Source organism: Typopeltis vanoorti, chromosome 12 (assembly GCF_054136105.1).
Source record: "Typopeltis vanoorti isolate ZY-2024b chromosome 12, IOZ_Tvanoo_1.0, whole genome shotgun sequence".
Taxonomy (NCBI): domain Eukaryota; kingdom Metazoa; phylum Arthropoda; class Arachnida; order Uropygi; family Thelyphonidae; genus Typopeltis; species Typopeltis vanoorti.
The window spans coordinates 14,439,584-14,583,762 of NC_143560.1; positions in this window are offsets into that span (position 1 = coordinate 14,439,584).

Sequence of the window (144,179 nt, forward strand, 5' to 3'; positions counted from 1 at the left end):
AAATCCTTTTTAAGGGAAACTTCTGACGTAAAGCACTTGGCCATCATAGTGCGGTTTAAGGAGGTCTCGCCTCGAACATTAATACTGCTGGCTTTCGTCATTGTCTGATAGATGTTGTTATGGCATAACTCCTTGCAGTAGTTTTCTAAATTTTCGAGTCTGTTTCATGTCTACTTGAGTGCATTATTCACTTTACTATATACTAAGAAATGTTTTACTAGAATACATCTCTTGAGATCATGGCTGTTGTTTGCACTGCTATATGTATGAAAATATAATAAAACTTGTTTTATGTATGAAAATATAATAAAACTTAGTAATACATTAAAGGATTTGACTCTTTGGTTTTCAAAGAAAACTAGATGTCCATTAATTTTATTAAGAACTCTTTTATCTTTAATGGTACGATTTTGTATTTTCCTTTGTTATCTTTTAGTGATACGCTATTTCGCATAAACGAACCATTGTATTTTTCCCCCCCTTAACTGCAAAGCTTACTTGTTTTGCAGTAACAGAACTTTGCTCTTTTTCATCCTTTCAGAATTCATTCGATGGACAAATAAGTAAAATATAAAACTACCTATAACCTTTTCTCTAAATGCTTATTCTTATCCTAAACTCAATATGGTCTAGTTTCTCCCAAAAAAATGCTTCTCATGCTTCGAATGCCATTTCTATACCTGAAATGGAATACATCTTAGCATTACATAAATCATACATCGTATATAATAGGCTGGCTGCTCTGAGCCTCAACTATGGCAGTCAGACTACTGTGCGCCCACAGATGCGAGATCCTTCGACACTTCTCCGCATGTCAGAAGAAGGAGAATCCATTCCGATAATAGGGTAATCAATCCATCTTGTGGGATGAGTTTATTATTACACGTCGGAAAATTAACTTTTCTTTTATAAATATTGAAGTTTTTTAAGTGGAACTATTTTGCTTGTATAACAGTTGGAAAATTTTACGATTATGTACGTGATTCGGCGATGTACAAATTTGTTGGTAACAAATTTGTACATCGCCTTAATCCTTTCTTCCCTTCAACACGAATTGACTCTTCTTGGCACATTACCAGCTGAGAGTCTCGGATTTGTGGTCGGACAGTAGATTATATTGCCTCTTTTACCAACTTCCTATGGAATCTATCACGCAAATGCTATTGCCGAGCCATTTCTATACACATATTATCATGCGAACTTTACTAATACTTCCATAAAAAAGAAAGAATAAAGAACAACACCTTAACATATACCGTCAAAACAAATGTCATTTCTATTGGATTCTTGACTCTGCAATCAGTCATTGTTTTGCTTGGTAATCACTTATGCTAAGATAAAATCTGTAAATTTAAATGCTAATTGATGGAAAACATTGTAGTTCTAAAATTCTAAAATTCACCTAGTATGTACGAATATACGACTTTCTTAAAACATGCAGGTATTTTAAATTGTTTATTTAAAACATTAATAGGTATTTAATTTACAATAGTAGCTCACCTACTTCAACGGCTTCACACGCATGCGCATCTCTTCCATTCTAGTCAGTGGGTCTCAAGATGCGATAATTGAACAAAAGTCAAAGGAATTTATTGTAAGTAAAATCTAAATCACTAATTCGTGTGTAACCAGAATTATTATTATTATTATTATTATTATTATTATTATTATTATTATTATTATTATTATTATTATTATTAAAGGCAAAATCGATCATATTACTCGAGGAATATCTAATATTAAACGATACTTTATGAATCGAATATATATTTCAATTAATTATCTCTTTATCTATCTTACTCTCATTATGACAATCATTTTTTTTCCCGAAGATACTGGTCGGGTCCTAACAAGTAGTCCACTTTGGCAAATGATTTCCATTCTTCATCTGAAGGGCATTTAGACATTCAGAGTTAAAAGTTTAACTCTGCAGATATTGTTTTTCGTGTAAACTTTCCTAAAAAGGGGACTGATCGTTTGTAAGTTGTATGACACTTTTTCAGAAACTTTTTAACTCCCTTTATCTTCTATAACAAAGTATAAGAATGAATGAAATCCCTTTTTCCTGTGTCACAAATGTCATTGAAAAGAAAGGTACATTTTAAGTGAATCCATGGTAAACGTAGGATGGAAAGACAGAAAATCAATGGAATAAAATTACAGCGGAAGTGATGTCCAAATTAAATTATACCTTATTTATTTTTTAAATAACCCCTGAAAATCCACTTTCCATATGTTGACGAACGACTCTTAAATGATTAAAGGAATTTTCTCCCAGTTGGAACGTCATCTTCGGATTTCATCCAAACTGTCTCAAGCGAGGAATTATTTTTAAAAGCGTTTAGCATGCTGTCAGAAGAGAAAGAAAGAGAGAAAATGAGAGAGAGAGAGATTAGATAAAAGCTCTTCATCTTATAATGAATAAATTGATTTTGATTTTGAATAAATGGAAGTATAATCCACGGATTACCTTCTTCGGGATCTTGCTGAAGAGAATGTTGATGACAAATTAGAACAAGATTCTTTGTGTTGCATTTAAATTCCAAAAATTATAATATTCATTTTTCTCTTTCGCATCAGTCATTCGTTAGTCTCGTTAATTAATGGAACACACACATCAATGAAAGATCTTTTACACTTTGCTGATCAACACTTCAATTTCTTTTTTTAATCCTACAATTTTTCTAAGCATAAGTAAAGCATTTTTGAATGATCCTTGAAGAGACAAATTTCATTCACTCAAAATCTAGAAAATTCCCGCAGGGTAGCAAACTTTCAAAGTTCCAATCGATGTTGTCATTTTAATATTTAACACTAGAATTTCTGCTTGATAGACACACGCAAAACTTTCTTAATAATTGACCTCTGAACTATGGAAAGAAACATTGCACGATTATAACGTGTATGAGTGTGTGTAGATCGCACACCCTCTTATAGAAGGCACAAAACGGTGTGTAATATAAAATATGATACTGTATTAAATTTAAAATATCAGTTCTGAAAAAAGATTATACTTACATATGGCATCCTGGAGTTGGTGAGTGTCAAAGCATTGGTTTCTAATAATCAGTCGTCGTGCAACCAAATTACCTCAACATACACACTGTGTTGAGAAAAATTGCACACACAGCAACATGCGAATCTTCCTTAGGTCTTGATTATCTAACCTTTTAGGCATCATCTCTTCATCAGTTTGTGACAACAGGAATCAGATGTCGTAGATAATTTATCTTTTAACATGACTATTGTTCCATGTTCCGTTGTCAAACATTATAGTCTAACCCACCCCTGATGTTCCAGTTCATTTTAAAATGAAATGTCCTGTAGTATTTAGATCAGGAACCTATAAAGGCTAGTTAAGTTTTCTTTCCTCATTTACGTTAAAACATATCTCAATAGTATGAAAAGTATAACATGGCGCATTCTTGTCCTGAGAGTATTGTAGGATTGTTCTATAAAGCTACTATAATTTAGAAAGCAACTCGCTATCACGTTGCATATCAGTCATCATTCATCCTTCCAGGCATGCAACCAACATCAGAATCCCCACTAGGAGAAACGTCTCTAGATTACTACATCTCTGCTATTATAGAGTGATATACGAGTGTGTAGATTCTTCACAACATGGCAAATTAAGAGTAATAGAAGCACAGTGAGGCATTTATGTATCTGCACACCTATGCATCTGCTCGAGAAATGGCAAGTGTGGGAGATTGGTGTAGAGATAGTGTGGGAATATCTGAATCCTTGATTTAGAGCGAGATTCTGTTCCCTATATCAAGGATTTTGGATGCAGTAGGGACATTCTTTGCACCAGTGCAGTCAGAACTATTTATTGTCATCGTTCACATTTGACTTCTATCCACCTGATATGTATTTATGTAAAATCATGATTTATCTGATTTCACAGAAAAATCCGATAAATCAGGCTAGATTTTTCTGTGGGTCAGATTGCTCCGAATAGCCATCTTGCCCATGAAAGGTTCAAAAATTTATAGTGCGCCAGTACGTTGAATGGGCCAAGAGTTAGATAAAGCGGATAATGCAACCGATACTTATTTCCAATTCTTACAAATTGCATTTTTTTTGGAAAATATAATATATTTATTTTAATTAAAAAATCATTTATTTAACTTACTCATAAAATAATCAATACAATCAATAAAAGTTGTATTTACTTTTGTAAAAAAAGAAAGATGAGAAAAATAACGTATTGCGAAAAGGACGTGAGCTAAAATCGATGACAGATACAAGCTTTCGTGAAAAAAAACACACGCAGATTCGAAAGTGAGACTACGTGAGCATTGACAGGAGCCAATAATGCTTTATGTTGATAACAGCTAACGATTTAAGTTTAAGAATACTTACTTTCCAAATATTCGAGGAGCGATCCAGACAGGAAGGCGCCGAGATTTTTATGGGATAGCAGGATCCAGCTTTTAAGGATGTTGAGGAAGATATAAATATTGTAAGTATATATACCTAAAGAGGCTTGACGTTATTCTCAAAGAGAAATTTCTTTTTAAATGGGGAACCTGGGAAATAAGAACAATTGGAATGGTTTTCTTTTTGAAAGAAATATTAAGATTTGTGGGACCATATTCTTCTAATTTATCCTGGAGAATGATACGGGGACAGGACATTTAAGAAAGGGTTTCGGATATCTTTAAGATATTTGTTTACGCATCTCTAGGTTTCTGAAAAGAGAAGGTGATCTTTGCAACATCCGAAAATCTATGAAAGGAGTTTGTGATTGGTGAACGATCGCTCAACAGGAAGAGAAAATGAAAAAAGAATAGCATGTTGGAGCAGCGTGATAAAAACTTATCACACTGCTACGAGATGCTATTCTGTTCTGTGTGAGTACAGATAAACTTTTATCCGTACTACTCACAGAGAACAGGTGACCACAGAAAATTGAACGCCCAACTGCAAAATGCAGTAGCAGGAAGATCGTAGTCATAACTTTCATAAGCAATTCGTGTCTAAGTATGAGATGCTCGTTTTGATGTTTCTAGCTGTTTTCACTCTTTTTAACAACTCTTTTACAAGAATTAATCTACTCCTAACCTATTTTTCTCTTGCTTACGATTAGTATTATTTGGTTCACTAACCATCTTATTTCGCCTCTGTGATTCAGTCGCAAGGATATGGGAACATTGTACTTAGACTGAAAAGATTCGAGCCCCGTCAAGAGTAGTAGAGGGATCTTCATAAGCGATTTCCCAATTGGTAAGTTATTGGGCTCATTCAGTTGTTACAGAATTTTTTCACCCAGAAACGTGGGTTTATCACGGCATTAAAGAGATAAACTGGCCGTAGAACACACACATAATTAACAAAATCATATTGGTCTCATTCCTTAGTTGCTTCGGCTTTAATTTAGAAAGTCTGAACGAACTTAGTTTAGATAAATATGATGTGGAATTAATTATTACGATTCTTAATAGTTGCAATTTAAGTGTGGCATTTTAAGTTGTGTGCGCGTGCGTGTGTGTATGTGTGTGAGAGGTTTCTCTTTTGATTATTGCTCAGATGCAATTGTTTCTCGAAAATTAATATTACTCTATCTTAATAATATCTGATTTCAGTTAGAAAAGCAGATGGGATGCTCAAAAAGACAATTACAGAATAAGCAGCAACCATCGTTGCCTTTATAATATAGAAAAGTGCCTAACACTTTAAGTGCGTCTCTATGAATATTTTAAACTATACAACAAAAATGCAATCCCTATTTCATTACAAATATTATACTGTTTTGCATTCTTTCCAGTAGTTTAAATAATATATGCGATCCAATACAAACAGTAAATCATCAAACTGCAACTTTAGGTACTGCATTATGGTCAAATACTTTTTTTTATGAGAGTAAGCATCGAGGGGGTGGGATTCCAACATTTCATTATTGCGAGGAGCAACTGAATTGCTAATCAACAAAGGAAATCAAATGTTTCTAAGAAACATCGCTGTAGGATCAAATATAAGCCAAGTTGAATGATTTTAAAGCGCATTGCGAACCTTCGAAATACTCTTAGATATTCTCACAGGGAACGGCTAATAGATTTTAAACCTTGTTAGTGAAGAAAGGGAGACGTGCTGATACCGTTGAACAAGAAAAGATAATTGAAAAATAAGCTCATGAGATCCATAATGCATTTTTCTGATTCGATTACAGTGACTTCGTGTTTGCAGCTGTAGCACTTGAGTATGCGTGCTCGCTTTGTGGGTGAATTTTAAGTGTGATGTTGGAGGATTTACGAAGGAGTACTTGGAAGGTAAATGTTTTAAGGGGGATTGATCTGATCAAGTTTATAAGAAAGTTTATTGAAAATTCTTTCCACATTTAATTTTCAGTTTCATATCTTTGAAATTGAAGGGGTTTTAATTTTTCTAATGTTAATCTTTTATTTAAATTAATGATTTTTTTAATGGAAATTTCGAGTGAAAATATTGCGACAGTTTTATTGGAAAGACATAGCCACCAAACTCGCGCTATGAATTCACAAGGATGAGTGCCTCTTTTGAGGGAAGAAAAAAACCTCTACCTCCGTATGAGATTGGTTAACTCACCATTTGATTAACAACGCCTGATAAAGGTTCCTTTCGTTATAGAACGGATTCGACCCCTGAGTCTTTTCAACAAAAGGACTCGTCTATACCAACTGAACAATGTAGGCTTCTTTTCAATAACACGGCACATTAAGTGATGAGATTGATTTTTTACAGGACAGCCCTTTGAATAAAAGTAACAAATATGTTTTTCGTTTTGACCGCTAGAGTGTGTTGTAATCGCAAGTGCAACTTTCGAGATTGGTGACGCAACAGTTGTTTCGACACTGCTAGAATTATCCATCTCAAATTTCTTCCTGAGGACACCACATTGAACGGTCAATATTATTTAGGAGCAGTCAAATGTCTGTACTCCAGCATACGACTTGTCAGGAAAGAACTGTTCCACAACAACAACAATTGTTGCACGAGAACGCGCTAGCGCACTATTCCTCGAGTAAAGCCCAAATAATATAATTTGGGCTTTACTTAACGTATATCGCAATTTCTTTCTTTCCTAAAAATGCTTACTTTCTTGGAAATATTTTAAACTCAATCAGTTTCTAGCTTGGATGAGTTAACAGGATGCTTGCTCTCCAACTAACAAGCTTTGGACGTTTTATTTTTAAGCTACTTTAGATCTCAAATGTTGTTGATCTCCAGAACAGTATTTTCCGGATCATTGGACTCGTATCCGGTACTTATAGTAATATACTTTAGGTTTAAAACTTTTCCATGTGATTAACATTAAAAATCAATCCAATGGAATCCTTCATCTGCAGCCTTATTTCAAGTATCACTGCATTAATTAAAGCGAAATTTTTATATTTTATTTGTTTGGCTGCAGACTATGAATTTTTGTCATATTATCCACAATATATTCTTGACTTCTTCCATGTTTTAGCCAATGCATTTCAGTGATTATTGTAGTAGTTTCGTTATGTAGAAAAACACACACCTTGTTCAATATTTGAGTGCCTTTTTGATGATAAAGAAATAAATAAATGTATATACATATCATACTAATGTGAATATATCTAAATATCTCGTATGTAAAAGAAACAAAAAAAAATACAGAGAAGTTACTGAAAAACATTTTTATATATATAAAAGAACTTTTGCATTTTAAAACATGAGCTCTCTTGTGATTGGAGTTAATAGAGCACGCTCTGTGTGATGCACTTGGACCACGCACAAAATGATTTATGACACAGTAAGCGTGATGCAAAACAAGACACTTTCATTTTATGGGGGACCAGAAGAAGAAGGTCTTTTCTCAAGGCGACTATTCAATCGCTTCTTTTTTCTGTGGTTACTAACAACGCTAACGCAGTCAAGTTATAAATGTTTCACATGTTTCAAACACACGCTTTTCTTTAATATTAATAAAACACTTTCTTACTGAATAAAGAAAACATATCATCTGGAAACTATCCTAGTGAATGTTCCCTTTTGATAGATTAATCTATAGAACAATTTACAAAGGATTACAAAGGATCGTTACACTTTGAAACATTTATTACAATAAATAAATAAATAAAAGACTCACAAAAGTCAATCTTGTGCCATTTAGAACAACAACTGAATAAAGTGTGTGTGTGTGTGTGTGTGTGTGTGTGTGTGTGTGTGTGTGTGTGTGTGTGTGTGTGTGTGTGTGTGTGTGTGTGTGTGTGTGTGTGTGTGTGTGTGTGAGCATGATACTGTCCTTATGTATGTGTCCGAAATTTGATATTTTGATTCATTTATTCATATTTCTGATTAGCAGAAAACATATGGTGTTTTCTTGTTTGTTTGTTTCTTTCATGGCTGCACATGCGCAACAGTTGTTCGCAGATTAGCTGAAAGAGAGCTTTAACATTGAATCAGTTTCTACACTTTCCATTTATTCGTTGAAAATTATTTACATAGACTTATATATCAAAATGGGTGATTGATTGTCTTATTTACCTCCTTGAGCATTCCTCTTTATGTACCACCAAATACTGGCTCATCATAATTAAGTAAAAGAAGTATCAAGCCATCTATTGATTCATTTGATGGCAAAATGGTTCACTTTTTTAAATAAATTTCGGAAGCCGTTCTTGGTGAAAGGTGTAAGAAGGGATGAAGAACATTTCCTTCTTTGAGATCAATGTCTTGTTGAATTACATGAAATGTGTATGACCAACTGTTGTCATGAGATAGGAGCATGTCTGAATGCAACTGGATGCCTGCAAAAACTTTAAGAAGTTTTGGAATATGGCTTGGTAGTGAGGATGATAGGTTGTAGTTCTGCCCAAATGATTTTATATGGTCCCAGAAGTTTCTCAATTGAACTTTTGGTCTAAAATTATTAGCCCAGTGGATTATTGTGCGTGGTTCAGTCGATTCTTGTTGAACTGCTTTCAGGACATTTTTTTAGAGCTGTATAAACAATATTCCCCACCCATAGTCAGGGGACAATCTGCCGATGAAATGTCGCTTGTACCACATTCTAAACATGGCGTTACGCTCCACTGTTTTTCTCTTACGTGAGGAAAGACAACATGTTAATAATGCCAAAAAAAAAAAAAAAGACAGAGAAGCTGTGCCATCTACTGGAAATTATGAAAAACACATTTAAGGATTCAACTTTTACTTGTGTATTCAGAATTGTACAATACGTTATATAAAGACTGAGGAGCGTCCTTAGCTCAGTCGGTATCGATTATTCCCTTTTATAGGAAACACCTGAATTCTAATTCTGTCTAGGACGCGGGAAAAAAAAAAACTTTATCAAGGCTTTTCGAGTGAAGTTGATTTAGTCGGTCTCATATGGAGGTGGTAGGTTGACTTCTTCAGTAAACCCGTTTTTCATCAGGCAAATCGGCTGGAAGAACTTATTAACAGCTGTAATATGTTATGCGAATAGGATTAACTGCTTTATCATAAACAGTAATCAGGTTACTAAGAAGCCAGTTTACTTAGCACTGAGTGGCCATTGAGTCTAATATGAAAGAGAAATCGGGATAATTGATGACGTTTTGATTTACTACCATAATTTGTTGCAAGTAGTTTAAATTCAGCTAATTTAAAGGTACACCTTAGAAGGATTTCCATTTTAATTTCAATATTCTAAAATCTCCTCATTAAATTTTTAACAGCTTTTGTAGCTCAGTGGATGTGGCGTTTGCACACCACGGCGCTTGACCGCACGAAGGAAGACTTCTTGGTTTCGAATCTAGTCGGCGACTGGAAGGCATTTTTCTAAGTCTTTTTTCGACCGGTTCCCGAGTTAGTCGATCTCTGGCGCGGGGAAGCGGGTTTTTTCTCCAGGAAACTCGGGTTTTTTCTCCAGGAAACTCGGGTTTTTTGTCCCGTAAACTCAAGAAAATCGACCGTAGAACCCGTTATTTCAGACATTAAATACAAGTGTTAGGGTTAGGGACCACGAGATGGCGGCACTTGTTGAGCCATCTTTCTTCACTGCATGCCGTTTAATTAGTGATATCCTTCGGCCAGCTATCTGTGATTGGCTACCAGTGGAGATTGAATTGCCCACTCAGTCTCCAAAAGTTAGATAGGACCAAAACGCCCTTGCCTACTCCCTATACGGGAATAAAAAGGTGTTAGCTGATTTTTTTTTATATTTTAAAAATCATTCAACGCCACATTAAAGCGATAAGCTGGCCGATATGACAGGAGTTTTCTTTTTAAACCTAAATAGTTTTGGAAGAAACACCTGATTTTTGTTTTTGATTCTGTTCTGTTCTTTCCGTAACTATGAAACACTCTAAACGATTCCAGTGTATCAAAAAATCGTAATTTGATGAATCAAGTTGCTATGTATTACACTTGAAATTATGTTGCACAAGAAAGTGCTAGCGAGTACCTACTCATAGTAGTCCACATTACGTATGTAGATGTAGAATGGGGGGGTTGATATTTTTAGTCATGTAGCCGCTGCGAACTCCACGCCGCATGCACTCAGTCATAATACCGAAGTCCTCAATGTCCGGCCATAAAATTATGTTTCCATATACAACTTTATTTAGTATTTGATGTTAAGATTCAATTGTCTAATTAACAACCACAAAAAAGAATAAGCAGTCTTGTGTTGTGCGACACATCCTGCAAAGTACTAATCATTTCTCCACAGCGTGATCCAATGGCGTTTTCTTTAGTTGTTTGGTTGACTGCATATAATGACGTAGTCAACCACAGAGAGAAAGAATGAAAGAGCTTAAATTCTTAATTTGCTTTCGGATTTCCTCATCTTATTTTTCCTAGCAGAGAATGAAATCATTATCCAATACTCCACCCGTTGATAAACATAACGAAGCATTGATAATGCATTTAACTTTTTTGCTTAGGAAATTAAAGGTTACCAGCTCCAAGAAAGAAGATGATGATAAATACATTTTAACATAGTATTTGAGCATCCATTTATCACTGATAATGTGTGAATAGAAACCGCACAATATGTCGGAACGTAGATAAGCAAACGCTTATTTTTAGTTGTTGATGATAATGTTAAATATGGTTTGCTAGCCAATCCCAATAAACAGACATCAGTAATAGCAAGAGAACAATTGATTTGCCAGGAAAAGTTTCACACTTTATCCATAATTTAAACGAAGCCTCGTAGCTCTCGCAAAATCAATAATTACACGTACAGTGATGAGCGCCTTCACCAGCCATTTAGCTGTAAATGTGCACAAACAAAATTACCTTCCAAACAGAACTCTTCTCTGGTCAAATTAAAGCATTTGTTTCCTAGCATCTCTTATGGCTCTCCGGCACTTTTAGCATCAACGAAGAAGAAGAACGAACAGAAAACGCACACAAGATGTAAACCTTTGCATTCAGTGCTGTTCTCCTGACCTGCAATTAATTACGTTCTCCGACAAGAATCTATGAAACGACAGGCAATATGTTGTCTATATTGATTTTTATCCACACGAAAGGGGAGATTTGGCCGTCTTTGTGTGACATTGGATGATGCTAAGGTTTACTACCAGGCGGCTTATTCTAGAAATGTTCCATTTTTCTTTTTTTATTTTATTTTCAGATAGCGCATTGTGATTAAGTGCAGTCGTATCAATAATTTCACAATCGGAGTTCACTTAAGTATGAAATGTTCAGCAACGTAGCTTGTAAATAAGCGTTCTGGCTCTGAGATCGGTTAAATACTGAAAAAAACTTTCTAGGATACATGAAGAACTTGAAAATAAACGAAAAGGTTAAAAATAAGGATGGGAAAATAATAAATTATAAAATGTTCATGGATATTAGAAATGAAAGAAAGAGTAAAGAAATCAAAGCCGGCAAAATAAATAAAAGAATAATAATCAAAATAAAAAGTATCTTCGGATTAAATCAATAAGAACTCATAAACGATTAAGTTAAAAATCAAGGGATTTTGCATAAAATATTCTAACAGTGGAGGTAACTGATCGCCTTCGATTAATGTGGAGTTGCTCGTGGTGGAAAGCAAAATTCACTTCAAAGAACATACGGGAAACAAGCTACAATTTTCACCTTTAACGAAATCTGAGATAATTAAAGAGTTAAAGAGGTTAATTGAAGTCGAAGGTTTGCTTTGCCAAAGAACGAAGAACTAATTTCGAATTTCGCACTTCTTTTATGAAGGATGTTTGCAGCTGAGGTTTCTAGAGTAAGTTGAGAAAGGTCTTATTCGTAGTGTGGGAATAGTGAAGAATCAGTGCGAAGAATGCTATCGATGCGATCTTAGAAGACTTAGAAGATAATTAAAATTGAACCAAGGATAATTATGGCGAATGCTTTTCATAACGAACATTGCAATGGTAATTGTTTTAAATGAGCCTTTGATATGTGGAATTATTTTGCTTGAATGATAAGAAAGTTTTATGGATTATGTTGAATAATATTTGTTTCAAAGAATTTTGCTAAAATGATAAGCTCTTCCCGATTTGATAAAAAAAATCTGTAAGGTATTGTCGGTGTTGCATAAATATAACCTTATTACAATTTATTCTGGGAAAATCTCTTCGTGCACAATGTTGAGAAAATTATACAATATCGTTCGATACCATGTAGTAGTACTGATACAAGTATGAACTATAAATTATCCATAAAGCATACTCCAGACAACAACAAGCAATCTATACAGATTGAATGATTAAGTTCCAGCATAGACACAACATATACAAAGCGATTTGCGAAAACATACAGGGCGTCCCAAAATTCACGCAAGATTTAAATTTAGCGCCATTTGTGCGGTAAAGTGTTGCCAACGAGAAAAAAAAGACAGCGTGACAGCTGACAGAGTTATTAAAAATGGCCACACACAGCGAAGAGAGTTCGTTGAATGGATTATGGAACAACAACAAGTGGATGCTTATTTTTCAAACAAAATCATCTTTAGCGATGAGGCTCATTTTCATCTTGATGGCTTCGATAATCGACACAATTGTCGCATTTGGGGTTCAGAAAATCCACGAGTGATTGTTGAGAAACAAATGCATCCACAACGTTTCACTGTTTGGTGTGGAGTTTGGGCTGGAGGCATCATCGGTCCATTCTTCTTCGAAAATGCGGCTGGTAAGGCAATAACAGTTAATGGTGCTCGCTATCGCGACATGATAATCCAGTTTTTTGTGCCTAAATTGCAAGATATGGATGTGGACGACATGTGGTTTCAACAAGACGGTGCCACATGCCATACAGCCCGAGAAACAATTCAATTACTGCATGAGTCATTTCCTGGTCGTGTAATTTCCCGTTTTGGTGATCAGAATTGGGCGCCCAGATCATGTGACTTAACGCCGTTGGACTTTTTTCTTTGGAGGTTTTTGACGTCTGAGGTTTATGCCAACAAGCCAACTACCACCCACGCCTTGAAGGAGGAAATTGAGCGCTCTATCAACGAAATTCAGCCACATTTATCCAAAACGGTCATGAAAAATTTCGACAAAACAGTGCGTATGTGCCAGCAAAGCCGTGGAGGCCATTTACCCGATATGCTATTCCATGCATAACCCTATACTGTATGCTTTATGAATCAATAAGAAATTACAATTTTTAATTAAAAACCTGTTTTCTATCAAACATACTTCTTGCGTGAATTTTGGGACACCCTGTATTTAGATACCTTTCTATGCTTTCTGTACATACTATAAACTAAACATATTAATATTATTGCAGTGATAAATCTGATCTTTTGGGAACAAACATACGATACCAGTTTTATCTGCCAGAAAATACTAAAATCCCAACACCTACGAGGGTGGTCTGAAAAGTTCTCGACCTCGACCATAGATGGCAACACTATTGGTAAGATTTTTTTTTCTAAGTTTGTACATCTGTCATAAGCATCCATATGAAATTGCAAGTAGTTTGTTTTATACAGCTATCTGAAGCAAAAGTGTTGTCTAGATAAAACTGAGTATCGTGCGGTTATAAAATTCTCTGTAAAAGATGGTTTAACCGCCAACCGAAATTCATTCGAAGTTCATAAAAGTTTATGAGCACTCTTCTCCTTCGTTTTCGACAATTAAGAAATGGGCTACCGAGATTAAACGTGGCCGTATCAGCATTGAAGATGATCGACGTGAAGGACGTCGAAACGTGTAACAACACCAGAAATCATCGATCAAGTGCACGGTATGGTATTGGATGACCGGCGAGTCAAAGTGTGTGTGTGAAATTACTGAGACTATAGGCATTTCAAAAGAACGTATAGGATATATTTTGCATGAAGAATTGCAAATGAAAAAGCTTTGCGCAAGATGCGTGCCGCGCATGCTCACAGAATTTGAAAAACGTACTCGCATGAAAATCTCTGAACAGTGCTTGGAGCGTTTTAACAAAAATAAAATTTAACAAGAGTTTTGTGCGTCGATTCTTTACTATGGATGAGACTTGGATTCACCATTACACACCAGCATCCAAACAGCAGTCCAAACAGTGGACAGAAGCAGGTTGTTTAGCGTCAAAGACGACAAAGTCCGGTTTCATCAGCAGGAAAGATCATGGCATTGGTGTTTGAGAATGCTAAAGGCATTTTGTTTATTAATTATCTTGAAAGGGTAAAACAATAACTGGGGAATATTAATCCGATGTTTTAACCAGATTAGACAAAAAAAATCGTGAGAAAAGACCCAGTTTGCAGAAGGAAAAAATCATCTTTCATCAGGACAGTGCACCTGCCCCCTTAAGGGATCTCACTATGAATTGTTGGAACATCCATCCTATTTATCAGATTTGGCTCCCTCTGACTTCTGTCTCTTCCCAAAACTAAAACTCTTCCTCGCTAGTCAGCGTTTTTCTTTGAATCAAAATCAAGAGGTGATTGCAGCTGTAAATGGTATATTGCAGATCTTACTGAGAACCACTACAGAGACGGGATAATGGTGCTGGAGCATCGCTGGAATAAATGTATCAGTCTAAAGGGAGATTATGTTGAAAACTAAAAACAATTTTGAAATGATAAATTCGTTTTTTCATTGTTAGATCGAGAACTTTTCAGACCACCCTCGTATCTTGCTACATATCTATGCTAAAATATTACTCTCATGCTTGCAACGTAATAGCCAGAATATCATATCATATCGTATAATAAGATTAATTATTAACTAACAACTTATTAACAACAGCTTAATTAACAACTAATTATTACGATCGCTATTGCAGAGAGTCACTCAGAGGTTCTTTCTATCTTCCAGATTTGTTAAACAAATTACCATATCTTGTTCGTTTGTTTGCTTAAAATATCTGAAATGATCTGTTAAACAACTACCATTCGAAAACAGAATGGTAGTTGTTTAACAGATAGTTTGCAAACAACCGTATTCTAAAAACCGCCTTAAGGGCATTACTGTGAAAGAGAAATACACACTCCAACATATTTTAGAGATCTACTAACTCAGGCTTTCCAGTTCCATAAACGCATTATGGCATTCTTAAGTGTGTGTGTGTGTGTGTGTGTGTGTGTGTGTGTGTGTGTGTGTGTGTGTGTGTGTGTGTGTGTGTGTGTGTGGCGAACTGGATGGTGAATCAGCAAGGATTAATTCAACAAGGATGCACGAAAATTATTACACCATAAACTAAAAATACATCATAACCTATTTTAATTTACATTTAATTAAAATAGGTTATGGTGTATTTTTCGCTAAATTGTCAAAGATGGTTCGATGATTTTCACATTAGATGAACGAAAGCACACTATCATTCATCTAAAGCCTTCATTAATTCAGCATGTATTAATTCTTCAAATTCGAGCAGCGTAAACTGCAGGGAATATTACAATGAGTTGCGATTTTGCAAGCATAATCAATGTGACATCTTTATAAAGTAGCAAATAACGACGGAGAATAATAAGTTGCGAAAATTATGCGAACAACAGTCTTTTACAATTGTTTTCTTTTCAGAAACGCCAATATAATGTTGATCCGCCTTTGGCCGTCATTTACATATATATAGCGTCATCTTCTGAATCTTTTACTATTTGTTTACTAGTTTTCGTTTTACACCTGAAGAAGACTGAGCTGTCTAATTGAGATCAAACGTTGTGTTTTGTTTAATTAAAGTCATTATTAATATCTTTTTACAGCTTAATGCCTTACGAACTTTTATTCATTTAACCATGATATTTCACCTCCTCAAACTGTGCATTCCTTTTCATGTTTACAATTATAGACGGCAGCCATGCAAGCATTTGAATTGGATTTCATAGCAACAATAACATACAACAGTCAGACTAAAACAGCTCCCTCTATGAACGACAAAATAAACAAATCTATCAACAGACATATCTTGAAAAAGCAATAATCCAACTTTATATTAAAATTAAGATTACTTCATGCCCAATAAAAATAACGTTTATGAATATTGGAAAGAAAATAGGAAAAAAAAAACGAAACGGAAATTGAGTTAGGGACTACAATTTTTCGAGTATAATGGAATCGAAATAAACAAGGAAATTCAATTACAAGTCGTTTTATTAAGGCATACATTTTTTTCAATTGTTCATAACCTATTTGAAGAACAAAGATAATATGTGAATATCATTCCATTAAAGAAATGCTTTCTATTTAGATGATATATATACACACACTATATTGATCAAAATATTTGGACACCTAGTTGTGGTAAAAATGCTTTTTAATAAAATTTCTACTAGCAAGTGGGACCACCTTTGAACTGAATCACAGCAACTACCCTTCGGTTCATTTTTTCAAGCAATTTTGATACGTCGCAACAGGAATATTCTTCCATTCCTCCAGCAAAACTATCCTATTGCTGATGTTGATGACAGCTGTTGTGGTCTGTAGCGAATTGTCGTTCTAATTCTTCCCAAAGATGTTCCATGAGGTTGAGGTCTGGATTTTGAGCCAGATAGCCCAACATTTTAACCTTGTTTTGTGGAAACCGGTCTCGGACACGAAGTGCAGTACGGCATGGAGCATTGTAGTGCTAAAACATGCAAGGTCACTGCCGAAATACTTCCAGAGCGTCGGAAGCATGAAGTCCAGGATGTCCAATTAGCCACCAGACGTCATGGTTTTGAGCACGTTGACCATTGGACCAAGCTTCATCCAACTGAAACCATTTTCACATCATTATCAAGCCTCCACTAAACTCGACAGTTGGGATGATGCAATCCTGCTGAAACCAGATCTGGAAACATCGTTTGGCGTTGAGGGGCGGCGGGGGGGGGTGTGCTTGTTCGCAAAACCTCTTCTGTGGTAATCTAAGCATCAGAAGCATGCAACTCTCTGCAAACAGTTCTAGTGCAGACTGCATTTTCCAGGTTGACTGTGAGGTCAGTAGTATACCAGGCAGTAGTGACCAGATCAAGATCAAGATAAGATAAGATATCGTGACGTGTTGGTTGATGACATCATTGTGTGTGACGTCATGGGTATGGAATGTTTGGAATTTCCTTGTGGGCATATGTGTCAATGTATTCAGTTCTTGTGTTTTGGTTCGCGTATGACATTATGGGTGATGATAGAAAGAAGAATTCGTGTTGTGATTGGTGCACTAGTGACCAGATCAAGATCAAGATAAGATAAGGGATTGTGTGTTGGGTGTGTGTTGTTATCAGATGTAGATAAGTGATGTCATTTGTTATTTGTAAATAAGTGACGTTGTTGTTTTGAATGGAAAGGGACATATATATTAGTGTATAAGGAATCGTGTCGTAATTGGTGGGACACTTCTCACCTGATCAAGATCAAGATAAGATAAGGAATCGTGACATGAATGTTTGTTGTTATCAGATGAAGATAAGTGACATAATTTGTTAGTTGTAAGTGATGTTATTGTTTTGAATGGAAAATGGAGATATATAATGGATAAGGAATCGTGTCGTGATTGGTGAGACACTTCTGACCAGATCAAGATCAAGATAAGATAAGGAATAGTGACGTGAATGTTTTTTGTTATAGAGTTTGGAACGTTTGAAATTTCGCTGGGGCCCTTGTCTGTCGGGGACATCACGTGGTGTGTTTGGTGATATTTAGAGATAAGAATCGTGACATTATATGTTTTGATATTTCTGGGGAACATATGTCTCTCTGTGATATCACATCATATTTTGGTTTGGCTATGGAATTGTGGGCAATGTTTTTGAGATGATATCTTGGAATTTTCCCAGCGTGACACACATCTGTCATGTTTCGTTCGGTTGTCTATAGATGACTGTACTAATTTCCAATACATTATGGGGTATTTCTTTCCTGATAAAGGCTGGGAATTCTTAGATTAGAGTAGAGTCGGGATGGCGGCATTTCGAGGTTTTCTGAATAATTTAATTATAGCCTAATGTCACTCAAACATACATTTTTTATCTTCTATAGACGGATGTACTAATTTTCCAATATATTTTGCGGTATTTCTTTCCTGTTAAAGAGTGAGAATTCTTAGAGTAGAGTAGAGTCTAGTAGCGGCTATGTTTCGAGCTGTCCTGAATAATTTAATTATAAGCTGGTGTCCCTCAAACACATACACATTAGACATGAAAACACGCTAATGTATCCATGTTGATACTCTAATATGTACCTTATGATTATTCTTATGGAAAAAAAAACTATTCAGTATTAGAATTACGTTTATCGAAACATACGAGAATTCATTATTGAAATTACAATTATCAATTGTTATGTTTAAGTTTAAAAAAAATTAACTTACATTTCTTTCCAGAATGGGAACATCTTGGTACTATGCTTTACTGAATACTTTTTATTATATGCTGGTATCTCTACGGTATTTAAAATAAATAAATTAAAATAAGCGGACAGTTAAATGGATTACAAAACCTTTTGTATGTATTCTACAAATTCTAATGATAATTTAAAATTACTTACAGCTTTCCAGAATGGCTCTTCTAAATAGGAATATTCCAAAAAAAAAAGTAATAATTCCAAAATAGTTGAATTTTATATCCACACCACAAGACAAACACATAAAGAAAGAAATTTCTGTACATCCTGTAACCTGAAATAGTTCAGTATTTTGTCCTTTAGATTTTAGCCCATAGATGCTATGTTATCGTGATGAGCAATATCCCCCAGCGAGCGGTTTTCATCAAAGGGGTCTTTCATGAAGATGACATGAGTCACATCCATAAATTGCGGTATTGTTCAAAAGGTAGCATTTTTTTAAGTTCAAAAGGTAGCATTTTTTTAAGTTCAAAAGGTAGCATTTTCTTAAGTTCGGATGTTTCTGAAATACATACATACGACTAAGTGATTAGCATTCACAACTTTGGGATGACACATATCCTAAAATTATTCATTCTTCATTCCCGTGGGAAATTATTGGTGTAATAAATTAATGTTTACATTTAATTTTTAAAACCAATATTGACTATTAATTTTACCTGCGATTCCTTGTGCTCTTAACCTATTTCTCTAACTGAAATTTATTTATTTTATTTATTTTTTTCTTTAGCATTAGTAATTTTAAGTAATGGATATTTGCGACCATCAAGGTTTTGAAATCGCCCTTGCGTATTCTTTTAGAAATTTCTTTTGCCAGCACAACAAATAAATAGTTATTTCTTATTATTTCAAATGAATATTAGCTCTGTAATATATATACTTTGTTAATTTCTGTGTAACATTTTATTCGACTGTAATAAAAATGACTCTGTAAAATAGCCAAATTCTTACAGTATTGTAACTTCTCAGATGAAATCTTCTCCACTAAAATTCTGGCTATTAATTTAATATCCAATTATTCCTTTTGCTTCCAAGATTTGACAATTTCTTGAAATATTTGAGGGCGTGCATGAACAAATAAGACTTTTTTATTCAATGACACCCCCCCCCCCCCCCACCCCCCCCCCCCCCCACCCCCCCCCCCCCCCACCCCCCCCCCCCCCCACCCCCCCCCCCCCCCACCCCCCCCCCCCCCCACCCCCCCCCCCCCCCACCCCCCCCCCCCCCCACCCCCCCCCCCCCCCACCCCCCCCCCCCCCCACCCCCCCCCCCCCCCACCCCCCCCCCCCCCCACCCCCCCCCCCCCCCACCCCCCCCCCCCCCCACCCCCCCCCCCCCCCACCCCCCCCCCCCCCCACCCCCCCCCCCCCCCACCCCCCCCCCCCCCCACCCCCCCCCCCCCCCACCCCCCCCCCCCCCCACCCCCCCCCCCCCCCACCCCCCCCCCCCCCCACCCCCCCCCCCCCCCACCCCCCCCCCCCCCCACCCCCCCCCCCCCCCACCCCCCCCCCCCCCCACCCCCCCCCCCCCCCACCCCCCCCCCCCCCCACCCCCCCCCCCCCCCACCCCCCCCCCCCCCCACCCCCCCCCCCCCCCACCAGTGAAAAGTTAGTGTTTTATATTGGTAGGCTGTGTAAGTCGGATTCACTTGTAATTATGTATACTCGAGTGTTTCATTCTTTCTCATAAATATCTGGTAGTTCTTTATCCACAGGAACTTGTAGTTTTTCTTGCTTTTTGTCTTTCTTGATTGGTATAAAAGATTTTTGAAGTATGGAGTTCAGTTTTCCGTTATATAGATTGGTGTTGGAAGTTTCTTATCAGTTAGGATCGTTGTTGTCGGCCTTGTTTTCTTGCTTGCTGTAAGAATGGAGTCTCTTAGATTTCTATTGGTAAAACGAGCTAATAACAATAATAATAATAATAATAATAATAATAATAATAATAATAATAATAATAATAATAATAATAATAATAATAATAATAATAATAATAATAATAAACACGACTGTTGGTAGAATGGAGAGGATTGCCTCATATTCTAGTGGGTAGACGGACTATTAGGGGATTGTTAACTTCATCCCCCTCCTCAGCATCCCTAGCAGTCTGATTAGTGAATGTAGAGAAGAGAACGGGCATACCTCATTATTCAACAAAAATATTGTTAATGTAGTTATGGTAACCGCTGCTATGATTTGTAAATGTTATTATCTAGCGACATGCCACCTGGCATCAGACACGGGAAACTGAGCTTGCTATCTTGAGGAGATATGCGAAGTTCTTAGAGAATGGGACGTCAAGCATAACTTTCTTATGTGGCAGAAAGAAACAATATTGAAGCGTACGTTTATATAATGGAATATGTCTGAAATGTGTATTTTGTTTATCATTTCGTTACTATCTTTATATAATGAAAGAATAATCTCAGACATTTTCCAAACTTTGTTCGCAACGCAAATATGGAGTAGACGCAACCGAAAAATTATGTAGGCTGCCAGTCATGTTGAAATTGAAATTGAAACTAAACTTGATCGAGTTGTATTTGGTTCCATAGAATGAATATTTTAAAAGAGGTACCGTTGATTGTCAATTTGACAATCTTTAATGAAATTAACAAGTTTTTTTGGTATCTTAAAATTTAGCTGTTTTTTTATGGTCTGAAAACAGGCAAATCAAATAAAGAACACACAGACACGTGTAACCAATATACTTGTTTCGTGGCCATAATTGATTAGTCATCATTCACACCAAACGTCATACTCAAAGTTTATTATGTTCAAAAGGCTTCTTTCAATTATATAATTAAATATATACAGAATATTTTACTGTCTCAGTATTAATGAAATAACCTAAAATACGTAAGTGAATAAAACAAATTTTTATATTATAACAAATCAAAATTATTTTCATTTCTTTGCACATTTACAAACATCTATTTTTTTTTTTCTTTCACGTTGCACATAGAAAACTCAAAAACTGCAGCAGCATGGTTAAATTTACGATTTAAAAACAGCTAACAGTTGTCACTAGAAATAAGCAGTGCTTAATCTGGTAGCGAAAATGACGCTCTGGTGATATAACACATCTAAAAAATCCGCAGGATGTTCTACATTAAAGAAACAACTTTGTCTTTCATTTCATACAGATATTTTGTACGTTACAAATGCAGAAAATAAAGAAAACAAAAAAAAATAATTAAAATGCATATATATATATATATATATATATATACAGTATATATATATATATAATGAATTAGTGGAATATAAGTCTGGTTATATTCCACTAATTCGAGCCCTACTCAAGGGCCTATGAGTTGTGGAACTACTTTCTGAAAATGAAAGCTGTGCCGAACAAAGCGGCATTTTGAAGCTGCCCAATTTTTAATCCATCTAACTCGAGTGCTTCTATAGACGTTTTTTCAATGTTTTAGGAATGGCACCTAAAGCACCTATTATTATGGGAACAGCTTTCGTTTTCTTTTGCCAGATTCGTTCAACTTCGATTTGCAAATCGCGATATTTTGTAATTTTTAAATTTTCTTTGTCGTCAATCCAACTATCTCCTGGTACTGATACTTCGATGAACTTAACACCCTTGTTTTCACTTTTTTCAACCACTGTGATATCGGGTGTATTACATTCCAAGCTTTTGTCAGTCTAGATTGAAATCCCAGAATATTTTAGCTTTTTCATTCTCAACCACTTTCTGGTGAACTTTATGCTTCCGATAGTCTTTAGATACTTCAAACCCATACTTTTTACATAAATGCCAGTGGATTATCTTAGCTACGTTATCATGCCTTTTAGGTACTCAATTTGTGCGATTTTGCTGAATCCACCTATAATGTGGCCTACCGTTTCTTCCTTTTCTTTGCACAATCTACATTTACTGTCTTCTTGAATTTTTTGCCTTCATAACGTTAGTTTTAATGGCCTGTTCTTGTGCTGAAAAAATTACCGATTCTGTTTATTTCTTTAGTGCTCCATTTCTCAACCATTGCCAGGTCAAGTTGCTGTCAGCGCTGTCCTCTATGCTGTGAAGGTATTTTCCATGCAATGCCTTATTTTTCCATCTTTCAGTTCTCACTTTTACTTGGTTGGTTTTGTATTTCAATTTTGTTGCCATGGGTTTAAATAAACTCTCTTTCCTTACCTCAGTTAGAAATTTTTCCGTTGTTTGCTGCAGATAATCATTTAAATTTCGTTTTTCTTCTTCAATAACTTGCTTCACTTGTAATAATCCTCTACCTCCTTTTTTGCGTGATAGTATAGCCTATCAATGTCACTGCGAGGATTGAAGGCATGGTGCATTGTCATTAATTTTCGAGTTTTTCGGTCTAAATCTTCCATTTCTAGCTGGGTCCATTCAACAATGCCTGCTGAATATCTCAGAACAGGTATGGCCCAGGTATTAATTGCTTTTATGAAATTTCCAGCATTAAGCATTGACTTAAGGAGTTTTCTTAATCGTCTTATGTATTCTGGTCTAGTTATTTCTTTGATCTTATTGTGCAGAATTTGTGATACTTCTAAAATTCCCAAATATTTGTAGCTGCCTTCGAATTTTATTGCCTTGATTATTTCACCATTGAGCAGCTCGATTTCGTTCAGATCTTCAAACTTTCCTCTTGTTATTCCGGCAATTGCATATATTAAATATATGCAATTGCCATTTCTAAGCCAAAATCCATTGATATATCTTGACTGAATATGTGCACAGTGTCAAGCAACGATCCGAGTTCATTCTCTGATTTTGCATACGACTTCAGATCGTCTATGTATAAAAGGTGAGATATCTTTGCACTCTTTTGAGCAGTTTGATAACCATGAGCAGTTTTAATTACAATTCTAGTTAAGGGGATCAATGACAATATAAACAATAGAGGAGATAACGAGTCTCCTTGAAAGATGCCCCTTTTTTTTATATTTACCTCTCGAATTTCTTCTGATTTCGTCTGATTTCACGCGTGTGCCAATATCGAATAGCAGAGCTGAAAGAGTCCGGTAGATTATACCTGAAGTTGTTATTTATGTGATGAGGGTCCGTAACAATTTCCTTAGACTCGACTATGCGTCGCTGCACCTCGTCACGGCATATATGAAGGTTTGAGGTTTTTGTCCAGTTTATCTCATGTTGACGGCCTTCATCATTTGTGTTTACTGAAAACAGTACATGGCTTGACAGGGCGCTTGCTCTAGTTCTTTTGTAGGCAACGTCCCTCTGGTGTTCTTCCAGACGTAGGAGGATGGATTTTTCAGTTTGGCCATAGTATTGCTTCCCGTAGTCACACGTGATTTTGTACAAACAAGCTAACAACCATCTACAGTTCCCAGGAGTGTACAAAATCACGTGTGACTGCGGGAAGCAATACTATGGCCAAACTGAAAAATCCATCCTCCAAAACCAAGTTTATAAAGCAATTTTATAAACTTGGTTTTAATCCTTTTTCCCAAGTAAGCAAACACGTAGGTAAGTCAAGTTTGCGCCTGAAGTATTTTCAAGTCTGAGGCAACTCGTGGTAAAGGTTGAGTAAACTCTGATCACTTTCCTTTAGTATCTCCCTTAATGCAAAGCACATCCCCTTGCGGAGATGTATTATGCTATGCATTAAAGGAAAGGGCCACTACCCGGACACCGCTTTCGACCTTTATTGAAGTCTCGTCAGTGAGAGCCAGACCCAGAGATGCCAAGGTTGAAATAATGCAGAGCTTATAAATTTTACCTATATATGTTGCCACAAGGTGTTTGACCTTATTAAATAAAAATCTCAGGATGAGAGAATTTTACCACGAGTTACCTCAGACCAGAATATAGTTCAGGCGCAAACTTGACTTACTTGTCTGTTTTCTTACTTGGGAAAAAGGATTAAAATCAAGTTTATGAAATTGCTTGGTATCTTTAACATATAGTATACCCAAGGTAAAAAAGTTTCTACATCTTTCTGTCATCCTGATATTTTTATTTAATAAGGTCAAACAGCTTGTGGCAACTTGTAAAAGTAAAATTTATAAGCTCTGCATTACTTCAACCTTGGCATCACTGGGTCTGGATCCCACTGACGAGACCTCAATAAAGGTCGAAACCGGTCTGGGTAGTGGCCTTTTCCTTTAATGCATAGAATCGTACACCTCGCAAAGGGATGTGTTTTGCATTAGGAGAAATACTAAAGGAAAGTGATCAGAGCTTACACCACCTTTACTACGAGTTGCCTCAGACTTGAACTATGTTCAGACGCAAACTTGACTTACTTGTCTGTTTGCTTACTTGGTAAAAAGGATCAAAACCAAGTTTATAAAATTGCTTGGTATCTTTAACATATATCTTTCTCTCTTTATCATTCTGTCTTGCTCTTCCTATTTCTCATTCTGACATTCTTACATCTTTCTTTTCCTATTTCTCGTTTTCTCTCTGGCTTCTTACCTCTCTAGAGAGAGAGAGAGAGAGAGAGAGAGAGAGAGAGAGAGAGAGAGGAGTATACTTATACATAATTCGGAAGTGTACAGATTGCTGAAACGCCATTCCATAAGAATATACCAGAGAACAAATGAAAAGCAAAAAATATTGAAGAAGCTTAGTTTATGAATCAAAGGCAGAAGTGAAATCCGCTAAAGTGGAGGCTTTATAGAAAAATACCTCTAAAAGGTCTATAGAATTGCTCTGAGACAACTCCATGGCCAAACCAAACTTTCGCGGTTTGCCCACGGTGATTTTAAGAATTGTGACTGGAGTTATGCGAGCGAAGTATATATTTCAATAAAAAAAAATATTCCGATAGTCCTTTAAAGATTCCCGCATATGAAAAAATCAAATCGAAAATCAATTTCGTTTTCACTCGATATCGCTTTAAAGTTTAAATGACTAAACCGGAAGTATAACTTTTAGCTTCACATTCCGGGAACGGTCGAATTCACAGCAAAAGTACAACAGTTTCTTAGAACTACCTAACAAATATTGGAACCAGAACTTTTCCGACTCACTTAACAACTATTAAAGATGCTTCAGGAAAAATAATGTCACTTTAAAGTGCTATTTATTTTTAAGCTTTTTCTTGGACAAAAGTGTTTATCACGAGTTGTCAAAGAATTTATGTGCTAAAAGTGCTACATCAATTGAGTTTAAAGTATGTATCAAATAACTGTTTCTATACTTTGTTTTGCTAATATTGAATCTAAATATTGAAGAGTTATCATGTATAAGCTAAGATACCTTCTAAAATAACATATTATTTCAAATTTGCAAGTATTTGTTTTTATGTTTTATCTTATTAATTCCGATTTACAACGACACAAACACAAGTCAACTTTGTTTGGAATCTTCAAACTCATCTTTATTCAAAGGCCTCATAAACATATCTCATTTTATAGACTGAATTAAAACCTAAGTACTAATTTTTAACCTATAATATTGTATACTATTTAGTTAATTATTATTATGTTATTCTTCCAACGTCTTTTATGCACACATTAGTTAATCAATCAAGAAATATATGCCTAGAGGAAAATACTTTTTTTTTGCAATGTTAAGCTATATTTCAGAATTATAAGAACACCGTTTATTATTTTTCACTATGTGAATGTATATCCTTGCCAAATTATTCAAATTATATTATGTTCCTGTATTAATTATTTTTAAATTAACTCATATTTCCTCAATATATATTTCGTTCCATATGTAGACAAGAGAATTTTATGTTACACGCATGCTACTTCACTTCGTGATATTTTAGAAATGTTCAGCTAGTAGGTTGCTTTTCAGTCTCGATGATCTCGTTCATCTTCATTTAGTTCTAGTATTTTTCGAATTTCCATTTTCTGAACCTGATGAATACATCTGGATGCGATTCTTGATATAGAATCCATTTTCCAAGTGTTTCTCCAAAAACCACGGGTGATTTCGTTTATGTTATATTCTATGTAATCTGTCAAGTATTTTTCTCTTTCAAGAAACTCTATTTCTTTGTTGTTGCATTGAAGACGCAGTCAGTGTATCCATTTGCTTCCATGCGTTTATCTCCATTGATGGAAGACGTCGAATATTAGATCTTTTTCTACACAGTTTTCCATTTCGTATTAGGTCTGAATGTCTCCATTTTATTGAATCTCTAGAAGTGCTATAATAAAATCCTCACTCTACTCATTTTTTATTCATGAACAAACCTCTTTCCTGATACTTCGGTTACTCTACCAAGCACAGTTAGATGGATGACGAATGTCAACATCTGCGTCATCTCTCTCTTTGAAGTTTTCGTAGTGATACAACTTCAGTGCATTTGACATAACTTTGTTTTTGAATCTCAGAGGTTTCTTTATTCTGTTTTATTAGAGGTGAGAAAGCTGATGTCACGCAGTGTAGCACGGAATCGGAGCTGCAGTCATTCGCCTGCAGAAATGTTCAAGGCTGCAAAAAGTAATCAAACAGAATGTGAATTGTATTTTGCATCTGTCGTGAGCAGAGTCAATCTAGGGGAACTGTCTTTTTAGTGACAGATTCCATCTCGGTCTGAAACTAACTGCGCAGATCACGTGAATGACTAACAATAACTATAACTTGAAAAAAGATTTTAATTTTGTGCGAAAGTTAATCTTCACATATTTTTCAATATGTATATATACTGTATATATATATATATATATATATATATATATATATATATATATATATATATATATATATATATATATATATATATATATATATATATATATATATATATATATATATATAGTTTCTGCGCAAATTCTTTCCACGCTAGATGTCACTGGTGATTCCATGTTGTAATTTTTAGCGGAGATCTATCAACCTGTACCGTGATTGTGGTAGGTGTTTGCTAGAAGCGGATTGTACATGAAGTTCGCTCCAGCATCAATGATTATTCTACCGACTAACAGAACCCACTTTACACGAGCTAGCCCATTAGAACAGCCCCCCCAATGCGAATATAAAACTCGCTGCTATAATAACAGGCTTTCTTCCAAAGAAATCAGTAACAGTACCTCCCACTAACGAAAACAGCCATGCTGCAGCAATTGTGACACTGACGATAAGTTCTTGCCATACATAATCCAAATGAAATTTGTCCCGAAAGAGTATCTCATCACACTGGACACAACGCAGTATCGTAACCAAACAGAAAACCACCAACAGCTGACAAAAGCGTAACGACATACATAAAAACCGGAGTTTTAGGCTTTAATTTGTCTAAAACAAGCCGATCTTCCTCCTCTGTTTCTATATTACTGAACATTATTACGTTTTAGTACTGTAGTCTCAGCAAAAAATATTATATTATAACATATATATATATATATATATACACACACACAGGGTGGCCGTAAATTAACTTTCCCTCTTTGGAGGTATCTGTAGCTAAAACTAATATACGGAATGAGACCACATTTCATATTGAGACTTTCGAAGGCATGGGGAGATGAATTCCGCAAAAAAAAAAAACGATTTAATACCAAAAATCGCTGATAGGGGAAATTTTGGCGCTGGAGGAGCCGAAGACAACCACATATTTGCAATAAACGCAGGTAAAAAAGGATTATGTAAATTTTACTGTGCGTACGTGACAGCAGCGCCACCAATTCCACTTAAAAAGAGATTGGGAATGTTCAGGCAGTTATTCGAATGACTGACGAATTGTGCTCAATATGCGTCCTACCTTGCCTAAGCGTGCTTTACTTGTTAAGTTGTTTTACCTTAAACAGTGCAATGCCGTAGTAGCCCTTCGGGAATTTAGAAGGCTTCATAACCTGCGTACAAGTCCTATGTCAGCTGTAGGAGAGCCATAATTAAGAAGTTTGAAGAAACTGGATCACTAGGAGTTAGACCTGGCATTTGATGCAATTTGTTGTACACAAGAAATGTCAGCACATTGAAAATCGTGTATGTGGCCCAGGGGGACCTTATGCTGATGAATAAAACATTATTTCCCGTAAGTTCAATCACTACATTAATTTCTGCGTCGCTCGATAGTTTTAGTTTTATAATTATTATTATTATTATTATTATTATTATCATTGTAACGCGCCACATATCCAGCTGGAATGAGTGGCGCGGCTGTCGCTTACACCGTCGAAATGTTATAATTCCATCTTATCTGCCTTAATGTAATTATCCGCTTGTTTTGGGCTCCGCCGGCGCCAAAATTTCCCCTATTGGCGAATTTTAGTACTAAATCTTTTTTTTTGCGGAAATCATCTCCCCATGCCTTCAAAAGTCTTAATATAAAATTTGGTCTCATTCCATTTGTTGGTTTTAGCTACAGATGTCTCCAAAGAGGGAAAGTTATTTTATGAACACCCTGTATTTTCTTTTAGGAGGGCAGATGAATGTCAATTCGTAGTGGGAAACTACCACTCTAATCACTCAAGACCTGAAATGGCTTGACAAAGTTGCACTTTTTGTGTTTAGATCAGAGGTTTCTGGATTATCAAATCTTTAGCCCAACCATATTACTAAATGTCCTGTAGATTTAGGTTCACAAGAATATAATAAATGTATTTTATCTGTATATGTGGCAACAGTCTCATACTTTCTGTGTTAGAGTAAAATTATTGGAAATTCGTGCAATGATTTTCCAATAATTCATTTATGAATTTAATGGAATGAATAATTGCAACATGCTGGTTTCCATAAATTAAGGAACAAATATTTCCATAAAAAAGTTTTTTCAAAAATTTCCATAAAATAAGGAATGCATTACCATTCACAATAATAATGCTTTGCACCGTTTATAATGGAGTAATGGAGCTCAGTTGGTAAAAACAAACCATTGCTCAAACAATCTCTCCTAAGTCCATCCAGGTTTTGTGAAGAGGGGTTGAAAGTACCAACACGTCCATCCAGAGCATTCCATACATGTTCAATAAGGTCAGGAAATATAGCTGGCCAGTCCATACACACAATAGTCTCTTCTTGAAGATATTGGTCCACGAGCTACGCTCGATGAGGACGAGCATTGTTGTTTTTTGTAATGTCTGGCCTATCGTATCCGCATACTGACGAACGTAGGGATCCAGAACCTCGTCGGTAGAAGTTACAGAGTGGTTCAGCTAGGAAGCACATACAGGTCGGAGCGTCTACCAAACCAGATGGTTTTTCAAACTATCATACTATCTTCATCATTAGGGTCCCTGTCACGGATATTACAGGGAATGATAAAGTGTCCCTGTTTCTTTCTAGATCAGAGCCAGCCTGGTATCGCTTTGTTGATGGACTGGTCTATAAACAATACCGATCCCCATTGATCTTGGAACCAGTTGACGTGGAGCCTGATCCATTTCAAACGCCCTCTCCTGTGACATGGGGACAAGGACATGCAAACTATCGGCCGCATAGCATACAGACCACCTTCATAAAGCATACTTACAGCGAAAGTAGATAACAATGTTGTAGTCGACGCGAGGTCAGATCGTAGCTGATTCGAAGTAGCTTCCCTGTTTCGGTGAGCAGATAATTGGTGATATCGATCACCTACTACGGTTGTAGCCCGTGGTCCTCTTTCACCATATCTGCTAGTTTGTGATTGTTGAAATTGCTTCCATAGTCTGTGAAATATGGAACGACTCACATGAAACTGTTTGGCTACCTTTGTCTGATTTTGGCCAACATTTAGTTGACTCACCACCTGAATTCATTGGCTAAATGATGTCTTGCAGCCATCCAAGACATTGCTATCACGAAATGTCTTGTTTTCACTCCAAACGAGAAATGGAAAGCCCTCCAAAACGGATGATTTTATAACTTGACTCATTTGCATGTACCACTGAAAACACTACTCAATTGTATACGATTACCAGACTCAGCCTTACTTCTTACACAATGTATCCAACTTTCACATATTTTTCTTTTCTTTTTCTCCGGAGTCATCGATGTGCTATCTTAATTTCAACTAAAATGTAAAGATAAAAGTGGCAGACGGAACGCTAGATTTGCACTTTCATTCCTACAGTTAATTAATAAAAGGTAATTAAATATGATTTCGTTTAGTTTGACGTCTTTATGATGCGCATGAATAAAGCTTACAGAAATAAATGAGTGTTAAGAGAGCCTCCGGAGCTTAGTTTATATAGGTCAAGCACTTTGAATGGAAAGACACTGGATTCTAATCCCCCTCTAGGATGCGAAGATCCGTTATCAGGATTTTTCAGTTGAAAGTGGCTAAATACGCTATTAATAAGGTTTTTATTTCCCGAAATTCGGGATTTTTCATACCGTGAAATGAAACAGACTAACTGGTCAGAAGAACACAGAATTGACAGCTGCAGTAGACAATGCAGATAGGATTAGCCGTCCTATCTGATTTTCAAGTACCCAAGTTATTCAGTGGTGTCAAGCCATTGAGCCTGCTTACGACAGTGAAGATAATTAATATAAAGGTTATAATTATGCACTGTTTTAGTGGTGAAGAAGCAGCCTGTTTGTCTTGTCATGTTTTTAGAACAATACTTGTTGTTCGTAGATTACAGTGTAAAAGATATATATGTACACCTATTTTTTGTTTGTTTCTCATTGCAAGAATATAGTTAAATTTTTCTATTTGTTCGCATCTCTTACTGAAGATTTAACAAACAAGTCAAGAGTAAATAATTCGAGTAATTGATCTCATAAGAAGGAGATAAACTGTCTGAATTATAATAACATTGAACACTATGGAATAATAGTACAATGGAATAATAGACATTCGTACTTTTAAAGTCACGAAATGAAGAAAAGGCAACAGGCTATTCAACAAATACAAGGGTGCTCTCTCTATTTCGAATAGCGAGATCATTAAGTATTCTCTTTTACACTGTCCACTAGATGAAAGTGCAATTTTTTTTTTTTTACTCTGAGCACTCTCCCTCCCTCTCTCTCTCTCTCTCTCTCTCTCTCTCTCTCTCTCTCTCTCTCTCTCTAGGAAAGACCAATGCATTCAAAATAGTTCTTTTGAGATGTGCTATCAAAGATAGACGAAGTGATAGCATTATAATCTAATCACTATCAGCAAAGGATTTCAAAGGATGTTCGCCAGTCAGATGCATTAGAAAGAGCTATTCAACACAATTCACTTTCTAAGCCTTCATGTTCATTTCTTCGTCTTCCTTTTGTATACGATTGTGATCATTGAATGCTAATTCTCTTTCAAAGGCACAGAACTGATAGGAATCGACATCCTCATCTGTCCATTATTCATTTGTTTTTTTAGCTGTTCGGGTAAAATTGGAAACAAAATATCGAAAAAACCATTACCCTTTGACAAAAATAAAAATAAAATAAAGCAGTTTCCTACTTAACTTAATTATAACTTTTTCTCCCATTAGCATGAAAAAACATGTTGGTAATCCGTTCTATAGAGTTCAGGCAATCTTTAATTCCTGATCACAGGCATCTGCGTATATTCCGAGCTAAATTTCTGTAAACATTAGCGACAAATTTAAATCTAAACGCATTTACTTATCAGAGCATCGTTTGTCATCACCTCTGAATTTTTCTCTGCCTGTCTTAAACATTCTTTTGGTAAGTACCGCTTTAAATCTGAAGTCTTCGTACCTAGTGGGATTAAGATTTCTTTTTTTGCAAGTCCTTTTTACTCCATTTATTATTCATGAACCATCCACATTAGTCGTCTAGCAACCAGCTGAGCTTACGACTGGGAACAGTCCCAGCTGAAAGAAACGCTACTGCCAGGTTTTTTTTTCTTTTTTCTTTTTTTCCGTTAAACCGTATTGAAAGTTTTAGTGCCATTTATTTTTCCTGCACGAGACGGTGGGTTATGGGACTTCAGCAAATGAAATACACAATTCTCCGAAGAACATAGCTCGCTAAGCTAAACGTACTTATCTCCTCTGCAGGAAAAAAAATTATGGAAAGAGTACGGTTAGGTTCTCTGCTTTAAGCCAATTCACATTTTGGCGAAATGAAAGAAGAAACGAGTGGCTTTTTTTCCCTATTTTAAATGAAAATGTGTTTGGCAAAACACAATACTCAAAAGAAAATAGAAAGCATTCTCAAATGGGAGAATATCGTAGTGTAAACATCGTTCTTGAGTGTTCATTTTATTGAAGAGCAACAGATAAGTAGGTCATGCCTTAATCAAATGAACAGCAAACACAGCTCATAGAACTATATTTCTTTCTATTTACAAGTATATTACAACTATTGAATCACTTCATTTTTTGACCGATTTAATCGAGTTCATATTTCTGATCTTCCTCCACAGGAGGCATGTCATATTAATGATGTAGTGATCACGAATTTATCACGACATTGATTTGAATACTCAACGTTAAAGTGCTTAGCCCTTTCATCTAGTTAATGGACCCAATATAAGAATGACCAATCATCGTAATAGTTGTACTGCGGAGAACAGTCTATTTGATTAGGCCGCAGTGATTACCTTCACTCTTGTGCTGATGACTGATTCCAACTAAAGGAACAGTTATAGCAGCTTCTATTCTATTTTTCCCATGGAAGAGAGAGAGAGAGAGACAGAGAGAGACAGAGAGAATGTTTTTGTTGTTTTATTTATTAAGGAAGATTTCGATAAACCACTTCAAAGATTTAAGTCTATGCAAAAGTTACCAGCCTTATTAGGACAAGCTTTCTAACGCTATATATTATTATTTGAAATACACCCTCTGTCCAAAAAGAAACCGAACTTCGGAAAATAGAAGAAGAAACTAATGGCGTCACGTATCGTATCTTTTTGTTGTCAAAAGCCGCAACCTTCATTAGTGTTGTTTCAACTGTTTATGACATTTGTTTTATTAGAAGCCGAGTTATAGTGCCAAGGGTGACAGTGTGTTTTGACGAGCGGTCAGTCGTCACGATATTCATGCCGCAAGCGACGAATTCTCGCTATCAATCGCTTCAAAACTTCGAGATAAAACTCACCATTGACCATTTGGGCAGGCGGAACGAATTCTTTGTGGATAATGCCCTTGGAATTGTAAAAACAAATCAGCATTTTCTTTACTTTTGACTTCTCCAAGCGACTTTTTTTTCTAATGCCCCTCTTCTGGTGGTCTCCACTCAGCACTCCGGCGCTTTGTTTTGGGTTCATACTCAAAATATCACGTTTCGTCACCAGTAACGATCGTTTCGAGGACGTTTGATCCTTACGAGCGGTTTTAATGAGGTCCTTGCAGTGTTCAATTTGATACATTTTTTGGTCGTCGGTCACCTTGTGGGGAACAAATCGCGAATTCAATTTACGAAGGCCCAAACTCTCTGTCACAATGTTGTGCACAGTTGAATTTGGAATCCCCAATTCATCTTCAATCAATCTTAGTTTAGGTTTTCTTTGATGAAATCACGCACTTTTTGGATGTTAATTTCCCTCAGTCCAGTTTATGGACGGCCTGGCATTTCGTGGTCCACAATTGTCTGACGACCACTTTGAAATCGCTTAAACCACTCGTACGGGATAAGCATCCATCACCGTATGGTTTTTGAAGCATTTCATGCGTTTCGGTAAAACGGTTACCAAGTTTAATCAATCGCAGCTCTCTGTTTGAAACTCATTCTTCGACCGTTCGTCAAAACACACTGTCACTATTGGCACTATAACTCGCCGTCTAATGAAACAAATGTCACGAACAGTTGACACAACACTAATGAAGGTTGCCGCTTTCGACAACAAAAGGACACAACAGGTGGCGCCACTAGTTTCTTCTATTTTCGAAAAGTTCCGTTTCTTTTTGGACACAGGATGTAGTATGAGTTTCATGGTTAATTTTCTTAAGTTACGGGATTAAAACCTGATTTTGCAGATGAAAACGCCTTATTTGTGGCAATAATTAACTACTGATTCGACAGAAAAAGGCCTACATAAAGTCAGCAATTAAAACAGAACTTAGGTCTTTCTTCTAGCTGTCTACGAACGCTATGATAGCAACATTTTAATTATGACAATATTCTTTTCAGATTTTTGTTACTGAAATAGAACTACAGATATCATAAACTATGTATAAATTTTCTTTAATGCTTTTTTTGTAGACACTACTGTAATAGCAAAATTAATCTCCATCTAAAATATCATAATTTGGTTTCATATCATGGATCATTTTGCTTCACAAGATGCACTCAGTAACAAGAATGAGTTTTGAGTAAATGAGTTCGTATTTACTTAGAGACAGTTCACTCCTTGATCTGGTCTAAAAAAGGAAGTCGACTTTCTACTTTCTTTTCAGCAGACAGACAGTTGTCTCGCTGCTAAAAAGGATTTTTCCTGAATTGAAAATCCAATTGAAAATGCCTTGAGAGAGAGATTTTGAATATTATTAATTCCTAGTTTATTCAATTAAAGGAAGAGAATTGAATTGATGACGTACATCAGGGACAAAAAGAGAAACACATGAATGATGCATTTCTTTGTCGTTTACGGACTGAATAGGTGTCGTTTCTCATACGAAACTGTAATTGTTCAACCAAGTAGAAATACCAAAGAACAGCACAACGGATTTTTAAGAAATAGAAACGATGATGGCAGTTTTATTGCTTCTTGCCAAGCAAACTTATCGCCACGTGGACTTCAACAATCGAAGGATTACTGAGCGTACATGAAGCATTTTCTCGTGAATCAGGTTATTTCGGAAGATAGTGGACATCTGATGCCGTATGATGAACGATGTTTCCAAAGACTTTTTCAGCAAGATAAATTCCAACATACCAAAGATGAGTAGAAGCAGATCGTGTTTACAAGCGCCATTGAATAATTTCCCAAACTTATGGAAAATGAATTTTATTGATCTTCGTTCAGTTAGTAACAAAGATCTAAATGGCTAAAAAAAAACAACAAAAAAAACTTACTTCCATTATTTTTAATTAATTTCGTAATGATGAGCTTCTGTCCTAATTAAATATTGTCTCGTGGCTCCCTTTTTTTTAAACTATGGTATAGGCAGATATTAAGAACATTTCTCATTTCCATCAACCATTATTTACGTTGATGGAATTCATTAAGATTTTTGTACTCATATTTACAGAAAAGCTTTGTTGAATTCCAGTTGGTTTATTATCGTGTAATTAGTTTGCATCTATCCGCCAGGGCAATGCCTGTATGCTTCGAATTTCCAAGTAAGCCTATGTATATTTTAACCTACGGAGACATGTTTTTAATTAATTAATTTTTTTTTTTTTCGCCATTTCAACCAATTGCAGCTACGAATTTCTGTAGATTGATTTCTCATTTTCTGTATGTATTTTTTTTTTTTTGTTTTGTTTTGAATTTAGAGAAATTAATAGAGAAAACGTCACACATTTTTCAGAATGGCAGAGAAATAGATGGATAGAGATGCGATATTTTATTCTTTCATTCTACTTCTCACTGCTTTATTAGCTAACGAAACAAACGCAATTGAAAAGCAATTAACGCCTTACACCCGATTTTCTTCTTCGTTTGAAGAAAATATTAAAAAAAATCTGATTTCTTTAAAGCAATCGATGTCAATGCGGGAAGGTAGAGAAACTGCTAAAAAGCGATCGCTTATTTATCCCTCCCCATCTACGGGGAGTGAATATTTGTCAGCTGGGAGGGGAATGTAACGCCGAAATGAAATTAACGTAAAGGCAGATATGAGAACAGAATGAAGAAATTCTTTTTTTTTTTTTTACTTTTTACTCTAATTGCACTTAGAGGTCATAGAGTACGAAGGTCATAGGATGAAAAGTCAAATCAATTTATTTTCTCGAGGTGGCAGAAAGAAGAACAGGCGAGTGTATCATCCAAAAATCGAACGAATAGCAAAGAAATGATAGAGAATGGAATTGCAGCCTCCGGTTAGATCATTCGATACAGGCAGGGAAAAAAACAATGAAAGTTGACAATTTCACATGCGCTTTGATGCCAGAGCTCAGGTACCTCCTTCTCTTTTAATCCATCAAAGTACTCTCCTCCTAATCTGGACCATGTTGGTTCTTTCCGAATAGAGACTATTTGGCTGTAGTTTGATGTGTGCTTCAAATTCACTTTAGCTTGCATCGTACATTAACAGATATTTCCGGATTGCAGGGAAAGGAGGAAACGGTTCGACGTATCATTGATCCTTATATAGAGAAAGATATGACAATAATATCGAATTGATTTGTGTACATTATTAACTGCCTGTAAGTGCGATGGAAGAAGGTACGTACAAAATAAGATTTTCTTACGTTTTTCATCTCTTAATTGTAGTAGTTTATTGATAGGGATCGAATGTTGATTTAACAGATTTTTAACCTCATTTTACGATTCGCAGATATTAATCTCGAATTCGAATATTCGATATTTAATGCAGGGATAATAAACGGAATAAAGTGGATTGCAAAATGTCCCATGTTTCGTTTCTATACACTCTGTCCAAAAAAAAACACACAAAAAAACCAAACATTTCGAAAATAGAAGAAACTAGTGGCACCACCTGTTGTATCTTTTGGTTGTCGAAAGCGGCAACATTCATTAGTATTGTGTTAACTGCTTATGACATTTGTTTCATTAGAAGCCGAGTTATAGTGCCAAGAGTGACAGTGGGTTTTGACGAGCGGTCGGAAAATGAGTTTCAAACAGAGAGCTGCGATTGACTTTTGTGTTAAACTTGGTAAACGTTTTACCGAAACGCATCAAATGCTTTAAAAAGCATATGGTGGTGAATGCGTATCCCTTACTCAAGTTTACGAGTGGTTTAAGCGATTTTAAAGTGGTCGTGAGACGTTTGAGGACGACGAAGAGCCGGGCCGTCAAAAAAATGGACTGAGCTAAGTTAACATCCAAAAAGTGGGTGATTTCAACAAAGAAAACCCGAAATCGTCCGTGAGATTGATTGAAGACGAATTGAGGATTACAAAATCAACATTTTGACAGAGAGTTTGGGCCTTCGTAAATTGAATTCGCGATTTGTTCCCCAGAATTTGACCGACGACCAAAAATTGTATCGAATTGAACACTGCAAGGACCTCATTAAAACTGCTCGGAAGGACTGAAACGTCCTTGAAACGATCGTTACTGGTGACGAAACCTGCTGTTTTCAGTATAAACCCGAAACAAAGCACTAGAGTGCTGAGTGGAGACCACCAGAAGAGGGACATCCGAAAAAAAGTCGCTTGGAGAAATCAAAAGTAAAGACAATGCTGATTTGTTTTTACGGTTCCAAGGGCATTATCCACAAGGAATTCGTTCCGCCTGGCCAAACGGTCAATGGTGAGTTTCATCTCGAAGTTTTGAAGCGATTGATAACGAGAATTCGTCGCGTACGGCATGAATATCGTGACGACCGACCGTTCGTCAAAACACTCTTGGCACTATAACTCGGCTTCTAATAAAACAAACAATAAACAGTTGACAGAACACTAATGAAATTGATACGACAGGTGCTGCCACTAGTTTCTTCTATTTTCGGAAAGTTCGGTTTCTTTTTGGACAGAGGGTGCAGAATAAGATTCCGAACTCCGCTACTAATGTACGATGGATTTAGAGGTTTTCATGGGTGAAATGGACATTTTTTTCTTTTTTCTTAAGAAGCAAAAAAAAAAAAATCTACATTAAAAATTATAACAATTGTAAGTTTCTAACTGAAAATTGTATATTGAAATTATTTATCATAGCACCCAAAATGAAATTAAAAATATTATAGTTTCAATTTAGAAAGATCACAAAATCAGCGTCTCCTTGAAAACATCAGACTTCGTTAGCACAATAACTACTATATATCACCTCGACAACCGCTAGCATCAGAACAATATCTTTATTGGACCTTTCTTCAAACAATCCGAATTGTGTGTGCTATTATGTAAATTATAATTAATTTCAGGTATTTGCAATGACTACCATGATCATCTGCAAATAATGGTGTGCAGAAACTCTTTTTTATTAAACTACACTGTTATTTTAAAATTAATTTGGAAATTTTTTATGCTTTCATTTATATATAGGAAGATAGTGAACATCAGCACTAACAACATCATTTCTTACTCACCCGTATTCTGCTATCTATTTTCTCTTTTCTGTATTGATTGAAATTTCTTTGTTTTTGTATATAGGTTTTTGATATATTTTTTCTGACATGTAGTACTCTTAAAATGAGTTTATTTTTTCTTAATTCATTAAAAACATCCCGTAGTATGTCAATTAAAGATTAAAGTCTTTTTTTCTTAGTAATTTCAATCACGATGTACATGTACGAGGTCTGTTCAAAAACGTTCTGGCACCTTAATTTATTTAAAATATATAGAAAATATTATGAGGTATAGGAACAACTCTTCGAAATACTCTTCTAAAAAAAAAAAAAAAAAAAAAAAGAATGTCTTAAGGGAACACGCGCCAACCAGTTTGGTCATCAATCTCCACCATTAAAAGTTTTTTTTTTTTTTTTCATTTGTTTTTAACAACTATAACAAGAAGACTAGTGCGAGATAACTTCAGCCTGATGCGTATCTTAGTGTTCGATACACCATCTTCACTAAATTTATTAATTTTATCTTAGCATATAAAGAATCCTTCTTCTTCTTTTTACTAGAACAACATCACCCTTGATTTGAATGTTATCTGCCATTATTAACAACAATAAAATAACATAATAGTTATGAGCAGTTTATAATTCACAGCGAAACACCAGAACACAGAGAGATGCAGCAAGCAACGACTTTGTAAACAAACAGTTCACGAAACAGCACATCGGTTGATTCGTGGAAGAGTCATGTCGCTAAAACCATCATATAAATGGTCATAATTGAAAAGGGTGGTACAAGCAGATCGTCGTAAAGCTAGGTATTATATTAGATTGGGCAGGTTATAAACTTATGTGGACAATTATTTGTGGACAATTATTTGGTCACCTGCGATACAAATGATCACAAAAATTAATTTCTTATTAGTTCACACTTTCCGAAAAATAGACAGTTCATCTCCCACTCCCCCAATCCTTAAATGCGATAGGTATATCCATCCATTTTGCTCCTACTTTGTTCTATAAAAATCATTACCTCACTACTTACATGATTAGTATATATCTTCAGAATTGATGCAGTTTGTCATACAACTTGAATCATGAATGTGTTATCTCTTATTGTGTAAGAGCATGAATATCGATAGTTTCATAGGAATTAATACTTAGCGAGGTGCATGGTTTTTGATACTGTTATTATCTATTATTATATTGAATAATTATTCCACTTCAGTTTATCACCTTGCTTGAAATACCGATTATTTAAATTTCTTTGAAATGTGATAGTATAATTGCTTGTGTATTTTAATGATAGACTCTGGAATTATTTTAATAATTATTTGTCTCGTGATTTACAAAAATTAATAACTTACATTTGGCAACTTTCCACACTGTTAATTAATTTCTAAATACCTTTCTAAGTACTTTTATATGTCCTTTAATTAATCCATCTGTAAACTCATTTTTCCATTACAGTTTACAAAAGAACATTTCAAAACAAAAAGTTGAATTAGCATATATTTTTTCGAAATGTTCTTAAACCGAAGAATATTCCGACGCTAGAGGGCTCTCTCATACTCTATTACAATGAGACCTAAAGAAACTTGTGTTTGTTACTAGCTCTAGAGCTCTCGTATGTATTGCACTCATAAAGTCGCATTTCTTATATGGCATTTGTTTTATTCTTTGCGCAGTAGATGGAAAAAGCTGGGAGTAATGAAGAAGTAGCTGACGACGGTCATATCATTGAACGTGAGTAGAACAGCAGAGATAAGGGCATAACAGGGATTCATCCCCCGAAGGGCTGAAACCCATAAAACTGTGAGCGTAATTTACCTTCTGTTTCTGAAAGAAAGTATACGTGAAGAATAACATGCACTGGAGCCTTGTCGTGTGACAGTAGGCAGTTAAGAATTTTTTAGACAGAAGATGCAGTGATCTATTTGCATAGTTTGCTATTGCTTATCGTTTCGTAAGCCTCAAGGCAAATGCAAAGTTAATGTACGAATCATCTCTAGAGAATGTAGATGGCGCTATTGCCACATACGTTGCTTGCCATCATTTGATGTTGTTTTCCTTGTGTGTCGAAACCCTTTTCACAACTGCGCAATTAAAGACATTTGAAGAGTTGCAGGAATTATGCCACATCTTATCAAGGGCTTTCTTTAATGGCGTGAATGGATAACACCCTACAAACTCAGTTTAAAAATCGATCGAAGTATTCACTGCCGTTCAGCACTTTCTAATCTTAAATTCTTTAACCTAAAGTACTTGTTGCAATGAACTTCGTCATGAATTTTAAAACGTTCAGATCTGTTTTAGAAGTTATTTCGAGTTTCAAAAATGCAATAATGATTTATGTAAATACTACTAACTGTCGCAGATTATTCGTTGAAATCCTAAACGAGCAGACAAATCATGGCAACGATGCATAGATTTGCATTATGTTAAAGGGCTTCAGCAATGATTCAATTGCAGAAGTTTTCAAAGAAAAATTGTGTGAATTGCCTTACAAGAATTTAACATTTTATCCAAACGCTTATTTTATACGTTTCTATTAAATTTAAGTCAAAAATTATCCAATTATTCTGGAGATAAAATATGATAATTTCCTGACACCGTAACATCTATTATATACTGCTGCAATATATGCTAATAATAATCAATACGCGAGTTTCGCTCTCTCAGGTTTCTTCCGGAATTTACAGCCCGGTGATGGTGAGGGACTTTGTCGGTGGATGCTTTTCCCTGGATTATGAGCGGTTCTGCTCGGTGGTGGTGGTGGGGGGGATGCCCCATCACCGAGTGGAGCCAACGCTGAGTTGGACAGTCTTTCGGCCACTATGGAGTGGTCTAGAGATCGTCCTAATTTATAGAGTCGGCTTTACTTAAAAAAAAAGCATCAATGTAGCTCATGCATGTCGTACGAGGCGACTAAAATGGGTACCCAGGGAGGTAATGGATGGCAATGCTGTAGTCAATGAAGTTATAACTGAGGCTCGGCTATTGCTGTTACCATCTTGCCATGATCAGAGCTTTATAGCTCAATAACTCCTTATCCTTACACTGTCCTCTACAGACAACGGGGAATATGAAATGCATTCTTGCTTCGCCCCCTTTAAGCCAGTCCTTATAAGGACTATAAGGACACAGATTTATTTTTCAGGAGCTGATTATTATTCGTTATATTGATATCAAAGTTAGAAGTATTTTTTTTACACGCCTAATGAATAAATGGTCATTTACTAATTGGCAGCTATAAGATTCTATCACAGAAAGGTTCTCGGTCAACTTGAAATGATTGACGTATTGACATCTCTTGAAGCAGAAAGAAGGTGACTTTTCTGAGGACATGATCCTATTAGAGGTTTGGTATTTGGCCTGCATTTTTAATGAGGGTTTATAATATTTCATTGTTCACTTCATAACATAAGCAACTGGCGGAAGCAATGATACCATTAGACTAATTGCAATAACCTGGGCGTGAGCCGTTACAATCCAAAACGAGGCAAAAAATTGCCAAATAAAATATTTTTCATTTGGATATAAGCTTTTCTTAAACCAGGCTTCAAACCTATCTGTAAAAAATGTTTTTTTCAAGATTGTTTACGATATTGCGAGATAAACAACAAAGGCGAGGTTGAGATGGAGAAAAAGAAAGAAAGAAGAAAGATACACTACCACCGTGTCCTCCTTGTTAGTGGAATTTCCAATTAACTGTTTTCCTGATTAAACTGCTTTATATTTTACTTAAGTACTCTTTCCTTAATCTTGGCAGATGTAAGGAAACCACAGACTACGATGTCTGAATATTGAGTAGAAAACCGAAGACCAGTTTATGGGATACGAAATTCTGTACTGTCATCTTAATATCCCTCCCAATTTATTGACAGTTCGTGTACATTTTATACGTATCTTCATGCTGAAAATATAAGAAATGGGCACTGTCACTGGTAGATTAGAAATTATAAGACGTTAGAGGATGAAGTTAGGGAATGTGAATTGCGTCCATGTTAACCTGCTCTTTATCATTCATAGTTCACATGATGTGTGAACTTTTAAGTTATTAAACGTGTGTTTTAATTTAAATATATATTTAAAACTTATTTCCCAAACTTCCAGTGAATAAAAATCAAAACTGGATTTTGCAGATGAGTTGATGAGCTCTTCAGAATGCTACAGATCTGTCTTCTCTGCTCTGTTCTTCTATTCTTTTCTTCTCTTCAAATTCTGCACTTGTAATGAACATTCATTAGCACGAAACAAAATCGATTAATGACTCGCATCTCTTTTTTCTAAATTAGCAAAATTTACCAAAATTATAACCGCTTTTATAACATTTTATTTTATAATGCTCTTAAAATGCCCTTTGCGTACTGTAACAAACTCTCTGTGCTCTAAAGCTGGTGGGTATAACGCAGCGAAATATCAGCAACTAATTAAATAAATATATATTTTTATTTTCTTATTATTGTCTTGTGAATTAAAACCGTTCTTCTTCTTAGGTATTCTGCAATTGAGCAGGTTCTTCTCTTAGCAACAGAAACTTTTTTCCACTCTCTTCTGTTCTGAGCCTTCTCTTTCAAGGTTGTGGACCTGTCTCCATTGAGCATGTCATCTAGCATTGTTTTCCTTACTCTTCCTATGGGTCTTTCCCCGTCCATTTATCCTTCGATGGTATCTCTGATGATTCCATTCTCTCTCAGAATATACCCGATCCAGTTTCCTTTTCTTCTTTTTATCCTTCTTAACCTCCTTAACAGACCATTTGATTTTTTTCCATCCTTCTCCAAATCCACATCTCAAAGCTTTCCAAAATCTTAATTTCTTCTTTCTTCAATGTCCAAGTTTCAGCTGCATAGAGGGAAACACTCCACACGTAACATTTTTAGTCCTTTTTTTAGGTTTCTGTCCATTTTACTTTTGAATAAATTCCATTGTCTATTAACTTCCATCGTCTCTTCCCATCGCTATTCTTGTTTTTATGTCACGTTTACATCTTCCATCACTGCTAATCACACTTCCGAGATATTTAAATGTCTTTACTTGACTCATCTGCATATCGTATTGCAAATATCTGTCTACCTCCAATCTTTATTCCTTCTTCCGAATTCTCCAGTGCCTTCTTTTAACATTGCTTCGGGATACATAAACAAAATTGGTGACAGAGAACAGCCTTGTCTTACTCCTCGTCTAATGATACCTGGTTCTGTTGTACCATATATGTCTCTCACTATGGCAGTTTGTCCCATGTATATTGAAACAATTAGCCTTCTATCTTTCCAATCTTTTCAATTACTTCCATCAACTTATCCCATTTTACAAACTCAAAAGCATTTCCAAAATCGATATAACAGATATTAACTTCTTTATTCACTTCTAGACTTATTATACATATTATTCTTAACGGTCCAATCGCATCTCTTGTACCCCTACCCTTCCTGAAACCAAACTGATCCTTCTTTAAGAAATCCTTCCATCTTAGATGCAATTCACCATGTTAGGATTCTTATAAGTATTTTTGTACTCGCACATGTATAAAGATATTCATCAGAAATCACATAATGGGTGATAATTTCACTGTCTGAATTTGTAGGTGCAGTAAACACGTCTGAAACCTATAATTCTGGTTGCTGGAATTATGACAGAAACAACTAAGGCTATGGGGTCAGCGTAAAGTGTTCATCAGGCTGGTTTGCCTGTTCTGCGGGATGTAATCCCAAGTTAATGATGGAAAAACTCTACCTTCTCTTTATGAGACCGCCTAACTCACCTTTAGGTGAAAAACCCTTAAAACCGCACTTGACGTCAAACTGAATAAGCGATGGTAGAGGTATAACGACTGGAAATAAAATGATGATAAAACAATAAAAAAAACGAATTTATAATTTCAAAATTATTTTTATTTTTTCAACATAATCTCCCTTAAGACTAATACGTTTATTCTCGTGATGCTCCAACGCCATTATCCCGCCCCTGTAGTGGTTCTCAGTAAGATCTGCAAAATACCCCTCCACAGCTGCAATCACCTCTTGATTCGAAGAAAAACGCTCACCAGCGAAGAAAACTTTTCAGTTTTGGGAAGAGATAGAATTCAGAGGGAGCCAAATCTGGGAATAGGGTGGATGTTCCAACAAATCATAGTACAGATCCCTTAATTTTTCCATTGCCAAAACACCTTTGTGGGCAGGTGCATTGTCCTGATGAAAGACAAATTTTTTCTTCTGCAAACCTAGTCTTGTCTCACGACGTTTTTCGTCTAGTCTGGTTAAAAGATCGGAATAATATTCCCTGGTTATTGTTTTACCCTTTTCAAGATAATTAGTGCCATGTTACCATACTGATGGAACCGACTTTGGGTTCTTTGGCGCTAAACAACCGGCTTCTGTCCACTGTTATGACTGCTATTTGGATTCTTGTATGTAATGGTGAATTCAAGTCTCATCCATAGTAATAAATCGACGCTAAAATCAGTTTTACTCTTGTTAAAACGCTCCAAGAACTGTTCAGAGATTTTCATGCGAGTGCATTTTTGATCTGCTGTGAGCAAGCGCAGCATTTATCTTGCGAAAAGTTTTTTCATTTGCAATTCTTCATTCAAAATATATCTTACACGTTCTTTTGAAATGCCTGTAGTCTCAGCAATTTCACGCCCTTTGACTCGCCAGTTATCCAATATCATATCGTGCACTTGATCAATGATTTCTGATGTTGTTACACTTTTTGGACGTCCTTCACGTGGATAACTTTCAAGGTTGGTATGACCACGTTTAAACTCAGAAGCCCATTTCTTAATTGTCGAAAACGAAGGAGAAGAGTGCCCATAAACTTTTATGAACTTCGAATGAATTTCTTTTGGCGTTAAACCTTCTTTTACAAAGAATTTTATAACCGCACGATACTCAATTTTATCCAGACAACACTTTTGCTTCAGAGTGTATAAAACAAACTACTTTTAATTTCACATGGATGCTTATGACAGATGTACCAACTTAGAAAAAAAAATCTTACCAATAGTGTTGCCATCTATGGTCGATGCCGAGAACTTTTCAGACCACCCTCGTAGTACAGCAATAATAAATTGTACTTCGAAAAAACCAAATAAACGTTCTCGAACTAAAATAGGTGATGAAAAAAGGCATGAAAAGCAAGTAATTTGTTTTGATTTGTTTTAAATTATTCAAAGTTATTGATACTTATTATCGATTTACAATATGTTCTGTTTGAAGGGAATTCTCAGTTGTTTTCTTGTAAAGTATGTTTTATAAAAATTATAACTTTAGAAAAGTTGTAAACGTATAGTGATTTCGTATTCAGTATTTCAAGTTTTAAAGTTTATACTTTGGTGAATTTCAGTAAATTCCTCAAAGTGGCTACAACTGGTGATTCGACTTTTCCTTAAAGTCAAGAATAGACGTATTTTGAAAGGCAATTCTTTATGCAAAGGAGGTTTAATTAATTTTTTCTTTTTTAAATCTGAAAATTAAAATGTAAGCATGAAACATATCGAATAAACAAATTGAAACTAGTCGAGATGGTGGAATAAAGCTCAAGTAACACAGAAAGTATTCCGAAATAGATACACCAGGTAAATCTTAAGAGAATATTAATTCCCAGAGATCCGAGAAACAGAAATCCCAGAGTAAGCTCACAGATGAAAATTTTCTAGTGGGAGGACATAAAACTCGATAGACGTGCTTAACTTTGCAATTAATGAAGCCGATCTTAAGAAAACTGACAGAGATAATCTCTCTTCGGCATATTAGGGCCTTGTTAGGTGATCTTGTCTAGGGAGGGAGGCAGCGGGATGCGGTCGTTATGAAAGCTGTATGTCCACACTTGTGACACTAAGTGAATGTAGGAGCTGTTACAAAAGTAAGGAAAAGTGGAAGGAACTGTAAAGGTTTATGGGGTAATAAAAGTGATAATTCGTGTGTGTCTTGCCACAGACTTTCACATAAAAAAAAAAGAATCTTGAAGTTCCCAGGTTGCTAATAATTAAAGTTTATTCGAGCCGCGAGATTCTAGCATTTCTGAGATGATCGGAAAGCTTTAAAGTGCTGCATCTCCTCATAAAATTATAGTCTGGTGAGGATTTATTATAGAGAGAAGTGATTTATGGGATAGTTCACCTCATTGTCGCGTGCATTGACAGCACGTGTGGCTACTTTGATTTATGGTCGCGGTCATAATTTTGTCTTAACTGGAAGCAGTGGGCAATGCAGATGAGAAAATGTGTCACGCTAACCCCGGTTGAATGGGTTGGAATAAAGAGTGAAGGAGCATTACTAATATACTTGTTAATAGAGAAAGAAGTGCTAAAGACCGTGCACTCACTCCTTAATTTAAATCAGGCAACAAAGAATAAGCGTTGAGTGAAATTAATATCTGCGATTAGTATCGTGTTCTTGCCTTTTGCTTTACATGGTGGACCTGATTTGACACATTTCAAGTGATAAGAAGAAGAACGCAAACGTTTCTTCAGGACATTTGCTCCATTAAAAGGCCTCAACATCGTGCAAAACGTCATATACAGAGTCTTTAGCACCTTCACAGCTCAGTTGTTTTCAATGGAGTCCTTTGTTTGGAAGATCTGGGTTCAATTCCCGTCAGTGACGTGAGAAATCTTTATCTGGTCTCTTTCGACAAAATTTGAGTTAACCGATCTCATACGGCGGTAGGGTTTTTTTTTTTTTCACCCGGATACTCGGGTGTTTCGTCCCCCCCCCCCCCCTGAACAGGCAAACCGGCCCCGTGAACACACACGGATTACACGGATTACAGTCAGGAATTACCTAAGACCTAGCCAAAGGCCTGATTCGTCAGCTATGCCTATCTCGAGCCCCGATAAAATTAGGGAGGGGGGGGTTTGAAATGGTGCCGACCTTCCCCTGTAAATAGAACCTCACGGCCGTTGTATCATCATACACTAAATAAATAAATAAACACAGAAGTTGAGGGATTTTGTCCCTCAAAACCGGAAACCGACTCCACGCACGCACGCACGCACGCACGCACGCACACACACACACACACACACACACACACACACACACACACACACATACACACACACACACAGTGTCATGCCTATCCCGTCGTCTCTGATCTAGCTTTCAATACCAAATGGTTTCACGGAATGAGAAAATTTATTATTATTATTATTATAGATTCCATTATTTTATAATCCCTGAAATGCCGTACAATTTTCTAATACAGTTCATAATTAAAACATGGATAATGATACATTAAAGATAAATCATTGTAAATTTTAAATTCAGACATGTTGAACAATTTTTTTATTTTTTTAACTTGATAATCATTCGAGACACTTAGATAATGGAAGTAAGCATCTTCGACCCTAAATGTGGCTAGTTTACAAATCTTCACAAAACACATTATTTTAGAACATTAATTTATCTGCATAATCTCTAAGCCCAAAATGTTATCTCTTCAATAATAATCTCCTTCCATTACAGGCCACTTTTATTCTGACTTTATCAAATTACTTTCTATTTCTAAACTACTCCATCTTTAATAGATGAAAAAGGCAATGGATTTCACTATGTTTGAATACATACGGGTAAGATGTGGCTGTTTTTTTACGACTCCCACCCACAAATCTAGTCAACCGGTGGTACATTTGTATCATAATGGACTAAGGATGTTTTTTTTTCAATATTTTTATATTTAATTGATTTATTTTTGCATGATGTTCGGAATCTCCGCTGTCTTTTCCAAGTCACTTCAAAGCCTCCTGTAAGCAGATCCGTGGTCTCAGACCAGGAGATGAGATTCATCTCCCACCTAAAGACAATTAGAAACATCCAAAACATTCATGCCTATGGTGGGAGTCGAACCGATAGCCTGTTGGTTTGAAGAACTGATCGCAAATCCACTCGGTCAAACAGGTCATTCTTACATCATGATCATTTCACTTTTAAAATAAATAATGAGAAGTGAAAATCAAAAAATTTAAATAACAAAGCCACGTGGAGAAGTTACCAGTGATGACTCTTCTATATTTACATGATTTTGTAAGTTACGTAACCAAGGAAACTTTCAATTGATAAATAATAAAACCAGGAACGGAGGGCTAAAACTTATATTTTGCCAAAAAATGTGAATTAAGTAAAATGACTAAATAACGTGTTTTGATTTTTTTTCCTTTTTTTTTTATTTACTATATAACAAGTTATTTACTGTCGTTAAAAAAGTTCCGCATTTGAACGCATAACAGAAACCTTCGTAGACTGCAATATACAAAGACTCCAAAGAAAAATTCAAACTTCGTTCGAATGACTGTCATTGAAATAATTGCATGGTGTAGTTTGTTCCTTGGCATATTGATTTCTGCTTGTTACATCCCATTCTTCCTCCAACTAAATATATCGTCACATGGTCAATAACTTGCATGTCATCGCTTTCATCATTTTTTTTTCCTCTTGGCTTCTTATGATGTTTTTATTGATGGAAGCTCTCCGAGTGACGAACTACCACTACGGTTATTAACTTGCGATAGAACTTCTCTGCCAGACGAAGATAACGCATATAGCAAAACCTGTCCCATACAGATGACGGCATACATTATGTTGCGCCCAAACCAACAATGTCAGCTGTTTAGCATATTTATAAACTCGAGATTGAGTTCATGATACTAAACCTTTATATTCCAGGTAACATGTCTTCACACTGCAGAGAATTATGCTGACGGATTTAAACGGGCATTTTCGAATAAAATGCAAGTACTGGGAGCACCCGTTTTCCTATGTAATGCTGCTGATGTTTAAGTCAAGAGACCCACGGGCTTGAAATATTCACTGGATCACTGATAGAAGCACCGAAGTCTCTTTTTTTCTTTTTCTTTCACCTTCCTCTTCCTAGCTCTGCCTTTTTCTTTTCGTATGCGAAGCAGATGTAAAAACATTATGCGGCTGAATAGTCTTGAATGTTTAAACAGATTCGCTTTATTCTCTATGGATTAAGACGAAGCAAGGACACAACTTGCTAGTTGTCGAGGTGCCCTGTGGGAAAAGCTGTTTACGTGCAAAGCAAATGGAGTGCGCTGTTATAACAGCGTTTCTCTTGAATGCTTTATTAAACACACATACACAGTGTGTGTGTGTGTGTGTGTGTGTGTGTGTGTGTGTGTGTGTGTGGAGGGGGGGGGTTATTTCTACAAGAGCAGTGAGCAGGCAGTCATGATACATTTTGAAGTTGACAAGCATTTTAATCATAACGAACGTAGCTCGCAAGAACACAATATGACAAAAATGCGTTAGTGTCTTTCAGTGGCGAAAATAAATGAGCTCTGTAGCTTGCTACGGATATAAAAATGCCTTTTGGTTGGAAAGACCCGGGTTCAAATCCGGTCTCGAACCCGATTCGAACCCTCGTCAGTCCTTTTCAGTAGTAGGTGAGTTAGCTGATCTCATATGTAGCATGGGTTCTCCTTCAAAGTATTCGAGCTTTTTTTAAACCCCCTAAACAGACCGATCGGCCTGAAGAAACACGCAGGTAACATAATATACTGGCCTCACAGCTTTTGCTTCTGCAGTGAATCATAAACAACCAATCGGAAAACATTACACACACACATAAAACACAATAAGCATTCATATACTTCAGCGGCCAAAGTTATTGTTTTTTTATATACAGAATAATTAAGCACACAAAAAAAGACACACAAAAGTTAAGCCAAGAGTCAAATAATATATTCTGCGGCAAAGTTCTTTTTAGGGTAGAATTTAAGATCTCTGAACAGCCAAAGCAAAGGGCTAAAAAGGAATAATCGATAGGCAACTCGATCATCAACATATCCTCCCTCTTCGTTCTCTTTATCGACCATAGTCGCAAGAACAGTGCTTTGCAAAGAGAAAAAAAAATCCTAACAGTAATAGGGAGGTCGTATAATTGGAAAGTAATGAACATTTACATAATTTCAGCATTATCACTGTAACCTATACTAGAGAACGTCATCAGCACATTTTACTGTCTACTGGTTTTCGCTTTAATATAGATTTTAGTTTATCATATAATTATTCATAAACCACGACAAAAAATGACCTGTCAATAATGGAAGAAAGTGTGACACCCCACTAAATTATCCCCTATTGGGAAGAAGGTATAGTTCCTCATAAAAATCAGTCAAGACACATTAGGCTAAGTTTCTTTAACTACCCCAAGTACACTAGGAATATCTTAATTTCCAATACTTTTAGCATTATTTTCAACTGATGGTTGAAAAATTGATGTCTCTGCTTGCTTAATAATAGAACATCACGCAAATTTTTTCTCTCCACTTAATATAGTGGAATTTTATGTGAATCTACAAATAATTCAAAAATCTCTGTTTATTTTCAATTGTTTTTTTTTTTTCCAGTAATCTTTTGTGCATATTTTCTAGTTGTTTTTGTTGATATATATTCTAATTAGTCGTTTGCAAAATATTTCGATATTGTTGCTTGTTGTTTATTTCCATTAGTCGATTGAAAAATATTTCCATATTGTTGCCTGCTATATATGTCCATTAGTCTTTTGAAAAATATGTCTATATTGTTGTCTGGTATATTGGCAAATACCTCTAGAGAAAGATATACACATGCTAAAACAGAATTTCTACCCGGATCGAGTTTTATTTCATAAATATCTATCCATACTTTCTGTAGGATGCATTATCATACAGAATGGTTAATGATAGTAGTCGGTCTGCAGATAGTAGCATCCTTATGATGGATAGTGCCATTTATATTTTACTAGCGAAGTTATACAGTATTATTAATTTAGACCGATGTCTGATAGCCTTGGTCATCTAATGTTAAGATGCCTGTCTACAATACTATTTAGTCACTCAACTCCATTTGAGAAATAAATTTGAATTTGAATTTGAATTTGAAAATAAATTGGTGGAATCAAATTATAAAAGACGTAAGTTGATTTTGAAAGAATTTTCCCCAAAAATGTTTAAACATTTTATTCATAACTGTTTCGCCTTTCATATTCAGTTTTAGTATTGCTATGATTTCAGATCAACGTACGCGACTTATCAATTAACAAACTGAACAGTAAAAGCATGCTGATGACATGTGTCCTAGTGGCAGGGCCACTTCGCTTTTGCCTAGGAGGCTTGGATTCGATACTTGGCACGAAATACTTTTATGTTTCTGGCCTAATTGAGCAAGTAGATAGTCTACCCTCAACAACTTGAATATGGATTCGAATCCGAGCGTGGGCAGTTATGTTTTTAAATGATACTTAAATACGAAAATGAAGTTAGCTCCCTCGCTTATTGGAGACGTGAAATAGCTTGAAAAAGTACATGGTTGAGTATAGTTCCCAGGATTATATACACTCTTTGTCCAAAAAGAAACGGAACTTTTCGAAAATAGAAGAAACGAGTGGCGCCATCTGTTGTATCTTTTTGTTGTCGAAAGCGGCAACCTTCTTTAGTGTTATGTCAACTGCGTATGACATTTGTTTCATTAGAAGCCGAGTTATAGTGCCAAGAACGACAGTGTGTTTTGACGAACGGTAGGAAAATGAGTTTCAAACAGAGAGCTACGATTGTCTTTTGTGTTAAACTTGGTTGAAGTTTTACTGAAACGCGGCAAATGCTTCAAAAAGCATACGGTGATGAGTGCTTATCCCCTACTCAAGTTTACGAGTGGTTTAAGCGATTTCAAAATGGTCGTGAGATGCTTGAGGACGACGAAAACCCAGCCCGTCCAAAAACTGGACTGAGCGAGGTTAACATCCAAAAAGTGCGTGATTTCATCAAAGAAAACCCGAAGTCGTCCGTGAGATTGATTGAAGATGAATTGGGGATTCATCTTCAATTAACTGTGCACAACATTTGATTTTGGAATCCCCATAAGCTGACCGACCATCAAAAAATGTATCGAATTGAACAATGCAAGGACCTCATTAAAACCCTTCGTTTAATGGACTCAAACTTCCTTGAAACGATGGTTACTAGTGATGAATCGTGGTGTTTTGGTTATGACCCCGAAACAAAGCTCCAGAGTGCTGATTGGAGACCACCAGAAGAGGGGCATCCGAAAACAAGTAGCTTGGAGAAGTCAAAAGTCAAGACAATGCTGATTTGTTTCTACGATTCCAAGGACATTATCCACGAAGTATTCATTCCACCTGGCCAATCGGTCAATAGTGAGTTTTATCTCGAAGTTTTGAAGCAATTGATAGCGAGAATTCGTCACGTACGGCATGAATATCGTGATGCAGGTAGTTCGTCACTTTTGGACGATAATGCACCATCTCATCGTTCGAAAATTGCGAGACAGTTTTTGAGCAAAAACCAAGTTTATTTGTTGGATCACTCGCATTATTCATCTGATTTAGCACCTGTGACTTCTTTCTCTTCCCCGACCTCATTTGCCGATGAAAGGAAAGCGATACGACACCATTGAAAACGTTCAAGCGGCAGTAACCACGACCCTCAACAGTATCCTAAAAACCGATATAAAAAACTCATTTAACGAATTAAGTGACCGTACCAAACGCTGTATCGTAGCTGAGGGAGAGTATATCGATTGAAATAAACGTTTTGAATAATTATAATTGGCCTGTGTTTTAATTTCTATTAAAATTTCGGTTTCGTTTTGGACAGAGGGTGTAAAATCCTTAGCCCACCGAAGATTCTAAAATCTTCTAGAGATTTACAAACGTTCATGAATGATATTCACACAAACGGGTCAGAAAACGAGAGTGTATAGGAAGCAAGGTCAGACCATTTAAAAAACAAATCTTTTCTTTAGACCAAATGCAATTTTTAAATTAAAATTCAGCCAATTCCTTCAAGACCCTAAATAGTTACCGTATCCACGTGTATTTTAAATGAAAACTGTGAGCAATATTCTAGAAAGATAAAACTGTATACGACATTTACCCGAATATGTTCAACAATTTTAAAATGCAACAAATAGATTCTTTCGAAGTCGTTTGAATTTGAATATTCAGTCGATAGTAAATGAATAATAAAATGATCGTCTGTGTTTCATATTTACATAAATGAAAACCTTCTTCTAATGAGTAATTTGCTGTGGTTTCTCAAAAAATATGTCGCAAGATGCGGTGAATTTGTCAAAAGACACCGCCAGGCTTTTATATGTAATCAAAGCAAATAACACAGAAAGTTTCATTTCACTGTCTGATTGATTTGAAAGACATTCCCAAAGTTATCAGATTTTTCAAGTAATGGTAACACTCTTTAAAAGACTTCTGCATAATTAATACCCTCAGGTATTTCTCAGTCTTTGATTAATTACTTCACTCCATTGCGAGAGTATGTCAATTAATCAATATCCTTTGTGGAGGTGCATATAAATTACCGAAGTTCTCTTTAAGCTACATTTAATTGTGTAGCACAAAATTCAAAAATAAAGACAGTCAATAACAGATTGTTGAGACATCAAATTGTGACTGGAATTCGCAGATAAATAATGGTTCAACGTTACTAAGTTGATTAGCACGTAATCAGAAACTGTATGCTCCAGTATTGCACGAAAATCTCAACCAAGGGTACGTTAGTATCGAAAATAATTAATTTTAATTGAAAGCAAGATTGTCAAATTATAGTATTTGAATTAATTTTTAATCTATGTCAGTGATAAAAATAGTCAAAATTAAATTTTGCTATTTTCGTGCCATCTTCCATTGTTTGTTTGTTTGTTTTCATATTGTTTGTTTTTGATATTCCAATTCTGTTGCAAAAGATTTCGATATTTTTGCGTGTTGTTTATTTCCATTAGTCGCTTGAAAAATATTTCCATATTGTTGCCTGCTATATACGTCCATTAGTCTTTTGGAAAATAATTCTGTATTGTTGTCTGCTATATTGGCAAATACCTCTAGATTGTTGATGCTGATTGTTAAATCCCATTAGTCGCTTGTTAAATATTTCTATATTGTTGTCCGCTGTATAATCACATTCTTTAGTAGTTAGGAAATATTTCTATATTATTTTAATTTATTCATACTTAAAAATCGAACCGTTTGTTATTATTGAAATGACTAATAGACATTTGGTTTTAAATTTCATACTAAGCGCATAGAGAGGAAAATATATAAATATACGTTTATCTAGAAAGCAATATCTCATTATACACGCTTGTATTAGTAAACGTACTACGTCATTCTGTTAGCAAAAGAATATGATTCGATACAATAAACGGTTTTCGAGCAGAATAACTTTTCCGTATATAAATCAGATTTCTTACAATTGGATGCATTGCTCCATTTCTGAGGTATAATAAAATATCACGGATGGTTGATTTTAAAATCAGCATCGCCTATAAGGAAGAGACATGGATGTATCGCCGCCTGCGGAGAAGGGATTTTCTATCATATGATGGAGATTTCGTTTGTCTGCAGATTTTTTTGTGTAATAGTGAAAAATAGCTCCTGCTTATGGACTCCTCCTGGCCTATAATCCCACTGCGCAGGAAATTTCACATACGGCAGCATCTAGAAGTTTGGAGAAATGCCACATTCTCGCAACTCATCTAGCGAAGACCTGCTTTGAGATTAGATGTTGTCACTCATTGCTTGTTTTCTTGACATTTTGTTTCGTACTTAGATTTCAGACAGTACCGAGAGGATGGTGCATATTTGAAAGGAAACTAAAATTGAAGGGACTCGAGAATAATTTTGCCTTAGTTCTTTATGGTCATTTATTATATAATGCATAAAAGTCCAAATTACTAAAGCAAACTGGAATGTTTATGATTATTGTATCCAAACTGTGATTTTTGCTATTGTTGTATGCAAACTGTAATTTTTGTGATTGTTATGATATTTATTGAAATTGATTTTTGCGATTGTTTGCGCAAACTGTGATTTATGTGATTGTTATGATTGTTGTATTGAAACTGTAATTTTTGCGATTGTTGTACGCAAACTATAATTTGTGTGATTGTTGTATTCAAACTGATTTTTGCGATTGTTGTACGCAAACTGTAATTTGTGTGATTGTCATGATAGTTGTATTCAAACTGATTTTTGCGATTGTTGTATGCAAACTGTGATTTCTGTGATTGTTATGATTGTGTATTCAAACTGTGATTTTTTTTGGATTGTTGTACGCAAACTATAATTTGTGTGATTGTTGTATTCAAACTTATTTTTGCGATTGTTGTACGCAAACTGTAATTTGTGTGATTGTCATGATAGTTATATTCAAACCGATTTTTGCGATTGCTGTATGCAAACTCTGATTTGTGTGATAGTTATGATTGTGTATTCAAACTGTGATTTTTTCGATTGTTGTACGCAAACTGTAATTGTTATGCTTGTTGAATTCAAACGTGATTTTTGCGATTGTTGTACGCAAACTGTAATTTTTGTGATTGTTATGATGTTTATTCAAATTGCTTTTTGCGATTGTTTGCGCAAACTGTGATTTATGTGATTGTTATGATTGTTGTATTGAAACTGTAATTTCTGCGATTGTTGTACGCAAACTATAATTTGTGTGATTGTTGTATTCAAACTGATTTTTGCGATTGTTGTACGCAAACTGTAATTTGTGTGATTGTCATGATAGTTGTATTCAAACTTATTTTTGCGATTGTTGTATGCAAACTGTGATTTGTGTGATTGTTATGATTGTGTATTTAAACTGTGATTTTTTTCGATTGTTGTACGCAAACTGTAATTTGTGTAATTGTTATGCTTGTTGTATTCAAATGTGATTTTTGCGATTGTTGTACGCAAACGTTGATTTAATTATTGTACGCAAAGTGCGATGTATGTGATTATTGTATACAAACCTTAATTTTTGTTATTGTTGTTATGCAAACTGTGATTTTTTTGCGATTGTTGTATGCAAACTGTTTTTTTTTATTGTTGTGTGAGAACTATCATTTTTCTGACTGTTGTGATTGTTGTAAGGGAACTATGATTTTTGTGATTGTTATGATTGTCGTATGCGACCTGTGATATTTGTGATGTATGCAAACAACGAAAGTGTAGCATATTTGTTAATGTCAGTGCCATAATTTTCGAGAGATAGCGACTTTTATTGATATAATTTTCAAATTTCTTAATCTTCCTTCAAATCTCTCTCTCTCTCCAATTACAACTAATTAATTAATTACAACTAATTGCATGCTAAAGAAGTTAGGGTAAAACTTTCGCTTTAGAGATAAAAGTGAATTCTCCGAAGCAAGGAATGAACTAGTTGCTGCTTCATTTTAATGAGTGCAATTACTTGTATTTCATCTAAAGAATATTTAAAAGGGATCACTGGAGGGTACTAAATTTGTACGCCGTGTAGAATTAGTATTTAAAAGATTATATGCAAAGACTTTCACACACAGTTGCTTAGTTCTTTAAAACTGTTAGACTAAAGACAAAATGTGCGTGTCTTCCAGCAAGACACGTACACTTTTTTCATGCAAGCATCCTCCTCATTGGAGGCTGCTGACATGGCTTGAAAAAAAGTCCCCTCTTTAATTTCTAGAACAAAGTTCCTCAATCATCCAAATCCTGAGCTCATCCATGGTTCTGTGTAATCTACTAATGGTTGTTAATTTTTATTGAGCATAATTTATATGCAAAAGTAAATTATGCAACTGAAAAATAGAGAAAGATGTTTGGTATTTCGTGCCATCATCTTTTGCTGCAGCTTTTATTATCTGTATATGTCCGTTTTTTGTCTTGATGATATCGTAACTGATTAGGGACAATAACGCTAATTAAGATCAGTTATTAAAGATTTTTAAAAAAAAAAATTCAATGGAAATTACAAATCAACATTTCGCTCCCTATGAATGTAACCAATGTAAATTATCTTGGTTGAAGAATATTGATTACTTTAATTCGGTTTCATTCGCTAACATTTGCGGTCTTCAGAAAATGAAATGATTTTTAATACAAATGAGAACAATATGCAGGCGTGTCATTTTATTTCTCTCAACTTACAAGAACACTGATGTCGTGATTTTTTCCTTTCAGCTGTTTATATCAGGGGCGAATGCTGGTCTTGAAATTCACGCTTGCTCTTGTTATCATTCAGGGAATGAGAGGTGTGATTGAAGTCTAATTAGCGGAATAATGAATTACTGACCATTTAAAATTATATATTTAGAAATTTATGTACATTTAATCATACAAATACAACATTTATTTATTTTACAAATGATATTCTGTGTTTTTCAATTTAGCTACTTGAATACAAATTCTACCCTACGGTTCTTCTTTATGAACTGGTCAATAACATCGTCATAAAAAGTTGGTTGTAACTTAATTTTCCCAAGCAACACGCACATTTGTAAAGGCTGGCTGAAGCTCACTGGCTAGAGCTACGTTGACTGCGTATGGCCTGTGTTTAAGACGACGTGAAGGGAGCGGATATGGCTATGCGCGCGCATGAAATCACAGTGCTGCAGTGAGGACCTCGAAGCTCCTACAACCGAGCAAGCCAAGGTAGCCTTGACTAGACGAGCAAGCATCGGCCTTCGATACGCAACGCAAAGCTCAATTATTGCCGTGCCAGCTTAAGATGTCTTCTGTCTACAAAAATAAAAGCCTAAATGGAATGCTTATAAATTATTATTATTATTATTATTATTATTATTATTATTATTATTATTCGTGACATCTTCAAGGAGTCCGAAGACTCATCGCGGGAGAACACCCACTGTACAACTCTCCGTCTAGACCACTACCGAACAGCTACAATGAATCAACTACATCAGCGTTAATAAGTGCATGCTTTTATTGACATATTTATTTGTTAATAAATGCATGCATTTATTAACAAATAAATATTACTTCTTTTTCAAGGTGAGGAGCTTGCGCAGCAAGCATAGCAAGCACAGAGAATTCGCCCCTGGTTTATATACATTAAAGTGTGGCTAATAATTATCGATTAATGGCGCATGCGCAGTCAAGTTTTATTTTTCTTTTATTATATTTTTATCAGTGTATTTCTAGCAGAGATGGATACCAGATCGGGAATTAAAAATGAGTCCTATATATACGTCACTGGAGGTAGCCTTCCTATACAAGTTTATGATGCCGGTGGTGGTTTTAAATGCAAACTAGAGAAAGATAAAATTGTGGTGTCAGCGGTTACTTGGTCCTTTTACAACTTGCTCCGCTAGAGGCGTAAAATAATATTTTACGAGCATTTCGTAGTCATAGAATCGGGTCGTAGTCACAGAATCAATAAGAGGCTTAAGGAAGTGTGAGAGGTAGCGAGTGAGTTCGGCATCCAATGCAGATATATGCACTACCAGATTCATTACTCTAATTGAGGTGGAGAGGGAAATTCGCTAATTCTTTACCGCGTGTATCGTTACGGAAGGAACAGATATGGCAGATAATAAGGCAGTATATTATTATCGCGTGAACCGTATTAAAACTGTCGGAATGAACATGAATTTTTGAAAAGCACAGTCTAGTAACGAGGCTGTAGATTGTATTAGCATTTAGATAGTTGAGAGGAAGCGATAACTCTGTTTCCCGAGGGAGCGATGGAATATTGCTACTCTTGTGTCCTTGCCTAATGGTAGAACGCTTTAATTATCTCGTCTGACCACAACACCGAGCCTGCTGGCAAATGTTCCTTCGCTTAAAGCGTAACCAATTCTCTTTTAGCTCGCGCGAATTTGCTGCCTTAATAAAGCTGCTAAAGGCTTAAAGTGGAGACAAGGAGATGGAGCACGTGATCAAGTGTCATTATTAGGATTTCTTTAATTATTAAAAGAGGATCCAGCTTTTCGATGTTCTGTCAATTTCAATTTTTTTCCCCCCTCCGGATTAGAAATTTATATCTTCGCTTTTTTTTTTTTTTTTTTTCTGGTTCCTCTCTTTTACAACTCAAACTAATAAATATTAAAAAGACTTCTATCACTCTGAGTTGAATGATTTTGATCTGTATTTTCTAGCGGGGAGGTGTCTTTGCCGAAAGGGTGAAATGATTTATGTAAAACTTGGTGAACAAAGCAGCTCACCGATATTTTCTTTGGTAAACTGCTTTTCTGTTTACGGCATTTAAAAATAAGCCACATCCTTATGCTGTCACGCTGTATCCTTAAATGACAATTACGATTTGGTAGTGGTTTGAATTTTTAAAAAAAAAAATATTCTTTTTTATTTGAATGCTGCAAACTTTTGGAAAGAATTTCATCATAGAATCAATATTTAATAACCATTGATTCATTTTTTTTTTTCTTTTTGGAAATTGTTTACCACCCCAAACTATATACTTCTTCTATATTACTTCAATTGTTACAGCGTTTTTGGAGCTAATATTATCGATTTTTTTTATTTTTTAACATCCTCACTGAAGAAATAGGTATCTTACTAAAAATAAACCCAGTGGCAGCTCGTGGCTTGAAATCGTGGGGGTGCTGCAACTTTCGAAATATACATACGCACTCTAAGTACAGTGTACACGTGTTTGGATAAAACATCAAAATTACGGTAAAAATAAAAAAAAATAAATTAAACATGAAAAAATATTGTTTATTATCGATAAAATCATACAGTTTAGATTAATTCAAAATGACTTAAAAATAAAATCCATTACCATAATCCCAATAATGTTCTAAAATAAGAACTATAACAACTGTCTTTAACTGTAATGTCCAAATATTTAAAGAGACGGAGTAAACACGATAAGCACTGCGAACACTACTACTGGCGCAAACTGCATATAAACAACAGTGGAACTGCGCGACGAACAGTGCCGCATTACGTTAATAGCTCGCATCTCACTATGATGTGCATATGCTTGCGCACGTAGCAATGTGACACTGCGGTAAACACAGTGCTGTTAGTGGCCTTCGCCCTCCTAAGTGCTACAAGATGGATTTTTATTATTTTTTATACGAAATAAGAGAATCGTATAGGATCGTTGATGATAAAATTAAATATTACAAGCAAATATAAATAATTTAATAAATATATTAATGTATTTATATCAGTGGTCCTAACAGGCACTTAAGCACCCACGCCCTTTCCAAGTATTCTTTGACTTCGCAACCACAACATTAACTGGATGATGAGGTTTTTCGTCCCCCGAATAACCCGAGTTTCTGGGTGGACACCCCCTACCTCCGTATGAGGTCTGCTAACTCACCTTTCGTGGAAAGAGACCAGATAAATGTTCCTCAAGTCACTGACGGGGATCGAACCCACGCCTTTCTGACTACAGGGCAAAAAAAAAAAGTCGAATTTTTTTTTTTGTTTCTGTTTTTTTTTTTACTTTCGCAGTAAAGTCATGAATAAAAATGTTCTTTAAGCAGCGGTATATATGCTGAGTGTTTTTTAAAAAAATCGCAAAAATAATTCTGTATGCTAATAATGTAACAGAAACGGTTGAAATAATTATGCATATTAATAAAAGCATTAAGTTCGTTTTTAAGTGCAGAAAATGGCAGGCGCATCATTTCTGAGCGCAATACAGTGGAGATTGAAAGAAACAGTTTTTCCCTTCTCCATTTTTTAATTAAGAAGCAGATCTCCATGCATAAGCATTAACGCAACATCCTACTAAAAGTTTAAGAGAACATATCCATTAACTGTTGTTGCTCAGTCTCTAAAGCTTCGCAGCATTTACAAATAGGAAAGGAAAAACCAAACTTCGCATCCTGTCTTAAATGTGAACAACTTGATACTTTTTAGTTCAAGTGAAGACGAATTAGCCTTCTCTTACGGAGGGAGAATAGACACCAGTCGAGAGGCATAAAATACACATAACGGCCACTGCATTAGAAGCCTTGATGCAGATATACGTAAACGTCACTTACAAAATGCAAAATGCTTGGTCACGTGCGCCACTACTGAATGCTGCTGCTCAGTAATCATCAATAGTTTTAATCAAAATAGGAAAAACAAAGCACTTTTCGGAGTTCAATAAAAGATTTATTATGGATGCCCGTCTGACTGGAGCCACGATTTTGAAAACAGCAGAGCTGACTGGTGAAAGGTGAAATATACCGAATGTTTAATCAGTGGAAAAATAACCCCCATTACTTTTCTAAGAGGCGTACGTGTGATCCTAAGAGGGCCTCAGAAAGTTTGTAAAGAGAAACTGAACTGTCTGTGTTCAGCACTTAACCGAAGCGTTTAACGCAGGCTGTTTCCGATCCACATCTCACCGAACTATACAAAGAGAATTGAAGAGGATCAGTACTGGCAGTCGCATGCCTATACGGAAACCACTGCATTAAATAAAAGTTTATAATTTAGTGGCCGATGTGTGTATAATGAATTCATGCGAATAAACAAACATTTCTAAAGTACGCATAGGCACTGCGAAACTGCAGCACCCCCAATTTTCTCGATATATAAATATATTTATTAATTTATTTATATTTGCTTGTAATATTTAATTTTATCATAAACAATCCTATACAATTCTCTTATTTTGTATAAAATTAATAAAAATCCCGCTTGTAGCACTTAGGTGGGCGAAGGACGCTGGCAGCACTGTGTTTACCACAGTGTCATATTGCTACGAGCGCAAGCATATGCACGTCATAGTGAGATGCGAGCTATTAGCGTAATGCGGCACTGTCCATCACGCAGTTCCACTGTTGTTTATATGCAGTTTGCGCCAGTAGTAGAGTGTTCGTAGTGCTTATCGTGTTTACTCCGTCTCTTTAAATATTTGGACATTACAATGAAAGACGTAACATTTGTCATAGTTTTTATTTTAGAACATTATCGGGGTTATGATAAAATATTTTACTTTTAAGAAATTCTGAATTATACTAAACTGTATAATTTTATCTTTAATAAACAATATTTTTTCATGTTTAATTTTTACCATAATTTTGATATTTTATCCAAACCCGTATACACTGTACTTACAGTGTGTATGTATATATCCCCCACGATTTCAAGCCACGAGCCGCCACTGACTAAGTCAAATATTACAAGTAACATATAAGCCAAGCCTTATAATTTTAAAAATTATAAGGCTTGACTGTCTTCTGTTACCAAATGGATTTCTATTTTTCATTTTCCCGGTTTGAATTTGAACAGTATCAAGGAAGGCGAAATTATTTGACTTTCAATAATTTGCGATTTAAAAAATCAAATGAGATATTACATAACGAACATAATGACATTAAAGAAAGTATGGGAAAAAGAACCACTTGTGACTTACAAGTCCTCAATGCCTACTCCTGATTTATAATATAGAATTAATTAAAGAAATTCCTTAGAAATTAAGGGTTTCATAAAGAAAGGGGCCAAGTTCTGAGAAAGCAAAACATGCTAGTCGCATTGGGAGCTCATAATAGTAAAACTCGCTTCTCGTTTACCCGCTTCGCTTTCGAATCCTACGTGAGTCATTATAAACTTAAAGTAGTATAAACTTAAAGCTCATATAGCTTTAAGTTTATACTACTTGTCTTTTAAATTTTTCCAAAAGCAATGCTTACTCTGAACAGCATGGAATTTACATCATGGTATTTACGCGCAAACACGTGCATATAACACGAGAGTGATATTATGGTTACACAAAGTGTAGATTTATAGAAGAAGCTCGTTCCCTGCTTTTTTGGCTCATTCCATATTATCTGCATGCCACTGACTTTTTTTTCTTTTTTTTCCCTCTTTCTCCTCCGTCGTTCCCCTTTATTCTTACTCATATTTTTTACTTTACTTTTTTTTCTAAATTTTTCTTGAGTGTGCCAAGTGTTTTTTTTTTTTTTTTCACGAAAATGACGTCAACTCCCTCGATTTAATACCTTATTAATGCTAACAATGGCGCCATTAATCCATAGCTTTCTGAGAAAAGAATATCGTAGAAATAAAAGGAAAAAGTGGATGAAACTACCCTTGTTTATGAACTCGGCTTGGCAGTCGAGAACGTTCAGATATCAAAATTCAAACATTCAAGCAGGAAAAAAGAAAAGGTTATTCCTGTAAACTTATTGTCATGATAAGTTTACAGGAATAGAGTGACGTACTACTGGATTATATTATTATTACTAGGGGAGCCCCCCCCCCCCGGTGCCTATAGCGCCCAATCCCCCCAGTTCCGGGCTGATAAGCCGGTTCTCCTTCAATCCTGATGACTCGAGACATGAGATAACAATGAGACAACAATGTATTTGTCTCATGAAAGCAAACACATTGTTGGAAGTTTCCAAACAATGAAGAGACAAAAAACGTCACATAAAAACGTTTCAAATTTCGGCTTATCTTTTTATATATATAGAATACATTTCCGATTCACATTAAAGAAAGTATAGGAAATATACTTCGAATGACAATTAAATATTATCTGAAAAAAATTAAAACAGTTATTATTCTCGTTAATTCAAGTATTTCATCCGAACACAAAGAAATGAATTACATATAGTTTATCTAATTCTAAAACACATATTAATTGTTAAAACACAAATTCAAGCAAAAATACCTTTAATAATGGAAATAAAATAATAATTTTATGGACATTCAAAAATTGAAAATTATCCCAACATGTTTGTTTTGGGTAAATATCAAAAAAAAAAAAACATGATTAACTAGCTTTGCTTTTGTTTTTAACACTAAAATGAAGCTGCACCTGGGAATAGAACAATAGACCTATCTAGAGTTTGAGATAATTGTATCACGATGACACCAGGACATCAATCAACTAAGTAAGGCATAATGATTCAATAGAGAAGTGCTCATCTGAGCTTTCTCTTATATCCAAAACTCTATTACAAAATGGTTATCCACAAAATATAATTAATAAAATTCTCTATAGAAACAACCTCCAGCAACAGCCTCTGGCGACACAGTACGTATCATCCATCGTCATACCTTACGCAGGCTCAGTCTCCACCCAAATAGCAAGAATTATGAAGCCTTTTAACATCAGAGTTGTTTTTAAACCTACCACAACTACAAGACAGTTATTAAGATCCCCTAAGGATAGGGTCGCTTTCTACAAATACGCAGGTGTTTACAGCATACCATGTACGTGTGTACTGACTTCCACCAAACTTCCTACGAAAAAAAAAAAAAAATAAAAGGCCTACGTCAGCTTCTTTAGCTACTTTATTTCGTCTTGATAAAGCTAGACAGACACAACTAGCGAAACTTGTCGACCATTATGTATAAATGTTTTTTCAAAACCATGGTCTAATTAAAAATTCAATAGTATATATCATTTTTAGTGAAAAGGACCAAATAATAACTATAAAATGAACAGTCTAGATGGATATACCAAACACAAGGTACGTTGTTTAGAAAGAGATAAATGCAAAAATGCGAAATTGCTTAACCATCTCACATTCTTAAAAGATGCAGACAGTATTCTATTATTCATAAGTTCCTAATTGTCAAAGAACATATAAAATCAAAAAAAAAAACAAAACACATTTATTACAAAACTTCTTTAGCCTTACTCAGAGAGAGGATCCAACATGCCAGATACGTATTAAACAGAATTGACCTTCAATGCTATGCTTAAACCTTTTTGATGATGTTTCCAATAGAATAGACCACCCTTTGAGTAAAGTATCTCAAATAAAAAAATTTGATGAACTCTACAGAAAAAAATACAACTCTAGACCACGTCTTCCGGATGATCAAGTTATTTTTAACCTTTCGGACTACAGTCTTTCAAAACAAGAATCAGAAATTCTAAAAAAAAAAGGTTTTAACTTTTCTTGCTGCTCTCGCAAAAATAGACGTTATATGTAATATTGAGAAAGGTCTTTTTCCACTCTCAGAGACAATAACAAATGAAATAAGATTTAAAAGTACAATCATCATCTCTACAGCAAAACCATCGAAACAGAATATTACACTCTCAGAAAAGAAAGTAATGTTGAACTTAAAAAGAAAGAAAGACATTGTGGTCATTAAGGCAGACAAAGGAAACTCCACAGTCATCATGAATACCAAAGATTACATAACAAAGATGTACTTTACTATCTGATCAGTTTACGAATCAAATATTAGATAAAGATCCCACTATGAAAATCCATAACGAGACCAACCTTTTGATTCGCAATATGAACAGATGCCTCAAGAGTTACAAAGAAAATTAAAATCTTTACATCCAGAGAATTTTACTAAGAATTAAAAAAAACTCTCTAATTATAATTTGAAACGATTTAAAACAAATTAAAGTAGAGTAAAATCATATTTGAAGTTAAAATGGAAAGAATGCGATAAACATATAAATAGGATTCACAGATTAATAACTACAATTGCACATTTATATTGGGCCTTTGGCATTATTTTTTGCACTTGTGTGAGACCATTCTTGACGCTTCACTAAAACGAATATAAACAGAGCAAGCAGTAAGCAGAGCCACATTAGACATGGTTCCTTTATGTTACTTAGCAGATTGTATACTGTATTATGTAAAAGCAGCAGATAGTAAGAAAGTTCAAGTACAACCATTTGCTTGTACTTCTCGCCTTTCGAAACAGTTCGTTTGGCTAGAAGAAACGACTTGTGTGCTTCTCACGTACGGCTACAGTATCCCCACTACTGATTTAGTATGCTGCTTGGAGCTTTTGGTGATGCCGATTTTCTCCTACTTCTGCAGTGGCTCAGAGCCTAGTAAGACGGGATAGAGGGAAGGAAAAGGGGAAGTCAGTATACACAAGGACTACAGACGCTATCAGTGACCTGACTTCAGAATACTGATGGATACAGGCGCCTACACGATCAAGGATTTGCAACACAAAATTCATGCCATACCTCCCTACTGATTGCACGAACGGGATTGTTTCGCATATGCAACGAAGACCATTACTGTAACTCTTTAGTACCAGACAGCTCATAAAACTGTGGACACCTCTCTGCAAATTAACGTACATGGCGTAGGCCTGAATCGATTAGTCTTACATGATCTCGTGAAACACAAACAAATGTCGAATGTGCCTGTTTGTAGTTTAAATTGCGATAGTTAAAAGTTCCGAAGTAGGCAATATTAAGATATTAAGAACCTTCTTGTGAATCAATTGCAAATAGATATTTCTGTTTGTTAACGATACAGATATCTAATAGGTTCGTGCTACTTATGACCCACAATCGTTCTTACCTCATAATCAGTATGCAAATTATTGTCTATTATAAGCATTTTGAAGCAATGAATTAAATTCTTAATAGTTAACATTATTATGTGAACGTAAAGTGCGATAAAGAGCAAAATATAAACAAATAAGTATTATGAATTAATTTCTTCTTATTCATAACAGAGAAATTTGCAATGCATACGGAGAGATTCATGCATTGCAGAGATGCATAAAACAATAAAAAGAGTACGGAACTTATCTTCGATGCATACAAAAAAAACCCCTAAGACAGAGAGATATATTGTATACCCACAGTTCATAGAACCGAGCCGGGCAATGTGCCAAGAATAGTCGATTCATTCTGAAGGGGAGAAAGAAATAATGGATGTACGAATTAGTCACCAACACTCGAAATCACGTGTTTTATACGTAAATTTTCCAACTGTTGTACAAGCAAATTAGTTACCGCTTTACTAACTAGAATTTTCATAAAAGATAATAAACACTCATCCCACGAAACGCATTGATAACCCTAATATTAGAATGGATTCTTTTTCTTTTGACATGCGCAGAAGTGTCGAAGGGTCTCGCATCTGTGGCCGTAGTATAATCCTTTAGTTTATTTTTAATGTCTGGTTCAAAGATGTTTTTATGATCATTTGAAATTTTCGAGTGATCAGCGGTTCGTCGTACATTTGCATTCCCTTGATAAAATCAACAGATATCGATCTTGTTGTTATAAGATGCCGTCCTGCATGTTCGCAGCGTGTTTCGTACGGCAAACATGCATTTGCACACGTTATAAGCACTGAGCAAACAAAGATCACAAGCTTACATATTAAATTTTAAGAATATTTTATTTTTTATTTCGTAATATGAATATTGAAAAACTAACCGTTCTTTTATTTTTCCTTTTATTGGGTTACGTAATGAAAGTTTGCCTTTCTCGGATCCAGCCTTTTCTGAATCCTATTCTAGAATAATACAAATAAAAATAAAGATATTAGTTAAGAAAAAATACTACTTTATACACAATCCAATGAAGAATTGGTAGCTCGAAGATTGAAATTTCAGAAGGAAGGTTTTCACTTATGGCTGGTATTTTGTAGATAATACAAAACACTGAAGTGAAGTCTGTTTATAAACCAATTCAAAATTATGAGAGCGAATCAGCAGGAGATGACTATATTTTAAATGCAACTTGTGTTGTTTTATTAAAATTCAAGGTTGGTAATATAAAAAGAGTACGGAAGAAAATGTAAAAGGTAAGAAAATATAACGATGCACGACTTTTTTTTTCTTTTTAAATTTCCTTAATTCTATACATATCGCTGAAAGTGTTATTTTCTCACATTTGGCATTTTAATTAAATTTTTTTTTCGGCTGCATATTCAAACATTTCTTTAAGTAATCGAAATATACAGTTTATTGGATGTAAACTGGGGTAATTACTTAAGATCTATTCATTTAAGTAGACAAGAAAATTTTAATTTCAATTTCGTTCTATAGAAGATTGAAAAACAAAAGAAAATTCAATCCTCACGTGATTAATGTAGTCTGAAAAATTTGCTAGTAAAGAAAATTAAAATTTTTATTTTTAAAAAATCTGCCGATGAATATAAAAATATTTGTTTTTTTCCCCTGTAGTTTTCACTTAATCAAAAATATTTGATAATATTTCTAGCACTTAATAAAACATATTTGATAATATTTCGATAATACTGTTCGAATGAGAAGCAAGTAGAGAGTAAACTTTTTGAAGTAAAAAGGGGGGGAGGCGGCAAATCCAAGTAGTGATTCTGTTATCATCATATGATATACAGTAATATGAAAAACGGCATATGTTTGACATTATGGTATTTAATTTTGACTTGAGAGACTTTAAGAAACGTCTTACATAATAAACACATACAGGACTTGTTAATGATGAATATAAACTCATTTTATGGGATACGAAAATAACTTAAAGGCATGTTGACCTAAAGACATGTTTCATTATAGGTATTGCAGTACGTGAAATGTATGAAGTCGTAAAACAGATGGTTCTTTGCACCCAAGTACGTGAGCTACTAATCCAAAGTGCATATTTTATACTATCAAACAGTCCATTAATTATTCATTTGAATCAACAAACAACACTGCAAGAAGCATGCCTATATAATGACGTCATTCAGAATCACCGCAACTGTATCTAGACCTTTTTTTTTCTTTAAATTTTGACTAAAATTATTATTATTATTTGAGATTTGTGGCATAGATTCATTACATAATTTTACAACTAAAATCGTTAAATTTAAACCGAAATTAAAATGTATGGCATTATCTCTGTTACGCATCCCAAATCCTGAATTGCATTAAATTCTGTCTAGCTACAGCGAACTTGTTATATGCACGACAATACACAGACAGATGAAGGATTGTCAAAATGCAACAAAGAGATACTTTTCATTGTTGCGAAACGCATCACAAATGCACCATGTGCATGAAAATATCTACAATCAATCGAATTTATCGGAAGAATATAAAAAAAACAAACTGAATTCTCTCCTTGTACCATAATGACAGTAATAAATCAAGGAAGTAATCTTAAATTTAGTTGAAGTTGCTTTGATTTTATCCTTTACATTTTCTTCTTTTTAGTGAACAGGGGTGAATGAAGATAGGAAATTCACCTTTGAGAATCTCGTCTCTCATTGTATGCCGTTTTTCCCCCATCACGAACGAACAGTCTCACTTTGAGTGGCCAGTAATGAAGGCCTGATGGAAGTGACACCTGTCAGTGATGCTATTTGGTCTTTCTTGGCAGCTGTAAGTAGAAAGCTTTTCAAGTGAAAGAATTCTTAGATGGAATTTCGTTTATAGGTAATATCAATGAAACGTCCAAAGTGTTTCGTTCCTTTAAGCCAGTTCTCATACTACAGAAGGGAATAAAAGTGTCTACAAAACTCCATCGATACATACCATAATATTTTGAACTATTTTTTAACAACGAAATTTTGAAATTTAAATTATGAAATAATAGCAATGAAGGAAATAAACGATTAAAATGAAAACAGATTGTTAGAGACAAGAACGGGAGTCGACGGAGAATAGAAGCGCAGAAGTGATGTTCGTTTGTGTGCTAAAGATAATGCTATAACACGTGAAGAAAGTTTTGGTTAAATAAAGTTCATCACTCTTTTTTTTTTAAAAATGAAACCGTCTGAAAGAATCTATGGGCTTTGCCTGTAAATATGAAATTTTAAATATGAATTTTAAAAGTCATTAAACAAAGGCCATTAAACAACGACGCATCGCTTCAGAAAAAGACTGAAATCTTTAAGTCTTTACCTAGATAAAAGACTAATCGCTAGGTAAAAGACTGAAATCAGCTATTGAACTAGAGGCTATTTTTAGTTGGTATTTTCTCATGCGTTGATGCGCGAATAATTTTAGCATAGCAAAATGGCTATGGAATCGTTGATTCCACGACCACAGTGGTTCAACCTTTTTACTACGCGAGCTACTTTTCTATAAAAAGTTATTCGGCGATCTACTTTCTTATATAAATCACGTTCCTCCAACCTGATATCTGATTACGCACAAATAAGCAACTAAAAATAAAAAAAAAATAGTTTATTTATTACTTTTAATTATTTTAATACAACAAAAAAAATATTGGAATAAAATATTTATTTCTCTATTTTGGAAAACCAAAGTTAGAAAGAACAACAGATTGATTACAAACCCACAAGTTACAGGAAATGCTGGTTGATTAAAAAAAAAAGTTAATGTGAAATTTGGCATTGTTTGGACCTCGCAATATTTTCATAGTCAAGTTGATATGAAGAAGGGGCCAATCGCAGACAATCATCCAAATGATCATTTGTAATTTGGTTTCTTAATTGATTTTTTATGACGTCATATTTGGAAAAGTGGATTCCGTCAAGTATGTCGATCCGAAACACGACAGAATTTTTCGCGCAATATCAGTTAATATTGGGAATTTTTCATGTACATACTTCCAAATGATTTCATTGTTAATTGATTTTAAATGAAAACTATTCTGAATGTTTATTATCTCAAGTTCTACTTCAGCTTGGTTTATATCAAACAGCCCACTAATTTTATTTGAAATTTCTGTGATGTTCGAGTTTTCTTGAAATGGATTATTGATAAAAGATACAATCATTTCAGTTTTATTAAAATCTTTAAATCTTGAATTTATTTCTTCCTCAACTAATTCTATTTCACGAATAAATTCTTTTAAATCATAGCGAAGCATTTCTTGATTTTGTTCAAAAAATGTTAATAAATATGGGAGATGTCTAAATTCGCGGTCATTTATATTTTTCTTTAATGAAAGTAAATATTGTTGGAAAGTTTTTATTGAACTTAACATGCCAATTAAAGTTTTATCTCTGCCATGTAACTCTAAATTTAAATTGCTTAATTTCGTACAGAAATCTACTAAAAATGATAAGTGTAACAACTATTTTTTATCACTCAGTTGTGGATAAATATCTCTTTTTTCATCAAGAAAATTTTTATATCGTTAATTAATACAAGAAATCTTTCTAAAAATTGACTTCTACTGAGCCAGCGAACATTATTGTACAACAGAAGTTCGCTATCATCATCTGCCTGTAATTTAAATAATCGCCGTTGCAGGGCGTTTCCTCGAACAGAATTTACAATTTTAAATGTAATATCCAAAACATCTTTTGTGTTTAATCTTTTACTAGTACTGTTTAATCTTTTACAACAAGTACACAGTACTTGTTGGTGAATAATACAGTGGTACGTTAAAAATCTGGATATTTGTCATCGTTTTTACATAATGAAATGAAGCCTGATTTATTACCTATCATTGCAGGAGCACCATCAGTAGTAATAGACACAAGTTTAAAAAGCGGAAGTTTGTGTTGCTTCACAAATTCATCAAATGCCGAAAAAATGTCTTCTCCCCTAGTCCTTCCCAATAATGGTATAATATTCAAAAGTTCTTCTTTACTTGAATAATCTTGAAACACCATGCGAATAAATACCATTAACTGAGCAATATCAATGAAGTCGTTTGATTCATCAAATTGTAATGAAAACGCAACACACTGGTGAATGTCTGACATTAACCTGGCCTGGAAACGTTTCTCTGGCAATTGGAACTCTTCCTTTCGGCAATTTCAAACCTTGTCTGTGGCCTAGAAGTAGTAGTAGTCTCTCTAGCGACGTCTCGAACCGAGAAGTTCCTTCTGGAAGCGGGAAACTCCTCTCTCTCAAGAAACGTTGATCCGGGCTGTCTCTCTGACGGCGACTCTGGACCGGGCGACCTCCTCTCTGACAGCAATTCTGGAAGCGGGACCCCTTCTGCTTGCTTCAGTCCCTTTTTATTAGGCCTCCTCTGAGACCTCGCATGAAGTTTGGCAACCCCCAAAGAATCGGTATGAGTCTTTCATCTTAAGTTTCAAGATGACTGACTTCGGAGATGTTTACACGTAGATTCTGCAAGCCTTTCTCATACATACAAGTTTTAAGAACAATCTTTCTAATGCTGTACAGCTTCGGCGACAAAAACATTGCCTTGTTTTAGCACTCTAACATATTCTTATTAAAGCAGTATATACATTTAGCTTCAAAAGAGTTATTTACAAAAACATCTAATACAAACTATACCGGGACAAACAAAGTTTATTTTTTTACAATATTCACATGCGACTTAGCCTAAGTAAAAAATCGATGTAATGTGCTTTGCCATATTTAATATTTAAGCTACAATCGAGTTTTCACACTTTGCTTATTATCGTATTCACTCGGCTCGCTGATCCGAATTAATTCATTTACCCGGACTTATAACAAAATTACTGATTTGACAATTTTAACGAAAAATAAATAAACAATAGCAATACACTTAAAGCGAATTAAAAATAATACAAAATAATGATAAATAAAATATTATGTTTTCAGTTTTAATTAAATTTGTAAGTAAGGAGGAATACACAAGAGATCGACCAAAAATCGCTCCGCGATCAACGGGTTGAACACCCCTGCACTACTAGATAGCCTAGGAATACAAAGAATTTTGCATTAATATCGCTTTCATGCTTTGCTGTTATGGCTTTTAACAGTTCACAAATATAATATTTTACGCATTTTATTTCATCATCGCAACTTCTAAAAATTGCTTAAACCCAACATTTGGGCTAGCTGCTCAAAAAAAGTTTTTACAGATTTTTTGGTTCTATCATTCGCTTTTGATTTAAACAGCAATAACGATATATCGCTTTTAGGTAATAAAAATTGCAAGGGGGGGGTTAATGTTTGTGGTTAGTTGAACTAAACTGAAGGAAGATGGGTTCCTTTCATTACTGCCAATCTTCGCTGTTTTCCAGTTCGTCAAATCAAACAATAAATATTTCTATCGCAAAATGTATAATGGATGTCATGATAGTTTTAAATACAACTTTAGCACTCTTAATTAACTTGAAAATAAAAAAATAATAAAAAATACTACTTTGCTATGTCCGCAAAAAAAGAGGAAAAATGAACAGAATATTAGAAATAAATATAAATTAGCACTTTTCTTGAGTTTTTTCCCTTTTTTTGTTTAGCTTTTAATAAAAAAAAATGCTATTTAATTTATCTAACGAATAATCAGAAATTAGAAACAATTATAAAATTTATTGTCTTAAACAAGCGTTTTAAAGAATACACCTATTTTATTTTGTAATGTTTTAATTCTAAAATCAATTTTCATTGTTATCTGAAATGTTTTATGTCAAGATGGAATGTGGTGATTCATTCAATCCAAAATCCAATACCCCTAGGAGGGTAATGAATGGCAACGCTATATATAGCCAATGAAGCTCTAACTGAGGCTCGGCTATTGCTGTTACCCTCCTGCCATGATCAGAGCTTTAATTGCTCAATAACACCTTATCCACACACTGTCCTCTACAGATAACGGGGAAGATGAAAAGCATTCTTGCTTCGCCCCTTTAAGCCAGTCCTTATAAGGATGTGTGAATATGTCTGAAATGTTTCGACCATTTAGACGAAAGTCATAGTTCGCGAATAGGATATTAATGTAATAATAGACATGAAGATAATTACGGTTTGTATATTCTGGAATAAAGTTTTGTAATACTGTAAGATTTTTTTTTAAATTGCAAATCTCTCTCTTCGTCATATTCTTAAAGCTAATAGCATCCTTTTCCTTTAAACTTTCTGTTGTAATCTAATTATTAAGGATATGCAAATATATTAAGTGGCCACTTATTATTCGTAGGTACTTAAGTTGATTAAAACTATGCACGTGCAATTTGAGTATTATTTAATAACTCTCATCAGCTTTAAGTTCCTCTGTATACGGGCCTAACTTTGAGATTATTTTTAATGCTCATCAGGGCGTGCATTACTGTCAATAAATGTTCATCTCCCTGTCGAAGTATTTGAAAACGGTTCATTTAAACAGCTTTCCATTATTTCTCCAAGTATGCCCTTTTCTTAAATGGTTTTCGGATAAATCTAGTATAAAATTTCATTAAGTATTTTCTTGTAGCCGAAGAATCGATCGGATGGCCATATCGAAGCTCAGAGGACGTGTAATTTTGGTTAATGTGAGGTATGTCCTTTGAAGATAAATGGAGCCGATCTGCGCATAGTGGGTTGTTTGAAATCAACAGTAATTATGGAAGTACGGAAACCAATAGGCACTACCTCCTACCCCCTAATTACTATCCCTCTTGAATTCTATATTAGACCGTGGAATTTAGTGGGAAGATGGTATCTGAGACAAGTTTAGATAAGGCACGCAGCAAACGATTTGAAGAATCCAATTCAGAAAATACATTAAGAAGACAAGTAGATCATTGAAAAAGTTAGTTGATTGAGAGAAGGGAAAAATTGCTTCAAAGGCGGCAACTTAGTGCATACACCTTTCCGGAGATATCTATGCAAATTAGACTATTGCAAAAAAGGCTAAGAATACTCAGTAAGATTAGATTTATGAAAGAGGTTTATTTGCTGCTCACGTTGTTTAGTTATTTATTTATTTTTTCTCTTCTCACGCACGTAGAATCAATATAATCTTTAAAAATACCAAATCCATCCTTCGTTGCCAGATGGAATTAATTTAATTTTTTTTTTCTCAATGCAGATTGATATACGCAACGAATATGATACTTCAAATTTCCAATTGCAATATTCTGAGTGAGGTAGAAAATACAGACATTATTGTTATATTAAAAAAAATCAGCTAACGCCTTTTCATTTCCGTATATAGGGAGTAGGCGAAGCCATTTAGCCCTATCTAACGTTTGGAGACTGAGTGGGCAGTTCAATCTCCACTGGTACCAATCAGAAATAGATGACCCAAGGCTATCACTAATTCATCGGCACGCAGTGAAGAAGGCGGCTAGTAAGTGTCGCCATCTGGTAGTCCCTAACCTTAACACAATATATTTAATGTCTGAAAATAGTGTGGGTTCGACGGCCGATTTTCTTGAGTTTACAGGACGAAAAACCCGAGTTTCCGGGAAGAAAAACCCACTAGCACGTTCCAGAGATCGACTAACTCTGGAACCGATCGAGAAAAGGCTTAGAAAAATTTCCTCTAGTCGCCGACTAGACTCTAAACCAAGTCTTCCTTCGTGAGGTCAAGCGCCGTGGTGTGCGAACGCCACATCCACTAAGCTACACAGACTTGTTGTTGTTATATTATTAAATTCTAAATAAATAGAAATACCAAAGCTTTCAATTACGGATGGTTATTTCGATTATTTCTGTAGATTTATTTTTGTAGATCTTTTTGAGGATTATTTTTGTAGATCTCTTCCAAATACACACACACAAAAACCCTAAACAAATGCAACACAGCAATTAAACTTGGGGTGAGACTTAAAGTAATATTTTAAGTAACTGAAATCTCACGATTGAAATATTGTACAAAAATACCTAAGACGTTTCATGAATGAGATGAAGACTAAAGGTTCTTCGAACATATCTATAACTAAAATATGTTGAACAGAATGGTGGAGATGCTTTCTTTCATTACTCGTGGTACTAATGTAGAGAGTTTCAGCACTTTCTTGTGAGAAATTGTCACGAAAACGACATTGGGACATTATGACGCCTATTTCATGACCCATCGATGTTATGTATCAGATAATACTGTATCCGGCAAAACCCTGAAGTCAAATAATCATGTATGGCCAAACTCCACTGTTCATATCTGGAGGCGCTGAAAGTCGCTTATGTTTGATGTCTTACACAATAAAACCATTCCCTCTAGCTACAACAACAACATTAATAAGTTTTTCTGTGTGAGCTACCAAGCTTCATTCTCCACTCAACAACAATAATAAAAAAAAAATCAAAAATGAGTAATTACTTCAATCACATAACCAGTAATATTTTATTGGTAAAGGCAAAAAGAAGTTACATTTACTTTTAAGGAAAGAAAGTTTTCTCTTCTAAGGCTGTCTTTACCAGTAATTTGAAGTTGAAATCAGCTGCTCTCTAAAGCACATCATTTTCGAAATCTTTTCCTGAGATTTTTGTAGAGGTTCTTTCTATTTGTGGTCAGATGATTTATATATTTGAACGAGGTTATGGAATGGCAGTTGCGAGGCAATGCCCAACCTAGGAGGATTATTAATTCTCCTAGACTTCTTCCTATCAGTCCTCCTAGACTTCTCGTTGTACATCCCTCATGAGATGTACCAAGGGAAGTCTGATTCACGTACAGCTAATACCCTTTGTACATCACTATGGTAATATATTTAAAAAAATCAGCTAACGCCTTTTTATTCCCGTATACGGAGAGTAGGCGAGGACATTTAGCCCTATCTAACTTTTGGAGACTGAGTGGGCAGTTCAATCTCCACTGGTTCCAATCAGAGACAGATGTCCCAAGGCTATCACTAATTAAGCGGTACACAGTGAAGAGAGACGGCTCAAATGTGCCGCCATCTCGTGGTCCCTAACCCTAACACAATATATTTAATGTCTGAAATAATGTGGGCTCTACGGTCGATTTTCTTGAGTTTACGGGACGAAAAACCCAAGTTTCCGGGAGGAAAAACCCGCTTGCCCGTGCCAGAGATCGACTAACTCGGGAACCGGTCGAAAAAAGGCTTAGAAAAATTTCCTCTAGTCGCCGACTAGACTCGAAACCAAATCTTCCTTCGTGCGGCCAAGCGCCGTCGTGTGCAAATATATGTAGTATAATAACATTTAAAAGTGTCCTGTGTGATTGACGTGTGTGTGTGTGTGTGTGTGTGTGTGTGTGTGTGTGTGTGTGTGTGTGTGTGTGTGTGTGTGTGTGTGTGTGTGTGTGTGTGTGTGTGTGCGCGTGCGTGTGTGTGTGTGCGTGTAATCATCTTGTTTACGAGAATCCTAATGTGATTACCTTAGGAGATGAACCTTAACACAAGTGAATCTACAGTTTTTCATGGATTCAATCCACCGGGATTAATTTTGTCTCGTAAACCAGATGTGGGTGATTTAAGACCTTCTCGATTCATTTATCTGATGTTAATTATTCGTTACTTAGTCGGTACCTATAAAACGATTTTTTCTAGCTCATCAACATCGGCACAAAGCACCCTTCTTCGGTTTCTTTGTGTATCAAAGTGTGAAATCCTCAAGTGTGAATTTCCATTCTGACGCTTCATTTAAAACACTGCGTTAGAATTTTTCGTTTGTAATTAATGAAAATCATTTTTTTTTATAGAAAACCACTTGCATAGAAAAACGTAGTGCTTGAGTTAATTACCACTATCTTGTTGTTTAGAGTCCACTTAACCCGAGATTTGTGGCGTTAACAATCGCCTATTTTTTTTGCTTCCTTTCCGACCCCCCCTATTATAAAGGCCTCTGGGGCCTGTTAGAAAAGGGAACGAATTAAATGAAACTGATAAAATCTTAACGGACGAAGTTTTACTTTTTGAACACTTGGCCTATTTATTCTGACGGGTTGAACCTTTTCGACGCTAGCGTTTTACGAAATGGTTTCAATAGCCCTCCGTATTCTGTTGTTTACTGCACAATGAACTAAAGAAGAAATGGTTGCCGAAAGTGGGTGATATATGTGTTGTCAAACGCGTTTCTTATCGTTTGCAGACGATCCCTCAAACATAAAGAAACATGCTGCAAAAAAAAATCTTACAACACAGAAGCAATTTTTTAATTTGGAGATGCTCATATTGATCAGCAATTTTAATACAAAATTTCAGTGTTTTTACTTAAGGATCGCCGATAATTTCTACTTGCTTTGTCCATTATTAAGATTAATGACCTGCGTACAGGGCTCATGATTAACGATGGGGATACTTCTTTGGATTATGCATTAATTATGGTAAAATCTTAAACGTAGAAAGGAGGCGATGTTGGCCAAGTAGGTACAATTGAAATCAGAGCTTGGGCTATAATGCGTGAAAAATGTATTCAATAAATATAAATGTTTTCACTTGTTAGCAGCGGATATCGATTGAATTTATTATTTTAAGTTTCGTCAGGGAAGTTAAGTACGATATGAAAAATGCGGTCATGTTTTATTCGCTTCGGAAAATAATCCAGCCCTTCCTTCTTACTCAGTAGAGGCGATACTTGAATTTTTCGAACGAGTACGCTCTTGTGGATTGTGTTTAATCAGAAACGAACTTCTCCCATGAATAAAGAGGCACGTAAAGGAAAATAATTTCAAATGTAAGTACCCGAAAAATATTACTTTTTTTTCTTTCTCTATTTTATTGTTGCTTTATATAGCTACTATCGTTTTGCTTATTCTAAGCCTCATACAAATGCTTGCGTGTGAGGAGATAAAGGGAAAACATAGAATTAAATCCATAAATCAGAATTTTACTTTTCATATTTCCGCCTACTCAAATTATTCAGTTTTATTTTATATTTTAGTTCAGGAAAGGGAGGATGATACTGATGAGTAAATGGACGTAAGTGGAAGTGTCTCCTTGGAAAATATGATAATACTCCCAAGATAATAAGTTTTTGTTTTCGCCACGATGATGAAAATCATCTAATAACCAAAACAGTCTGGGAGAGAAGAGTATAAACTGTAATATTCGACGTTATGCTACTCCAAGCCTATTTGTCTATAAACTACTGCTTCCTACGATATTATAAATGTCATCCGGTAGAGCTAAAAATGAAAAACGAACTCTGTTTATCCAGGGAAATTGAAGTGACTATCTTGCAAGTGATGTCCAAATACTAAACAAAAGTTTCGAAATCTGTTACTAATTTTTTCAGTAATTTTTCTGAGTTACTTGATTAAAAATGCAAGTTTCTTAGGCGGGGGGGAGGATGCTCTGAAGACCTTTATAACAACATTTTGAAAAGACCTTCTAGGCAGTTTACTGGAATTGAACCTATAATGGCATTCCTTCTGCTGACCTAGCGTCATAGAAGTTACCTAACGGTCATCACGCATGCTTAAGACATTTAATAGTTACGTATATCAGAAGTCATAATTGGCTGATGATTTTTATAAACATCTGACATGCCAAATTTCATCAAAATTCTTCTAGCTATAGCGAGATATGTTTGGAGTCGTTAATAGGTGTTAATTCATTTAGAACTGAACCAAAATAAAATCTCAGACCACTTAACAGGGACTGGGTTCTCGAAATGGATGATGAAGAGGGAAATAATTTTTTTTCTTTCCTTTTTACCCTAACAAATTAACAACTTACTAATTTAAATTTCCTTGGTGATCAACTTTGATAATAATTTTTGTTGGCGAATAATTCTTTATGGGTTACAAATCACTTTACAGAAGAATAAATTCATTTTTATCTTATTGACACAATATCACGTGGGATGCTATTATAACGGGATATCACTTTTATTTTATTTTTTAAATTATGATAACATAAAGAGAGGGATTTCTGAATAACTTTTTACCCTATTTGTTTCCACTTTATTATTAAGGTAAAAGCGACTGTTTATTAGCATTTAATCTTAAACACGAACACCTTTACACAGCTGTATTCATGAATATATGCATGCGTTTATCTGTGAATTAAGTTGTGGTAATGACTATTGTAAATTATGATGACTAATTGTGTCTGGGGAAATACCCTCCGTGGCCAACTATGATTTATGAGTTTGGCACACACGCAGTTTGCTATTCACATTCAACTATCGTGACTATAGGCTTGCGGTTTCATATTATTGCAATTAGATCCGAAGCTCTGTTCAATATCTAATTTCAAGTTTGGAATATTTGGACCCATGGGAACAAAATTCTATAATTGCAAATACTGTATTTTCCAGAACTTAAACAACTTCTAACTGAACATTGCAATATACAGTAGGAAATGTTGCACTTTTGTGATAAGTTGCTTCAGTATTTTTAATTAGTACTTCACCCTGATTTATAGTGAAGGATTAGCTTCATTTAGTTTGGCTTGTTTAGAATCAGTGGCTGCTCGTGGCTTGAAAGTGTGGGGGTGCTGCAATTTTCGAAATATACATGCACACTGTAAGCATACGTGTTTGGATAAAATATTAAAATTATGGTAAACATTAAAAAAAAATTAAACATGAAAAATATTGTTTATTATCGATAAAATGATACAGTTTGGTATAATTCAAAATTACTTAAAAATAAAATCCATTCATTTAATTGTAATTAAAGGAATGGATTTTATTTTTAAGCAATTTTAAATGTAATATCCAAAAATTGTAAATGGATTTACAATTTTTGGATATTACAATTAAAGGATTTAATTGTGATGTCCAAATATTTAAAGAGACCTAGTAAACACGATAAGCACTACGAACACTCTACTACTGGTGCAAACTGCATATAAGCAACTGTTGAACGGACAGTGCCTCATTACTCTAATAGCTCGCATCTCATTATGACGTGCATATACTTGAGCGCGTAGCAATATGACACTGTGGTAAACACAGTGCTGCTAGCGTCCTTGGCCTCCTAAGTGCTACGAGATGGATTTTTATTATTTTTTTATACAAAATAAGAGAATTGTATAGGATTGTTGATGATAAAACTAAATATTACAAGCGAATATAAATAAATTAATAAATATATTAGTGTAGCTCAATGAATGTGGCGTTTGCATACCACCGCGCTTGGCCGTACGAAGGAAGATTTGGTTTCGAGTTTAGCCGACGACTAGAGGAATTTTTCTAAGCCTTTTTTTCGACAGGTTCCCGAGTTAGTCAATCTCTGGCAGGTACAAGCAGGTTTTTTCTCCCGCACTCGGGTTTTTCGTCCCGTAAACTCAAGAAAATCGACCGTAGAACTCACATTATTTCAGACATTAAATACGAGTGTTAGGGTTAGGGACTACGTGATGGCGGCACCTGTAGAGCCATCTCTCTTCACTGCGTGCCGCTTAATTAGTGATAGCCTTGGACCAGCTATCTCTGATAGGGTACGAGTGGAGATTGAACTGCCCACTCAGTCTCCAAAAAGTTAGATAGGGCTAAAAACGGCCTCACCTACTCTCTATATATACGGGAGTAAAAAGGCGTTAGCTAATTTTTTTATGTATTTATATAGTGAACAATGCTAGTAGCAGAGTAACAGTTATCAATTATTAGTTAAAGCTACAGTTATTCAATTATACATCAAGGGTCAATGTAACTATTGGATAATTCTGCATAAAATAAAGTTACAGACTACAAAAAATGCATTAAAATGAATAGATATGCGTGCATTAAAGATTTAAAACGAGAGAGACAATTCTGTTCCTTTTTAACGATTAAAAATATTATCCTACCACAGCAAAAAGTATGTAGTATACATGTGTATCACAAAACGTAACAATGTATATTGTTACCGTAATATACATTGTTACGTTTCCATAATAAAATACATAAAAATCAATTTCCTTTTTTAATTAAATGGATAGAAGACACCTATAATTGCAGATGTCTGTAATTTTTTTTTTTAAATTTAAAACGCTAGATTTATTTGTTTTGCTGAAAAATGGTAAATTAAGCAGAACTGATATAAAAGCGACCTGACGTACTTAACGTTTTTTTAGAAATATTTAATAAAGTTAACAGATATTGCTACTCAAACAGATTTAATTACACTCCAGGCTTTTAATTTTCTTCACCAGATGTTTACTCATTTACCACACGGTTTTTCTGAATAATTAAATTTGCAGATACATTCATTTGAAGATACAACCAAATGACAATCATTTTATCGTATTAAAACCACGGAAAAATTGCACTCTAAAAAAACCCTTTTATCATTGCTAAACCTGTCGTTGCAAATTTTATCTCATGATAACAGACGTTCACTATTACAAAAAAAGTACCAAAAAAGATAATGCACTTTGCAAAACCGGAAACAAACCTTCATTAGTCATCAAAAATAAATACGACTTTTTTACTTAAGGATAATGCATAACTAATGAAGGCAAAAGTGCAATAAACATAAAACACCTTTCTGTTATCTACGATAACGTTTTGATTTTTTTTTCACGTTACGCTTTTAAAATAATAAAGTGCGTAAAAAATAATAGCCTCCTTTTAACTAACATCATCCAAACAAATGCACTGCCACCGTTGTCTTAAGGGGATTAGAGGGGTATATTCGCTCTCATTTCCAATAATTTTAAAACAGCTATCATCAAGTAGCTGGGGTACGTGGCCAAGTAGTTAGCGCATCTGCTACCAGAGCGAGGGTTCGAATCCCGCTGTCTATTAGTTAGGTGGGAGATGTTCCATTTTCTCAATGTTAGGCTACTTGTTAGGCCTGAAGTTGCTTTAAAAAGTTCCATGTTTTGGTTTCTATAGCAACGTTTCCGGACCAGGGAAAATATAATAAAAAATACAAATAAATATTTTAAAAATACAAAACAACTCCTTTTTCCCACCCGTGGGTACGAATGCACATTAGATTCACAAATCAACCATTCGTGGGTGGAAGCCACATAAAAAACACTCTCACTAATATCATTTCTTAAGCTGTTGCACTGTTTCGAAGCTTGTATCAATAGTGGAACTATTTGGAGAAAAATGATTACAAATCAGAAATAATTTGGAGAAGAATAGTTACTGTAGAAATGAACGTAAACAGTGATACAACGATTCATTACGCGATAACATTGATGTATTGTGACGTCATTCATTATGCAACAGTTGAACTGGTTTGGGCTTAAGTACTGCAAAATATACACATGATAATAATAACAGCCTTGGATACCTATCGTAAAGCTGATCAGAAAGTCATTATTAAGCGTGTGCATGTTGTAAAAATAATCATCAACATGATGAGAGAAGAGACCGCGCGATATCTTCTCCTGTCAAGAACATCTACTTTTAGCATCAAGGGGGGGGGGGGGGAATAGTCAGACATCGCCTTCTTATACTGATTAATAGCACTACTAGTCAAACAACGATATTCTATCATAATTTATAAACTAATATCATTTCATATGATCAAATGATGTTGTAAACTCTGCAAATACGTATAAAGAGATTTCGAAGTCTTTTTACTTTTAAACGCTCTTTCAGATTTTATTCTGTCAGCATTGGGTCGGACATCGTATTATTTAGATTGCTTCCTTAAATTGACTGACATAATTGTTGAATTCTATGCATGCGATTTATGTGAGTTCCCAATTTACTTGATAACTTTTCTTTGGTTGTGTGAAAGGTCAGTAAGTATTGCTAAAATTATGGTTGGGGAATGGCAGTAGAATAATACACCATCTGTCCAAAAAGAAACCGAACTTTTCGAAAATAGAAGAAACTAGTGGCGCCACCTGTTCAATCTTTTTGTTGTCGAAAGCGGCAACCTTCTTTAGTGTTATGTCAACTGTTTATGACATTTTTTTCATTAGACGCCGAGTTATAGTGTCAAGAGTGACACCGTGTTTTGACGAACGGTCGGTCGTCACGATATTCATGCCATACGCGACGAATTCTCGCTATCAATCGCTTCAAAACTTCCAGATAAAACTCGCCATTGACCGTTTGGCCAGGCGGAACGAATTCTTTGTGGATAATGCCCTTGGAATCGTAGAACGAAGTCAGCATTGTCTTTACTTTTGACTTCTCCAAGCGGCTTTTTTTTTTTTTTTTTTTCGAACGCCCCTCTTCTAGTGGTCTCCACTCAGCACTCTGGCGCTTTGTTTCGGGCTCGTACTTAAAAGACCACGTTTCGTCACCAGTAACGATCGTTTCAAGGAAGTTTGAGTCCTTACGAGAGGTTTTAATGAGGTCCTTGCAGTGTTCAATTCGATACATTTTTCGGTCGTCGGTCAATTTGTGGGGAACAAATCGCCAATTCAATTTACGAAGGCCCAAACTCTCGGTCAAAATGTTGTGCACAGTTGATTATGTAATGCCCAATTCATCTTCAATCAATTATCACGGACGATTTCGGGTTTTCTTTGATGAAATCACGCATTTTTTGGATGTTAGCTTGGCTCAGTCCAGTTTTTGGACGTTCCGGCTTTTCGTCGTTCTCAAGCCTTTCACGACCGCTTTGAAATCGCTTAAATTACTCGTAAACTTGAGTGCGGGTTAAGCATTGATCACCGTATGCTTTTTTGAAGCATTTGAAGCGTTTCGGTAAAACCTTTACCAAGTTTAACACAAAAACCAATCGCAGCTCTGTTTGAAACTCATTTTCCGACCGTTCGTCAAAACACACTGTCAACTCTTGGCACTACAACTCGGCTTCTAACGAAACACATGTCATAAACAGTTGACACAACACTAATGAAGATTGCCGCTTTCGACAACAAAAAGGTACAACAGGTGGCGCCACTAGTTTCTTCTATTTTCGAAAAGTTCGGTTTCTTTATGAACAGAGGGTGTACATTGGAAGTGAAAAAACTTAAATAATAATGACAATTAAACTTTGCTAATGTATCATTCGGTATGCTAATTATCATTTGTTAATATTTTGTCTTTGTTTAGCGTTGACATTTATAATTATGATATTCAAGCAACGTAATTATATTATGCTGTATACTATTTAATAGTTAATCAACACCCGCTGCTCTTTAACATGTTATTCAAAGTTTGTAAAAATCATCAACGGCATTTGTGTTGCAAGCTACTGAATAACAAGACGGAAGCAGTAGCAGTTTCTCCCTACGACAGGCGTTGGAATTATAGTTAATTACCTCTGCTTATCTGGAGATAACGAAAGAAGCATTTTTGTGATGTTTTGGTGCACTCTGGTAAAGGATGCTACGGATATTCTTGAGGCTAGCTAAGATAGAATGCATGATTAGTACGGATAGCTAGAATAATTATCGGAAGTCTAAACCACTGAACTCTTGTTTAGGTCATCACCGTTGGGATGCATGCTTAACCATATTCTCTACACTTTAACGAGTGTTAGTTTGCCTTGAATATATCCTACAACATTAAACTGTACTGTGAGATGGAAAGAAACTATCTGGAAGTCAACAAATGTTCACGAAGGAATTCAGAATTGCATCCATCCAAATCACTCAGAGAATATGTTACACCTATGGTGATGTTACACCATAAGTGTAACAAGATAAGGAGTATTCTAGGACGTGAAAATTCTGCAATAAAAACAACATTTTGAGTTCATCATTTAAGTTGCATATCTTTAGACACTTCCATAACTGGTGCTGAAAGAAAAAAAGATTCTATTGAGAGCGAATATTCTTAAGAAAAATGCTAATTAATATAAATATAAATCGCTAAAATATAGGTTATACTTTTTATAATAATTACTGTAGAAATGAACCTAAACAATGATAACAAGATTTATTACGCGATGGCATGGATGTATTGTGACGTCATTCATCATGCAACAGTTGACTGGTTTGGGCTTAAGTACTGCAAACAATTTATTTAGTTTTCATTTGTAACATTTTTGTTTTTAGTTCTGTCTAATTTTAACAGGAAAACGGTCATATTTAAACTAAAATTAATGCACCTTCTGGAAACCGTAATATTTTCATAAAATTCTGGAACTATTTCCTGGAAATTTCAGAATTTCGATATTAACATTTATTCGATTTCTTATCTAAAGTTGAAATATTTTTTTAATATTTTTATTTTATCGTTTTTTTTTCCCTGAAATTTTCTTTGATTTTCTCCTTCTTCTCTTTAAGTGTACGTTAGAGATTATAATTAAGTTTGTTTTCTTTTTTTCATCCTGATGTTCTTCCCTCAAATCTGTTTTTTTTTTCTTTTATATCGTTTTTTATCCCTGATTTTTCTCTCATTCACTTGACCAGCGTTCGGTATCCAAATAAAATTTCGGTATTGCAGTAGATGCCTCCAGCATGCTTTTTACGAATCTTATTGTATTATTTCTTCTTTCTATTTGTCATGAACAGATAACTTGCAATATTTAGGATACTTTTTTACTCAAGGATCACTTATTTATGTCTATTAGCGCAATTCACTCTGTCCTACAGTCTAAACCAACTGGTATCAAAGTACTTTTTCTCAATCTATCGGAAGTTACTTCAATCATCATAAATTACCCAAATATAAAGAACGAATTACTTTCAGAATCAGTTTGTGCCTCAAGGTTGGATCATCCGTTCTTCTCTAGCAAGTTCCAGTTTCTCTGCTCGGGTGAATGCTTTTCTTTTAACCTTTCTTACCGTGAACACTATGGAATACAAATAACATCAACCTCTTTTCTCCCATCGATAAAAAATTGAATATTTTCGCTCGTCGCTATCGTAAATTTTTAATCCACACTTCTTTCAGTATTCTTTGATTACTGTTTCCCCATTTTTTTTTTTTTTTTTTCATTCTCTACAGCAGAAAGGTGTCAGCTACTGCTTAGTCAACAATCGCATCGATTATTATTTTTTTCTTTTATGAAAAATTTGTTATTTATTCTGTTTTAACCATTTTCCACTTTGCGTTTTTCAAAACATATGTTCCAACCATCAATCGCAACTGTTTTTTTTTTTTTTTTTTCTTTTTTTTTTTTTGAATACGAAAAATTCTTTTCGAAATAGCTGACGAGTTTATACACTGTTCTCAGTAAATCCATACGGACGAATATAAGAGAAAATATTAAACTGCACCGTTATTCCACAAGACAGGTTCATTTCTTATCTACTTTAAATTAAATTCATAAAAAAATCGTGAAGGGTCGTGGGTCGGAAAATTTTCTCAAGACTTTCAGCTCATTATCTTCTTCATATTAATCGATATTTCTTCCAATTAGTCGTATTTTGGTAGCTGTTATGCTCCACACATTTATCATTCTCGTCTAGATTCAGACTTATTCAAATTACTCCTCATCGTTCTTTTTCGTTCTCTATGTATGAAATTCATTAGAATTTTAAAGTACATTTTCCAAGTTAAAGTGGATGTTAAGGTTCTTTTAATTCCGTGACAATTCCAAAACATAATAAAAGTATGTTTTTGATTCTCAGAGCAGCTGGACCACCCCAATTCTGTTTTCGAAAATTCTCTGTTCGGTGAATTTGAAATTAATCTAGCGAAGCAGTTCTTATTAGTTATTTTAATTCGTTTTGATTTTATTTTCTTAGACAAGTACGGTAATACTTTTCTCCTAGAATAGGAGGTAATTTCACCTCACAAGCAAAACGATATTTTGTTTTTGTATGAGTCTGACGTTGATTGCGACTGATTCAATTATTGTTGCATACTGTTGCAACTTCCGAAGACGTTTACATTTGTACATACGAAAATATCTGTTGTTTACAGAACCAAATCCACTTTTGCAAATGAGGACTTATAATAGTCTAACAAATGTATTATAGAAACACGAAATGCCAGCGATGCGGCTGAATGTTAAACGAATATAAAAGTATCGCTTCAGCCTTTTTAAACGAATTTACTTTATCCGTATAAAGAATCTAAAATCATCAAATCTTTTAGTTAGAATAAGGGGATTAAAAATTTATAAAGACGATCATACAGACTGCAATATTATGATTGTCCTTTGAGTTCTACAAGCTTTTATTTTCTTTAATTAAATTCGATAAAGTGGATGTGGCGTTTGCATACCACGGCGCTTGACCAAACGAAGGAAGACTTGGTTTCGAGTCTAGTCGGCGACTAGAGGAAATTTTACTAAGCCTTTCTTCGACCGGTTCCCGAGTTAGTCGATCTCTAGCACGGGCAAGTGGGTTTTTCCTCCCGGAAACTCGGGTTTTTCGTCCCGTAAACTCAAGAAAATCGACCGTAGAACCCACATTATTTCAGACATTAAATATATTGTGTTAGGGTTAGGGACCACGAGATGGTGGCACATTTGAGCCGTCTCTCTTCACTGTGGACCGATTAATTAGTGATAGCCTTGGGCCATCTATCTCTGATTGGTACCAATGGAGATTGAACTGCCCACTCAGTCTCCATAAGTTAGATAGGGCTAAATGGCCTCGCCTACTCCCCGTATACGGGAATAAAAAGGCGTTAGCTGATTTTTTTTTATTTTTAATTCGATAAATAATCAGAAGTAAGAGAACGTATAGTTTTTGAAAACACAAGGGTGAAGCTTCATTGAGGGGCTACCTTATTATACTCCATAATACTCGATGATAACAGCTTTCCATGCTTCCATGTCCCACGCTCTTTGCACTGCATGTTGGTTCGGATAATGCGGGCTTGTATATTGCGGTTCTACCATGGAACCCCATAGTGTGAACCTCAGTTCTAAATGTATTTGTGCAGAGTTCCAGTTGATACCCGGAACTGTGCATTCAATGTGTCCACCGATGAATGGCGGTTTTTACATATTATCCTTCATAGCATTCTACGGTTACGTTAGGTGAGCGTGTCGAGTTGTTCACTGCGGATAGACTTGCAGCTGAATTCTTGTGCTTCCACCTTTTGCTTCCACCTTAGTATATGGTGAATTTCATAGTTGTATGACCCCAACTGTGAAATTCAGTGGCTCTATAGAGCCCTGATCTCAATCATATTAGACATAATGCCATAATGCCAGTATTTAACATAATGTTCATAATGCCAGTACATAACAAGTCTTACTAAGCGCCTTTTCACGTCATACGCAACTAGGCACTGTTAGGCTTATGATATCATTGTTAGTTCAGTTTATCCCATAGTAAACACAAAAGTATGATAGACAGTCAACAATGGATATTGATTGTTTCCGTATGGTCGCTTCACAACAATAGTAGGTGAATAATTGTTTAGTTAATCTACGTTTTTATATGGTTATCTTCTTACCCAAACTGAGTAGATATCAACGAATGTACCGAACATTTATAATAAGAAAATGGTTATCACTTATAACTGAACTGTACACACAAGATCAAGTATAAGGACAAATCACAAAAGGTATTTAAGAATTTGTTTTCTTTGTTTGATATACTGCACTGTTACGAAAATTTCAGAATACACTAATGAGAGCCAAATTCAACACCAGAAGGTTGGAGTTGCAATGATGCTACCCATATGTCGTCTCTCCCGTCCCAGAATGTCATTTCATGTAATATTCTGGGTCAAATTGGTTAACAGTATATTGGTTAACTCTTGGTATTTGGGAGTGGTTTTTCTCTGGAGGTTCCAATTCTACAGGGTGTCCCAAAATTCACGCAATATTTAAATTTAGCGCCATTTGTGCGGTAAAGTGTTGCCAACGAAAAAAAAAAAAAAGACAGCGTGACAGCTGACAGTTCAGGGTTATTAAAAATGACCACACACAGCGAAGAGAGTTCGTTGAATGGATTATGGAACAACAACAAGTGGATGCTTATTTTTCGAACAAAATCATCTTCAGCGATGAGGCTCATTTTCATCTTGATGGCTTCGTTAATCGACAAAATTGTCTCATTTGGGGTTCAGAAAATCCACGAGTGATTGTTGAGAAACAAATGCATCCACAACGTGTCACTGTTTGGTGCGGATTTTGAGCTGGAGGCATCATCGGTCCATTCTTCTTCGAAAATGCGGCTGGTAAGGCAATAACAGTTAATGGTGCTCGCTATCGCAACATGATAATCCAGTTTTTTGTGCCTAAATTACAAGATATGGATGTGGACGACATGTGGTTTCAAAAAGACGGTGCCACATGCCATACAGCCCGAGAAACAATTCAATTACTGTATGAGTCATTTCCTGGTCGTGTAATTTCCCGTTTTGGTGATCAGAATTGGCCGCCCAGATCATGTGACTTAACGCCGTTGGACGTTTTTCTTTGGGGATTTTTGAAGTCTAAGGTTTATGCCAATAAGCCCACGACCATCCACGCATTGAAGGAGGAAATTGAGCGCTGTATCAACAAAATTCAGCCACATTTATGCAAAACGGTCATGGAAAATTTCGACAAAAGAGTGCGTATGTGCCAGCAAAGCCGTGGAGGCCATTTACCCGATATGCTATTCCATTCATAACCCTATACTGTATACTTCATGAATCAATAAGAAATTACAATTTTTAATTAAAAACCTGTGTTTTCTATCAAAATTACTTCTTGCGTGAATTTTGGGACACCCTGTAGTTTTATACCATATTTTTGAATGTATCGCAGAATAATTCTGAAGAGTTATTGAGAGTTAATGCCATTGCCGCTTGAGTGTGTATAATAGTGTTTGTGATTCCTCTTGTTTTGATCATAGCCAAAGTATTCAGTTACAAAACCCATATTCTCACCACTTTTATTCGCTATTTCACTGCTGAAATTGCATATATTACTGTAATACGTGGTACGTGTTGAAGCATGATCTTCAAGTTACAGTTTTTATGCATCCATTAACAAATGCAAATATTCCATGAGGATCATTTTCTCTCAAGGATTTCGACTCTTCCATTAAGATCATTGCAGCCTACAAAGTCAGTACTTGTAGAATAGGAAAAATAATTTTTTTTTTTTCTAATGACTTCGAAACGAGGTGATCTTTGCGTTCTTTTTTGAGGAAGTCCCAAACTTGTAGTTTAAATCTTTCATCTTGTTTTCATCCATCAACAAATGGATAAATACAAGATGAAACATGATATGATTCGCATCTTCACAAAATCTTTCAACTTTATCTTTGTGCTGTATTATAAGAATATCAACGAAGTTATTTTCATCTACATTTCTTATCTCAAGTATTTTAAGAACAGCTGATGACTCACTATTAGGAAATGCGGAGCTTAATGCAGATGAAAAAGAATACAAGAACATCAATCGTACATTCAGAACAACAAATCCGATAAGTCTGGATTGGTGCAGCACGGGATAATGACAAGCCACAACATCCTCTGGTCAAAGACTCGCCTTCTACACAGATGTCGCTATAAATTCGAACGCCTGTTCAAAGAGCGTGCTGAGGCCTTACTTCAACGCTCTAACTTGAATCGAAAGGATTGTATATCCTTGTCAAAAATATGGGAAAATTTTATCCGGATAACACATTATTTTTTTTTTAATTGAGACCTTTTAATTCCTATATTAGTCTAATGTTATCTTTAATTGAATTTATAAATTAAGATTATTATATAAAATTGTGAATTAATACCTATAATTTATTCATCACATCACGCGGCTCGTTCTACCTTTGAATGATCAATTGTTTTGTGTTCCAACTTGTAAAAACTGTTCCTATCGAGTCCACTGAGGATAGTCTGTTTAGTTTCAGACTGAAATATTTGGCCAACATTAAAATTTTCTTCGGCTAACGTGTTTATATTTTTTAATTTAGCGTCACAAATACGTCTCAAGAATAGATCTCGTATCTGTCTTCTTAGAAGAATGGGTGCGCGCGCGCGTGTGTGCGTGGAACGATGAAGTTCCAAACTAAAGATGGAGTTCCAACTATTTTCAGCCCCCAAGAACCTCTACTGTTCTTTCAACTGCGGAATACAAAGAATTAATTGGTTTTGGGATCATCATTAGTTTCCAGACTAAAAATTAAAAAAAAACTCTATAGAAATGCAACACTTGATAAGTTAACGACCTTTTTGTTTGCCAGATATAAAAATATCTGTTCAATAGACGGAAGAAGACAAATGTACTAACTCAACAGAACATTTTATTTGGTGTAATAAGATGTCAGTTTTAAAGTACAAACGTAAGAAATCATGGGAAGGCGCCCTTGAATATAGAAAGACATGGCCAGAAGACTTCTTCTGTTAAGCCCAAGTAAGCATAACAATCCACGAGTAAATACATTTTCTAAAAATGTTACTGAAAGAAAAAATGTTAAATAAAGCACTTTCATATTTCGTTGATCTTTCATTTCTATTTTTTTAAGCGATACTTATGAAAAAAAAAATTAAAATTAATAATAAAAAAATTAATACAGCACTCATAACAATGAGACCACCGTAAAAGGTTAAACAGAAAAACCATGAAAAGAAATAGAAATAAATAAAGTCACGATGAAAATATGTTTTATCTTAAACGTAAGAATTTCTCTTTGAGTTTACTTTCGATCCTAATATCTTTAATAGAGTAAAATGACCATTAATTACAGCGTGTCTAATTTATTGAGAGTTTGTAGAGTTCGCGGAGGTTTAGCGAGAGTAAACAGAGCTTATGGAGGTGAAGTCAGTCTTCTCTCCTCTTGAGGTAGTCAGCAATTCTAATTGGCCATTCTCCTCACAGTGCCATATTTACTCAGATTTTCGCACAGGATGGAAAGCAGTATTTCTGCAAGTAGGTAGAAATTAGCATGTTTAATGAGAAGTACTTTAATGAGCCATTCATTTGGGAATTATAATTGGAAGAGCGCATGTCTGACATTAAATGACATTAATTTATTGTCTAAGTGCTGGCTGTGCACACACGCGTTCTCGAGTCCTTTCACTTGCCTGCAATTACAGAGTCAGCTGTCGACGGATGTTGGTAATTTCCGGTCAAATTAAATTTAGAAAGATCTGGCGGTAGACTTGGTGTCTTAAGGTCGTCTGCTCAGATTTCGTGTTGAATTCTTTATGGAAAGTGAAAAGCCTTCGACGATCCACTTAGTGAGTGCGAAGATATGTCGGACGATATTTGAACAGCGATAAAACCTGTAGGAGCTTTCCTGTTGAAGCGGCTGTATGTGTATCAGCGTCACAGTGACAGAAGGTTGCATAGTTGACAACACTTGATGGATGTGGTGTCCCTTTATCATTTGCTTAATGTCGATTCATAATAGTTTTTAAATCTGTGAAAGGAAAAGTAGATAAACAATCCTAAGAAAACAAGCACTATGGAAATATCGATGAGAACAGGAAGCTAATGTTATTGGTTGTTATTATGGTTGTCATGATATACACTCTTTTACACTCATGATAGACCATTTTGTTTTACATTCATCATTGATTTACACGTAGATTGGTTGTAAAAATAAACTGAAGTGTTTGTTTCATTGTTTACTGACCAATAACATCCTCAGGAACATGAACACGAAGAAATATACAAAAATCCTACAACGTCTAATAGTCTTGCATGACATTAGTAATAGTCTGTAGTATATATATTCTGATATTTTCGTTAGTATCCTCTTCTTTATATTCCTGTTAATCCGTAGACAGCAAAGCATGTAGAAGTTAATTAAAATGAAGGATATTAGGGATCCATTCATATTTTATATCCCAAAACAGAAAGAAAATTAAAAGTTTCAAAATGTATCTGAGAGCTTATGAAAATACAATATAATCTTCGGCATTAGATGGTGGCTTTGCTCAGGAGCCACTATGTTCGCCTGTTATCAGTGTTAAAAGTAGGTTTTAGTCTGGCAGCTGTTTCGAATTGGTAAGTTTTTTTTCCTATATTTAGCTATAAAATATGAATGGATCCATAACATTTTTCATTTAATATCTTGAAGCTTTTGGGCTCTATATTTTAATAACTGCACACCCATCGCTAGTTCGCTTAGGATAACTCTCTGACATACGATTACCAAGGGATTGAATGGAAAGTTTTTTTGCTCTCTTTAGGTTTCTGCATGGCCTCTGATGAGAATCAACTGTTTAGTTTTCCTGGATAAAATTTCGTGCAAGGTGATCGGCTTCAAAGCGTACGGATCCTTATACACTCTGTCCAAAAGTAAACCGAAGTTTTAGAAAATAGAAGAAACTAATGGCGCCACCTGTTGATCGTTTTGTTGTCGAAATAGGCAACCTTCTTTAGTGTTGTATCAACTGTTTATGATATTTGTTTCATCAGAAGCCGAGTTATAGTGCCAAGCGTGACAGTGTCATTGACGAACAGTCGGTCGTTCACGACATTCTTGCTATCAATCGCTTCAAAACTTCGAGATAAAACTCACCATTGATCGTTTGGCCAGGCGGAACGAATTCTTTGTGGATAATGCCCTTGGAATCGTACAAACAAATCAGCATTGTCTTTACTTTTGACTTCTCCAAGCGACTTTTTTTTCGGATGCCCCTCTTCTGGTGGTCTCCACTCAGCACTCTTGCGCTTTGTTTCGGGCCCAAACACCACGTTTCATCATCAGTAACGATCGTTTCAAGGAGGTTTGAGTCCTTACGAGCGGTTTTAATGAGGTCCGTGCGCTGTTCAATTCGATACATTTTATGGTCATCGGTCAACTTGTGGGGAACAAATCCCGAATTCAATTTACGAAGGCCCAAACTCTCGGTCAAAATGTTGTGCACAGTTGATTTTTGAATCCCCAATTCATCTTCAATCAATCTCACGGACGATTTCGGGTTTTCTTTGATGAAATCACGGACTTTTTGGATATTAATTTCGCTCAGTCCAGTTTTTGGACGGCGCGGCTTTTCGTCGTCTTCAAGCGTCTCACGAACGCTTTGAAATCGCTTAAACCACTCATAAACTTGAGTATGGGACAAGCATTCATCACCATATGCTTTTTGACGCATTTGAAGCATTTGATTTTGTCAATCGCAGCTCTCTGTTTGAAACTCATTTTCCGACCGTTTGTCAAAACACACTGTCACTCTCTTGGCACTATAACTCGGCTTCTAATGAAACAAATGTCATAAACAGTTGACACAACACTATTGAAGGTTGCCGCTTTCGACAAAAAAAAAGGTAAAAAAGTACAACAGGTGACGCCACTAGTTTCTTCTATTTTTGAAAAGTTCGGTTTCTTTTTGGACAGAGGGTGTAGAGATTTCATTTACTAACATATTGTTTATCTTTTAATACTAACTTAAACTTGCTACTACTGATGGTGTATTTTTAATCGGAAGCACTAGGTCATACCTTATTCATTTTTCCTTTCTTCGCTAGCGGTTTACTAACTGCAGAATTACAGCTGATCTTTGATCACTGGATTTTTATATTGTCTGGGATAAAACTGAGCTATTGTAAAGGTATCTTTACAACACAGAGTTTATGCATTTCAAAATGAGCTCTTTCACCAGAGGGAGCAAACTGTCTGTTTCGAAATTTAGGAAGAATGCGAACCTAGGCAAGTGGCTAAAGGAATTTTCATGCGACGTAATTCTAATAACATCCGCTAAAATAAAATACAGTAAATTTCAGACAGACAAACAACCCAACTTGCTCCATATGTGGAGAGACTGAAGCAGCTAATCACTTCTTTTATTCTTGCCTTCTAACTGGTTTCGTATTAGTAGGACTCTGCCTGCTCCCATGTAGAATTTCAGTTATATTTTATAAATCTGCGAATACATCTCGTACTTTGTATTTTTCTTACTTATCTTCCTCAAAGTTTGGTATCAATAGGTAAGAAATATCTTAAAATCGAACTGCAATGAACTTCTTGAATCTAAATAAATTCATTTTTTTCTCCCCAATATATTTTTACTAAAATATTTTCAGTAGTTTTTTAAACCAAACTACTGTTACTAGAATGTATTCTCGTTTATTCGATCAATCAGACATATTACGTCAACATCTAACTTTGGTTGCCGTAATTTGAACTGTGGTCGTAAGGAATGAAAACTTTCAGCTTGTTCTTTGATGATACACGTGTCCTACAATAAACACATAACATAAGCAAGAAATAACACACACACACACACACACACACACACACACACACACACACACACACACACACACACACACACACACACACACACACACACACACACACGCACGCACCTTAAATTGCAAGCAAAGCATTTATTGCTTTTTGGTATTATGTTATCTATCCATGTAGAAGAGTAGAAGAGGTTTAAATTCAAGAAGTACACTTACACACGTTTTTAGGAATCGCATAAGGAAGTTAATGAGGTAGTATGTGCTACTTATTCTGGTTTAATAGGCAGATACATTTGTTTATTTCTTAAGTTTCTAGTCATTTAACAAACTATCATAATACAGAGCTGTTCCAAGATATTAATTTCAGTTTCGCTGGTTGCATCGTTATTGGGTTTGATGGAGTTTTTTTATTTACATATCATCTAAAACATTTAAATGGCTTCATTTGAACTTTTTTTCTATGTTTCCGTTTTTATGTCTTGTCATAAAAGCTCTGTACAAAATATTAAAAAATAAACACAGCATATTAATAAGGTAGCTGCGAATATTTACCATCATTCAGTAACAAACACATTTTTTTAGACTAATGATAAAATAAATGCATTTGTTTTATATTGTTGATGCATTTATAAAGCAAGATAGTATATATTATACTTAATATGCAGTGATGATTTAAATGTATATATAAATATCACTTATAAAAAGTTGTATAAACCAGAATCAGTCTAGTTTAAAATATTAGTAAATTATTCACCAAACTTCATACTTTTCGATTATCATTAAGCCTTGATTACGTACAGCAGTAGTAGAAATGAATTTAATGCATATATGACCCTTAAGTTTTTTCACGTTTCCGTAAAAGCAAGGCACGGGACCACATACAGTAAGTTTCAACAAAAAAGCAAGGAAGCAAGTAGCTTCCTTGCTTTTTTTTTTACTCCCCGCCTAGAGGGGATGAGACCTACACATGGAGGTGTTCCGCTGATGAATCTTAAAGGAGCACGGAAAGTGGATGATTATGGGGTAGCAAGGGTGTAACGCATCGTTCAGGCTAATTGACGTGACATTATTAGCATTTACAACATACGAGTGTTGGAACAACATCTCAGATGACAATACATCTGCATGTATTGGATTCCAGAAGCGAAGATTTTCAAGGTAACGTCTGGTCGCCCAAAGTCGTCGCCCAAAGATCAGTTCCTCTGTTGTAAGCAACTGAATAATAGAGAGGGGCGAAAAGTTGCGCTATTCCGAGGAGTAGCAGTACTTTTTGGACATGCAGTAGAGGGGCTAGGCATCGATGGATCACTCATGCATGGTTTCCACCAACCAAAGCATGCGATATCGTGAGTTAATTTGTACCTGATTCCGAAAAGCAGTGAGATGAATAAACACTGCTATTCATTCAAGAACTACGGGAGAATGACTTACCTAGATCTTCAACTCCACAAGAGCAGACCGTGATCCCTAAGAAAGAAATCCAGCAAGTGGTCACAATTCAGTGTTATGGCAGTGTATTGAACACAACTATATGGAAATAATAATCACAGTGATAATAATAAATTCTATGTAACGGAATGTTAGTTGCTAACGGATTTTGGGAATTTTGCGAAGCATGTCTGATACCCAACAAGTAGAAGTTATTATAGGAAATCGTAAAAAAAGATTACAAGCAAACTTGCTTGTATGGTGAACACATTTATTATTACGACCCATATGAATTCATTATTGGTTCGTTAATTCTGCCACTAAACTGATTCCATTAAAACCAAAATGGACTTTGAAATTTTTTAATTTATTTTTTTTAAGGGGGTGAGGCGGTTGAGGAGTTGACAAATGACATTTCTTTCTTTGACTGTGAAGAAAGAGTTATGAACTAGGAATTCGTTCCTACAAGCTAAACATTCACGTAACAGTATTATTTAGATATTTCTCATTTCGGGAGAACATCTTCCCTAAATAATCACACTGTTATTTGGTATTATATTCTCCAGTCACATCTAGAAAAATTACACTTGAAAAATTTGCTCCACCAAGAAAATGCGTAACAGATTTTGGAAAAAAACAACATGTCTATGGTTCTGTACTTTCGTTATTTTCCGTAACTGACGCCTTGTATCTTCTTTTTTATTCCTCATATGAAAACTACAGCTCAGAAAGGACAGATCGGGACGCCCTCCCCCAGAGATCTATATGGAATCCCAGGTAGGTAGAGTTGATCATGATCTCAAAGGAAAACTACCAGAAGCATTTTCATCAATGGCTGAAACTTGACTCGAAGTCATCTAACACTCCCACATCCCCAAGCCAGTCCAGGAACTTTCAGGGAGTACCTCGTTATATCATTTCAAGTTAAAGCACTTCTATTTCAAAGACTAAAGATGTCCTTGTTATTTGTCACATTCTTTGTCTCACCCTCTTTTACTAAGCACCATGTCTAACATCTGAAAACAATCGCGATTTAATTAAGCTTGATCTTGTTCAAGTGCTGCTGAAAGTATAAGAACCTGTGAGTAGTACTGGTATATTACATAAATTTTTTTTGGCCTGTAAGATGGAAGCCATCCTGACATGTATTGCTAGTGATAAGATCTGTGTCTTAAAGAAACTGTCAACGATACTGTGGATGGCGTTTTAGAGCAAGCTCTACGTCAACGAGTATCATCCCTCCCTTGTAAGGAATTATATTAGTAAAGAATAAGTGGCATACCTACTGACCATGTATTAGTTTGAGTCTTCCTAATCTAGGTACGCATCCATTAAAAAATTGATCCTGCAAATGGCAGTAATCTGATCCTAGAACAGAATCCTAGAACCTGATCCTAGAACACAATAACGAACAACAAAGATATCATTTCTTTATTTTGTTCTTGCATATTTCAGTTAATTTTATACTTAAAGCCATCAATGTCAGTCATATATTTTTTATAGAATTATATAGATATTCATATACCTCATGATTTAAATTCCGCATTATATATTATTATTTGAAGTTCTCATATATTTAGCAATCTGAAAAGCACAGCATCGCAATCTTTTAGTGATTGTAATATTTTGTATTCCTCATAAAATAAAGAAGAAATTATTTTCACGAACAAAAATTATAGACTCCTGCTCACTTGAACTCTGAAATGTCAATTTTCAGCTTGTTTCCCATTTGTTAAAGTAGAACGTTTAGAATCTTGCTGCTGTCGATATTTTTGGCAGCAATGAAGTTGACTGATCATATGGACTGAAGTTTATTGCTGTAAATTTTTCAAACAGTCCATTACTATTTGACAATGTAAGTACTTTACTCAAGGAATAATTATTTGCATTATCAGCATCCTTGTTGATATACAGATACTTGTGTTCTGTTCAATTTCTTTTGCTGGAATAACGACAGTTGTTGTTTCAATGGACTTGAAACTACAATTCTATTGCACGGATTCTTCAATAGAAATTTCTGCTGCTGCTCTAGAAATAACATCTTGTTTGAACAATTGCGCAAAAGAAATAAATTTTGTTGCATCTTTCTGTTGCAGAACATGTTGAATTATGACGTCATCAGGCAGTATAGAATGCATGTACCCGTTTACAGTATGATATAAGGTTAGAAAGAAACTATAGTGTATAGCATGAGAATGAAACAAAGGATTGATTTGCTGACGTCTATAGGGCCCTATTTGTGGAAAGCTAACAACCTTACGAGTGAATGCAACTATCTTGAAGTTGAAGAAAGTTACTTCTCTAGCGACAACTAAGTCATGTGTAAGGCGGCAGCTTCGGCAACAGCAGCCAACCTTTAGGAAAGGCCAATCAGCCTCCCAGGAGACATCCAACACGTAGGGTCAATTCTAGGCGCGACACAGAGGGAACGGACAGCAGCAGCAGACCAAGAAAGAGGTCAAAACGCGCGGCGACAGACAGCCACCTTGGCGACGGTAACATAGCTGGGGAAAAGCTGACATAAATGACCTAACCAGACCTGCTACCATTTCTCCGGTTAGCTGTTCGTCTAAAGTCAATTTTTACATAGCATCTTACCAATTTGCGACGTTCAAATTTTTCTTTGCTTGGAGAGCGGCTTTTGCTTAACAGATAGGCAATCCCCATAGGATTTTTCACTGAGGAAATCAGAGATGTACGGACTGGTTGGCTCCTCGTATAATCCTGGCCTTTTCTTGATATTAGAGAGAACTGGAGGGTGTACAAAAAAAAAAAAAAAGATTAATGAGCAATAAAAATGAAATTGAATGTCGTCTCCAGCACGGAAAGAACTGAAAACTGATATTCTTTTTTTTTAAAATTTTTATGTTCTCAATTAAATTAAATAAAAATTAAAAAGAAAAAAGAAGAAACGCGACGATAACAATTACCATAAGATCATGTGATACAAAGCCGTGAATCTTTAAAGCAGACGTATTTAAAAAAAAAAAAAAATTCCACAATGCACGCGTTTGATTTATATAACAATGGTTTTTTCCAAAATATATCACATATATAAAAATTATTGTTGCCATATGAAATAAAACAAGAACAATTTTAAGCAAAATGATCAATTTCGTTATACTTACAATATTTGAGCTTTCTCATTGCTGTTTGTTATGATGTTCGGCTATTTTGACAAGATTGGTTTCTATGCTGTAACTAAAAGCGGTTCCCCGCATTTATGTAGTTCTACTCTCTGCTTTCGAGCGAAACAACCTACCAAATAATCTAGCGTTCCTCGCTATATCCGAAATTGCATACGAAAGCATTAAATGTAAGGAAAGGTTTTTGGTTACCTCTAGAAAAAATTAGAAAAAAAAATCTAATTTAAAACGAGTTTCATAAACAGTTCCATAATGCTAACTTTGCTTGTTCACCGTTATGTTTATACTAAATATTTTCTTCTTCCATCCACACGAGCTCTCAACAATTGAATAAGGTACAGTCTAGATGCAACAGTTAGCAGTTTTATGCTTCGGGGCATTTTATATTAAATAATTATTTAAAAAAAACCTGGTGTTCTACAATAAGTGTGTAATACTTGAGCACAGCTTTTTAAGACCAAACAGCAAGTTTCTAAACCTGCAAACAATGTTTCACGTTTGCTTGGTATACTCAAGTTCATTTTCTTTATCAACAAATACGTGGTTTCAGAAATCCTATACAATTCTCTTATTTTGAATAAAAAATAATAAAAATCCATCTTGTAGCACTTACGAGGGCGAAGGACTCTAGCAGCACTGTGGAAAACCCAGTGCTGTTACTCGCATATTTCGACGTGTATACACTGAATTGATCTCAATAATATCTTGAGATCAATTCAGCCATCTCGCTTGTAAGGAAATATGATATGATAAAAATAACTATGAACTCCTAACAATTCATGGTATACAAATATAACCCTAGTTCACCTCTCTCTACAAGATCAAGTTAATCTTATGATAAGAGGAGAAAACTACAAAAATAAACCATAAATTCTCCGGATATTTCTACAATAAAGCATCTAGAGGATTATAAAATACAACATTCGATGTTTCTAATGCAACGAGATGGATCTGAAATCAAAGACCACTGTCTGGAAACAACTCTCAATGCCTATCACAATAAAGCCTTACAACACCTTAAACATATAAACTATGAGAAGTACGAAGGTATTACTTAGCAAGCCAATATAATAAATGAGCATCTCATCTGATCTTCATCAGTAAATTAATCCTCAATACGAAGGACTTGTTCTTCAAGGGATAACTGGGAAAACAAGAAAACAAATTAAATGGTAAGATTGAAATGAACAGCATAGTGATTAGAAAACTATCTGATACAAACAAAATGAACGGGTTTACTCTTCCTAAAATAGGTTTATTTAGAACATAGCCACAACTGCAATCATTACATCATTACTTAGTTAAAAGCCTGTAATTTATTAAAACCCCTTCAAGTTTAAACTTTTACATTAATTCTGCTATAAATTCTCCCCAATAAAAAACTACTAAATGACGAAAATATAATCTCTCAAGTTCTATGACAACATTTCCCCTTAACTACAGAGCAAACAGAAACTTATGATGAAGGGTTGAATGAATATACCAAAGTACATTAAACAGAATTTTAATTATTGTGTATACTCTCAGTTATACATTAATAATGACAATTTGGAAGGTTTCGCCACACATGCAAACTGTATGCATTTTTTAGAATTCTTTCAGGCAATATCTGTATATACTTTGACTTTCTATTCTCGATAAAACTAATATTGACAACCAATGCATGCAATCAGTGTGGAATGGACATACAGCCATCAAAATGTCTAATATACGGAGTGCTGTTCAGTATTAATGTCATGTAGCGAAATTTAACATCCATTACCCGTTATTTATCGTGTTATCCCATATGACATGTTGGTATTTCGAAAAATGTTACAAAAATCTGCGGCTGAGGAACAAAAATCTGAGACTACCGACAAAAATCTGGCCCTAGTGACAAAAATCTGAAACCGAGGAACAAAAATCTGAGACTACCGACAAAAATCTGAGCCCTAGTGACAAAAATCCGAGGCTGAGGAACAAAAATCTGAGACTACCGACAAAAATCTGAGCCCTAGTAACAAAAATCTGAGGCTGAGGAACAAAAATCTGAGGCTGAGGAACAAAAATCTGAGACTACCGACAAAAATCTGAGCCCTAGTGACAAAAAAATCTGGCCCTAGTGACAAAAATCTGAAATCGAGGAAAACAAAAATCTGAGACTACCGACAAAAATCTGAGCCCTACTGACAAAAATCCGAGACTGAGGAACAAAAATCTGAGACTACCGACAAAAATCTGAGCCCTAGTGACAAAAATCTATCTGAGGCTGAGGAACAAAAATCTGAGACTACCGACAAAAATCTGAGACCGAGGAACAAAACAATTGTCAGCATCAGCACCAGATGTGTTGATAGGGCCTCACATATAAAAATTAAATAACCTCTCAGATAGAAACTGTATTAATGAACTAATCTAATTACCAGAAACCCATTGTTATTCTACGACCCCTCACGCTCAGTTGAAATAGATATCATCGTACAAATCCATCACTGTGTAGCGGAATGAAAATGCTCCTCAATATTAATTTAAAAAAGACATACCACAAATACTTAATTTTTAATGGGACATCGTCTCTGATCAAATCCAAACTCTCTAGAATCACTAATTCAAATGACATTTTGATATAGCTAAAGTAACCTTTGATTTCCTGAAATATCATTTTATAGGAAGTGACGCATAGCTATTAAATGCACAAATATAAACCAGTTCACATTGCAACACACTCTCATTGTATGCCGTTAACAAGATTTGCCACACGATCAGTCATCTCCTCACCGTTTCTGCTGATCAACATTAATTATCGTTGCTGAAATACTTGACTAAAAGATTATTTGTACTCTCTTAGCTTACAATTTAGAATCATAACGATTCTAATCCTCACAGGTAGAGATTTATCCCGTCTACTTCATTCAAGGTCAAAGGTGAACAGTATGAGTGAGGTCAACTATTATTTTTTGCTTTAAATTAGCATGTAAATTTCATTTACGATCGACTTGAAATTTTACTCCCCAAGCATCCGGTTACCTTTGGAATTAATTTCCTATAGATGCTTACTTTTAATAATTTTTAATAATTTTTGGTCGTTGTTCGTTTTCTGAACTGTTTACCAAATGCTCACATTCAGAGATCAACAATAGCAACATCTAAAATTAACTTTTTAACCTGTAATGGGATTACAAAGTTAACGTCATTGAATAACCATTATGCATGGCGCCCATTCCTCTAGAGGGTAAAAAGTTAGTTAATTTAAACACGAGGTCTTAATCCTGCAATTATGAATAATTCATAGGCATGACGTGCACTGGGAGTAGTAGTAAATAGCTGCTGGTGGTAATCATCAAAACGTAGCAATTAATTCATGTATTTAACGCAACAAATTGTGATAGATCTTCGTACATGATTTAGAGTGCAGGAGTAGCTGAATCTATAATATGCATGGTATCCACCGGGAGAAGATGGAGAGTATACAGAGGAAACATGCAGAGCAGATTCCCTTTGTATTGCAGAGCGCAAAACATAGATAGGGTTTTATAATTGCTTAGTAAGATTTTAAATAGTGTTTAACAAGAAGTTAATGTTTAATATACGTATTCTGTATCTTGTTTATTTGTTTGAATAAAATGATGTTACTGTGCATGTTTCTATGGCAACAATAGTAGATTAGTTCGATGTATGTTTCTGTCATTAGCAGTACTAACTTTCGCCACAAGCGAGAGCCAGTCCTAGTCTTTGATGCTTTACAAATTTAACAATTGTAATTTTTTTTTTTAAACTTTGAACTTTGAACTTAATTGGTTGACGGACTGAGTCCTTGACTCTTTATCCCTTCATCTGGATTTTAGATTGTGGGTGATGAGATTATTGTGGGTAATTTACCCGCTCATTGTGAGCATTGAGGCTGTATCAGCTTTCTCTTGCGATGGAGGATTTCGGTTTTTTATGTTTGAAACGATCTGAGGGCTTGTAGTCCGCTGCCTGTCGAACTAGCTGATTTGGGTGATTATCCGTGATTGTGAAGAATTTCTCCGCAATGCCTGTCATGTAGGTCTTAATATCTGGAAGATTGGCTTCTTGACGTAACTGGATGTTTCTGACGAACCATGGAGCATTAATATCTGGAAGATTGGCTTCTTGATGTAACTGGATGTTTCTGATAAACCATGGGGCATTAAATGCCATTCTTAGGGATTTATTCTATATTATCTGAAGTCTGTTGATGTTGCTTTTAGTCGTGTGACCCCAGGTTGGAGAGGCGTAAGTTAGTTGCGGTCTGATTACCGATTTGAAAAGGAGGATTTTGTTGTTTATGCTTAGGAAGCTGTTCCTGTTCAAAAGTAAATATAGCTGTGCTATGGTCTGACTTGCCTTAGTGGCGACATTATCCATATATGACTTGAAGTTTAGACGTCTATCAAGATGAACTTCCAGATATTTGGTAGAGTTGCGCCAAGGGATGATTTTACCAAACATTTGTATGCTTGTATTCGGTTCTGCTTTACATCTGGTGAAAAGTACTGCAGAGCTTTTGTTTGGATTAATTACGATACGCCACTTGGTGTACCAATCCTTCAATTCATGACTGCTCTCTGCAGCTTGATTGTGGCCAGAGGGATCTCGCTATAATGATTGTGTCATCGGCATATAGAGCGGTGATAGCTGGGGACAGTTTGGGGAGATCTGCCATGTATATGGAGAATGGTAGGGGAGATAGCAGAGAGCCTTGAGGGACTCCGGCCGTGATTCTCCTCTCTGTGGATCTGATACCGTTGAGTTTTATTTTAAATTTTCTGTTATTTAGATATGATTTCAGAAGTAGAACTAGTGGTAATGGAATAACAACTTCGTGTAGTTTAAAAATTAGTCCGTGATGCCACACTCTATCAAATGCCTGAGTGATGTCCAGGAAAACTGCGCCAGAGTGTTGGTGCCATTCATACCCTTGGGTTATATGTTCGATAACTCTGTAAATTTGTAGCGTCGTGGAATGATATTTCCTAAAGCCGAATTGTTCATCTTGAATGACATGGTTGATATCTATTGCCTCTTGAACCCGTGTGAGAATAGCACGTTCGGCTATTTTACCTATGCATGAAAGAAGGCTGATTGGTCTGTAATTTTCAGGAAACTGTGTATTTTTTCAAGGTTTGGGAATTTGGAAAACGTCGGCAATTTTCCATCGCGCTGGGAAATAATTTAGCCGGAAGATGGTATTAATGATGGCTACCAGATGCATAACCCCTTTGCGGGGAAGTAACTTGAGTACCTTGTTTGTTATTCCATCTGGACCCGGAACCTTTTTGTTATTTAGTTTTCTTAAAATCCCATACATTTCTGTTGGTGACATGGATTTGTTATTGAATTGAAGCGAGTCATTTTGAGTTATTGTACGCACTTTGGTGTGAATTTTACTTATGAAATTTATATCTGTATTGATATAATTGGGGCTGCATTGTTTTTCTAAACTGCCAGCAAATGCTTCAGCTTTTTCCTCGTCGTTGTAGACAACATTAGATTCACCTTGGTTTGGAGGAAATGTAAAACGCTTTGAACGGAGTGATTTCATCATTTTCCATATTGATTGATCCTCTGTGTTTAATTGGTGAATTTTGTTATTCCAGAGTTGGTTACGGTGGTGCTTTAGGGCATATCGAACCTGATTTGTTGCTCTATTCACTGCTTGTTTATCCGCTGGGTCCATTGTTCTCTGATATTGTCTTCTTAATCTGGTTTTCTCTTGGATAAGACTTTTTATATCCTCTGGGAGTTTATTTGATGGTATACATTTGGTTATATTTGTTACCTGTGTTATAGCTGGCAGTAGTTGTGTTTTAAGAGTTTTCACTGCTTTTTCTATATCTTCGGCAGATGTTATATGCGGTATTGGACCAAGGTTTTCCTGGAAGGCTGAGGGAAGTTGTTTCCAATTTATAAATGTGGTGGTGTTTTCCGTTAAATCTTGTATGGTGCCTAGTTATAATATGATGGGGTTATGATCACAACTTAAGTCGTTGATTGCTTGTATCTGATAGCTGTGAGCTATGTTTTTTAATATAGCTATATCTAGTACATCAGGACGTCCGGTGGCTCGGTAATTTCTTGAAGTGGTGTAAGAGTGGTGTATTCTTGAAGTGGTGTATTCTTCCGTTAATATTTGAGTTCTGCTGTTCCAGACTGAATGTTTGGCATTAAAATCTCCTGCTATAATCACTGCTCTGCCTGTATTTAGTATCACATCTAAGTCAGATTCATGGAGTTTTTTATTTGGGGGGTTGTAGGCTGCATATATCGTAATGCTGCTTGTGTGTTTTCCATATGTATTTCTATTCCTGTAGTTTCCAAGTGTTCTATTTGGGGTTCGGCAATTGAATTATGTTTTATGTTTCTTTTCACAAAGATGGCAGTGTCTCCACCTCTAGCAAAGCACCTGCCTGTACGGTAAGTGCTATAACCGTTGATTCTGATTTTGTCACTTGGACGAAGATGTGTTTCATTTATGAGGATGATGTCTGTTTGGATTTCTGCTGCAAACTCCTGCAGCTCCTGTAATTTGATAGATAAACCATTTGCGTTCCATGAAACAATTTGTAACGATTTCGGTGTTCTTTTAGACTTATCCATTAAGAAAAGGAAGCATCCCATGTATATTAAGGGAATATTACTAATTCTCTGATAAGGTGTACTTACTCCAGAACTATTTTTTTATAAAAAAACCTTTACTTTTAATAATAAAATAAAATAAAAGAATTATAATATAATAGATTAAAATAAAAAATATAGCTGAACAAGTAAATAAACAAATAAAATAAACATAAATATAAATAAATACTATTTTATAGGTATGTAGAGTAGTAAGCCACAGTGTGATAAATGAAATTTGATATAATTTTTTAATGGTGAAATTTTGTGGCTGCGTCAACAAAAGAATTATCGCCAAGGAATTATACAATGTATTATTTAGCATTTAGTTTCTTTACCGATACCAATTTATTGCTTTAGCATCTTACCTGAATGATTAATAATGTGTAGATAAGAACACGTTTATTTTTTATATTTCGGTAATTTAAGAAACGGAACTTGTGCTTTTATTAGTGATAAAAATATAAGTAGTTTGTTTTTGTTGTTCTTTATAAAGGTAGCGATTGTCGCCGGGTTTGGGTTTTTTTGTTTTTTATGAAAGATAAAATCTCATGAAGTAATCTTCATGGAATGCAGTTCATTTAATTTTGGTTTCTTAATCCAAACGCAATTATTTATTTGGTAAGGTTAGATGCACACTGTGCTTAGATTCGTCGAACATATTTGAAGGATAAACTCCAACAACACGAAGGAGGATTCCACTAATCCGTTACTAGAACTTTGTAGAAAGTTTATTTATTTTTTATTTTTAGAAATTGTTCTTTTTTTAATCAAAATTTATTTTCCACCAATCCTTTCTCATAACACCCCATGCAATTTTATTTCATTGTGAAGTTACTATCATGCGGAATATACACACGGAAAAGTTAGTGACATTACTTTTGCGTTTTATTTTTTTTTTCTTTTATTTTTAATTTGTATCAAAAATCTAATTAATAAAGAACACTTGGAAGTCGTAAAGCATATCTCATTAAAGAACTATTAGGGTACGCCTATTTCATTCTTGACGAAGTAATATGTAGTTGCAATTGAAATCTATTATCACACTAGAAAAATTACATTACGTACACCATTGTCAGCAATAAACAAAAAAAAAAAACCTTTTATTTTTACAGAGAGTCAATATTTTCTCCCTCCCAAATATATTTTGTTATTTGTTTTTAATTTCGAATAAGATTTATTCAAATAATGTTAAATGCAAAATCCATGCCTGAAATATGCACTGGCTGATGTCTAATTTATTTTTAATATTTCTTCAGGTTTTAATTTTTAATTATTATAATAAATTTAGTTTAACCCTTTATCCAAGTGTAAGCAAACAAAGTTTTTTTTAAAATTAGAAACTCATTAAAATATGATAAACATTAGAAACCCTGAAGTATCTTCAGGACTGAGGCAACTCGAGGTAAAGGTGGACCAAGTTCTCATCACTCTTTGTCTTAGTATCTCCCATAATGCAAAGCACATCTCCTTGCAGACATGTATAATGCTATGCATTAAGGGAAGGGCCACTACCCAGACCGGTTTCGACCTTTATTGAGGTATTATGTTTAATTATTTTTCTCTCTCACTAATCAAACATATATCGAAAATAAAATCGATTACATTAAAATAGATTAATATTCGCATTTTCCATTTAGGATATCTTTCATTAAAAGACATTTTAATTACCCTATAAAATGAGAATATTCAAAACTTATAACTATTGAAATAGTCCGCTATACTTAAATAACAACAACTAGTAAATGTCGTAAGGAAGGAATAAAAAACAAACTAAATATAAAAACATACATAAAAACAAACAGAAAACGAACAAGCGATGGAAATGTAAGAGAGATGCGAGTTTGCAGAACAAGGAATACGAGCATGATAGTGAATGCATTAATAAAATTAACGTTCCGAAGAAAGTTGTATGATAAACATTAGAAACCCATTAAAGGCACAGTAATGCCTTGGATTATCACGGTTGATGAACGTCAGGCACGTAAATAATGATTGCGTGGTTAGTAATCGGGGTGGAAGTTAGACCCATCAACTCCTTCATGAAATAACTGCATGGAGGAATCCTTGCGAAAAGGACACTGCTCTGCCTAGAGTGAACACTCAGCAGTCATTAGACCCCCCCCTCCCCCAACCCCTTCTTCAACATCCTTTCACTGCAGCGAAAGCGTAGCGATAATGCACGTGTAAGGTGTTCTGGTACTCGTGGGTCCGACCCTTGCATTAAATCCCAAATATGCTGCCAATGGATATTTCCAGATTAAGTTAATTTCTCTTCTACTTCTCTAGGATAGAAAGACGTCTTGAGAATATTCGCTTGCAAATGAATCCATTAAAAGGTCCAAGTGAGGTCATTAATTCCAATCAGACCGGCGTGTTTAACATTCAAATTCAAACTTTGCTGTCTTATCTCGTATTCCCAACCTTTCCCTCTTAGATTTCAAATAAAGGATATGTTGACATCAAAATTAGTTAAATAATAATAATTAAAAGATCTAATAACAACACGATGGCGATACCCTGAGAATGTTAAGATAGCAAGAGATGAGTTACAAGGTGGATGTATGTTGAACAACAAATATTGCTAATATTGAACAGATTTACTTTTAACCCTAACGTTAAAAAAATAAATAAAACCCTGAAACTGTTATCACATTATTACAATATTTAATACTGTTATTTATCCTCAATAAATATCTGAATTTAAGTTGATATTTTCATGAAAACACCTCGATACGAAGTAATATGTAGTTCCGATCTATCCAACAAGAAACAACAAATAAAAACGACAAGAACAAAAAATACTCCAGTGTGGATGCCAACATAATTAACAGTGGTTGTCTGTTCTCCTATATACCAACATGTCACTGTTTTATTTCACGGTATGGTATGGATAGCTGGAAAATGTTACATCCTGAACGATATCAACTATTCTTGCTTGTTCCACATGTTACCAATACTTTCTTTTAGTTTCGATGACAGTTTTGATATTCTTCAGACACATTCATGTTTGCAATAGCATTCCATTCACTCCCACATTCTACCATATATTCAGACTACATAAACGTTCGCAGGGTGCAAAGTCAACTGCAACCAGAAAACAAAACAAAACAAAAAACAAAACAAAAAAAAATGCACAAGAGCGCGTGCCTTAATATTTATTGCCGCTCTTCGAACATGCGACTTTAAGTATTTCTAGTGTGTTGACAAAAGAAATGGTTCCCCATGAAATGCGAAACAGGAGTGAGTTACTGTAATTACCCCGCACCAAATCACAGGGTGGCGATATCGGCACGAGGCAGTGAAGAATCGGAACGAGCCTAGGATACATCCGTGCAGTATCCCTGGATGGCTACAGTCAGTGGTGTGTGAAGCGACACGTTGTCAAAGCACCCCCTTAGATTTACATCGCAAAAAAAAAAAAAAAAAAAGAAAAAAAAAAAAAAAAAAGAGACCCGCTTCGCTCTCGCTTGCGTCACCATGGTTACTCAATGGGTAGTTTTTCATTAAGTAAAGTGTACAGGGAAAAAACGTAAGCATTTGTAAATCTATGCCAGTCACGTGTATTGCCAGGCGCGCGCGTGCAGTATTCTGCCCCCTAAAGAACGGATCCCATCGTTAGGACCTAGCCAACCATGCCTAACGCCAAGAAAACGCTATACAGGTGCACTATATTAACGGCATCTACGCTCAAATGGTCCTAAATGTTGCGTTTAAAGTTAGCCTTAGCTATGAACAATTTACTTTGGGTAGCGATGCAAGAAATAATGGCTTTGACGTGTATAGTGCGGGATAACCGAGTTCAGATTCATCGTAGAAAACGAAGCAAATTACTTCATGACGTTAATGTTTGCTGATGACTGGGATTTCGCTTTTAAACACCTCATAATATCACGGATTAACTATTCCCCCGAGGAACTTCTAGCGAAACTCGTTATTTCACTCAGTCAAACTTAGTAAATGTTTACCAATCGATTTCGTTTAAGTGGCGTTAACATTACGCATGCGCTAATGAAGTTCGTATACACTTACTAGAATGTTTTTTTTTTTTTTTTTTTTTTTTTACATTCCGATAATGTCAAAGATGAACATGTGAAACTTTCATATATTTCAGTTAGGACTATTTCGTCTCTCATATTTTAGTTGATGTTTAATTAATTAAACCTTAGGGTATCGAATTGTTGTGCACGTATGATCTTTAATCGTAGATATTCTGTTTTCAGTTTCCTAATAGCGCTTCAAAAGTTAAATCTGCATGAAACAGATTTCTATTTTATTGTTCTGCAGCTATTGTACTTCATCATAATTATATGCAATTAGTTCTTCAAATATTAGTTCTGGATTTATTTATTTATTTATTTATGAGGCTCCCGATGTGGCCCTCATATACAAAATTTACAGGTTTCTTAAAGAAATTATAAGAGACCTTTGAAAGATAGACAGATAGATAGATAGATAGATAGATAGAGAGAGAGAGAGAGAGAGAGAGAGAGAGAGAGAGAGAGAGAGAGAGAACAAACTATTCAGTACATTAAAATCTAAGAAGATATGGATAGAACATTATAAGAATTTACTGTATTGCTAGTGGGGGCTCGTGGCTTAAAATCGTGGGGGTGCTGCAACTTTCGAAATATACGTGTTTGGATAAAATATCAAAATTATGGTAAAATTAAAAAAAAAAATTAAACATGAAAAAATATTGCTTATTATCGATAAAATTACACAGTTTGATATATTTCAAAATTACTTAAAAATAAAATCCATTATCATAATCCCAATAATGTTCTAAAATAAAAATTATAACAAATGATGTCTTTAATTGTAATGTCCAAATATTTAAAGAGACGGAGTAAACACGATAAGCACTACGAACACTACTACTGGCACAAACTGCATATAAACAACCGTGGAACGGACAGTGCCGGCCGCATTACGCTAATAGCTCGCATCTCACTATGACGTGCATATGCTTGTGCGCGTAGCAATATGACACTGTGCTTACCACAGTGCCGCTAGCGTCCTTCGCCCTCCTAAGTGCTACAAGACGGATTTTTATTATTTTTATACAAAATAAGAGAATTGTATAGGATTGTTGAATGATAAAATTAAATATTACAAGCAAATATAAATAAAGTAATAAATATATTTGTATATCGAGAAAAATTGGGGGTGCTGCAGTTCTGCAGTGCCTATGCACGAGCTGCCCCTGTGTATGACCCAAATTTATTGACGGAAAATATAGAAATAGAACCAATTAGATTAAAAGAACTAAAAAAAAAAGAAACAACAACAAAAGCATTAAGAAATAGAAAAATAATTTTAGAAATATAGCAAACCATCTACTCTCGGAAGAACAAAATGATTTCAGATATTGAAGATCATGTGTAGACAATATTTATGTGCTAAAACTAAAAAAGAAGAAAATCTAATTTAGGGACTCATAAGGCCTTTATAGCATACGAGAAAGAGTTTCATGAAATATACAGAGAAAAACTATGGAATATAATGAAAAAACAAAGATATCCATTATACAAGCAAGCTCTACAAAGTTTATATAAAGATGCAAAAATATTGTTACAGTCAGGTAATAAATTAACAGAAGCGATCAATAATGGGAAGATAATTAAAACAGGAAAAGAACAATAAAACAATGTATCCGGTTAACCAGAACTGTTGTTAATGCAAAGTTGTATGCAAATGATCAGATTACATTACAAGACATTGAAGATGACTTCAAAATCAGTTTACGAACTAAACAAACTATAAACCAACAGTAGAGTTTATAATTTTCCAAAATGGAGACAAAAGTCATGGCATTTAAAAGTCAGGATCATGTCAGATTCAAAAATATTTATAAAGAATAAAATAATAGAACAGATGACGCAGTTTAATTAGTTAGGTTGCATAATAAAAGATAAAGATGTAGATGAAAAAAACAAAGACATTTCAGAAAATCTGCGGACCAATTAAAAGGAAACTGAACAACAACAACAACAACAGCAGAAGCAGCAGCAGCAGCAACAACAACAACAACCAAAAAAAAAACAGACGAGAAATTCAACTAAAATTTTATCAAATAATGGCTATTCCCACTCTATTATGTTGTTCTCTATCTACAGGGTATCCCAAAATTCACGTGAGATTAAAATTTAGCGCCATTTGTGCGGTAAAGTGTTGCCAACGAGAAAAAAAAAAGACAGCGTGACAGCTGACAGTTCAGGTTTATTAAAAATGACCACACACGGCGAAGAGAGTTCGTTGAATGGATTATGGAACAACAACAAGTGGATGCTTATTTTTCGAACAAAATCCTCTTCAGCGATGGGGCTCATTTTCATCTTGATGGCTTCGTTAATCGACAAAATTGTCGCATTTGGGGTTCAAAAAATACACGAGTGATTGTTGAGAAATAAATGCATCCACAACGTGTCACTGTTTGGTGCGGATTTTGAGCTGGAGGCATCATCGGTCCATTCTTCTTCGAAAATGCGGCTGGTATGGCAATAACAGTTAATGATGATGATCCAGTTTTTTGCGCCTAAATTGCAAGATTAGTTGCTCCACGCACACAGCATCCATCCATCTCATTGATGGTCTGCCCTTCCTCTTTTTCCATGAACTTTACTTTCTATTACTGTTCTGTAAAGGCCCCCTTCCATCCTTTCAATGTGTCCAAAATATTTAACTTTCTTTTGTAAATATCCTTAAGAAGCTTTCAAGTTCTGCTGATCTTTTCTAACACCCATTCATTTGTACGCCTTTTAGAATATGATATCCTCAATAGTCTTCTGTAGTACCACAGCTCAAAAGCAGATATCCTTTTCTTATCTGGCTTCTTTAGGTTCCAAGTCTCAGATCCATAAGTCGCTATTGGAAAAACAGCTGCATCCAAAATCCTCAACTTTGTTTCCATGGAGATAGATCCATCCTTCCAGATTTTAGACAAGTCTCTGACTGCTGTTTTAGCCATTCCTAACCTTCTTCTGACCTCTTCGGAACAGCAATTCTTCACATTAATAATGGATCCCAGGTACTCAAAGTTGCTGACTTCCTCAATTCTTTTTCCATTAAGGTACACTGGTTTCTCAAGAGCTTCTCTGTTTGTATTTCCTTTGAGAACCATAATCTTTGTCTTGCTAGGATTGAGTTGAAGTCCTCTGTTATTCTGATCTTGTTAGCTTTGTCAAGAATTAGTCCTAGTTCTTCCATGTCATTACAAAGGAGTACTGTATCATCAGCATATCTCAGATTACTGATCAATTTACCTCCTATCCTAATTCCTGTCTTTAGCTTATCCAATCTTCATTATATTGTTCAGAAACATGAATTGTTAAAAAGAAAGATGAAGGTAAAATAGAAGCTACGGAAATGAGATTTTTAAGAACAATTGAAGGACACGAAATTAATTAAACCATATAAAAATGCGTACTGTAGAAGAGAACTAGATATATATAATGCAAAGGAAAAGATCAAGGATATAGAGAGGAATGGAAAGAGCATCTGTTTAGGATATAAAGATATCGTCTACCAAAAAGAGGTTGATAAACATAGAAGAGAGAGAGAGAGAGAGAGAGAGATCATGTACTTCATACTTCAAAGACGTACAGCGTTTGGTGATATGCTAATCTCTATTGAATATTTTCTTAAGATCAAGAAAAATCGAATCATTTTAAATAATTTAATGCTGTCCTATACAATGATTTGAAACACTGGAAGAACAACTGAAACAATGATTAAAAACCCTGAAGAAACTGGAACAATGATGTAGAACATTGAAGAAAACCGAAACAATGATCTGGACAACAATTGAAATAATGATCTGAAACTGAACAAGTGAAATGATGGAAGACAAACAATTGAAAGAGTGGAAGAATAACAGAAACAATAATTTTAAACAATTACAGAAAAGAAAAAGCAAAAGAGTGTTTGAAAATACGGAAACAAAAATTGAAACGTTGATTTAAAACAATGGAAGATAAAAAAAAAACGAAACAGTTATTTCAAACAATGCGTCGAAATGAAAAACTAAAGAAGAAAAATGAAAGCAAATTGAAACAATGAAAGAACAACTAACAATGATTTAGAACAACGGAAGAGAAGAAAAAAAACAACATTCGAAAATAACGAAAAGAAAAGTGAAAATAATGAAATGAAGCAAATTGATTTTTTATTTAATTTTTTCGCTAGGCTAATAATAATAATAATAATAATGCTTTTTTTTTCTAATGGAGTTATCAGACGGTATTTTGAAAGAGATTTCGTACATGTGATTAAGGAAAAGCTGAAAATGACACTTAGGAATCCTACACACTAAAGTGTTGACGAGAATACATATCTTTGAAGTATATGGTTGAATTTTGATTAATCTAACATTTCAGAACGAACCCATGAAAGGAACAAAGATTTCGTCTTCCTTGTATTTCAACATCTAGTTGTATGTCGAGAAATTTAAGAGAAGTGAGCTTGCTTCAGATTAATTTTAGATTACGTTTTATTTACGAGTAGATTTTCTTTTCTTTTGGCCCATGTTGTGGTCTTCCTCGCCAGTTCCTGATGATAGCAGAAATGCTATTATTATGGCTACCTTGAACTAATGGCTTTTTCTTGTGGAATCGAATACCTATATTGAGTGACTCTTGAAAATAACTCTCAAATACTATTCTTGAGTATTCAACTCTCTCTCTCTCTCTCTCTCTCTCTCTTCTTCATCTAACAAGTGTACATTAGTAAACTTCTGAAAAAAAGCAATAATTTTCTTAAGTGTTTTGTCGAATCGTTTGGTTAAGGGAGGTTTTTTCCCTTTCCTGTTCTCTTGGTAAGTTTACAGTAATCTCGAGCAAATAGCTAACAGTCGACGGAAGTCAACATAAAAAGAAAATCTTGAAAGTCACTGGAGAGTTCAACGCGGGTGTCACTCCAATGGGATTCACGAAGTGAAAGGCATCACCAAATGTTCTGAAAAGAAAGTTATAAAAATATTTTATATTTTCCGAATCCCTTTAGACTAAATACACTTCTGGATTTCTCAGAGATGCTTTTTCATGTTGTTGTTTAGTTTTTGGTGTTGAAACCTTTAAACTTCTGTGTTTATAGCCAGAAACAGGCAACTCCACGGACTTCTCCATACTTTGAATGACCTTTTGCAAATAATTATGAAGTCTGCAATGGCATCGTGATGATTTAAACTGCATCAGAAAAGAGGTTTCTATTTTTCTTTTATTTTGATGTTATTGTACTCAGAGGAATCATGAAAGTTGCCAAGACTGCTATTTGAGGACATCTTTTTCGGTAGTCACGACGATAAGAAGTCTATTAAGTCTGTCGCGTTTATTCACCAGTAAAATATATCGCTGTCCCTTCTGGATTAACGGCACAGTAACTCACCGTAATGCCCATTAGTTATCCCTAACTACACTCACGTAGAGCACCTTTGTATCCTGGACGACCGCTTACTTTATTTTATTTTTTATTTTTTTTTTTATTTTTGTGTTAGGGAAGTCGTTCGTGAACACCCCAATGTCACTCGCGCTGCACCTCGTACGAGATCTATGACTGCTTTCGTTGCTGCTTACGACAAGTAAACGTATGAAGGAGTGAAAAGAGGATATTGCGAATCACATAGTTATGATCTCTTTCAAACGAACGATATATTATACTAAATTTGTTTTAAGAGGATATTTTTATAATCAGTTAAATTTTTATAATTTAATGAACTTCTTTTTAATTGTTGCCGTTTATATTGCGTCAAAGTAACTATGGCAACTATTGAAGCAAAAGCAACATCTTTTGTAGATTGCCTGGTCAATAGATAGCTATGGGATGGATACACTTATTATTAATACAGTTATTATTTGAATACCGACACACTATGAGAGTAATATGAATTCCTTACTAGTATGCTATGGGTCTCCTAGCTCAGTCAGTAAAGACGAAGCCCTTTGGTCGGAAAGATCTGGGTTCGATTCTCTTCAGTAACGTGAAGAACCTTTATCTTGTCTTCGACTAAAGGTGAGTTAGCCGGTGTCATACTGAGGTAGAGGATTTTTTCATCCAGAAACTCGAGTTTTTCGTCCCCCAAAACAGGGGGACGAAACAAACAGTCATGAATACGCCCCAGCCATATGGCGGTCCCAAGCCCGAATAAAACTGGGGGTTTGGGGAGATACCCTGTAAAAAATCTCACCAGGAATACTTTGTGGGCAATGCCTACAAAGTCACCTACGGATCGGAAACAGCTGAAAGGGAAAACCAGGATCAGTATGCTATAAATTTTAAATATAATTCAATCAGTTTCATTTTTATTTTATTTGTTTTTTGCATTTGGAGGTAAATATTTCTTAAGCTTTGGAAGATTTCCTTGATTATTTTGTTTCAAAATATTAATTAAAAAATCATTAATTAATATAAAAATATTTATGACAAGATTCAAAAATAAAATTAAAAATAGAATAATGCATATAAAGAAAAACATTTCTTAGAAATAGCTACATATGAAACACAAAAATGAAACAACACACACTTAAGCATTCGCTAAATCCATAAAGTTAAGAATTTCTCGGAGCTTCTGCCCTTAATGAACCCTAACTCGTCAGTGTTTTCTGTTACGCGTTTTCCCAACTCTCAGAAAAATCCATTTCCCTACCAGAATAATGCAACAACTTCTAGCTTGGCTTGATAGAACTGCCTGGGTGAGAACAATGTTTTAATCAAAAGGAAACATCCTTGTAAGTGACTGTTTTCACAGTGTGTGCTGGAAATGTACGTCTTAATTTTTTTTTTTCATGAACTTTAGAATGTGGAGAAGAAAATCCAAAATGACAACATGGAATGATCAATTGCTGTCTGAAGAAAAAAAAATCTCAATCACCGGCAGGCACAAAGTGTGTGATTTGAAAGGAGGACAAAAGGGGAGAATTTTGTCTTTCGCTTCATCGCTTGCCTCCCTGCTGATTTCGCGTATACGTGGAAGTACCTCTTTTCTGCTGACTGAGTGCAAATTTTCTAGAAATGAAGCGACACTAACACCAGCTCGCACTCTTTGCACAATCCATTCCAGTTTTCGTTCTTCTACCTTAACAGGGAATCTACAGAAGGAGGGGACCGAAAAGTTGCAACAGTCCACTTGAACACACAAAGAAAAAAGTTTTTCTTGTGGAATGAGACAACCATAAACCCAAAGTAAGCTAGCGTGGGGATTTTTTGCTTTTGTTAACACAGATTCGAAACAGTAATTTTATACAGATTATGCAGCTCGCCATTGTTACCTAAGGACAATGAACCATTTTCCGATATTAATTTCCATTGTTTTAATGAATTATCAGGCAACAATGTATAACCACATTCTATCTGAACAATAACATGCATTTTCAGTATTGTTGTAGTGATTAGTATACATTATTATCCATTAACATAATAACATGTATTTTAGTATTGTTGTAGTGATTAAAAAACCCATTATGTTAATTGATAATATATTATTATCAATTAGTCAACAAAATTCAATAAGTCAACAAAACTCGATCATACTAAAGAGCATTGTCGATAACCAATAAACGATCCTGTAACATTATATGAGAATTTTCAACTAACGTTCACACAAATATACAAAAAAGCAACAAAACCTACACAAACGAGGCGACAAACAGACAACAATCCATGGATAAATGACGGCATACTAAATACTATTACTGTAAAAGATAATCTATGGAAAAAACTTAAAAAGTCACCCAGTAACACACATTTACAAACCTTATAAAAAACACAAGAAATAAACTAAACAAAAATTCGTAGGGCATAAAGACGCTACTACTTCCAAAAATTCATGGAACATAACGACAACATTAAGCAAACATGGGCTACACTCAACGAACTAGTAACCCGAAAAAAGAAAAGTTCAGCACAAGATTTTATTGCAAAAAATCTTCGGTCAGGACACAAACCAAGAGGAAGTATCAGACTCTTTCAACCATGCTTTCACAAGCAACATCACACAACTCAAAAAAGACAAACTACCAACGATCAACAAAAACTACCGACACAAAGTCAACAACAAACGATGTGTTTTCCGCCCATAACAAAACAGGAACTGAAAGAAGTAATCCTACAACTAAAACCAAAGATCACTCCAGGAATAGACAAAATAAGATTCACAGACCTTATAACACACTTTGAACAAATAAATCCAATACTTTTGAAACTCGTGAACATAATATTCGACACAGGCATTATTCCACAACAACTAAAAACTGCAGTAATTACGCCAATATACAGACACGGCAAAAGAAACGATGTTTGTACTCAGAACTACAGACCAATAGCTACACTGCCAGTCATCTCAAAAATTCTAGAAAAAATAACACACACCAGACTACAGAACTATTTACAGAAGTACAACATCATCTCACAAAACTAATATGGCTTTCAGAAAACAAAAAGCACCATTACTTTATTAGAAGACATCGCCGACACAATAAACAAAGCCCTCGACCAAAACAAGTACGCCGTCCTTATACTGCTGGACCTAACCAAAGCATTTGACACACTTGAACATGATATACTACTCACCAAACTATACTCAATAGGTATAAGAGGAACTCTGTATACATGGTTCAAGAACTACCTCTAAAACAGAACACAAGTAACAAAAATAGGTACATGTCACAGTCGGGGTATACAAATAAAACACGGTGTACCTCAAGGTGCCATATTATCACCCACTCTATTCCACATATACATTAACGATGTTCATAACATACCCATAAGAAGTCAAATATTTCAATATGCAGATCACACTACACTACTAGCAATCCACATAGGACATTAACACAGCTCTCCGCAAAGCACAACAAGACCTAAACGAAATCACAACATACTTCCTCCAAAACGCAATTCCAATCAACGGCATCAAAACACAGATGTTGATAATGCACAACCCACGAATCATACGCCCTGCATCACTATCGATACATTGTCACATATACCGCTGCATTAACAACAAAAATACCTGCCAATGTTCCGAAATCAAACCTGTAACACACGCAAAATACCTCGGTCTCTATATAGATTCCTACCTTAAATGGACAAAAACATATGGATTACCTACACACCAAACTCCGGATCATCGCAGCAAAACTCCTCCAAGTTAAAGACATTATTCCACCCAACACAAAAAAACTCCTATATCACAGTATCTGCTAATCCCTACTCAGATACGGAATAACAGTCTATGCAAATACATCAAACAGCCACCTAACAAAATTAGAAACACTACACAGGAAAATCGTGTCAACAGTGATCTGGACACCTTACACGCAACCACCAATATCCGACAAGCACATGGCGATACACAGAATTCTGAGCATTAAAAACCTGAACACTACATGACATTAACAAGGATTTACTTCAACATCACCTATCCAAACAACAGAGAACACATATCGTATAACACGACCTACAACAACTCTCTACATCCCCACACCCATCAACAACTCATACGGTCCTTTAGCGAGATCACATCAGATACCCACGCAACTCAATAACCTACCAAGAAAGTTAAAACACGTAGATAACTACAGAACATTAAAAAACGAACTCTGGAAAATATACCAACAAAGTTAAGAAACCATTAACACTAATATACACATCACAAATCACCAGCATCCAATGCCAACATCCCATACATAAACAGTAGCAACAACACAAATAGTGAACGCTAAATCCCACTCTCTTCATAAAAGCTAACCCAAACTTCGAAGCAGGTGGGATTAACTTGCGTCGCTCCTCTACAAGTAATCCTTATAAACAAATGCAGAAATTTGTTTGTATAATCAATCTTTCTCAAACTTTAAAAAATTAAAATAAAAAAATAAAAAATGTACAAAAAGTTCTGTATAATCTTCATTGCTAATATTAGAAGAACATGTGTTGTAAATACATAATATAAATGCAAAAAAATATTATTAAAATTTTAATTGAAATCCAATGTAGGAATTGCAGCACTTAGTGCTGAACTCTGTAAAATTATAAGGTGCAATGTCACATAAGATGTTCATTGTATGTATAAATATTTTAGCAATCAATAAATTATCATTATTATTATTTAAAAAAAAAACATGCATTTCAGTATTGTTGAAGAGATTAATAATATATATTATTATCCATTACCATAATATTACGGTATATTTATATCCCACGTCCATTTTAAAAATCTTGATTTTTCACTAGAGATTATACAAAGATAAATATTGTTGCTTCTTTTCTTTTTTAATGTATTTAAATTTAATACAGTTTTTAGTAATCAGTTCACGTCTGCAGTTACCCAATGCTGTTAAATAAATAATTGTAACTGGTGAAACATCTGGCGTTATTTTATTTTGTCGTTTCACTTTTCAACTCTTTCATTGACCGTTTACTTTCAGTTACTTGTATCTGTTTACTTTATTTTGTGGCCATCTTCAATAGTACGTGGCAAAGATGAGGTTTACCCTTTGGTTAGAAAGCAATTAAGTTCGAAGAATCCAAGTTGTGTGGAACCATTATATGATTTTATTTCGATTAAAAATGAGTTAGTAGGTCTTATAAGGATGCGTCAATGCTTTTACTGAGAAACATCGGATGGTTAACCCAGGTGGCAAAAAAAATTTTTTTTTTTAAATAAAGGGAGGGGCTGATGAATACCCACGAGGAACAGACAACATATTTGGTACTACGCAGCCTTTCAAAGTCACATCGAACGGAATAGAAGAAAAGAAAAAAAATACACATCTATACAAGACCGGCTAATACACCTTCAGTTGAAAAGTCCTACTAAAGGTTGTTCGCACCTTAGACGGGACTCGAACCTATGTCTTTGAAGCCAAAAGATGTCGTTTAAATCGAAATTATTTATCTTCTGCTTCTCCCGGTTTTGTAAGCTAATTTTCTTCTAATAATTTCCTTTACCAATGTCAATTTGTCAATATCAATTCGTCAATGTTAATGTCAATGTCAATGTCAAAATAGTCTGTCTAATGGGAGAAATTGATAATACTATAATTTCGTCCACTCCACAACTTCATTCGGTGTTTAACACACACACACACACACACACACACATCACCTCCTTCACAGCTTTCTCCTTTTCCATTTCCCATCTCATGCGAATAATCCATGCTGTAATTGCAAAGCAAATGGGTAATGGAAACTAATCAAGGACATAAGCTCTAAGAAAGCCATTAAAATAAGCCCATCAACGGTGTCCTTTGATTTACGGAAAACTAAGCAAACCCCTAATCGCTAGTGGGTGTTCCTCTTTGCACTCACATTAGATGGAAGAAGATTATCTGTATCCAAAATGTTTGTAATTATTTATAATTATCTCTGTGCCAGCTATTTGTAATTATCTGAAGATTATCTGCGATCAATATAATGAGTTGGTAAATTTGAATGATAAACGAAGTAATGAGTTCATTTATTTTTCTCCTGCTGTTGATTCCATGCAATTATAGGTATTTTAGACAACAAGGACATTTCTAATGCATGTAGAATGCAAATTAAAACATAACGACTATCGCCCTTTATATATATATATATATATAAAAGGATTAAAACCTAGCTTATAAAATTGCTTGTTATCATAGCATGAACCCAAGGTAAAAAACTCTCTCTCTCTCTCTCTCTCTCTCTCTCTCTCTCTCTCTCTCTCTCTCTCTCTCTCTCTCTCTATATATATATATATATATATATATATATATATATATATATATATATATATACAGGGTGTTCGGGATAAATTTGACATATTTATAATTAATTATATTTTTCCGTAAGTTACATGTATTAACACACACTTCTCTTCATTTAAAAGTTTGGACCCTTCTTCATTCATATACAAGATGTCAGAAAGGATGGATAGCTGGAACCCACCTGAATCATGGAAGAGAATAACTTGTATCATGATGATTCGTGCCCGCCATCAAAATAAGGATATTACGACTGCTGCCCAATGCTCCCTGAATACAGTAAAAACAATCAGGCATGAACTAGAGACTTGCAATGGTGACTACGAGGATGTAGCAAGAAGAAAGATCCCTAGCAGACGATCTGATTGCGTTCGTACAGCAGAATTCCTCGCAAATCTGCAGGAACAGGTGTTGAAGAACCCTGGCATTGGAATTCGGGCTTTGTTCGTGGAGTTGCTAACTGTAGTCAAGCCCTGGATAACAAGGGTAGCCAATGGTAGGCCGTATGTATGGCAGCAGGATTCGGCCCCTTGCCACACCTCTAGGAAAAGTCAAAAATGGTTGTCTGAAAATTTCTACGACTTCACCAGTCCAAATGTTTGGCCTCCAAACTCCCCAGACCTTAACCCCATGGATTATTTTGTATGGGGCGCAGTTGAAAAAGACACCAATCGCACTTCCAGTAATACAAAAGCACAGTTAATGGATAAAATTAAAACAGTTTTTGCGGCCCTTCCCAGGGAGACTGTAGCATGAGCTTGTTCGAGGTTCCGAAGCAGAATTGAAGCTGTGATCGATGCTAATGGTGGTTATTTTGAGTAAATCTTGTTGATAGTATTGTAATTAACTCTGCCTGTAATGTCTTTTTGTCAATTCATTAAATTTAATAGATACAAAGAAGATTTTCTTTTTCCTTACGAAACTGTCAAATTTATCCCGAACACCCTGTATATATATATATATATATATATATATATATATATATATATATATATATATATATATATATATATATATATATATTATATATACAGATTATATATATATATATATATATATAATCTGTTGAGCAACGTATAGAAGGGCATAAAAGAGACATCTCTTACAAAAGATCTCATCCGACTGCGTTATCCAGTCATGTTCTTTTTTCAAATAATCCTAATGATGATCAACAAAGCCATTCCGTTTGCTGGAATAGATCAGAAAATATTTTTCGCTGTGATGATGAGTTTGAGAGAAAAATTATAGAATCAAGGGAAATCCTGCTGAATCCTGTCCACTTAAACAACAATTTGAGTTATAACATCCCAGATAGCCATGCTGCAGATTCAATATTGACGTTCACGTGAGTCTGCACACATACTTGCAATAAACAATGGCACGCCTGTTAGAACAACTTGAAAAAAATACAACGTTTTTTATGTATCAATTATGTGTGGCAATTTTTACCTGTAATTTCCAGTTTTTTTTAGATACTTCAATGTTTATTACTATTCTCTTCCTTTAAGAATATCTGATGAAGGCTATTATAAGCCGAAACTAGTTGTATTAATCTTATTAAATCTTTATAAGTAATCTCGGTTTTTAAGTCATTAAATCTATTTAAAAAAAAAAAAAAATATATATATATATATATATATATACATACTATAGTCCTATTGTGAAAAATATGAGATTTGAGAAAGCCATATTAACAGGGCATTTAGCCTAACAGATTAAATGGAAAATAAAATAAAAAAAAATCTTTCCTTCACTTAAAGGTTTCAGTGTTCAGAATATGAAAATTAATTTTGTGACCTAACAAAAAAAAGGTATCGCTAATAACAGGAATCCATTCAGGTTTGTAGATGCGCTGAATTTTTTGAAATAGTTTTGTTCAAAGGGGAAAAACTGTGCAATCTCTCAAGATATTTTTGGTAGGAAATTATTCTTATGTTTTTCTTTCATTTATGCAAGTTTTTCTTACATCGTAAATAAAAGAAAAACTTAAATTATTTACCAATTAGTAAATTTCATTTTTCATTTATGTAAATATGTTTCCTAGAATGAATCATCAGAAATAAATTCATGAAAAAATCATACACCGTTCTTCTGTAATTAGAACACTTTTTAAAGATATGAATTTATTTATTCAAGTTTTCTTTACCTTTTCCTTACGTACCATTAATTATCCTTTACGCTGATCCCATTTCTTGTAAAGAACAATTGAATTCTTCTAGAGCATTGATCAAACAAACTGTCCAATGAAAAAGAAACGCATGCAAACAAAAATTGCACGAAAAGGTTTGCGTAAATTTGCTATCATCAGAGAAACTTTTCGTTCATGAATATTCATTTGGAGCCTTTTTAATCATCTCATCCATTTCAATACAAAAGAACAAAATGGTAAACTGGAACTTCTGAGTTTTCTTGACGGTTCGTTCTTTCTTTCTTTCTAGGAAGACTATTATTAATTTCACATGAATGCGCCAACAGGGAAGACTTCTTATTGTGATAACAGATTAGTTCACTTTATAAAGTGTAAGCTTCCTCAGGCATAACGCTGAAAGAATAATCTCCTCCTAGATCAGGTTATCACTTGGGAATTTTATACGATTACCACGAGAGGTGGCTAATTGCTAAATCTATTATCCCGATTCTAGTGCAGTTCCTTGATTATGCATAACAGAACATAGGGGAAATATGAACTGGCTTTTGTCGAAAGACTTCTCTCAACAAGATTTAAAATTTATGCAACTTCCCATCCAGAGGTCGAGGTTTGGTTGTATATTTTTATTAAGATATGCTTAACAGCTACTCTTTGAAAAGGCTTTAAGACAAAGAGTAAGCGTCATACGAATTTTCTTTAATCTACAAACGGTAACAAATATTTCATCCTCTTTCTGCATAGAACGTGATAAAGATATTCTTGTTAGTAATTATTCGAAGCAAATAATTTCGTTGACGTACTGTTATTTGATTCCTCCATGAAGCTCAGGGAAAAGTAATAATAAGCAATGAAATTCGGAGCGATTTGCTTAAAATATTAATTATATTTTTATCTTATAAAGAGAAAACAAAATTAAGAAATTACAGACATGATTCTTGAATACGTCTGTAAATTATGCTCGAGAATTAAAAAAAAAGTGGATTTGACGTCGTAACACTGACGGTATGGTGATATTATTATCAAACCAATGATAATAATATCAATGAAATTAGTATAGTTTTTCGAAGACTTAAATAGTTGATTAAAAATGAGAAATTTACCATTTACTTATACTTACATAAACTTAACATCTATTTCTTTTCCATGCATCACCTCTTTGAAAGGTACAATGAGTTTGATTATGAAGAACCAGCATGTACTTTAGGTAACCATAACGTCAAGGATCTCATTAAAGAAATTTTTAACCTTATTTTTAGTTAGTTGAATTTCCTAATGTACTGGCTTGAGTTCTATAATGTTATCGTATAAAACTTATTTTCAATTTTCTGATACTCAAGTATGCTTTTAATTGCGTCCAACTTTTATGTATCCACTAATTATCGATATTAGATTAGCACATTGTAATATGTTTCTGCTATACCAAAAATACTGTGAGAGTTATTAGAACTCTCAAATAAAAATGTCTTGTTTTTTAAAAGTTTGGAAATTATCAAAAGTAAGGCTAGAAGAAATGCATTCTCTTATTACAAGAAAGATGGATTATCAAAACTGAACTGAAGAAAGCAATGGACTAATGAATATTCTAGAAGTTTTGTGGATTTGAGTACCGGAAAGTTTGTCAAATGAGAAACAAAAGTGAAGTGCACTTTCATTAGTAAAAGTGAGGATCATATCGCAGAAACAAAAAGAACGACATCCATTGGTACTCCAGCATTAGTTAGAAGTTTCATGATAAACAACCATCTATCGTTACACATAATGTGTGATCAGAGAAACGTCTGCAACCGCAGTAGGAAAAGATACGATGAAAACAGTTGTCAGATAAGAGCTTGTTTAATCTGCCTTTGTACCAGAACCATCCAAATTACTGGAAGATATGTTTGATGTAAGTTGAAATTGAGACGAAGCGAAACAAATAGTAACTAATTCTTTGTAAAGTTATGCATGTAGATAATTTTTGCCTACCACATCGCTATGAAAATGCATTTCAATATTGGTAGATGGTAAAGTTATCTATAGCGTCTTTTCTGTAGATAACTTTACTGTCTACAGTATATAAATGATTTAACATTTCTTTATAATTTTTTATTATTATTATCGAGATTATAAATTGATTGTTGTTTGATTTTATTCTGCACATACGTTGCATATATTATTTTCTGATAATAAAACACGGAACAGTTTCACCCTACTTGAGACACCGCACCTATTAATAAATATGGCAAATCATAACAACCGATTAAAATCATCACACCAACTCAGTTAACTAGTATGAATCTTTACTCGCGTATACAATCGTAAAACTGCATCTTGGAATGCACGCTGCTTCTTGGCAACATCATGTACTAAGCAAATATACAGAATTTCGAACAATAAACATTAATCTTTTTTGGGTGTTTCTGCAACTGCTTTTAACGAAGTTTTATCTCATAATCAAACCATTTTAATGCTTTACCAAAAGAAAACTTTGTTTACTTGTTCAGCCTGCGCTAATGAATCATTTGTTCGTTAAAGGGGCGTTTGATAAATCGCTTTCTTGGGGAAACTACTGCGCATTCCTGGTGCAAGACGAACAACCCTAATTACAAATAATGTCGGACCATGACGTTGTACATAATAAAAGCCAGAAATTACATAGTTTTCTGTGCGTAACCTCGGTAAAAACAATCAGTAAATAAAACAATAAAAACCGGAAAAACTTGTTATTAATTGTCTTCTGTGTTTGTTTACAGACTGTTCAGCCTAAATAATTGTAAATAACGTGGAGCCAGGAAAATACTGAGTTTGGTAATATTAAATTAATAATATAGCGTGAGGCCAAGCTCTTTAACTCTAAATTATATTCTTCAGGCAACGAAAATCCAGAATAACTACTTTCTGTAAGCTACAGCTCTGAAGGAGAACGTTGTCATGGCGACAAATCGCTGTTATTAATGTTCATGGTTCGAATGCCTTCCCTCTTCTCTTCCTGAAAAGGAGGGCTGCATCTCACTACAAAAGAGCTTCAAACCTCGAACAGTTCACTTTTCTATTGAGAAAGAATTCCAAAATAGTAAAGAAGTTTGGACCAAGTGACATTCTCTGTCCTTGTATCTTTGTCGTAGAACTTTTAGGACACTAAAATATTTATAATGAATAATATTAATATTTAATTTAATAATTTTTTTAAAACTATTTCTGTCCATCATAAAAATTATCAACATAACATGAAAAAAATCAATCACACAATTATTATTATTTTTTCCTGACATTCTTACCCGCTAAAGATTCTCAACTTATCTGACATTAATACCAGGTAGGTTAAGAGTTCTCTAATTCGGGAACCGTGTTCTAAAGACCAAACATCGTACCTTTTTGAAGTCTCCGATAAACAAGATGGCGGTTTCACAATAGACAATGAAAATTATCTGTCACCTACACGCATTCCCAAACCAAACGTAGCATGTCACTATGGCACGGATGTCCTAGCTTACAGACTGTGAGAACACAGATATTGTTCACTCTGCCGACTATTTAGTGGTTGGACCCAGGTCAAGTGTAGTTTAAACAGCTTTGACGTCATTGCACTCTACTATGAAAAAAATATAGACTATTAGTGGTATTTACCACTACCTTTTTCTCTAAAGAAAACTGACATACCTCTTAGTTCTGTAGCCCTAAATCATTCTGGGCAAGGTGCGAGTTAACCCGGAAATGGTAGAATCCTCCCCCCCCCCGGAAACTGTTGTTTTGGGTAAAACAGGCAAACCAGTAGAAACACATCCGCCAATTAACACACGTACTACTCTTGCTTCATAGTCTTTCTTGCCAAGATGCATTTGTATCTTGCCCTGACACAAACTTGTGTGGATTAGGCAGTAAGCCAAAGGAATGCTTGAGAACTTTGAGCAAGCAACGTTCCACACTGCGTGAATCTTGTTACCTGGGACGTTGCTAATTGCTACCTAAGGATTGTGTAAGCAGTAAAGTGGAATAGGGTATAGCATTAAGTGATTCGTAGGCGCCTGTTTTTCTGTACCATACGAGACATGGGTAAATACTTCAGATGTAGCTAAGTACTGAAGAGTATGAATACACACTTCAACAGCATATAAAACATTTGATAATAGTGTCCCTTGCACATATCATAGGTTTCCTTATAATGTGTATGTGTGTGTGTGTGTGTGTGTGTGTGTGTGTGTGTGTTTACGCAGACGCGCGCACCATTGAAATAGTACTTTTCAAATGATGTGACATATCTTGTACCCATACCTGTGCAATATGCATTTTCATGAGCTTGATATGTTTTCGTTTTCTTCCATGTATAATTCCCATCCCTTCTTTTTTGCATATCAGATTCACTGTTCTGGAACAAGCAAATGCCTTAGCTCAAATGCAACAGACTAACGCATTACTCTTTGTAATGTTAATCCTATATTCTGATCGATTTACAGGAAGAAATTCCCATCTAGGAGGAAAAGAACATTTAGTTTTGTTTTTAACAGCGATTTTTATTTTATTTTTATCTTGCACGACAGGCAAAAGAGCACATGCAATTAACAGAAGAACATATTGGCCTCACGATAGTTACTTCGGTCGTAATCCTCAAACAACGCAACCCAATATTGCGCCATCGTAACTCTAAATTAAGCAAATATCGACAGTACTGACCTTAGCACTTGCAGAATTCAGGCAGTGCGTGGAGAGACATCGCAATTTACAGTATGTACTCTCCCACCAGACTTATTGCTCATTATTGTCCTGAAGAAACCCGGCAATCCACGAAATACCACAAAAATGCGTAGGATTAAACAAGTGAGAAAAGTAATGTATCTGAGAATTTTCTCGCCTGGGACTCATTTGTACTAAGATTGACTCTCAATCTTAAAGACTCTGTAGTGCAGTCAGTATAGACAGCGCTTTGATCGGAAAGATCTGGGTTCGATTCCCGTCTATTCCGTGAGGAACTTTTATCTGGTCTCTTTCGACTAAAGGTGAGTTAGCCAGTCTCATACGGGAGATAGAGGGTTTTCTTACACCCGGAAACTTGCGTTTTTCGTCCCTCAGAGCAGGCCCCGTGAACACACACACGGATTACAGCCATGAATACTTACGACAACATGTGGAAGAGATAGGGTCCTCACCACATGTCGTGACGCCCGTAGTTAACAATGAGACACAGCATGGTAATCAGCCTCCGAGATAGGAGAGGGCACATGAACGGAATGACTTTCAATATCGGAAACTATCCATTGACTTATCCTCATGCGTTTATCAAGTAAAGTAAAAATATATGAAGCGATTTATTATTAGACTGTTTAGTTCTCGAAATTTTCCGTGAGATCTAATTCTCCCGAGAACGAAGTAACCAGACATTGAATTTTTTACTCACTTTTGACGTGCAGTCTTTTTTCACTTTATGAAAATATAAACGTAGTTCAACTCGAGTTTCCACTAAATTTCTCGGTGGCGGTTGAAAAGGCATCAGAATGATGAATACCGAGACATTCAGTAAGGCTCATTGTGCTAAGATCATATTATGAAATTGCAACATCTTTTCCTATGACAAGAACTTTTCTTGAGGACCACAATTATAAAAGAAACTAAACTCTCAGGGCCAAACTAGAAGACATTAAATAAAAACAAGGCAATTGTTGCAAGTTTTTTACTTGCTTATATTATAAATTAAAGATACCAAGAAATTATATACTTGGTTTCTTTTATCGAAGTATAAGCAAACAGAGTTTGCGCCTGAAGTATCTTTCAGGACTGGGGCAACTCGTGCCAAAGGTTGACTAAGTTCTCATCACTTTCCTTAGTATCCCATGCAAAGCACATCTCCTTTCGGACATATATATAATGCTATACATTAAGGGAAAGGTCACTGCCCAGAACTGGTTTCGACCTGTTATTGAAGTCTCATCAGTGGAAGCCAGACCCAGAGTGATGATACTGTCTTTATAGTCCTAAGGGGCGAAGCAAGAATGCTTTTTATCTTCCCCGTTATCTGTAGAGGACAGTGTAGGGATAAGGTGTTATTGAGCTATTAAAGCTCTGATCATGGCAGGAGGGTAGCAACAATAGCCGAGCCTCCGTTAGAACTTCATTGGCTACAGCATTGCTATCCATTACCCTCCAAGGGTATTAATCACCACATATCACGGTCGATTCCTCCAGCCCCTCATTAAGTCCTTATAAGGACTGGCTTAAAGGGGCGAAGCAAGAATGCTTTTCATCTTCCCCGTTATCTGTAGAGGACAGTGTAGGGATAAGGTGTTATTGAGCTATAAAGCTGTGATCATGGCAGGAGGGTAACAGCAATAGCCGATCCTCAGTTAGAACTTCATTGGCTACAGCATTGCCATCCATTACCCTCCAAGAGTATTGGATTGAATGAATCAATCACCGCATTTCACGGTCGATTGATTCTATGGAGAGTCATATTTTCCTATATGAGTTGCCAAAAGGTGTCACATCTTATTATTAAAATATTGTGGATTAGCGATTGATAGTTGTTGAAAGTTTTTCACTTGGTTATACTATAAATTAAAGATGTCAAGAAATTATATTCTTGGTTTAATCCTTTATCCAAGTGTAAGCAAAAAACGTTTGCGTCTGAAGTATCTTTCAGGACTGGGGCAACTCGTGGCAAAGGTGGCATAACTTCTCATCGCTTGCCTTAGTATCCCATAATGCAAAGCACATCTCCTTGTGGACATGTATAATACTATGCATTTGTTTGCTTACACTTAGATAATGGATTAAACCAAGTGTATAATTTCTTGGTATCTTTAATTTAAAAATAAGGCAGTTGAGTAATCTTATATAATCTTATAAATACGATCGGGTAGTTAAGCAGCAGAGTAATTTGTGTATATATACAGTATTAAACCTTCCGAAATTCTATTATTAATAATATTGCCAGAATGGTATTGAAAAACCATCCAACACTGAAGTTGCTAACTAGGAAATTTAAACGAATTCTTGGTATCATTTCTATTTATTCTTAAGGAAAAGAAATTTGCGCTTACCATTTGTTGCCCAGTAATTGAAATGCTGGACCTGAACTCATACTAGCATCATGCATTTCTATTAAACTAACTAAAATTCATATACTCCGTTTGACTTTTTGTTCTCTGCAATTTTCAAAGACTGATTGAAACCCAATAAGATATTTTATTTTTCTTCTCTTTTTCCGATAAGTAATTTGGTTTCTCACAAAAGCAATGAGATTTTCCAATTTACCGCTTTCAAGAGGCGATGTTTTCGCAAACCCTGACGCTCAGAAGAAATCCATTGGGAATGAAGGAACGCTTATTTTGTGCGGTCGGTGACAGGGATTATCTTAGTTAATGACACGCCTTCTGACTACTGCGTCGAGGTTTCCGAAGCTAATCATCATGGAGATCGAGTTGCTTAACAGAAAAGTAAACACTGGAGATTATGTATTTTGTCAGAAGGTGTCATTCATGCGGCTTGCTCCCGTGTTTCAATGCCGACGATGGGTGTTCACATTGTGTAATCCTATGTACGTATCCTCCTTAGCCGGAAGCTTTGGATGTTATTAACGTGTTCAGCGGAACATGGAAACTTTTGATTGCATTTTAATAGAAAACGTCCTTTCGGAGACCTTTATAAATAAACCTTGTGATTCAACAGCCCCTTCAGTTGCCCACAGGTTTGAAAGAATTCAATTATTTGTAAATTAACGTGAATGTTGGGCGAGCACACAGTTGTATCGTCTCCTTTGTATTCCTTGCTTCTCAAGTGGAAAGGTCTTTTAACAAACCATGCTCCTATTCAGTATAAAGAATAGGAAATTAATACATAGTGTCCTGTCGTATTTCTAGTAAGAAACATCTCATTTATCCCTTTAATTTTAATAATACCAAGCTGTCCAAAGCTTGGTATGATGTGCGTAAACGTTATAAGTGACGTTTACTTACATCTACATAAAAGTTTCTAATTTAGTGGCGGATATGTGTTCTGTGACACATAATGAACAACCAGAGAGGAACCTGGCGACATAATTTCAATGAGTTCAAGGCAGAAAAATATTGTAGTTCGTTGAGCAAGCCATTGCGCCAAACGTGATAACATGTCGTATAAATGTCAAGAGGGACCAAGTGAATTTTCAAACCTTTCCACTCACTACACAGATGGAGTGGTGGTGACTCTATCGTGGATCGAGAGTACCAAAATTCACATTTGAAGATAGTGTTGAAGAAACGAGACTTGAATATTGGTCAGGGATTTAACTTCAATGGAGGCGGGGGTATGCAGATCTTTATTTCAATTATGTTTATTTCTCTTATACGGTTGGAGCATGTGCTGTATGCGGATCAGCGGAATGGAAACAATAATCAGATCAGAGGAAACAGGATGCTGAAGAACACGATACTCCTTTACTATGGTGCGAAAAATTCCATAGTAAAGGAGACCTGGGCGAAATTGTTATCTAACTTACCAAGAGGAGAACTGATATTTGTAGCATTCTCGGAAGGGAATTTAGTTAATAATAATAATAATAATAATAATAATAATAATTTTTTTTTAATTTTAATTTTTTTTATTGTTAAAATATTTATACATACAAAAAACATCTTGTGTGACATTGCGCCTTATACTTTTACAGAGTTAAGCACTAAGTGCTGCAATTTCTACATTGGATTTCAATTTAATAATACTTTTTTGCCTTTATATTATGTATTTACAGCACCTGTTATTCCAATATTAACAATGAAGATTATACAGAATTTTTGTATAATTTTTTTTTCTCCAAAGTTTGAGAAAGAGTGATTATACATACAAATTTCCGCATTTGCTTATAAGGATTACTTGTAGATGAGTGAGACAAGTTAATCCGACCTACTTCGAAGCTTGGGTTAGCTTTTATGAAGCGAGTGGGATTTAGTGTTCACTATTTGTGTTGTTGCTACTGTTTATGTTTGGGATGTAGGCATTGGATGCCAGTGATTTGTGATGTGTGTATATTAGTGTTAATGGTTTCTTAACTTTGTTGGTATATTTTCCAGAGTTCATTTTTTAATATTCTGTAGTTATCTACGTATTTTAAATTTCTTGGTAGGTTGTTGAGTTGCGTGGGTATCTGATGTGATCTCACAAAAGAACTGTATGAGTTGTTGAAGGGTGTGGGGATGTAGAGAGTTGTTGTAGGTCGTGTTATACGATATATGTTCTCTGTTCTTTCGATAGGTGATGTTGAAATAATTCCTTGTTAATGTCATGTAGTGTTCAGGTTTTTAATGCTCAAAATTCTGTGTATCGCCATGTGCTTGTCGGATATTGGTGGTTGCGTGTAAGGTGTCCAGATCACTGTTGACACGATTTTCCTGTGTAGTGTTTCTAATTTTGTTAGGTGGCTGTTTGATGTATTTGCATAGACTGTTATTCCGCATCTGAGTAGGGATTCGCAGATACCGTGATATAGGATTTTTTTTATGTTGGGTGGAATAATGTCTTTAACTTGGAAGAGTTTTGCTGCGATGATCCGGAGTTTGGTGTGTAGGTATTCTATATGTTTTGTCCATTTAAGGTGGGAATCTATATAGAGACCGAGGTATTTTGCGTGTGTTACAGGTTTGATTTCGGAACATTGGCAGGTATTTTTGTTGTTAATGCAGCGGTATGTGTGACAGTGTATCGATAGTGATGCAGGGCGTATGATTCTTGGGTTGTGTATTATCAACATCTGTGTTTTGGTGCCGTTGATTAGAATTGCGTTTTGGAGGAAGTATGTTGGGATTTCGTTTAGGTCTTGTTGTGCTTTGCAGAGAGCTGTGTTAATATCTGTATGGATTGCTAGTAATGCAGTGTCATGAACATCGTTAATGTATATGTTGAATAGAGGGGTAATAATATGGCACCGTGTTTTACTTGTATACTCCGACTGTGACATGTACCTATTTTTGTTACTTGTGTTCTGTTTGAGAGGTAGTTCTTGAATCATGTATGCAGTGTTCCTCTTGTGCCTATTGAATATAGTTTGGTGAGTAGTATGTCATGTTCAAGTGTGTCAAATGCTTTGGTTAGGTCCAGCTGTATAAGGACGGCGTACTTGTTTTTGTCAAGAGCTTTGTTTATTGTGTCGGCGATGTCTTCTAATAAAGTGATGGTGCTTTTTGTTTTCTGAAAGCCGTATTGGTTTTGTGAGATGATGTTGTACTTCTGTAAATAGTTCTGTAGTCTGGTGTGTGTTATTTTTTCTAGAATTTTTGAGATGACTGGTAGTGTAGCTATTGGTCTGTAGTTCTGAGTATCGTTTCTTTTGCCGTGCTTGTATATTGGCATAATTACTGCAGTTTTTAGTTGTTGTGGAATAATGCCTGTGTCTAATATTATGTTCACGAGTTTCAAAAGTATTGGATTTATTTGTTCAAAGTGTGTTATAAGGTCTGTGAGTCTTATTTTGTCTATTCCTGGAGTGGTCTTTGGTTTTAATTGTAGGATTACTTCTTTCAATTCCGGTTTTGTTACGGGTGGAAAATACATCGTTTGTTGTTGACTTTGTGTCGGTAGTTTTTGTTGATCGTTGGTAGTTTGTCTTTTTTAAGTTGTCTGATGTTGTTTGTGAAGGCATGGTTGAATGAATCTGCTACTTCCTCTTGGTTTGTGTCCTGACCGAAGCTTTTTGCAATAAAATCTTGTGCTGAAGTTTTCTTTTTTCGAGTTACTAATTCGTTGAGTGTAGCCCATGTTTGCTTAATATTGTCGTTATATTCCATGAATATTTGGAAGTAGTAGCGTCTTTATGCCCTACGAATTTTTGTTGTTAGTTGATTTCTTGCGTTTTTGTATAAGGTTTGTAAATGTGTGTTACTGGGTGGCATTTTAAGTTTTTTCCATAGATTATCTTTTACAGTAATAATATTTAGTATGACGTCATTTATCCATGGATTGTTGTCTGTTTATCGCCTCATTTGTGTAGGTTTTGTTGCTTTTTTGTATATTTCTGTGAACTTTAGTTGAAATTTCTCGTATAATGTTACAGGATCGTTTATTTTAAGTAGGGAATTGTAGTCTGTATGTTTTACTTACTTTTCGACAATGCTCTTTAGTATGATCGAGTTTTGTCGACTTTTGTGATGGTGAGAGGGGGGAGTAGGAAACGTAATAAAACGAAGTTGAGACAAAGTAGTGATCGGCAATTTTTATGTTAATTACTGATGACGTATATGTATGGATGGGAGCCCGTATGTCGATATGATCAATGCATGATTTTGTTAGTGAGTTATTGAGTATTTCTTCTCTTGTTGGTGTGTTAATGGTAGGGTTTATGTTGTACTGACTTAGTATATCTAGATATGTGTTATAGGTTGAAGAAGCGTGGTCAAGCGTATTTATGTTAATGTCTCCTATTAGGATAAGCCTGTGTGTTGTACGGGGTTCGATGCCGCTTAGCCATGTTTCTGACTCGTGAAGAAAACCGAGTGGATTATTTCCTGGGGTTCTGTATAGTATTGTGTATTTGATACTATTGTGGCCATTTGTGATTTCCAAAATTTAATGTTTCCGCATGTTCGAAGCGAGTTTGTTTTTCTGTCACATTGTATTTTTCTTTGATAAATGCCACAATGCTACCTCCTCTTTTGTTTGGTCTACATAAGTTGTAGGTTTGATAATTATTTATGTTGTAAGTGTAAATTTCTGTGTCGTTTATTGCAACTTCGGTTAATGTTAGCGCATCTATGTTTATCATGGAATAATTGAGCTGTGTTATTAATGTAAGCCAGTGTTTTTTTATACTTCTTATGTTTGTGTGTACGATAGTGAAGGTGGAAATGTCTGACCATCTCTTCAACGAGTCAAAGACCTTGAAGTTTATGTTGTCTAACTGGATATGTTCGCCTATGTTTGAGATCTCCATTATATAGTTTTTAAATGAGTTCTAATTTTATTCTTAAGGATGTGAAAAGTTAGTGTTTTATATTGGTAGGCTGTGTAAGTCGGATTCACTTGTAATTATGTATACTCGAGTGTTTCATTCTTTCTCATAAATATCTGGTAGTTCTTTATCCACAGGAACTTGTAGTTTTTCTTGCTTTTTGTCTTTCTTGATTGGTATAAAAGATTTTTGAAGTATGGAGTTCAGTTTTCCGTTATATAGATTGGTGTTGGAAGTTTCTTATCAGTTAGGATCGTTGTTGTCGGCCTTGTTTTCTTGCTTGCTGTAAGAATGGAGTCTCTTAGATTTCTATTGGTAAAACGAGCTAATAACAATAATAATAATAATAATAATAATAATAATAATAATAATAATAATAATAATAATAATAATAATAATCTAGTGAAGACTATGGCAGTAAATCGTGTAGATCAACGATGTTTTATCTATGGCCAGTGTTTCATCTTCTCATCGATTATATATGTAGAAAAATCACTTTTAAAACATCTGTTTGCATGTAAATTCGAATAAAAAATCAATGTCAGTGAATACGCATGTATTCCTTTCGTGTTACACAGCACTCGGGTGTGCTGATGCACGCGATCGTTACTTTCATTTTAATTCTAAATTCCATCGCATTTGTTTTTCATCCATATAAGATCAGCTTCTGTTTCTTACATGAAAGTGAAGAAATCTGACTAATAATAAAATATCAATAATACATAGTCTCAAATATCGTATTGACGTGTGTGTGTGTGTGTGTGTGTGTGTGTGTGTGTGTGTGTGTGTGTGTGTGTGTGTGTGTGTGTGTGTGTGTGTGTGTGTGTGTGTGTGTGTGTGTATGCTATTTGTAAGAGCAGTAACTAATCCCATAGTGTTTAATGGTTGAAGGTTGAACAGCACTGATTTTGTCAAATGATCATGTGACAAACTCTCACTAGAGGGAGTTCGAAGCTGTTCCGAAATTCAATATTTTGATACTATAATCTGATTTTTTTCTCACTGTTGATTATTCTTCTGAATAATTTACTAAACTTCAGAACTAACAAGTATTCTGCGAAAGAGATCAATATTAATAATGAAGGGGGGATACAAATCCTTTGATGTTTATCTGCCAGTAAGCGAAACACTAAGAACTAGGACTAAGGTCTATGAGTTTCATACCGAAAAACTATCGACAAATCCAAGTGTAAGTAACCACTTGGTAGTACAACACCAAGGCAACTCGTATCAAAGGTGGAGCAAACTCCCTCACTATCCTTGATATTTTCTCATAATGTAAAAACACAGCCCCTAGGAGATGTAATACTGTAATTGCATTATGAGGAGAGGTCACTACCCAGACCGGTTTCAACCTTTTTTGAGGTCTCATCAGTGAGTAGGTAGACCTGGAAGATAACAAGGTTTAAGTGAAAAGAACTTACATACCTTCACTATACGAATGCCATAAAGTAACGTTTGGCTTTTATATTCTATGTTATAATACACAGGCACACCTTTATGGCATTCTTATAGTGAAGGTATGTAAGTTCTTTTCACTTAAACCTTGTTATCTTCCAGGTCTACCCACTCACTGATGAGACCTCAAAAAAAGGTTGAAACCGGTCTGGGTAGTGACCTCTCCTCATAACATAATGTAATTACAGCATTACATCCCCTAGGGGCTGTGTTTTTACATTATGAGAAAACATCAAGGATGGTGAGGGAGCTTGCTCCACCTTTGATACAAGTTGCCTTGATGTTGTACTACCAAGTGGTTACTTACTCTTGGATTTGCCGATAGTTTTTCGGTATGAAATTCATAGATATAAGTCCTAAATCTTAGAGTTTCGCTTACTGGCAGATTAACATCAAAGGATTTGTATTCTCTTCATTATTATTAAGGTTGCCAGAAAAATAACCTTTTGACTTTTATTCTATCTTATAAGATCAATATCAAGTTCCGACTGGATTAAACAGTAGCAATGTTTATTTATTTCACGTACCTGGCAGCGACTTTCGGTCTAGATTATGTACTAATCCGTTAAGATTTCAGAAATGAGAAAGAGACCGTAATCCCTCTCTTCTTCCTCCCTCTGGAGATACTTACGACTTCGGAAGCATGTTGGAGTAGTGGGAGAATCCAGGTGGACTACAATCTTTCTATTTGCGACACAGAAGTGATTATACTGTTTATAAGGATGATCACTCATTTCTTTTCTCTGTAATTTAAGATACGCTCTAGCGGATAGCCTTAAGGGTCTCATTTCATTCTTCTTAGCGTACAACAACATCTTTTAACATTAGTTGGGTTTTTCTAAACGACTTTTTCTGTAGCATAATTAGCGAATCAATAATGAAAGTGGGGGGAAGAACTATAAAACTTTCTTTTTTTTATGTAAGACACATCAAAGAGAACAAACTTACATAATCTTTCATGTAAGATGCATTACTAACTTAATGGCAAAACATAAAACTCCAATAGAGTTTGGTTACTCCTCAGGGATGTAAAAGGGTCTCTGTCGTTATCACAAATTGAAAAACAAGCAAACAGGTAATGAATGTCTTAAATAATAAATGCAAATGTGAAGTCACTGGAAGATACTTAAAGATCTTTCGGTGGCTTTGTACGTCCTTTCATTAGATAATGGACGATGGTTTAGTTTCTCAAAGTGTAAAGGAGAAATTCTGTTTCGTTAGGATTCCTAGCGATCTGCAATATTCTGTTACGATATGGCATTGTTTAGAATAACAAATAAAAGCAACTAAAGAATAATAGCGTTTTTTTTTTTTTTTAGGAAGTAGAAATTATTGATTGTTGTCTGCATTGTTGATGGTAATGACAATTGCCATTCGCGAAAAAGAAAAAAAACAAAAAAAAAACAGAAATTTAATGGCTGAGTACATTTGCTTAGTTTTCAACAATCTTAATGTACTTTCGTTCCCTCAGGGTTGTTTTGCAAGGTAAATTATATTCTTAAGAAAATGGGTAACAAACAAACATTGGAAAATACATAATTAATTTAAAACTAGGTTGAACATTCTACTTAAAGTACCTCGACAGTTGTTGTTGCGATTGGAATCAACAATCGAAAAATGATAGGAACAAATGTGAATTAATAAAACGAAAAAACTCAGTTTACGTAAAATAGAATTAGTATTCAATATCATAAACAGATTCAAATAAACGTATTTTTTTTAATCAAATGACAAAAATCTTCAAGTGCTACCCGTAGTGTACAAACCAACCACGCTCCTCGAACTTGACCATAAGTTGCTACAAAGGATAATATGTAAATTCAGCCATTCGCCGGCCAACACGTTGAATGCAGACCCGCTTCGACTGGAACGCGAATCTGCACAAAAACATTGAGAACCATGGCTCACAACATGGGTTTCCATGCTACGACTGCGATATACAAGCTTCATATTACCTGAACCAACAAGCAGCGTCGTCTGCAGCGGTGCAAGGAGGACATGGAAGCTTGAAAAGTTGTGTTATGGAGCGGCGAATCATGCTGTACCATCTATCAAGCAGATGTACAGGTGTGGGTGTGGTGGATGCACGGTGAACATCTCTTCCCAGATTGCTTAACGCAAGTATGAATTTCGGAGGTGGCAGTGTGAGGGTGGTCCTGTTTTTCCTAGTTTGGCTTTGGACCTCTGTGTTTGTAGTGCCATTGTCCTCCCGAGAGGTATCTGAACATTCTGGACAATGGAATGCTTCCTACTTTGCGTTTTTCTACGGAACTGACCTTTGTCAAAGCCAATGCACCGTATTCGTAAGGATGTTGCTGTAACTGCATGTTTGTAGACAGGATCATCACCATACATGACTAGCCTATACAGATCCTTGATTCCATTGAACATCTTTGGAATGAACTGGAGCTTCGGGTTTGGTCAAAAGACGTCCACTACACAATAGTCCCGACCCCATTCATGCCTACAGAAAGAGTCAAGAATTCCCATTGATCGCTTCCGTACGCTTGTGGAACTGCAGCATTGCGATGACTGCAGCAGTCCTAGGACTGCGTAGTCATCGCAGCGAAAGGAGGTTCAACATCTTATTAAGATGGGCGCCATGACTATTTGCTCCGCAAACGATGGTGTTCGTTTACTTGTTTCCAAGCAGTATACAGAGACGTGATCTCGTGGACTTCTAGAAATGAACGTTGGCCGTATTTAAGTAACTACTAATGCTGTAGGATGTTCTTGGACTGCTGTGGTTAAGGCGTTCTAAGTGTGAAAGCACACGGAGCAGAATAGTAGTCGCTGGGCCAATATTGGATGCCTACGTGGTGAATGCGGGTAGTTCCACAGAGTTTTCAAATATCTAGAAGCAACTACCCATAATAAAAGTTACTCATTAACTAGTAATCATAAAATTGTCATCGAAGATGAGCTGAAATTTGTATCTTAGATGGATTGTGAATTGAAAGCAGAAACGACTGATTTTTCCATAAGAAAAATAGGCCCGAAAGTAATGAGAAAAGTTTTAAATGACAAGGAGAATTATGGTAAGTACTTGCGACATGAACGAAGTTGTTTATATTTTTTTAATGTTCAAATATTCCAAAATTTATGATCTGCAGTCCGAACACAAAACGAATACACACAAAAAAAATAAAAAATAAATAAAATAAAAAAAAAACGTAAAAAGCAATCTTCTTAAAAGTAAATTACACAGATAGGATTTTATTCCATAATGCAAAGCCAAAGAGGACTCATGAATTACATCTTTGTTATCCATCATTATTTCTCCTCGTTATAACAGCAGACTAATACATATGAAGATGCCAATGAGCACATTAACATTTATGTGTATGTCAGTTCAGTAAGGTAACGTGAATTATTCATATTTATCTCACAGTGAATTGATTCCTAATTGAATATGACACCCGCCAACTTACAGCATCAATATTTAATTAGGGATAATTGTTAGGTAATTATCTTTGTACCAGTTAGATATCCTGTATAGCCCGTTATATTGGGATGTTATGCACGAAAGGAAGGGATGAAAACAGAGAAAATGATTCCAATTTTCTTAAATGCAAACATTCCCTGGATTCGAATCCAGGGAATGTTTCAGATGAAGGGGAATTAACCGGTCTCGTATGGAAGCGGCGGGGTTTTCCTCCGGAATTTGATCGGAACAGGAAAGCACCATGTTTGATAATAATTACCAAGTAAAAGTAGCATTGGTGTCCACAAATCCTAAGATTGAGGAGAGGATCGATGGTTACGTTTACTTTTCTTAATGATTTCGGATAAATTTTCTCTTGCTTCCTCTCAGAGAGAGAGAGAGAGAGAATATGTTTTCTTTATTAGTAAGATCACTTTTTTTACTGCCCCTCTTCATATAGGGATGTCCTCATTTTTTCCTTTTTTTATAGGTTTACGTTGTTCAAAGAAGTAACTTCAGAACTCTTTTATTAAGTAAAACAAATCTTTATTAAACTCGGAAAGAATTTGATAAAATTTTTAATTCTCACTTTCTTTCAAGATACGTTCTTCGCTCTATTTTCCATACAAGTGACAAAAATGTGTTTATTGCTATACCAAATAAAAAATATTTTTATTATTTTTTATACAAAATAAGAGAATTGTATAGGATTGTTGATGATAAAATTAAATATTACAAGCAAATATAAATAAATTAATAAATATATTGATATATCGAGAAAAATTGGGGGTGCTGCAGTTCCGTAGTGTCTATACACGAGCCGTCTCCCTAGTTAAAGAGATTAGTTTTGATGAACTAATAATACTGAGAGAACAGGACGGTTAATGAGAACACCTGTTGGATGTCAGAAGCCATTGAGAATAATATGGTAACGTAACTGAGTGGTCAGTATTGAGAATATATTACTCATGATCGTTTACCTGAAATATTTATGAAAACGAAGTAGTTTTAACTTTCAATGAAGTTTTATTTTTCTTCTGATGATAAGCAAATGATCTCTAAAAATTGAGACGTACAATTATCAATTTTTCCCCTCAATACTGTAATTTACAATATCTTTCAATAATAAATTATGGCTTAATTTTCCGTATTCAACTCTTTACTCACACAGTCTTCGAATATTTTTGACAAACTACAAATCCTTATGTTTGCCGATGATCTAGTACTGATATCCAACAACCCAAAACACCTAGAAGAAACGAGTGAAAAAATATACACAAACAGCAATAAGATAGGCTTAGAAATGAATCTAGAAAAAAACAAAATGGATCAAAAACATCTACACAAGTGACAGTCCCTTATGTATTGATAACATCCCTATAGAACAAGTTGACTCCTACAATTACTTAGAACCAACAATAAAAATGAATAACGATTTATCCGAAGAACTAGCAAAAAGAAAGAAAGTTGCGTGACTATCATTCAACAGACTAAAAGAAACACTGATCTAAATCTTGACATCTATGCGAAGGCAAAACTATTTAATAGTGACATTCTTCCATCACTCACATATGGATCAGAAACATGGAACAAGACAAGAAAAGAAGAAGAGACTCTCAGAATAACTCAGCGTGCAATAGAACGCAGGATTTGTAACATCAGAAAAATTGAACATGTTAGAAACACGGAACTAAGAAAGAGATCAGGCATAAAAGATGTGGTAACTGCAGCATATGAAAGCAAGATGAGATGGGGCAGGACACATAGCCAGACTCAGGGATAACAGATGGATATATAGAATACTCAAGTGGCAACCAAGAATAAAGAGAAAAGCAGGAAGACCACCTACAAGATGGGAAGATCCACTAGTGAAATGTAACATGGAAGAGAGAGGCTCAAGATCGAGATCGTTGGAGGCATCTTTGTGACCTGCACTCATGGAGAAATCCTGAATGAAACACAGGTCCATCAAGGTCAAGATTCTTAAATATTTAATAATAATAATAGTATTTTTTCAATTCAATGATTTTTTATTATTAAAATTATGATTATATAGTATGCATTTACAAAACATGTTGTTCTAGTTTTTTTAACAATGAATTTAATATAAATTTTCATTTTTTTTGTATAATGTATTAATATTAGTTACTGAATATGGTAATTTATAGTTGCAGTTGAATGAGATTGCATTTTTGTAACAGTATTTATAATATAACAATACGTTATATTTTACAATTTTTGTTTTTAATGTATTTAAGCGCTGTAACTACAACACTTCAATGTAATAAATGGATTTTTTTTTCTGTTCATCTCAGTTGAGATGCAATGTCTCAACTTGCATCCTCGAAGCTTTTTTGTTAAGCTTATCTGAGGATGACACTGATTAGATATCTATTATTAATCTAATTGCTGGTTGGAAGTAGGCTGATGTTTGGGAGGTCAAATGAATGATCTGAAAGGTCTGATCAAAGTGAAATTGCCGATATATTCTGGTGTTATTGCATCTGTCTTGATGACTCACATTCATTTTTATTGTGGTCTTCTTTTTGAACTAATTAGGAGACTTTTCTTTCAGTGTGGCAGTTTTTCTATGTCTTCTGAGCTTTTGATTTGTATTGGCTTTGAAGTTTGTGACTTCCTCAAGAATATCTTCGCGTCTCTGATTCACAAAAATTTGTAATTTCTTTCCGTTTTTGCTTTTCTTGCTTGGTACAACAAATTCTGGTTGAATGGTGTTAAATATTCGAATAGGAAGATTGGTGTATTGTCTTGCAATGCGTTCAAGTCCTTGGCAACTGGTTTTTTCTGTCTGCTGGCTTTTATGAGTTTGTCTCTTGTGGACTTGCTTGTAAGATGAACTATGACTGGTGCGGGTCGTGGCAAGC